General features: G+C 39.6%; 3 protein-coding genes across 7 annotated transcripts; 2 read left to right on the top strand and 1 right to left on the bottom strand.

Moving 5' to 3' along the window:
* The first annotated feature begins 27,531 nt into the window (after nt 1-27,531).
* vsx1 (visual system homeobox 1) lies at nt 27,532-33,782 on the top strand. Of its 2 annotated transcripts, NM_001100200.1 has the most exons (6): nt 27,585-28,010; nt 28,805-28,883; nt 29,905-30,028; nt 30,929-31,109; nt 32,215-32,891; nt 32,987-33,779. In NM_001100200.1, the coding sequence occupies exons 1-5, from the start codon at nt 27,629-27,631 to the stop codon at nt 32,481-32,483; spliced, it is 1,035 nt and encodes a 344-aa protein (NP_001093670.1). In that variant the 5' UTR covers nt 27,585-27,628; the 3' UTR covers nt 32,484-32,891; nt 32,987-33,779. The 2 variants fall into 2 exon arrangements, with proteins under 2 accessions (XP_012818027.1, NP_001093670.1); XM_012962573.3 differs by having other exon boundaries at nt 27,532-28,010; nt 32,215-33,782.
* A 21,264-nt stretch (nt 33,783-55,046) lies between these two features.
* acss1 (acyl-CoA synthetase short chain family member 1) lies at nt 55,047-118,167 on the top strand. Its single transcript, XM_002937453.5, has 14 exons — nt 55,047-55,636; nt 72,080-72,176; nt 87,085-87,284; nt 88,368-88,543; nt 90,119-90,271; nt 94,941-95,088; nt 96,223-96,360; nt 98,055-98,147; nt 102,964-103,076; nt 104,368-104,494; nt 105,921-106,048; nt 107,306-107,369; nt 113,726-113,847; nt 114,579-118,167. Exons 1-14 carry the CDS (start codon nt 55,258-55,260, stop codon nt 114,753-114,755), a joined length of 2,115 nt encoding a protein of 704 aa, XP_002937499.1. The 5' UTR covers nt 55,047-55,257; the 3' UTR covers nt 114,756-118,167.
* Nucleotides 118,168-133,237: 15,070 nt separating this feature from the next.
* Nucleotides 133,238-137,324, bottom strand: baf-l (barrier-to-autointegration factor-like protein). Of its 4 annotated transcripts, none has more exons than XM_012962687.3 (3): nt 137,223-137,324; nt 134,080-134,210; nt 133,238-133,507 (listed from the first exon to the last, which is right to left on the bottom strand). In XM_012962687.3, exons 1-3 carry the CDS (start codon nt 137,308-137,310, stop codon nt 133,358-133,360), a joined length of 369 nt encoding a protein of 122 aa, XP_012818141.2. In that variant the 5' UTR covers nt 137,311-137,324; the 3' UTR covers nt 133,238-133,357. The 4 variants fall into 4 exon arrangements, with proteins under 4 accessions (XP_012818141.2, XP_012818143.2, XP_012818142.1 ...); XM_012962689.3 differs by having other exon boundaries at nt 133,238-133,486; XM_012962688.3 differs by having other exon boundaries at nt 137,213-137,273.
* Between the last annotated feature and the right edge of the window lie 6,855 nt (nt 137,325-144,179).

Raw genomic sequence — 144,179 nt, 5'->3', positions numbered from 1 at the left:
CAGAAAAAAGCCATTACGTAAAGTTAAAAATAAGAAGGCACGTTTTGAGTTTGCCAAAAGGCATGTGGGTGACTCCCCAAATGTATGGAGGAAGGTGCTCTGGGCAGATGAGACTAAAATTGAACCTTTCAGCCACCACCAAGGAAGATGCTATGTCTGGTGCAAACCCAACACATCCCATCACCCCAAGAACACCACCGTTTTTCAGCAGCGGGACTGGGAAACTGGACCAAGTTAATGGAAAGATGGATGGTGCTAAATACAGGGATATTCTTGAGCAAAACCTGTCTCAGTCTGCCTGTGATTTGAGACTGGGACGGAGGTTCACCTTCCAGCAGGACAATGACCCGAAGCATACTGCTAAAGCAACACTCAAGTGGTTTAGGGGGAAACATTTAAATGTGTTGGAATGGCCTAGTCAAAGATCAGACCTCAATCCAATTGAGAATCTGTGGTCAGACTTGAAGATTGCTGTTCACAAGCGGAAACCATCCAACATGAAGGAGCTGGAGCAGTTTTGCCTTGAAGAATGGGCAAAAATCCCAGTGGCAAGATGTGGCAAGCTCATAGAGACTTATCCAAAGCCACTTGCGGCTGTAATTGCCACAAAAGGTGGCTCTACAAAGTACTGATTTTAGGGTGGATTAACAGTTATGCACGCTGAAGTTTTCTGTTATTTTGTCCTATTTGTTGTTTGCTTCACAATAAAAAAAAATACATCTTCAAAGTTGTAGGCATGTTCTGTAAATGAAATTGTGCAAACTCTTGAAACAATCCATTTTAATTGCAGGTTGTGAGGCAACAAAACATGAAAAAAGCCAAGGGGTGAATACTTTTAGCAAAGCACTGTATATATATATATATATATATATATATATATAGTACACTGCAAAATGGAGCCACAATATTCTCGAGCCACAGAAGTGTGAGCTGCCTTCGTCTATCCATACAATTCATGATATGGTGTTGGACTGGGGTATTGGGGACACACCATGGGGTCGTTACACCAAGCGCCCATCACCCCAGCCACGGGGCCCCCATGCGAACGACCACTCACCCACCAGTGCCTCGCCGGCACAGTCCAGCCCTGTATGGGAAAATTATGAAGTTATAATTTTAAGGATAAATGTCAGTATTGTAATATTTATTATTCTGCATTAGTTAAAAGGTCATGCAGTTTTGGGTTTCTGTATAGAGCATGTTTATAAGCAAGGCACATGATTGCAATTTTAAAACTCCACTACCTTATATTATCTTACATTTCTTCCCATATATTGGACTGCACAATTCATATAGATACAGATTTCCTTGGACTGCTATAAAAAAATGTTGGTGATAAGCTGTTCTTATTCTTATAGTAAGGATAATACATTTCAAATAAAAATCATTATATATGATATATGACTTTTATTACCCCTATATCTATTGTAAAGGTAGTAAATAATCTTGCATTTCTTTTGTGTTCCTATTTCTAGGCCTACGTGAAACACCTCTCTATATAATTAGCAACCATCTATTATGATTAGACTTTTTAAAGCAGCCACGTGATTTCTTTTTGTTAGCTATGCCACAAATCCATGCCCCAGCCTTGGGAAGTACCTTCCTCGGGATCAGCTAGCAGTGATCCAGGTTTCACAAAAAGGCTGAATTTGATGTTTCATATTTACCTTTATCTTGGTCTGAAAATCATGTCTTGAACTATTCAGTTCTAGATACAAGCTTAATAACCATGGTTCACAGTGGCCATACATGGCCAGATCAGGTTGGACAGATAGGCCATTTTATCACACATAAACAATACTGGCAGACAATCCTGCAACCTTTTGGATCATAGCTTAAGCCACCAAAGGGGCACTGCTACAATAAGGCAAGGTGAGACTCCTGTCTCAGGTGGCAGTGGCTAGGAGGTTACAAGGGGTGGCAAAATTGCACTGAAAGTCTAAGCTGCATTAGACTGGCACTTTGGCTTATGGGGGAAGTTTGTTCCCAAATGTACTTCAAATGCCAAAGCATAGTTTGAATCTCAGTCTGGACATATCAATTATTACCTTTAATTTTACCATGAAAATCTTATTAGAAAGAAAATCTGTGATTCAAGCACCAATAACATTTTGATGCCAGAACAATAATTAGAAATGAACATCTTTTGGGATAGGTAGCAAAACGTGTCCAAATAGTGCCATACCGAGGGGCAAATCTATAAACAAGTAAATAACTCTTTTACTATAGTTCCTCTTGCTGAATTTTGCATTTTTGTACAGTATTTCCTGTATTTATTTGTCCCTTGTTATTTAGCAATTTTTGTTTCTTATCAAAACACCCAAAGAAATGCTTCTTGCATTGCACAAGGTTATTATTATTATTATTATAATTATTATTAACATTTATTAACATTTTCTACTGGTAAAGCAGCTGACAACTCTTGAGAATTCTCGAGTAAGTGCAGTCAGTAAGAAATTTGCAATTTGCATCGACCTTGGCAAGATCTGAACTCACAAACCAGGAAGAAATCATGAGAAAAACTGACAAAAAAATCCATCTGCAGAATAAAAATGTTTATTCTTTTCATAAAGAAGGAATGCAATTTTTAGCTCAGTCTTAAAACAGACTCTTGAATGACTTGAGTTCTGTTCTAAGTCTCTAAATTCATTTTACGACTTGTTATTTGCTGTACCACAAACCCATGATAATGGGGGGACTTTTTAATATTTTATTAGTACAGGGAATAACTGCTTGAATTTCTTTATATTGATCCTTCTTGAGAATATCTGGCGTAATCTGGAAATCAAAGGAAAAGGCTATGGCTAGATTCAGGTAAATGCCATTAATGTTTCAACTCCCATTTCTAGTGCCTACAAGAAGGCTACAACCTCATTTTATCAATTGTTAGTTAAAAGATAATGCAAGTCAAAATGTAAAAAGCATACTGCCCAATAGTCCTCCTATTGTTTAGTAAAAACGCCACACTTTTGGCTCACCTAATCATATATTTACTCAGTCACACTTACTTCACATTTTCTAGAACAGGCAGCCATCTCTAAAAAGGTATTCTCCCTTCCTTTCCCTCCTTGCTTCATACTGCACATGTGTTTCATTCCCTCCCCCCTCCCCTCTGCCAGATCCGCTTCTGATTGGCTGGTGGGCATGTGTAGCTCAGAACAGGAGACAGGATCAAGTTACACACATGCCCAGAGAATAGGAAGGCTGCCGCTGGCACCTACAGGAAGGGGAGAGAGATTTCAGTGATGTCACTGTAGGCTTCACACTGCTGTAGGCTGCCAGCACCATATCTCAGAGAAGCAAGCAGGGATCTGGGAATTTAGATATGCAGTAAGTACTTAAAAAGAATGCCTTTAGACTTACTTTTAATTTATATTAACCTTTCATTGTCCTTTAAGAGAAACCTCATTACAATGAAAAAAAATTATTGATTTCATTACAGGGATACGTTACCCAGAAAACTCCAAATTATCCGAAGGCCATCTCCCATAGACTCTATTTTAATCAAATAATTACAATTTTTAATAACAATTTCCTTTTTCCATTTAATAATAAAACCAAACCTTGTACTTGATCACAACTAATATGTAATTAATCCTTATTGAAAGCAAAACAATCCTATTGGGGTTAATTACACATTGTTTTTAGTAGATATAAGGTATGAAAAACCAAATTACAGAAAGACCCCCTTATGTGGAAAACTACAGGTCCCAGGCATTCTGGATAACAGGTCCCACACCTATACTTATCTATTGTACTGAACATAATACAATTATCCATATCTGGCACAAACATTATTTCTTATTATGACAATGCAGGTAGAAAATGCATTGATTTTAGAATAGCAGTCCACACTGTGTGTCCCAAAAGGGGTTAATCACTTTATTCAGATGGCTTGGGGTTTGTTACGCTAGTGCTTTGGTCATCCTGAGAATTAACGAAAGATAAGCTAAAAGTTCATTTATAAGAGTATTAAAGGATAATTATGATAGAGTAAATGCAGAGGGTCAAAAGGCATTATGATGAACATAGTCTTAATATAGGGCTTGGGGAAATAGGCTAAAATGCATTCAGTAATACAGAACCTAATATTACCCCAAATTCCATTACATGCTCTGTGCATTTATTTTCCTTTTTTTAATGTGATTAATAATATTGTTTTGGGCTCAGATCTGATCATTGCTCTGATCGACAAAACAATGCAAAGATTCAAATGAAACTTGAAGACACTTGCAAAACTGCAACCATTTTTTAATATCAACAATATAATAAAAAAAAAAAGATTTTAGAGGAAATCTGTTTCAATCAGATTATAGGAGAAGTGGGTAAAGCTGATTACAAGCCCACTAAACACCGCATTTGTGCAGTATTTCTTCTCAAACAATAGCATTAATTCCACTTTAACAAGTATTAGCTAAGAAATCAATAATTAATGGAAAACCATTAAGTGAAATTTTGCACATAAGATTAAAAGCCCTGTACCATTAATTTCAACAGCTATTTAAATTAAACCCATAAGCGTTTAGTTACATTGCTTCCCTGTCGCATGCATTTTTATCCGTGTCCTATAATAAAGGTGAGATTTGGTCTAATTGTTCGCAAGATGGTCGTGGAAGTGTCGAGGCCGAGCTGTCAAGTAATTCCATTCCATGAGTGTGATAATAATCCAGTCAAGGATTTTAAAGATCTCCTTCTACTTTATATCAAAATGGCAACTGGACAATATTCGATACAACCACAACTGAATCATAAGGGGTGAATAATGAACATAGCTGCAGTGTGTAAAGTGCGATTTTGGAGGCAAATTGCTATGTTTTTACCCACATTGCAGCAAAAAATAGTTGACAACGAGTGTAATGCAAGTGGCGCTAGGGGTACGCCCCGGAAACGATTCTGCTATCTCTTGAATAAACACACAGGGGCTAAGCCCCACTTGCATTACACTCGTTGTGCCAGTCAACTATTTTTTGCTGGACTGTGCTGGGAGTGCCGACTCTCTGGGCTGTGCACCGAGTAAGAATTGTTGGAGGAGGTAAGGGTGTGCTGGGTGAACTTTCTTTGTTTACCCACATTGCAGCATTTTCCCCCATAATTACAGCTATAATTACAGTTGTGTCCACTGCAGTTTAGCCTGATGTGTCAAAATAGATGCTAATGCACTTGTGTTTTGTTGCAAAACAGGTGCAAGATGTGTTCCAAGCAGGGATGGCATCACTGGAGGGGTCCCAGCCAAATGCAAGAGATCCTTCTAGAATATCTGCATCACATTTTTGTGACCTGTGCAAACCTCTTACTGCTAGTACAGGTATAGGACCCGTTATCCAGAATGCTCGGGACCAAGGGTATTCCGGATAAGGGGTCTTTCCGTAATTTGGATCTCTATACCTTAAGTCTACTAAAAAATCAATAAAACATTAATTAAACACAATAGGATTGTTTTGCATCCAGTAAGGATTGATTATATCTTAGTTGGGATCAATTACAAGGTACTGTTTTATTATTACAGAGAAAAAGGAAATCAGTTTTAAAATTCTGAATTATTTGGTTAAAATGGAGTCTATGGGAGACGGGCTTTCCGTAATTCGGAGCTTTCTGGATAACGGGTTTCCGGATAAGGGGTCCGATACCTGTACTGACTGCTGGGTGTGGAGAGACGGTGGGGATTGAGAGGTACTCAGGAATAGTCAGTTTTTCAGTTCCCAGCACCAAGTTACTCCATAAATAATCACTTAACCAATCAGGCTATATTACTGTAACACTGGATCATTTGCTCTGTTCTAATAGTACCCAACTGTATATAATTCACTGATCTCAGTTAATATGGATTTATCCAACCTTTCATAGGAGGAAGTTGTGAGTATTTTCACTACCTAGTTAACTTCTTTATATATGCTTTATATATCTGTCAGATTAAGTGGTCTTGTTCTGCATCCAACCTGTGGCACAGCTGTCGCAAAACTACAAAACTTCCAGCATTCCTACATATCTTCTGTGAGCTACAGTTCAGCAGTTAGAGGGCCTTCTGCTCGAGACCCCTGTTAGGAAGGTTTGCTCAAGCAATTACTGTTATGTAGAGCTAGAGTACTTCAAATTGGTTTTGGCTCATCCATCAGTATTTGAACGTTGATGAAATAAGCCACACAGTTATTTGAAGGCTGAACCAATTCACTAGACTCTAGACAGTAGGAAATTGGCATTAGAGTAGCGTTAGGGTCTGTTTGTGCAATTGCATGTGGATTGTTGCATGTCCCATTATTTACAATCGGGAGCAGGCTTTAAATGATTTAGCAGATTGGAGGCAGATTGTGTGGCCGATGAGGCTGAATTCCATATATCTAGGGAGTGGTGTCTGACTTGACATTTAATCATTCAACATTAACCAAAACATCTGTCACACACTCAGCCCAAGGGAAGATACACAGCAGCCTGAGTCCGTATACTGGAACCCATCATCCCTGGAATAAATACCACTTGTTCAACAACTTGGTTTCTGGCTGTGTTTTTATTATAAGAATGCAAGTACATTTTTTAGGGGTTTTATAAAAAGATAATATTTAATGACACACAGAAAAGACATATACCTTTAGTAAGACCAGTGAGTGCACAGAATATACTTGTCTGTCTTTATATTTATGTACAGGTATGGGATTTATTATCCGGAAACCCATTATCCAGAAAGTTCCAAATTATGAAAAGGTTATCTCCAATAGGCTTCATTATAAGTAAATAATTTAGCTTTTTAAAAATAATAAAACAGTACCTTGTATTTGATCCCAACTAAGATATAATTAATCCTTACTGAAGGCAAAAAAAAACCTATTGGGTTTAATTAATGTTAAAATTATTTTTTTTAAATGTCCATGGAACCAAAAGGAAGACTAACTCTCTTATCAGCTGCAGTAAGAACAAAGTCAGGCGCAGAAAATAAATATTATTGTTACAGTTCAACAACAACATTAACAAGCTATTTATAACAAATTGCAACACAGGGATGCACTAATACCAGGACAAACAGTATACACATGTTAATGACTTAAGGTTAAGAGAATATTATTTCTTTGGAATCATTTGATCATTTCATTGAAAAAAACAAATCTGGGAGGCTGCCAGTCAGCATGTGTGAAATGCAGTCAGTAACAAAACAGGAGTTAAAAAATAATTGAGGGAAAATAGGTTTTACATAAGAACTTACAGTATATACAGAATAACACTGTACATAAAAACAAACGCATGCGTTTTGATGCTGGATATGAGGTTTTTGGGGGAAAGCAGCATTCTCTTTCATTAATACAGTTACTTTGCAGATCTAGTTTAATCACTTGGATTTGAGTGAAAAGGGGAAGGAAGAGTAAAGTTTGCCCTTTAGTAAATTAGCAAATCTGCACTTCTTTGCCTGGGTGAAAATTTGCTCGGCAAAGAGGCGTGAAGTTTCACTAGCGCTGAGCTTCTTTGCCAGCAAAATTTTGCTTGTGCTTGTTAATAAATAGGTGAATGTCCAGCGAATTGTCTTTTTGGCTAATTTTCGCCAGAAAAAGAAAATTCGCCCTATAGTAAATGTGCCCCATGGTATGGAGATCCAAATTACTGAAAGATCCCTTATCCAAAAAAACTCAAGTCCCAAGCATTTTGGATATATCTATATTTTTTCTTTACCAAAAATACTATCCTGCATGACTCTATATGCCTCATTATAAACATTATTATAGGGTTATGTTTTAACCCAAGCAGGAAATTATCAACAATTTCTTCTGGAAGTTTCACAATTTTTAGTCTCTTTTCTCCTGGTCTCCTATTATAATATGTCCCTGAGGTTTTATAATATATACTGTAATTCTAAATAGGCCTGACATATATTTTAGGTTGTGTTACTTTTCCAAAAAGTGTTCCCAGCTTTGCTCTGTTGTGGGAACTCGGCTGGTCAAAATGCGGCAGGGATAGAATAATAATTCTAATTATTTGGGTTAGACCTCTGCAGTTGGCTGTAGCATTCACGTCAAGATATTTCCCTTATGTGAGGTTTTATTTAGCTTTAATGAGAGCTTCCCTCTAATTGACTTGATGATTTCTGTTTAATTAGCACATTTTGGAGGGTAGATCAAAACATAATAAGCTAAGGTAATCAGACAAGCATTCTGCAATAAAATATTAGTGCTTTTGTGGGGGATAATCAGAGTAGACAGTTTTTATGCTAGTTTGTGGCTGGTCACAGTTGGAGACCTTCTACCAAACTCTGTCTTGTGCCCAAAACTTTCCAGGCAGGCAGTCCCACAGACATAGCTCATACAGTCATATCAATTAGCCTTAATGAGCTTTAAGCCAGCCTAACTAATAAACCGTGACGCTGAAGCCAATTTCTCTTTCTTTTAGGAGATTCCAACATGGGATATGTTCTTCTGGATATCCTCTATACTAAAACAGTGGGAAATTCTGTCTTGCTCTGTGGAAGTCCTGTGCTTATCCCACAATAGAACACTTCTCAATTTTATATTATAACAAACCTTCAAATTCTATATCTATCTATCTATCTATCTATTTATGCAAAAAGGCTGCATTTAGCAGATTTAAGTAACTATCACAAATGTATTAAAATCTATATTGAGGACTTCTATATGGATATTTCATAAATGTATTATACATTTGTGATTCTTAATAAAAGTGCCCACCAGAAAACCTTAGACCATTCTCACTTTTCACTCAACCTCTATATATTCCTAGTTTTTCTATCTTTTCATACTATAATCTATTCTTCTTTATATTTAATTGATTTGTTCCCAAAGAAATAGAAGTGACCATGAATTAGGCCAAATAGTTAGAAGCAGGAGGGCCCACTGAAACCTGGGCCCACCTAGAGTTTTCCTGGTATCCTTGCGGGCCAGTCCGACACTGCTCCCACTGACTCCATAATAATCAAATACTGTGTTTTAAAAAGTGATGTGCTTTTTCTCTGTAAAAATAAAAGAGTAGCTTGTACTTTTATTCTAACTAAGATATAATTAATCCTTATTGGAGGCAAAACATTCCTATTAGGTTTGATTAATATTTATATAAATTTTTTAATAGACTTACAATATGGAGATCCAGATAATGTAAAGACCCCTTATCAGAAGGGGGAGACCAAAACTGCATGGCATATTCTAGATGGAGTCTTACCAGCGCTCCTCCTGCTAATCTATGCCCCTTTTAATGAAGCTCAAAACCTTGTTTGCCCTTGGAGCTGCTGCCTGGCATTGTTTGCTACAGCCAAGTTTATTATCTACAAGGACTCCAAGGTCCTTCATTGTTATGGATTTGCCTACTGTAGCCCATTAAGGGTATAAGTGGCTTACATATTTTTACATCCCATACAGGGCCATTTGAAGGCTTTGGTGGGCCCTGGGCCATACCATATGCAGTGTAGCAAAATTTTGCCAATGCCTACTTTGAGGCCACACCCTTATACACCACACCCATTTTACCAAGACATAACCCTGAGGTGCCAGGTGCCAGTATAATTACTACAGAAAATGGATAATCAGCATATTAACTCCCCCACCATCATATGCTAGTATAATTAATACAGAAACTGGATAATCAACATACTAACGCCAGCACTCCATTAATCCCAGACAAGCCAATAAGAGCACTGAGAAATGGCCAAAAGCACTTCATTAACTCCACACATGCCAGGTAGATCATAATTATTAAGCTTTTTGTTTAGCGGCTCTCCAGTCTAAAATTTTAAGGTTGCTCCTAGCAACCAGGCAGTGGTTTCCTAGAGGGACAAGTAATACAAAGTACCAATAACAATATTTAGACTTTCAGAGCAATACTATTACTTTATGGGCTGCTGGGGTCTGTGACCCCCATTTGAAAGCTGGGTCAAAAGAAAAAGGAAATAAATAAAAAAACATACAAAATGAAGACAAGTTGAAAAGGTGCAAAGAATTGGCCACTCTATAACATACTAAAGATTGGCTTCAAGGCAAAACACTATCCCTTTAAAACTAAAAAAAATCTTCCCAAAGCAGTTCATGTGTTATATCATATTGAGGGAAGGAGGCAAGAGGGAACAGAAAAAAAGAATTGTTACAAACCAAGATTTTGGAATGGATTTTTAAATAACTGGACTTGGGACAGAACAAGGCACCAAATTCAATGATGATTGTGGTGATGGAGTGACTGAAACACACAAGTGCGCATTTTCAGCAAAACCTGGAACAGTGTGAGGCTCAGGGACAGCAAGGCTAGCTCTCATGCTGGCAGGCAAGCGAAGCAACAAGCGAGCAGCACTGTGTGGGGTGGGCGGCGGACCCTATGGACAGAGATGATGGCTTCTGTGTCACAGTTCCAGCACAGCAGTAATACACACCTCTCTTTCTGCCATATCTGGTACGGGAACCAGGGAGGGGGGAGATGGGTTGGCAGAAAGCAGCGGATACAAAGTGGGTCACAGAGGCTGGCAGGGGGTGCAGAAAATTTTTTGCACAAAACAAAATAGCAGTGGGCCCCCAAAATCAGTAGGCCCTGGGCATATGCCCCTTCTTCCGTCTTATTACAGCGGCCCTGATCCCAGGTGCATGACCTTACATTTATAGACATTATGGGGTATATTTATTACAGCGTGTAAGCCAACATTTCTGGTGATGTTGCCCATAGAAACCAATCAGCAATTAGAATTTAAGTCACCTACAACTAGAAAACAAAAGCAAAGATCAGATGGCTTGCTATGGGCAACATCACCGGTGATATTGGCATACACACTACAATAAATATGCCATCATCTGCCACTTAGCCGCCAGATTGCCAGTTTGTCAGGGTCCTGCTGCAAGGATACCAGTGTGAAAGTTGGAAAACTGGTTACATTTTGAATTAATCCTACTTCTCAAATTTATAAAACGTCAGCTTAATTTGACTTTAACAGTATTTCTTTTTAATTCACCTATTTAGAAAATAACGTTTAATGCTTTCTAACCAATATATCCCTGAAATGTATTTGCCAGCTGGCATAATCCCTTTATTTCTTATAGGAAGATTTCCAGAAGGGCAATAAAAGCAGCAATGTAGATACGTTTTGTTTGCATGTTGTTTAAAATGCAATTAAATTAATTGTGAATTTAGTAACGTTTCAATACTTCCACTAAATTTCCATTATTTTATGGCCTTCTATAGTGATATGCCCAACAAGCATTTTAAAGCTCTATAAATAGGCAATGCCAGCACTGAAAGAAAATATAAACATTTTATTTTGCAAAGGCTGTTTTCTGAAATGATTTTCAGTTGGCAACAATTAAAGTAGCTCTATAACTGGAATTGCCTTGTACTGAATGAAACCCTGACTTTGAGACCAAAATTGTCAGCTGTGATACTTGTTTGTAAAGTTGTTATTGATTAATGCAAATCAAAAATGAACAAAAAAAACGAGGTCATGGATTAAAGAGACATATTTTCCAGAATTATAGATGGCAGCCTTGTTTTGGTCATTTCCTAATAAAACTACTTTATACCTAAATATTGTTCCCTTGCAGACACAACAGATCAGTAAAATTAGCTAAAATATTACAGACCGACAATAGCCTTTTAATTCTGCTCAGTATTCCTTGGCTTTGTACAACCAGGGTGCAATACAGAATGTTGTACATTATTTTGAGGGAAACACCATTAAAGACATATCAGTGTATAACAGGTACTATACCTACAAGTTGTAGATGATACTCAAAAGATGTTACATTGCTGCAGTATTTCTTGTTTGCAGCAGAAGAAATAAATGGTGACTGTCGAGGAAAGATTTAATATGTTAGACTGCCATGTTCATAGACAGGGTTGGACTGTGGGGTGCAGGTGCTTCTGCCTCAGGGGCCCCTGCACCCCTTAATGGCCCTCGCCGCAGCCTTCACACACCTCCCTGCAGGGCCCCCCACCTGTCCGACCCCCTCTCAGGAGCACGTGTAAATGAAGTTTACCTGCGGCATGTAGGGGAGGGAGACGGGAGGATCATTGGAGCATCCTGTAGGGCATATATGTCAAACACAAGGCCGGGGGCCAAATCTGGCCTAACTGGCTGTTTTATGTGGCCCTTGGTGAGTGTGTCTGACCATCCAGCCTGATCTATTTCCATTTTCCTCACATAGTAACTAAGACTAAGGGGTATATTTATCATGCTGTGTAAAAAGTGGAGTGAAGCATTACCAGTAATGTTGCCCAAGGCATCCAATCAGTAATCAGATTTCAACATTAGCAAAGCATCTATTGGCTGCTATGAGCAACATCACGGTAATGTCTTACTCCACTTTTTACACATTGTGATAAATATACCCCTTTGTATCTTACTAAGTATATTAATAAAATATTTGGCCCGCGACTTAGCCTGTGTTTTAGATTTTGCCCCACTTATGTGATTGAGTTTGACACCCCTGTTGTAGGGAATGGGTCTGGGCCACCCTGGCCTGGCAACATTTTGCCTTAAATTCTTTTGATGCCCTCTGTTTCAGAGACAGCTGGCAATATTTATACCATAATGCACCTAACCAGGCACTGAGATGTTTACCATGTGTATGTAACTGTGTGTCACAGGATAACTTATCTTCCAACATCCAAGGCTAAAAACTCTGGTTGCAACTTTGATCCAAAATCTAATGATGCACTGATATGGATCAGTTTTTGGGCAAATTAGCCTTTTTCCGCGGGCTTTGGCCAAATCGACATGCCTGGTTAAATCAAATCTGAACCCTTAAAATCATGTGATTTTGGGTCAAAATGTAAAATTTTCCCAGTTCCTTGCACTAATTGTCATATGCAAATTACAGTTCGGATTCAGCCAAATCTTTTGTGAAAGATTTGGAACTCAGTCAAATCCCCCCTCAAAAAAGTGTAATCAGTGCATCCCTAACAAACTGTGGCATCTTTTGATTTAGCACTTTTTAGCTCTGCAAATTGAGACTATCCATTAAACCAAGGACCACTGGAAGGTATAGGATATTAATGGCAATCTGATATGATCCAGATACATAGGCAGAAAGAAATGTATTGCTTTTTGGTTCTGGCTTTGCAGCCATAATTAGAATTATTCTGGGCCCTAGCCATCGGATCTTGATTGGATCTAATTAGGTTATATCATTAAGGCACAGGCACATAGCAGATAACAGATAAAACATTATTGTATTCTACAGAACTTATCTGTTATCTGCTATGTAACCTGTGCCTTTTCTCCTGTTTTCCAGCTTGAATGGCTGCCCCCGTGGCTACACAGCAGCTTATTATATAAATTATAGTAGTGTTACTGTAGCAAACACACCAGTTGTACCAGTGCAGGGCAACAGTGCATTATACTTTTATTACTTGAAAGCTCTTTCATTTTTTGGTGTTACTGTTCCTTTAAAGACCCTTTGCAAACCATTGGTAGGTCATTTTATGTTTACATTTCCTTTTTATTTGGATCCTCCATTATTTTGTTTAACCCCTGCAGACTTTATCTGTAGATAATTATTAATGGAGCAAGAAAAGTATCTTTTACTTAAGGTCAAAATCCCCTTTTCATAATTATATTTTACAACAAACAGTCATGTTTTGCTGTTCGTGTTCAATAACAGCAGAAAGAAAAGCATGCCAGATTGCATCAAAATAACCTAGACAGGAAATATGAAGTATTAAAGAGACTTAAATGCCCAATTATAGTTAGGGAAGCTTATCACTCAACCAAAGCATCAAGTCTGAAAGCCTGCACGGGTAAAAGTAATCTTTTAGGAAATCATTAAAATACAAAAACAAAATAGTGAATTAAAAGAAAGAGGGTATTAAACATCTTATTCTGGATCTATTTACAGCCCCAAAAATTAATTTGCATAAGCCCCTCCATTTGCGGGACGTGAATCAGCTTATGCAAATTAAGCAGTTTTAAGATGTTTCATTTTTGTCCCAATTTGCCTAATGAGCAAATAGACATGCAAGTATTTATATGAGCAAATTAGGGAGTACAAATACTTAGCATAAAAACAGGTTTACAATTAAGCACCAGCGTGCCTCTTGATGGATGTAATGCTGCCTTGGCCTAACGTCTTATTTCATAAACTGGGTCAATTGGCAACCCAGCGCCTATATAGGAAATTGCCTATTTCAATGCAGATTTTTAATTAGTGTCCTTAACTGTTTAATTGCACGCGTCCCTGTGCTCATTGCTTTTCGCACTAGATTGAAATATTTTTTTATTCCCAGGGGACAGTTTGGTCATTTAAGCAATGACAGAAGCTGCTTATGCAAATGGAAAATGGATCCTACAATGAACGGTGGGTTTGTCATTCTGAGCTTTAAATAATCATAACAAAAAGCAAAAAATGACTTATTTGGTATGGGATGCATTTTAGCATTTGGAATTCTAATGTACATATGATTTTATTATAATAAAACAATAAATGCAGGGGCCCTTTTTTAAGCATCCATGTGCCCAAGCCATGGTACCCCCTTAGGTCCAAGGGACCTGGTGCAATCACAAACCTAGCAGCTATGCCCTGTCAACTCTTTACATTTCTAGAAATGCCCTATGTCATTTAACTGGAACTTTGATATTCCCTGATATTCTTTCTGCACAATGACAACGTAGGAAGCAAATAGTCACCAGAAGAGCAGGTACACTGGAGCACAGGTAATTGAATGCAGATTTTTTTCAAGCCTATTTAATTATAGGCTAGTCAGTGATCATGTTAGACATGAAACACATTAAGGTCCCCATACACTATAAGATCCGCTCGCTTGGTGATGTCGCCAAGCTAGCGGATCTTTACCCGATAACCTGGGGCCCTGGGGCCAAACGATCGGATTACATTTGCGGCCATGGGCAGTCGGTTTGGGGACCGCATCAACAAGCCGATGCGGTCCCCAATCCGACTGGATTTTCTAACCTGGCCGATCGATATCTGGCCAATTTCAGGCCAGATATTGGTCGGCCAGGCCGCTCGTTTCTTCCCATACACGGGCCGATTAGCTGCCGAATCGGTCCAAGGGACCAATATCGCCAGCTTTTATCGGCCCGTGTATGGGGGCCTTTAGGCCTTTTTCTATGTGAAATGCAATTCCTAAATACATTTTCTTAATTTGGTTACCATTTGCTCCAGTGGCACACTGCAGTGCCTGCCTGCTCTTTAAAATTCTGGTTTACTTTTTGATAACCTTTATAGAAGGAAAATGTTTGATTGTTTAGATACATAGATAACATATGCAGAAGTACCTTCTCAGGGAACAGAACAAATGAGCCATCATACAGCTATATTTCTAATTACAGAACTGTCTATTGAAAAAAGTCTGTTTGGGAAAATGTGGCTTTATTCATCAAAAGTTCAGTATTTATTTGATACCTGCATTTCCCATACAGTTGGAAGCCACAGACTTGCTGTACTGATGAGACAGAATCTTGGCAGCAGGAAGGGATTTATTTTTACTGGTGCCTGTTTTGCAGCCAACATTGGACACTTTGAACATCTGTATTTCCAGACTAAACAGAAAAGACAAGGAATAAAACCATTTTTTCGTTAGCTTCCGAGGTGCTAGAAATGAGAAGGCTTTAAAGTCTTTTCTAGTGATGAGTTTTTTACTGTGGTTTACACGTTAGTAGAATTAATAAAGCAGTTAGCTCTTTATTATAAAAGCTTTAACTTTGGAACTATTGGAATCTGTAGAGCAATCTCTTACAATAGTTCAACAATTTTGAACATAAAGGATTTTCATTCATTTGTTTGGAATGCTGCAATCAGAAAATTTGCATTACGGAAGCTTGGGCTATGGAAGAAGTGTCATGAAAATATTTCTATGGATTTTCCCTTTTTAAAGAGCACCAGGATGCACCTAGCCCTATCCCAAGATAGATCATAGTACAGGCCCTATAATAAAAGCCATATTATAGCTGGTCCAATGTTTTGGCCCCCCTGTGCTGTGGGGCAGGTTACATTGCAGTAGCTGATCGGGCATTCCTAGTACTGGAATTTATTTTTATAAATAGTCAGGTGCAGCCCCCCCCCCCCCCAAAAAAGGTAAATCCTTGATAGGTTGTTTTCCAATCAGGGCAAGATAGCACATATACAGAAGCCAGATGTTTGCAACCTAATATTTTTCACATTTCCTGATATACTTCTACATATATATATATACCAACAAAAAAAGTACCACACTCAACAAGTTCAGTTGGAGTAATTGATTTTAAAGGACATGTCAACCCCAAAAATATTTTTTTGCCTAATAAAAGAAAACATAATTTTAAGCAAATTTCCAATATCAATTTATTAAAATGATTAGTGCTTTAAAAGTTATTTGTAAACGTAATTGCTTCTGAAAGCAGCATTTGCTGAACTCCTGGTTGTTTTTAAACAATGTTGCAAAGGTCAGTCTCCTCCAGCAGTACAGGTCTGTCAGTCTGCTGCCTTGTGTTACATTGTTTCAGTCTGAGCCACCAGGGAAGAGAATAGAAAAGGACAGACAATCACTGCTTCTAATAGCAATTATATATACAAATAACGCAAAACCATTACAAATATTTAATGAATGTATATTGAAAAGTTGCTTAGAATTAAGTTTTCTTTTATTAGGCAAAAAATTATTTTTGGGGTTGACACGTCCTTTAATAAACAAACAAAAATCAGTTACTCAGTTTGGTTGCTCTGTACATATTTTACCTGCACCCAGGCATGTTGTGTTTCTGTTTGATGAGTGCTTCTCCATGCTCTCTCTGTCTCTCTCTCTCTATAAATATATATATATATACACTTAAAAGTGAAAGAACTTAGTATTTTATTAATCTTGTGTACTATAATGAGGACCTATTTTAATATTATTAACATGTATTTAGAAAATGGCAAAATGTTCCACAGCATTGTACAATAAATGAGTGTATATACTGATCTACTCAAAGAATACAAAAGAAGTAAGAAATCCTTTGTCATATCAGCAGAATTTAGGCTAGTGGGACACAGAGCTGATGATCGACACAAGAGCCAATGGGCTCTTATGCACGCCTTCTTGGTACACTGACTGACAAAGGTAAGTAAACTGCATTGGTAGAAAGGAAAGTTATATTAAATAGCTTACAATATAAAAAATAAATCCAAACGGCTCAGAGTACATTTTCCTCAGAGCAACAGGCTTTTTCTTGCCCAGACCAACAGGCTGGTTATTAGCCACTGACTGTTACGGGCAGGTTTACTAAAACTCTAACATTTCTCATTTTTTTAAATTTTGAAATTCGAATAAACTTGTTTCCACAAATGTCTTTCATTTATTAAAAAGTCTGAATGGAAAAGGGAAATCTGCCACTGACTTCTACATGGTCTCAGCAAGTTTTAGCTGGCGCATTGTCGGATTCGGATTTTTAGCCATTTGGACACATAAGTAACACAGTAAATCTCACAGTAAATCTCAGAAAAGTTGCAACTTTCTTTTTCTTCTGTCAATAATGGCAGACTGTCCGGTTGCACTTTACCTGTATATCTGTGTCCTTCTCTGCTTTTGTAAAAGAACTGGTCATTCAACTGAATACCTAGCAATGGCAGGAAAAAGAACAATACTAATAACATATTGAAAACATTTCTTTTTTGCCTTAGTGTGACATTGGATGACCCTTACTGATTGATTTAGTGTCTTTTATGAGAAGAGAAATGGCTGTTTTTTTAATTAAGAGATTTCCATTAATAGCTATCATTTCTATTGATGCTTTGGAATAGAAAAAGGGTGGTAATTATATATTAATTATATTCTTGATTGTTTACACCCAGTTTTTTTTTTGTTTGTTTCAAAAGAAAAATACATTAAAGTAAATAAGAATCAACAATTTACAGTTAAATTGCTTTGGTATAAAGTCATTTGCATTAACAAATGACCAAAGCAGAAAACATTACTGTCCAGCACACTCTACTTATTAAGCAATTAGATCGCCATCATCACCAGTTGAGGTCATTAGGGGCTAATGTATATTTGCAAGTGGTTGTAAATCAGGTTTATTGAGAAAAAAATTGGATGAAAAGCCTGGCCACATCACAGTGATGACTTTAGGCCACTGGAGATTACTCACAGTCCTAAAGAAAAGCTACAAGAAGCAATTAAAGAGGTGCAACAATTGCTCTTATTTACAAAGGGCCTACACAATTCCTGATCAGTGGCCATCTGGATGGTCTTCATCTCACCCACACAGCAAAAGTGTGATCCAACCCTCCCGGGAGCAGGGAAGCACGCGTGTGCCATTAATAGAGGATGCGGCTGGAAAATTAGAGCAAAAAGTGATTTTACCCCCCCCCCCCCCCAGCGTTTATGCTCTTTAGGAGATTAATAATCTTTTAGCTGGAGAATTGACTGAAAATCTTCCCTGGAAAATAATGAACAGAGAAACATTTACTGATTAGTCTAATCCCAGATAATCTTATCTGATGAACTCATATCAAGATATCCTATAAATCAGTTATGCACAGGACAAAATAGAATTGTTTGATATTCAGAAAGCAAAGTAAAAAATGTTCTAGAATTGTTACAGATCACTGGACTTTATAAAAGACACCATTCTCTGTGATTTCAGTGATACCTGCCCCAGATTTGTAGCTATGGCAAGTCTACTTTCAACTCAAACAGCACAAATCCTGTAATGAAATGACCTAGTATTATACGAACTGCTGAGCTCCCCTGTATCCAGCACAAGAAATAATTTAATGGGATCTCCAGATTCACTTACTCTTCCTACTACGGAGTAAATGTGTATACATTTATATATCCATGCAGTTGAGAGGCAGGTGTTTAATAAGTCATGGGAATATTATTCCTAATCATGAAAAGTCAATTTCAGAACAAGATATTTTTTGTGGTTTTTTTTATGCAAGTCGGTGTTTCCCAGAGGGCCAGATTCAATTAGATGAAAACTAATTATGTTATGGTTTATCTCATGGAAAACTCAATAGAAGTCTATGGAAAAATTTGAAACTGAATTAGGACATAGGTTCAAGTGTTTCAAGTGTGGTATTTACTAAAGCATCTTAAACATTTTTTTTAGGGTTTTCTTTACCTTAAAACAAGGTGGTAAAACCCATTATAAATTACAGAAAATTGTTATTTATTTTATCATGTATTTTTTTAAAAAAACATTTAAAAAAGGTGAAAAATTACATTATCAAACATTTTTTATTTTTTTTTGCCCTGGTAGAATATTTTTTTCCCAGGAAAAACGAATGGAGAGAAAGGTTGGGTTATAATTATGGGCTTATTTATTCATTTTTGTGTTTGTGAATTTAAGAGTTTATTTCTAATTCAAATAAACTTGCTTATTAAAAAAAAACTTGAATGCTAGCTGATTTATTAATATGGCAAACTCGTTTAAATGAATTTTTGAGTTTGCAAACTCAAATAAAACTCGAATATCTTAAACTGAAAATATGCCCTGACTTTGCCTTGACTTTGCAACTCCCATTGACTTTTACATGAACTCACAAGCTTTTAGCTGAATTTTTACATTCGAGTTTTCTAGGGTTTTGCACGTAAATAAATAACAGACATTTAATTTTCTGAACTATAACTTAAATTTTAGAGCAAATTGTGAAAAAAATCAAATTCGAACGTTAATAAATCATCCCCTAACAACTCCCATTGACTCCTACATGAACTCGCAAGCTTTTAGCTGCTGAATTTTTACACTCAATTTTTCAGGTTTTTTGCACATAACAGACATTTGAGTTTTTGAACCATAACTTGAATTGTAAAAATTTGTGAAAAAAATTATATTTATAATGTATTTCCCTGATTTCACATATTAAATGTTATTCATGTTATCTACAGGATGAAACCTTTCTTATACCAAATAGGACTGTTGCTGCCAAGAAATATTTTATTTACTAAACAAATATAACTTTAAATCTATGTACTGACCCTTGTGTAAAAGCTGAAGGAAAGTGATTGTATTCACCGACATAATACCCACCAGTCTGAGGTACATGCAGGCCAGCGATCCTGTTCGATCCTGTGCATGCGCAGTAGAGCGAAAAGCTGAACTTTAACAAAAAAGCCACCCTTTTGGCTCTAATGAATAAGTGTGGGCCCTGTGATCACAGCGAAAGGAGAAGGAACGAAAATGATTTCTCGCGTGCAAGTACCCCAGGCTGGTGCAATTTTCTGCCAATAGGAACACCAGCCCAGGGTATCATGTAAGCAATATTAATCACTAGGGGTGCCTAACATTTGGAAGCCTCCCAGTGATTTTAACATTCATTTAAATATCTGCTTTAATGACCAAACCCCCTCATGTCAAGTTATTAATGATATTGTTCCTCGTGACTTGCATATGCTCCAGACTGATATTTGTAGCCTTATATTTGCTTTGTTGTAAAACCAACTCATGAGCATCATGGTCAAGTAGTATGTGCTCTCATAAACAGTCAGCCCTAGTTAATGGTTTCTTCCCTCCGTGGCCAAATTGCCATAGCCACTGTTAAGGTGCCCTACAGGTGCGATAGGGGGGAACATGTAGGCTAATTCGATTGTTTGGCCCTGGGGCCTAATGATCGAATTATAATGGCAGCAATGGGGCAGTCGGTTCGGGGACCGCATCAAGGAGCCCATGCAGTCCCTGATCCGACTAAATCTTTCAGGCCAGATGTCAGTCGGGCAGGCCCCTCGTTCCTGGCCCTACACGGGCCGATAAGATGCCGAATCGGTCCAAGGGACCGATATTGGCAGCTACAATCGGCCTGTGTATGGCCACCTTTAAACAGTTACTGTTGTTCCTGGCCAATGCCCAATAGCCATCCCACTATTTTCAATGGCAGACAAAATATTTAGCAACTGGATCTACCCATTATTTGTATACTTGACCTTAAGCATAACGGAGAATAAACTGGTCACTTGTGCACAATTATACGCTGCTGAGGAGGAGAATGGGATTGCGCCAGCATACGAGGGAAGCAATCCTTACGCTCCAGAATGGTACTTGTGTGCCAGCACTTCTTTTACTTAAGTTTTCCTTTTATCGTGGTAGTTAATATCTAGTAAAATACTTCAGTGCTGCAAAGCTGGATAATCTTCTACCAACAAGCAGAATATGGATTACCTGGTTTAACATAATTTCTACTGGTCTTGGATTAAATAAATATTCACTTTATTCAATATAAAGGTAATCATAGATATTCTCTTCTGGGTTTTGCACAGAAATATATGATTTTAAACTGATTTAAAAGCTAGATATATGCTTTAGGGTTATAGAAGGAACTTGCCCATATGTACTGTATGTTTAGGGCTTTTTTATCCCATGCAGCTCAGCTTTAAACTACTGAAATTAAGCTGATTCTGTTGCAACTTCTGAAATTAGGGTTTTATCCACTAATATCTGGTCAAACAGGAAATTTGATGTGGGAGGGAGACTGGATTACCACTTCTAATTACGCCAGAAGATTTCCTATTATTTGCAGAAGTGAAAGTCTTCTGGTCTGAATCCAGTTTCAACAAAAGCTGTCGTAGAAGGGTCCCATGGTAAAACCAGAGTAGTGATAGATATTATTTAGGCCATACTAATAAGTGATGAGCTGGACATCCTCTAGCCATGTGGTATTATCAGTGCATTTCACCTATCTACAGGTGCTGTGCTACAGTTCCTCTTATATATATATATATGGTCAATATACTCATCTAGGGGATCATAGTAGTCGTAAATGCTTCTGTATGTAAAACAAAGGAATAGAAGTTAAAATAGGCCTGGCCAGGAATTCAAGGCCCTGGCATTTCAGGTACACAGTGGCCAAAACAGCCCCCCACCAGCCCAATAAATAGTGACTGTCTATGGCATCTTACAGCAGCCCCTCTGGCATTTGCCAGAAGCCACAGATTGCCATTCTGAGCTTGAGAAGATACTAGTGAAGGAGTAGAAAACATATAAGGATGGGGAAAAATTTGAGTTATATATTGGTCAGCCATAGGATATTCCCTAAGATATACTGTCCAGAGCTAAAGTACCACATGGATGATGACACTGCACAGGTCTGGACTGGGATTTATTCACAAAATAACACCACTTGATAGATTGCAGAACAAGAATTTCTTAGTGTGAATGGCGTCACTTCTGAGGCTCCAATGCATGCAGAATCAATATTGGCATTAGTCTGTAATTCACTAGAATTAATTGCAGGCAGAAACGCTGCAGAAGATGAGAGGTGCATGTCATTTCTGGACTTATAAAAATAGACCCTGGAATTTCAAGTACACAGAGGCCCAAACAGCCCCCCACCAGCCCAATAAATAGTGACTGTCTATGGCATCTTACTGCAGCCCCCCTGGCATTTGCCAGAATCCACATATTGTCAGTCCAGCCCTGATACCGTGTCCAAATGGTCAGTGTCTTTTATAGGTGTTACCAGGTCTCCCACATTTCCCAACTGATCACTTTGCAAAACCCATCTACTCTACCTATGTCTGGCCAGTGTGTCTTGTTACCCTTAGCCACCTATTTCCCACATTGCCATCAGTACCACCATTTGTGCCATCTTGACTCCTTCATAATACATTTCTTTCTTATATGTTGAAAGGTTTCACACCTTTTGCCCATGGTGGCCCCTCTTGTTATGGGAACTGGGAGCAGAACTGACCCTTTGCAAAACCTATACATTGAGATTAAAAGTACAATTGGATTGAGGCACATATATGCTGCATTTTTTCAAGTATCAATAAAGTTTGGCTATGTACAGTACAAATAATTAAATCAGTTTTTTCTTGATTACAGAGTACAGATTCGCTTCTGATTTATGAATGCTTAACCAATTGGAGGTGTTTGCTTTATGAAAGATATCAAGACCACAACTATATGCAAGGTCAATAAATTTTTTTGTTTCTCTTATGTAACTGGAGGAGTCCCAAGCCGGACTTGGATTTCTTGCTATTGAGTGCTATTTTTATACCTACTGGGAGCTGCTATCTTGCTTCCTTCCCATTGTTCTGCTGATCGGCTGCTGGGAGGGGGGTGATATCACTCCAACTTGCAGCGCTGCAGTAAAGTGTGACTGAAGTTTATCAGTGTACATGAAGAATATGGCTAGCCCTATGTGAAATTTCAAAATTAAATATTAAAAAATCTGTTTGAACTTTTAAAAAACGTATTTCAATGCAGGATTCTGCTGGAGAAGCTCTATTAACTGATGCATTTTGAAAAAAAAACATGTTTTCCCATGACAGTATTCCTTTAAGCTTTTTCTCTGTAATAATAAAACAGTAGCTTGTACTTGATGGTAACTAAGCTGCATGAATCCATATTGTAGGCAAAACTATCCTACTGGATTTATCTAATGTTTACTTGGTTTTTAGCAAGTTTGAGATATGGTGATCCAATTTACGGAAAGATTCCTGATCTGGAAACTCCCAGGTCCCCAGCATTTCAGATAATAGATCCCATACATGTACTAATGGTTAATTTATAGTTAATTTACCTTATTTAGGCATTAATTACAGGTCTGTCTTGATCTCTGCATCTTGCACCAGATTTGTAGTCCCAGGAAAGACACTATGGATAGGCAGACTGCAGATGCATGTTCTAGAGCAGTAAGGGGCACAAAATCACTGGGGTCTTGCAGCAATGGGCACCCACATCAAGTTAAATTAGATACAAGGTGCATAGTTCAGCACAGGCATGTACACCCTGCACTAAGTCAGAGGGTGTGAAAAAGGACACCTATGTATCTCCCCTGCCCATCAACCAAACATAGGCAGTATTGTATCATGGGTATGACAGGTACTAACAAGGAGCAAGGTGCAAACAGCAAAAAATTAGTTTAAAGGAGAAGGAAAGGCTAAGTCACTTGGGGGTGCCAAAATGTTAGGCACCCCAAGTGACTTAAATCGCTTACCTTTTACCCCGGGCTGGTGCCCCTGTTAAGAGAGAACTGCACCAGCCCGGGGTAGCAGCGAGCGCTTCCTCCTTCCACGTTGGCGCACTTGCGCATTAGAGTGAAAAGCCGAACTTTAACAAAAAAGCCCAGGGATTTTGCTGGCAGAAGAAACACAGAAGAAGGAACCTTGCTACAGGTACCCCGGGCTGGTGCGGTTTTCTCCTAACAGGGGCACCAGCCCGGGGTAAAAGGTAAGTGATTAATGTCACTTGGGGGTGCCTAACATTTTGGCACCCCCAAGTGACTTAGCCTTTCCTTATCCTTCAAGCAAACTTTCATCTTGCCCGCCTTCAGTAAACGAGCTCTTAAGGTTTAACTCTACTCAAATAACTTATTAATTAACATTTAAATATTTATAATACATTGCTAGAGCAAGCAGTATGGTAGCTCCCATGCATAAGCATACATTTATGCACAGATTAAAAAAAAAAGCTAATTGCTCAGATTAACATTTGGTCATATATTTTAATCAGCATCTGAAGCCAATATGAAGCCTACTTATAAACAGGTTATAGCAGCAACTTATGACTGAGCTATTTAAATATGGCCCATATTCATTTTAATATTCTATTCCTGCATTCTGTGCCTGGTGCCCTACTTTAAAATAACACTGTCCTCTAAGGCACTTAATTCAAGCCTTGTAAAACTTTCTATAGGTGATATAAAGTGGCTATAAAAACATTAAAGCAGCCTTTAAATGACACTAATATAACTGAAAATGATATATCTTATTTGTACCTGGAACATTACCTGCATAATTAAATTTCCTCTCCATCCAGTGCCTGGAATAAATTGTAATCGTCAGAGCCAAACAATAAACCCAAGCAATTCCAATGACAATTATCCTAAATGAAAGTTATTATTTTGCTAATCCCAGGAACAGCTTGCAACGGGAGATTTGGGTCTTTCTTTAATAATGTAAAGTTAATACGTAGTCCTCTTGTAATTATCTTTATCAGAAGGCCCTTGTTTAATCTGCATGTTTAGCAGAAAAAGGACCAAATCAAAAAGAGATCTGCTTTAGAGCAGTTGATGTAAGCTGTTTGTAAATCGTTTGCATAAACAGATGAAGCAGGGAATTGCAATCCAGGTGCAAGATCTGGAATCACATAAACTGATGCTATTAGGGCGCTTGCTGCATGGGGTTATACAACACAATCTTTCTATTTCTTTACATGGTGAGAACACATGGCACGGAGCTTGGAGGTTTGACCTGTGACATTAATGATTTCATCAGGGTGATTTCAGTGCAAGTAAAATGAGCTTAGATCTACAACAGATTTTGGATGTAAACATTTTGATCTTCTACCGCAGAGTATATGGTTGTCTGACTTACGGCCTTGCAGATGTTGTCAAATTACTACTCTTTCATTGCGGGGTGGATGCTGAAAGTTGAGGTGCAACACAGCTGGAGGACAGCACGGGTACCTTACATTTGTCTCTATTCAGGGACTAAATGGGCAGGCATGCCAGAAAGTGGGTGACATTTTAGGCAGGGCAGAGCATAATTGGGCATGGTCAGCAATGTTAGGGGAAATTAGACTGTTACAGGTGTAAATAATACAGTGTTTGGCATCAGAGGCTAGACTTTGCTTTATTATGGTCCTTTGATGGAGAAGAAAAATAATATGAATTTTATTTAATTAATTACAAAGAGTTAAAATTACTGAGGGTATTTTTCATGCTTTAATGTAAAAAGTGTGTCTTTGCTGATTTTTTAGATCTTCCAGCTTTCCAGTTCCATGAACCATGAACCATTCTAGCCTTGTCCAAGCTGCCTCCCCAACTGACCACATTAGTGATGTTTTTTGATGTTTCAGAAGCTCAGTGTCAAGTAATTGGCTGCTTATTCCAGTCTGCAGAGGTTTCCTGAGGTGTAGCTGAGGCAGAGAGCCTGCCACTGATTAAAAAATTACTAATTAAAAAATTACTAGTGAAGAGACTGATGTCTCTTCGCAAACAGATTTTTTATACTTAATTTTGAAATTTCACAAGGGGCTAGACATATCCCTAATTTCCCAGGGTGCCACAACCATGTGACCTGTGCTCTCATAAATGTCACACTTTACTGCTGAGCTGCTAGTTCGAGTAATATCACCCCCCTCCCAGGAGCTGATCAGCAAAACAATGGGAAGGAAGCAAGATAGCATCTCCCAGTAGATATCAGAATAGCACTTAACAGTAAGAAATCCAAGTCCGGCTTGGGACTCCTCCAGTTACATGGGAGAAACAAACGTTTATCTGAAAGCAGTTCTAATGTGAAAGCTCAGACTCAGGCACAATGCACTGAGATGGCGCCTACACACCAATATTACAACTAAAAAAATATACAAGAATAACATTTTAAATGAGTGAATTATTTGCTATGTAAACAGTGTAATTTAGAAATAAAAAGTATACCATAAAATCATGACAGAATCCCTTAAAGCTTTGATATTATGAGGACTATTTTAACAAATAGGCAAAGGAAGCATTTGCTCAGGGCCCACCAGGATAGGGAACCCACCATCACACCTCTGCCTGGTAGAACATTTGACTAAAGTATCCCCCATAAATGGCACAATTACCTCTGTAATCAACTGGAGCACATCAGCATTTTAATTTGTTTCCTTTTTCTGTTTTTTTTTGTCAGATAATTTATCCATAACGGATCTAATATAGTTTGATAAGACATTTTTTTCCTTATTGTGTCATTATGGTTAAGCCACTTTCAGGGCTGTTGGTCAAGGATGGAGCACCTGGACCTCACATTCTTCAGTAACCACCAAACTATTTCTTTATTGCCTGCCTTATTAAATTCATGTTCACCTCCCTGAGTTTAGTTTACGTTCTATGGGCCTCTGGGTGCCCAACCAATTAAATTTTTGCTCTGTGCCCTTGTTACTTTCCTCATCTGTCTAAAGTATCTCATTGCATTTCCTATGTTTTTCTGCAGCTATATACATACACTACATGGACCCCCTCTGTTCCAATAGGTTATACATGGGACAAACACAGGGAACTATAAACTCTTTAGCATACTAAAGGATTGATTGTTTTATATTTTAATTATGTTCTATTAATAATATTACATATACATCCCAGTATCTACTATTCAACAGTAGACTGAGCATGTGAAAAAATATGGACTTTAACCTAGGTTAAAAGAAAGAGAAAACATGAGATTTAAATTGGCCAAATTAGGCCTTCCCTATGACAAAATATTTTGGTCACCCAAGGGTAAAGTACATTGCAGTTCTAGTGCAGGTCACCTGAGTTGCTTCGGGGTTAAACTAAATCCTTTCCTTTTCTGCTGGTGTTGGTAATATTAGTACCCCCTGTTGGGGTCTGGTAGTTATGTGTCAGAATCAATCAGACATGAATGAAAAGGAGGAGTTTTAACTCGCTGTGTTAGGTCTCTATATGCCATTCAGTAATAGACAAAAGGTCTCCTCAACAGATGTAAAGTTAAGTGAAATCTGTCATTCTGGACGAAAAAGAAATGACCACAGGGAACTGGCTGGGGAGGAGGGAGGGAGCCAGGGGAGGTGCCATGAGGTTAGAGCCAGGGAATTTATCAGATTGGGGGAGTTAGAAATTAGTGCCAATTAATCCTTTGGGATTGCGAAGGAGGAGGTGGGACTCTGCCCATGGCCTGTGTGAGGGGCAGGTCCAACAGATGATTGAGGCTGGGGAGCCACATAAAACCCCCCAGAGAGCCCTGGCCTCTTCCACACTGCAGACCAACCTAGAAGCAGCAAAGGAGAAAGTAAACTTACAATTACTGAGACATGACCGGGCGAGATGACATCTCAGAAGCAAAATCAAAGGGGAAGATCCTGGCACCCAGTGCGGGAAATGAGAAATCGGGGAGGTTCCATGGACCTGCAATGAGATCCAAAGGCTTTGCCATCACTGACCTGCTTGGTCTGGAAGCAGAGTTGCAGCCCCCATCATTATCTCTGCCCAGCTGTGAAGGTCCAGGAGCCAGTCTAGGTGGGGTATCCCTGGCTAATGGCTCTCTCCCACTTGGACTGGGCTTTCTGTGTGGCTTTGCATCTCAGCAGCCCCCTGGGACTACATGCCTTCTCCCAACTCACATCCCTTTTCTACAGCCTAGAGCAGACCACCAGTATCTACATGCTTCAGACAAGCACAAGGAAAACATCTCAGGTAACATCACTAGTTATTCAAATTCAGTTTGGGTGCAGTCAGTCCATACAGAATTTTACTTTTTTTTAAGTTGTTGGGTTATTATTATTTTTCTTTGAGATAAATATGGTTCATTCATTGGTGACTACAGCAAAATAGTACTTGTCTCTTTTGCAAAGGAAAATAAGTAAAGGTGGTGCATATAGTATATTTCCATGGATTCTGTACATTAACATTGTCATAGAATATAGTTCAGGATGGTTCTAGGCGGCTGGCAGATCCCAGCAGGAGAAAGTTACAGAGAGAGAATGGACGGCTTGTAAGTGAGCTGTCCAGCTTAGAGGACTCTTTGGTGGTGCTGAATAAGCACTTGGACATCCCTTTCTCTTTTCTTAATACACACTTGGTAATCTCAGCTCCCGTGTTAATGACCAGATTTAGAATGTTTTAGAAATGGAAGTTGAAATCTGTGTTTTTGATTTTAAACAACAGTCATGTAATATAACATATACGCACACATATATATATTCATACATACATATATACAGTAGAACCCCCTTTATAGATTTTTCAGGGGACCAGAAAAAATAGTGTAAAAGCTGGAAAAATATAAAACCAGTGAATTGCATTATGCACTATTTACTGGTGGGGCCACAAAAAAAATGAGAGAACGCTTAAAATGAGGGTATGTTAAATTGAGGTTTCACTATATATATGTTCCCCTTTACTGCTATCCGCATTCATACATAAATGCTGCAATATCCATCCGCAAACATGTGCAATGCAACATAGTATAACTGCTGTTTTATTTATAGATGATGACAGCCTCCTGGGGGATAAGAATGACTTGAAGGCATCCAGCTCCCAGGCAAAAAGAAAGAAAAGAAGACACAGGTAAAAATTATTTATTTATATACCTTGTTGGGCTGTTAAAAAAATGTTAGTTTAGTGAGGATTCTAGGGCTTGGTAGTAGTACCCATTAATTGGATATCGACCAGTCCAAGATTCTCGCTCAGTAGCAATTCATAATCGTGATAAAACTGTGAAAGTTAAAAAGAAAGCTTTAGAGCTTAATTCAGAAACTTTTACCTAGAAGTGAATGGTATATATATATATATATATAGCAGCGAACCCAGGGTGGCACTCTGCTTCAGCTCTTAGCTCGGGTGCAAGGTAAATGATTTAAATATCCAAAAAAGACCAGCAACACCGAGTTATGTTCCAAAAACAATCAATTGTGTATTAAAAACGCATGAACAGCGTTGTTCATGCGTTTTTAATACACAATTGATTGTTTTTGGAACATAACTCGGTGTTGCTGGTCTTTTTTGGATATATATATATATATATAGAGAGAGAGAGAGAGAGAGAGAGAGATATTTACATATACATATACAGGTTTGGGACCTCTTATCTAGAATGCATGAGACCTGGGGTTTTCCAGTTAAGGGGTCTTTTCATAATTTGGATCGCCATTACCTTGTCTACTAAAAAAATCAAATAAACATTAATTAAATCCAATTGAATTATTTTGTATCCAATAAGGATTACTATATTGTAGTTGGGATGAAGTACCAGGTACTGTTTTATTATTACAGTAAAAAACAAAATTATTTTTTAAAATGTGAATTATTTGATTAACATGGAGTCTACAGGAGATGGGCTTCCTGTAATTCGGAGCTTTCTGGATAACAGATTTCCAGATAACAGATTCTACACCTGTACAATAAACCACGTCTGAAATCTGCATACCATTTGGCAATAAATATTCCTAAAATAATTGTAAATAAATTTGACATTTTTTGAAGGGAATTTCCTTATTGCGCATAGTTACAGCGATAGCGGGTGGGAAAGCGAGGATGTTATTTGGCAGGGATGACACAGTAATAGCTAAATGTGTGTTTTTTCCTACAGGACTGTATTTACTGCTCATCAGCTGGAGGAATTAGAAAAAGCTTTCAATGAAGCTCATTATCCGGATGTGTATGCCAGAGAAATGTTAGCACTAAAGACAGAGCTTCCCGAAGATAGAATACAGGTAGACTGATTTTTATTAAGTAAAGCAATAATATTAAGTTTGTTTTAGAGTTTGATTTTTAAGAAAAAATGCTTGCCCCTATTCAATGTCACACTATTTATGGGTTGATAAAATTCCAGTATTTTAGCATTCACAGTGTGCGGTCTTTCAGTTGCTGTGACCTAAAGCTTCCATATTCCACTTGTTGAGAATACATTGATGCACTTCATGTCTAGCACTAGCCTTCTAAATACTAGAAAAGAGAACAGTTAGTGCTCAGAGTACTGCAAAATGCTATCTTCCTGCATCACTACATCAGCTAGGTTAATTGAAATATGCTAGGACTTGTAGTTGTGCAATAGCTGGAGAGGCATTTTGGGGTACAAAGCAACCATTTATCACGGATACTTTGGAAAGATTTATAATTAAAAAAATACATTTGTGGAGCATTTTAAGTGGTGTGCCCATTATTGATACTATTCTGCATATCAGAACCATAGACAGGAGCAGAAATATAATTCTCCTTGGGGAATAGTCTCATAGAGAGTTATACCTTAATACATCTCACTGTTAGATATCAATAGCTTTAAGATAAACACCTAAATCAAAAGTGATTGTGATATATAAGGATTGTAAGAGTGTTATTAGCATTCAAAGGGAATTGTATTCTTATATTTTATGTTACAATAAATACTATTTAAAAAGGATATTATCTGCAAACGCTGAGTCCTGTTATGTGCATTACAACAAGTAGTACATGAAGCCACATGCAATATTTTAAACTGTTAGTTTAATAAACAGTATACAATAAATAAGTTGCTGTTCATGTAGATCTCATTACATTGTGGTTAACTTTCTTATTCAATATAACTTTATCTCTGAAATGAAAGGATAAACATCATACTGTGTTTCTTTGTGCAGGTCTGGTTTCAGAACAGAAGAGCTAAATGGAGGAAGCGTGAAAAGTGCTGGGGGCGAAGCAGCGTTATGGCCGAATATGGTCTGTATGGAGCCATGGTGAGACACTCCATTCCACTACCTGAATCCATTATCAACTCAGCCAAGAATGGACTCGTGGGTTCCTGTGCTCCGTGGCTTCTCGGTAAACACTTTTTACAATAAAGATTACACCATCTCAAAGTGATTTTTAACTAGAAACTAGTCATGCAATATAATGTAAGAAAAATGTTCAATAGCTAGACATACACCAACATATACACTCATCTTTCCCAGTATGGTAACCCAGAGTCAATAGCTAGACATACACCAACATATACACTCATCTTTCCCAGTATGGTAACCCAGGGTCAATAGCTAGACATACACCAACATATACACTCATCTTTCCCAGTATGGTAACCCAGAGTCAATAGCTAGACATACACCAACATATACACTCATCTTTCCCAGTATGGTAACCCAGAGTCAATAGCTAGACATACACCAACATATACACTCATCTTTCCCAGTATGGTAACCCAGAGTCAATAATAAGATGTTTGCATTGATCAGGTTTGTGCAATGAAGGCAAATATGTCATTGCTTTCCATTTCTTACATCACCAAGCCAAACCTGCACCTATTTTACTTTAAGGAGCCTTGTGATGCTTCTTAATATAAATATCTTCAACTTGTACACGCCTATGTAATTGCATACCCATATGTAGCCCATATATATGACTGGTTACACAGTTTTATTTCCTGCATGGATGAGATAATTTTTATCTTATTTAAGGTTCCTAGTCGGTATTTTACCAGCCTGGCTGGTAAAAATTATGATCCAATGTACTTTGATCAGACATTGTTGGCCACTGGGCCAACATTTGGACCCTTTAAGAAGCACTCCTCCTTCCATTTCCAGGTCAGCCATTGGCCTTTCATAGGCATCAGTGGCAACCAGGATCAATAGGATCAAATTTGACTTACTATAACAAAGTGATTTTTGGAAAATTTGGCCAGAAAAAGGTCCAAATGATGGAATAACAAATAAACTTTAGCCCTGTGAGCATCCTGCTTTATATGATAATATAAATACATATATTAGATATATATATACACTGCCCACAATAAAGTGAATGGAATATAGTCTTTTATTTTGTCACAATGTTAAATCATTACATTTTTTTGGTTCAGTTTTTGTTGTGCCAATGCCACGTTTTCTTTTTGTGTCACTAAACGTGTACATTGCTTTTCCTTCTGTCATCACAGGGATGCACAAAAAGTCTGTTGACATCACCAGGACAGTGGACCCCGAGGACATGGCAATAGAGCGTTCCAAGGGAAAATCCCATGTTGATGATTTCACAAACAGACATAGTGAATTCCACAGAAGCCCACGGCAACAGAGCAACTCAATGGACATTTCAGAAGAGAGAGCCATTGATCTCTCAAGCACCGCAAAACAAGAGAACCAGTCTAGAGTGCGGCGCAACTCCCTTAGAGACAGTCAGAGCGACCTTACTGACAGTGAGCACTGAACAGTACTTGGGTCAGATGCCATGACCAGAAGATGGTAATGAGAAAAGAGGGCTGTAGAATGGCAAGATCTGCTCCATTGATGATAAAACAGCAAACAATCATGGACACTAATTATTGTAGAAATATTTTGATATTACCAGATTTTTTTTTTTTTTAAAGAGATTTTTATTGAAAACGTTTTTTCAGGTCAGAGAACAATTTATTGGTGTTCGATATAAATGTCTGGGGTTTTAATTAGTTGAAATATAAAAGCAATAGCATATTAAAGGCAATCTTTAGTTAAGGGTGCTGTACATGTTTCAGTATATTTGTAGGAATGGAGGACAACTGTCTGTAAATAGCGGCAAAGGGGACATAGGTCAGAAAGGGCATTCTTGTTAGATAGGAGCAATGCAAGAACACAACATGTTTCAGACTCCCCCAGCAATGCAAGGACACGTTTCAGGCTATACAGGCTCTTCATAAAGTGTTACAGCAATAATGCCTGTGTAGGTCCGATCATGTTGTAGGATTAAAAGTCTCTGCTTAATGGTACCTCCCTTCCACATTTATGTATGCAGTTGCACTAGGACTCCCAGCATATAATGTTCTGCAACATAATGTTCCCTTTGTGCTTTAGTTTCTACTCTACTCTGACCCATTTCAATGTATCTTCCTTATATTTTTCAGTGACAGGTAAAAGGGGATGTTTTCTATGTATCACACGTGTCTGTAGAGCTCTATACACTCTCTGCTGCTTTGAACTTGCTATAAATTGCAGTTCAGTTATGTCTGGCTATCACAAGGAGTAAAAGTCTTCCTATACAAAATCTTTCTTTTTTTTTTTTTTTTAAATGGAATAAGCGCCAGGCCTTCCAGAGAAAATATGTAGCATAGGCATGTTATACTGATACATTCATTCCCTCTCGTGTTTTTATTTTGGTTTTGCATTAAGCCCCAGCTTAGATAACAGATGATATAGGTACTGTGACTTTAAGAGGATGCCGTTTGCAAATGTTACCTACAGTATATAGGATATACACCCTCTACTGTTCCATCTCAGCTGTTCATAGAAATCATTGCTCCCTTTTCTAAAAAAAAAAAATATATATATAGTGTAAATAATTAATAGCCGATGTTTTTGTAATTATCTTAATGGTTTGTAAAATATATTGTAATAATGTTGGGCTCTTTTCACAGCCCTTTTGCGTTTCTGTCTTGAACAAGCACTTTGGTAACTGGGATATACTGAGATATTGTTTGGTATATTTGATCCTATATTTATGATGTATAGAGCAATAAACCTTTTACATGTGTAATGTTTCTGTGCAAAAATCTTTGCTTGTTGTCATTTATAAGGCATTGTTTTTAAAACATTTGATTGTTGTCTAGAGTTAGATGGCTAGTACCACAAATACAGAGAGCATTGTTAGTTTAGTGGCATGAGGACTAGACAACAGAACACTCCACAATAAAGCACTAATGCCTAATTAAAAAGACACAAGGAAAGCATAATTAGACAGTCAGAACAATGCAGGAGCTTGGAAACCTTTCCAAGAGAATCTGCTAGCCAACTTGTAACTGAATAAAGCACAAATGGTTTATTAATTGAAATCTGGGTAATTCCCTCTTGGAATGAATCCCAGTACAGTTCAACACATGGCCTGTATGCTAATAGGCTGACCCATCTGCCTTTGGAATTCTTCACTTGCTTAGTAGCAATAGAAGACAAACAAATACAATAAATGAGAGATTGTGTGTTTCAGGTGCATCTGTGGGCTCCAAGGGTACCAAAAGGCACTGTATGAAGCAACATAAGACAGGTTCCCTCACACCCATTACAGAGCTGTCAACTTGGCAATGCTTGTTGTTGGTGGCACACGTCGCTGGAAAATTTTTGTAATAGGTACAAGTGACATCACGCGCAATAGTGCACTTCCAGATGTGGCATCACATGCACAAATGCTTTAGATGACGTCACTGAATGCAGACTGCACATCCATAATTTAACGCAGAATTTCGGGGGATGAAACGAAAATCGGGAGAATTCTATCAACTGACGGGAGACAGGGGGGAAAAGCAAAAACTGGCTAACTCCGAGAAAAATGGGGGGTTTGACAGCTCTGCCATTATCAATGATAATATATATACCTTTCTATTTTTCCAGCCTAATGTCCACATAGTAGTGCAACTTGCAGTGGCTGACTAGCTGGCAAGGAGGCTCAAACAGCATCATTAAGAAGTACAATTGCACTCTACTCCAAGTCTCTGCCAGCAGGAGGGGGTAGGTCTGCAGATCTCTGCCAGTCAGTAGGGGTGGGCCCACAAATCCAGGCCTGCCAATAAGTGTGGGGAGCCACATATACCGTCCAGCCGGGGACTGTGGGGGCCAGCAGATACTGGGCAGCTGGGAGGGAAGAAGGTAGAGCTCCTGAGTAGCAAATTCCTGTCCCACCATGTTCCACCCATCTCCTCCTAGACAAGCAGATATTAGTATGCAGGAGGGGTGGGCAAGCAGATCCCAGCCAGCAGGGGTTGTTGGGGCCCGTTGCTGGGGGAAGATGGCAGCAGTCCTGGACCAGTGGTGCCCATAAGGGCTGGGGCCCATCGGATTTTTTCCTGGCCTAAGCTGGCCTAGCAAGTAGATATCAGTTAAATTCCAACTCCAGCTACACAACCTAGGCATTTTCTCTACCAGGAAATGAGATTCATAGGAACCCTTATACGTCTCTATGAAGTGGGTTCGTACTATATTGAAAGAATTACATGTAATGTGTGTGAATAGTCATTTAACTACAAAACCCCAGCAATATGAGCTTACAGTAGTCAAACTCAGCACAATATGCATTGATTGACACAATTCTGTACCTATAAGGGCATATCACTTGCTCCTGGGCTTGGTAGAAAATTTTCTCAGGTAATTCCTCAGACTTTATAGTTAGAACAGAGAGAGCGTTGCCAGCCCCTTGAGCAATAAAATGCACTTATGCACACAACTCTCTCATACAGTGGCTGTAGGAACACATACATGGCAATGCAGCACGTGGGGAATCATTTGTGCTGATAGGAACAAACATTACATGTTCAGAATGTGCCTTATGCTGACATATATAGATATATTTATTTTTTTATTTTTTTTTATTTATTTAGCTGAATTTTATTTTCTGAAACTCACACTGCATTATGGGTAATGAACAAATCATAAATATGCACATTTGGCCAAGCATATTGTCAGCTAATACTCACCATGTTTACAGATTGTTAATTACCCATGGTTTATGTGGGCATTTAAACATGATTTGACTGAACTGGCATACATTCTGCACAATGCGTGCCAACTGAAACTTTGGTAATTGGGGTAATTGGGATGTAAAGAGTCTTAGCATTTTGTTATTTCCAACCCTGCATAACTGTTGACTTAATCATTATTTTGACTCATGGTTGAATAGCTCTGCTTTATTTTATTCCATTTAAATTGAATCTCCCACTTTATTAAATTAAGCAGCTTAAAAACAGAAGATTTAGAATTTATGGTTTGATGTATGTTGGGTTTGTGCAGAAAGGTAAATGTCTCCCTCTAGTGGTTGACACTACTCACTGCTGATAAAATGAAATAATGAATAGAGCTACAAATTTATGTTTACACTAAATTGGTCATAGAATTGTCTTTCATTATTAACCGAACGCATGAGCATTATATATAGATAATCTGTATAGATTATTCCTGTCTTAAGATCATCACCCATTAACTAGAGATGAAATATTTGCGTACCTTTTTGGTATATTTGTTCAGCAGTTTTGGTGAAATTACATTGAAGGCCTCAAATTATGTATTTTAAGGGGTTGTTCACCTTCAAGTTACCTTTTAGTATGATGTAGACAATGATATTCTGAACCAATTTGCAACTGGTTGTCATTTTTTAATTTTTTTGTGGTTTTTCGGTTATTTAGCTTAGGAGCTCTCCAGTTAGGAATTTCAGCAGCTATCTGGTTGCTATAGTCTTATTTACCATAGCAACCAGGCAGTGGTTTGAATGAGGGATTGGAATATGAATAGGAATATAAGTAATAAAAAGTAACAATAATAATACTTTTGTAAATTCACAGAGCAATAGTTTTTGGCTGTTGGGGTCAGTGACCCCATTTGAAAGCTGGAAAGATATAGAAGTGAAAGAGAAAGACCCAAAAACAACTATTTTAAGGGCTTTATTTGCCATATGTTGCCACCTTGTGGCTGTTTAGGTTTCAACCTTGTAAAACCTGCACAATAATCTGATTTATAAATAAAAAACATTTAAATATTAAGAAACTCCTCGTGATTTTTTTTCTATCAGCATGGCTTAGTTATCATCAAGTTCAGTTTATTTATTATTATTACAGAAAGAAAACACAAATCAGTAAAAAATTAGGAATTGTTTTTCTAAATTAGCATAGCTGTATCTCAGAGCTTTCTGGATAACTGATTTCTGTATAATAGATACCTTATATTTAATTAAAGAATTGGACTTACTTATTAGGCAGAATATATATAAAGCTAGGGTCGCCACCTGAACCAGACATGATATTTTTTCAAATGACTGTCTGGTTCAAAACTTTCTGTCCGGTTTAAAACATTGAAAAAAAACGGACAGAAATCCAGCCAGTTGCTTCTAAGAGACTCATTAACCCCAACCTGGTATCATAACCCTGCCTGACCTTATTGTGCCCACACCTGACCTCATCATGCCCACCCCAGTGTCACTGCCCCACCCATAATGCCATCAGCCCACCCCCTTTGTTTGAGCTTAACCTCTGGCAAAGGTGCCAACCCTTTATTTGCTCTCCAAAAGAAATGTTTCTCTTTACCCAGGTGGCCTCCCCAAGCATGTATGGTGGCAGCTAGTGTCACTTTAAGGCCCAAGGCAAAAATACAATTGTTGGCCCTAGCAGCTCCAAGCAAACATCTGGCAGTACTAACTTAACCTAACATCATACACACAAACTTATTGTATTAGCGCTTTCCAGATTATTAAAATGAGGGGTCTTCAGTCCCAAGTTAATACAGATGAAATGGTTAATAATGATGCCCCTGTGTTGGTGGGCCCTGTGCAGACTTTCCTTTGGCCCAGAGTAGGACCAAGCGCAACAAGTGGGTGCACGCACTGATGACAGGATGAGCAGCCAGTGTGGGGACAGGGGCCCAGACTAGTGGCAGGAAACAGAAGACGTATGTGCCTAACACCCCCCACTGTGGCATCCTAGGCACATGTCCCTTCTACCCACCCTACTTCAATCCCTGCTTTTGCCTCTTTATTACAGCAGCCCTGCTGACACTCCCTTTGTATAAACCACCAGTTACAGTGCAAATTTCAAGCCAGTGTTTACTTACACTGTTTAATCTGCTCTTTTGAAGTGTGGTGCATGTGTAAGGGCAGGAGTACACGGGTAGATTAGTCGCGCCGCGACAAATCTCCCCGCAATGCCATCCCACCGACTAGAGTGTAAATCACCAGTCGGATGACATAGGCGTCACTGCAATTTCCCCAAGTTGCCTGAAGTCTTGAGAGGAAACTTCGGGCGACTTGGTGAAATCGCAGCGATTTACATTCTAGCCAGTGGGATGGCATTGCGGGGAGATTGGCTGCCTGCGACAATGGAGATTTGTCGCGGCGCGAATAATCTCCCCATGTACCCCTGCCCTAAAGGGGAGCCCAGGAGTGTAGGGGGCCCAGTGAGGCCCAAATTAATTAGCAATTTCAATGTATCTTGGTACAATAGGTCAGCTGACCTGCAGCAATGTGTAGCAACAGGGACTGGGTCGGCCTGTGTGCAGCTACATGGAGCTAGAGATGGGAGCAGATCGTACAATACACAGCCTGAGAAAAGTGGATCAACCTCCCCCTACCCATAGACTGCTAAGGGAGTGATTTCCCTCGCAAGGAAACTTCGGGCGACTTCGGGAAACAGAATCGACACATATGCCCTAAAGTGACTATGGCTGCATTAGTGTTAGGTGCAAGAAAATGTAGGTGTTGGAAAAGTGTACAAAGTTTGGCATGGTTCTTATGCCTAGTGGTAATATATCAGTAGTTCTATATTCAATATGCATAGCCCAAAGCATCTCCTTTCCAAATGAGAAAATAAGAGAACAGCTCTCATACAATGAACGGATTGTGGTTGATTTTAGCCCCTCCTACAGAACCTGCTGACTTCTAGATTGCATATAGATCGTAATTAGAAGGGATCTGACCACTGCTGTGTAATATATATAATATATTAATAATAATGTTGGGAATCTCACACAATAGTGTATTTTGCTAGAGCTGGAAGCCTTGATTTGCTGTTTCTGGAATGGTTTGTCATTGCTTAGAAAGGATGAGTACTCCTGAAAAAGTCAAGGGACGGTTAATGATAGGGGAGAAATGTAAGTAAAAAGGAAACATGATGAACATCAACTGTTCTGGGAGATGGGCCAAAGCAATTGCATCACATGGGTGTGGGGTGTGCTGCTTACAGACAGCTAGTCACATGGATCACTTCATTGCATGGCCCATTGTGCAATGGAGTGCACTCAAAATGCATTCATTAAACCTTGCAGTAGCAAATCTGTGGCAAGTAAGGCATATGTGGCCCATCAGTTAGGTTTGGAGCCCTCTGGAGACCAGTTCCCCCTCTGGTCTGAAACAAAAAAAAATGTAAAAAAAAAATCACATTATATTGATAACTATATAACTACAACACCCACACCCTGTCTATTTAGTGTTGTTGCCACTCAGATGGATCTTTTTTTAAATCTTGGGAATGGTTTGGGTAGGGCAATCCGCCCTATTTACCACTAGCCTTAAAATGTACATAACACTTCGACAATATACACTTCTTTTCAGAATGTGCTTAATAAACAGCGCGTGTACTGAGTGTACCTTTTAAAAATATCTATGGTTTCATTTCTGGCGTTTGATAACGAGCTGCTCAAAGGCTGCTGCTTAGGAGAAATACATTTATATTTGCAAAAGGAAATTAAAAAACGCTAAACAAATTACCCTCTTTATAATAGAAGAAAGCAAGGAGGATCAGTAAAAAAATAAATTGTAATTAGTGCTTCATAAGGCCAAAAATAAAGAAAATATTGTTTTTTTTTTTTAATTAAAGAATAGGGAGAATGTATTTTCACCACAAGTCCTATTTATCATGCTCATTTTTAGCAAAGGTGTTTTAGGCATATACTACCCTTTTAACTGCAGGCAAACACACATGACTGCTTCTTTGAGTTAAATTCAGTGGCAATGAGTGTTAAACCCTTTAGATCTCATGTCATTTTTTTCCACTGATTATCTATTCTTCAATATTTGTAGTTACTTTTTATGTATTTACTTTTAACAAAACCCATACGTTATATTTACTCATTCACTCTGCCACTAGATGGAGCATGCAGTGACGTATTTGGCATCTTGCTATATAGAGGGAAATACTGGTCAGAGTCAGAGAACCTGTTTCAGCCTGCTTCAGCATTAGTTCATTTTTCAGTAGGGCATTGATCACAAACATAAAGTCTCATTAACACTTGAATGGCTCAAGGACAAAAAGGTGAATACCGTACAATAGGCCAGTCAATATGGGCAAGTTTCATCTGACTAAAGCCGTCCACACACATACTTATAATATAGAACAAAACTAATTTTGGTATTAGTGTGGTGGCCTGGCATTTCCAACCAGAATCCATGTACTGTAGATAGTAGTTGGCTTGGGGTCAGACCCATCTGAAAAGCTCTGACGATACAGTTCCATCTGCTAGTATACCGTGTTCTGGCAGATGAGTGTAGCATTATGTAACATTACTATTATGATAGTATAAGGCCAGAAGGCAGTTAATCTTTGATATGCTAGCTAGGTTACAGCATGGGCCACACCAGGGACTTTCACTCAGGGTTGGGACCTTTGTTTGTAGTGAGAGAATTACCAAAAATATTGTGGTGTTAAAAAGATGGAAATTAATGGGCACCAGGAATTCTTTATTAGTTTTTATTAGTTTCTTTATTAGAATTATTAATTCAGCAACTGAAAGGTAACCAGTCAATTAGTAATACAGTGATAACCCAATAATATGAGCAATCAAGCAAAATGATCATAAAACAGCAGAAAATAATTCAATATAATTTTTAACAAAGTATATGAACAAAGCTCTAGGCATCCTATAGAAAAACACCCTCCTTATCACTGAGGCTGGGTTGGCAGGTATCTGACTGGGTACAACCAGGATGCTAACCCACTAACTTTCTGTTGGGGCTTTGGGCTGCTTGGCTGCCTTGCCTGGCACGAAGTGTGTGCTCCTATAATGCAATCTGGCTTATCCTAGCAAGGAACCCTGATATGCAGGTTAATGATGGATTTTCTCTCAATGGCTGCCTGGAGCAGTTCCATGTAGATTCTAAGAGGAGTAATGGCATCCCTTCCTTTGCTCCAATACTTTGGAAGACATCATTTTTATTTATTAATATGTATGCTATTTTTATGTAATGTGCCGTTTTAAAAAATATTATAATGATATGTTTTGCATTGCTATCTTCAGTCTTATTTAATTTGAAGTAGATCATTATACTATATTTTTAAGTGAAGAAGAGCCCCAGCTGCTGCTTTACCAGCTGGAAGTGTAGAAAAGCAGACAGTCAGCATACCTTGTTGGTCCATGTATGGCCACCTTAACCTGGAGCAAATCTGCCTGGAAGAATGCACCAAAGTCACTTCTAAACAGTGTATAAAGCTGGTATGTACCTTATGCCAAAGACATAAAGCTGCAGATGGTAGAGATATAAGATATATATAAGATATATATATGTATGAATACTTATGCAAAAAGCTCATTTAAACATAAATGAAATAATTAAAAAGCAACAAATTTCAAGTTTGAACACTATAAATTTAAAAAAAATCACAAAGAGCAACATTTTGGTACAGGACTTGTTATCTGTGAAATGAGAATGAGAAGTAGGATTTTATAAAAGCATTACTGTTTAATGTTGGCAACAATAAGAGCAATGGCACAATGAGTATTGTGATCTCATAATGTCCCTCTCTGCATGTCCAGTTTCTTGTGTTATACGACAAGTGCCAAGAGCAGTGACAGACAGACATCTAAGCAAGTCATCTCTACTTGCGTTTCATTATTATTGTCATTAACAAAAATCACCCTGTGTTTGGAAAAAATAGGTTTTCCAGGATGAATCAACCCACTGAAGAAGCTTAACTTTAAAGCTGAAAAAAAGAAAAGAGTACAACCTCAGTCAGGCACAGAATGCCTATATTGTTTCCTACAGACAAACCTTAAGAAATGAAAATAGTATGAGGGTATGATTAAGTCTGACGGATGTGTTAACAAATCACAGCCATTAAAATGCAACCTTCTTTGTGACTATCTGGGTTAAGAAGTTTAGCCCATTAAAAGCCTCAATGATCACAGGATTAGCTCGAACATTTATTTATTTTCTCACTCTGGTGATTATAAAAAAAATTACTGTGTGGTTTCCATTTGGAAACTTGCCTTCGCAGATTAAATGTAAACCGGGAATGGCTTTGTCAGATTTAAAACCTCTTATGCCTGAGACTTCAGTGCAGAAAACCCACTAGAATGTCTTACCTTTGTCCAGCCCCCCCCCCCCCCCACCAAAGGTACAACCTTTGCTCTGGGTCATTCAGCTTCTTCTCAATTTTGTTTTCATCAATATAAAGTAAATAAAGGAGAATATTTCTGCCTTTTTCTCCAGTCAGAATGTTTGTGTATCCAGCAAAGTGCAAGAGACAATGCATTATACAGTAGGTATCCAAAGAGATTTGTTTCTCTGGTGCTTAGTCATTTTGTATGAACTGATATTGTCTTTTGACAATAGCCATGTATATATTTTTGTCACAGAGGTACATGCCTTCTGCTGATAGCATTCCTGGAAGCGCAAATATAGCTCTCATGTTATAAAATGTAGGAAGCAGAAACATGATAACCCACTGGTACTGATCCCTTTCTGCTACTAGTCTAATTTACACTGCACTGCACTTAAAGTCTGTAACACATTGCATGCAAATCTGCTGCGGCACCCTTGGTAAAATATAATCCCACCCGCATTTGCTGGAAAATAATTCAATTTATTTTTTATAACCCCTACTATGAAATGAGTGGTTTCTGTGTCTCCCTCCAACTTCAGATTGTGTCATCTAGTTCTATCCCTCTTTCGCTAAAGTTGGTAAATTCCTTTGGTACATGTATGACCATGGAGCTTTTATCTGGGCATTGTGCTTCCCTGTTGGAAGTCAGAAGTACAGTATGTAGCTACCTGTATATACAGTATTGTAACCTCTATTTCAGCTCAATAGCTGCTTTCCCGGACTAGTACCAGTAGAACATGGGTTACACTGTACTCTCTTACCCAGAATGGGCCTTCGCTAAGTAGAAGAGGAAGGCGAGGGTGTTGTGCAACTACACCTCTATTGCTGCTATGCAGAAAAATAAAAACAGAGGGCGCCAGAGGTTCTTGCAAATAACAAAGTAATAAGTATTTATTGAACATCCACAGGGTTTACTCACAATACAGCTTCAGAGGCCATTGGTACATGCAACATATACCGAGTGTATATTCAGACTCACACTCTCCTGCGGGCAGACTGGCAGGAATCTCCCTTCACCTCTGCGACACACCCTGTAGTGGATCCCTCAGGGAATTCTCTATCCTGAGTCCCTATTCACTTGGATCCCTACACTACAGGCAATGTGGCCTGGGAGAAATATCTCCAGAAAAACTGCAAAATCCTATGCAGGAGCTCAATGCTGCTCATTCTAGCTTTACCCTAACTGCCTTACACATACCTCCCAACATTTGAAAAGCAGAAGGAGGGACAAAAATGTCTGCCGCGCGTAGTGTGGCAAAAAAATTTAGGCCACACCCACTTTTTTGGCCATGCCCCCCATCCAAACAGGCTCATTTTACAAAACCACGTCTGAAAAGCATAACATACACAAAGTGCATAAAAATCTTGCTGGTCCTCCCCCAGTGTCCCCATACTATGGGCCGCTCCCAACTGCAGCATCCTCCCCAACATCCTTCAGCTCCCCCCAGCATCCACCCAACATCCTCCAGCTGCCCCTTACCTTCCTCCAGCTCCTCCCAGCATCCTCCCCAATATCCTTCAGCTTCCCCCAGCGTCCTCCCCAACATCCTCCAGCTCCCCCCAGCGTCCTCCCCAACATCCTCCAGCTCCCCCTAGCATCCTCCCCAACATCCTTCAGCTTCCCCCAGCATCCTCCCCAACATCCTTCAGCTTCCCCCAGCGTCCTCCCCAACATCCTCCAGCTCCCCCCAGCGTCCTCCCCAACATCCTCCAGCTCCCCCCAGCATCCTCCCCAACATCCTTCAGCTTCCCCCAGCGTCCTCCCCAACATCCTTCAGCTTCCCCCAGCGTCCTCCCCAACATCCTCCAGCTCCCCCCAGCGTCCTCCCCAACATTCTCCAGCTTCCCCCAGCGTCCTCCCCAACATTCTCCAGCTCCCCCCAGCGTCCTCCCCAACATCCTTCAGCTTCCCCCAGCGTCCTCCCCAACATCCTTCAGCTTCCCCCAGCGTCCTCCCCAACATCCTTCAGCTTCCCCCAGCGTCATCCCCAACATCCTTCAGCTTCCCCCAGCGTCCTCCCCAACATCCTTCAGCTTCCCCCAGCATCCTACCAAACATTCTCCAGCTTCCCCCAGCGTCCTCCCCAACATTCTCCAGCTCCCCCCAGCGTCCTCCCCAACATTCTCAAGCTCCCCCCAGCGTCCTCCCCAACATTCTCAAGCTCCCCCCAGCGTCCTCCCCAACATTCTCCAGCTGCCCCTTACCTTCCTCCAGTGTCTTCCCCAGCATCCCCCTGCTCCTACCACCATCCGGCTGCGCCCCAGGGCTCTCCTTCTCCTCCTCGTGACGTCACACGCACTTGTTAGCGCCGCAGCTTCTGCACTGTGAAGCCTTTATGTTAGAACTGAACTGAGCAGAGCTGCGGCGCTAAGGGCAGACATGCGTGTGACGTCATGCGGGAGACCTTTAAAAGCGGGACAGATCGGCGGCTATCCGGGACAGCGGGACGGGGTAGCAAAATCGGGACTGTCCCGCGTAAAGCGGGACAGTTGGGAGGTATGGCCTTACACTCCTAGAGTGTACTATAAAGGGAGCTACACCTGCCACTATCTAATGCCTCATTCACGGGGCCCTGTTCCCCGACTTCACTGGGCCTGGGCCCATGCCCTGGGCTCTCAGCACACATCCACCTTGTCCCTAAGGTGGAAGCAAACAACAGGAAGGTGCCACTCCTCTCCCAGCACTATACCAAAGTCAGGCAGGATGTGGTCACTATACCTTCTAACCAATAGCACACATGTTAATGAACTCACTTAGATACATTCCCTTCTGCCCAGCAACTAAGGGAACTGAACCTGTAGGGATTTAAAGCCATAGGGACCATTTAACCCTATGGGTCCCTACAGTATAATAAAACAAACAGAGGACATTACAATAATAAATACAAATATAATACAAATAAGTATATTTTGCAGGTAGGCCAGTCGATTTAGAGCTCATTCAAAATTGTATCAATTTGGCTTGCTATTGAGAAAAAAGAATGAGTTTCATTTGAAAAGGAAAGGTATTAAAATGCAACTCTCCTAAAATGCTACATTCTTTTCTGATGACTCCTTAGTTATTTTCAAGTTTTTGCCAATCAAACTTCAGATTAATATGACTGAATTGTGATCGCCATCTTTGCTTCCAACAGCACCACTTCCTTGCGCAGCATAAAGGAACTTCGTATTCAATGTTCTTTATGAATAAAACCTTTTCCTTGTCCTTTAGCTCTTGGTTAAGAGAGAAGTTTGTGACCTTTTTTGGTGACTGCATCAATCTTTTATAATCTTTATACAGTAGATTTATAGGAATAGCACTCCTCTTCCCCCATTGCATATTTGTTTTGGCTTGGCCTGTTTTTATATATACATGCTTATATATAAACTAAATGCCATGCTTCTGCGGGATTTTGATATTATCAGAAGATGCACAAGACCATGTATAAAATGCTTCTTGTGTAATGAAAATGTAACGTGTAACTATTTTATTTACGTTTATTACTTTTATTGCAATGATTGCCAAAATGTAGGCAATGTGTTGGTGTACATAACCACAGGCTATGTGCAAAGTGCAAAGCACAAACCATTTTGATGCTCACCTTGGCTTTCTGCATCATGTCCAAAGAATATAACCATTTGGCTGTATTTAGCTCATCAAGCTGGCCTCTCTTATTTATTGCTCTGGTAAAAGAACATTTAAGGAAACCCTGTCTGCTCAACCTAAATTCTAAATTAAAAAAAAATAGCAAGCATGCATGAATTGAAATATAACAAGGACCCCGGAGAGCCCTGGTGATCCCTGCAAATATAGGGTAATTTTCATTTCATGTCCTTTCTCAAGTCGGATAGCTGGATAGAAATATTGTTAGCCCATGTAGAGTATGAGTTTATCAAGTTTCTAGCATGCAATATTTCTGTAGTTACTTTCCTATTCACTCACTATTTTAAAAGAATGATTTCATACAACTAGCAGGCTAGTAGTACCAGATGTGTATAGGTAAGGACCTGTGATGTTGTCCTTAAGGCTGGAAGGAGAATGGAGTAACCTCAATGTGAGGTGAATTGGTGGTGGCCAAGGCTGGGAGTATGGTAGGAAAAGTCTGGAGGCGTGCAGTGAGTTAGTAGCGCCATAAGATGGATGGGCCTGGGGCAGCAAGGCCCACTGTAGTTCCCGGTTCCCTGGTACCCAGTTTCACTGAATAAGATTATATGTCCCTACTGTCCCTTTTTTGCAGGACAGTCCTGATTTTAACAGCTCAGCCCGCAGTCCCAGATACTTATTTGAAAGTCCCTTATTGCCCTTTGATCTCCTGCACGGACGGCAAAAAAAGATACAAAGTTTCTCAGACTTAATTAGATAAATAGGCTTTTGGCAGAGAGCCCAGAATACTCAACAGTCAACACCTGCACTCAGATACGTGAAAAGAAAAATGGATAATATTTCTATTTCATGTCTTAAAATATTGAAATATTAAGTATATGAGAAATGGGAGCTCAGCACACTGTAAGTGCACCATGGTGGGTTTCAGGTTCTTTTACTAAAGACTGCCTTGTATGAGGATCAGTGTATGCTAGAAAAAACATCTGTGTGCGGCTGGATTTTTATACTTAATAAATTCTAGGGATTCCACTCTAACAAATTTGTTATTTTGTGTTTGTGCAAATGCAAAGGAACTCCAAACACACCGGACACAAAGGTTCACTAAGACTCGATCTTTATTATTCCATTAAAATCAGTACGCCTGACGTGTTTCGTGCGTTTGCGCACTTAATCATAGGCAGAACATACACTGATCAAAAAACATTTAAATAGTAACACACTAATGATGGGCAGGACAACACCACACCCATTAGTTGTGTAGTGTAGTTCTGCCTATGATTAAGTGCGCAAACGCACGAAACGCGTCAGGCGTACTGATTTTAATGGAATAATAAAGATCTAGTTTTAGTGAACCGTTGTGTCCGTTGCGTTTGGAGTTCCTTTGCATTTGCATGAATTGGCCTTCCTCAGCTACGGTTTCGGGGCTTTAAGCACCCAGACCATTTCTGGACCGCGGTGAGCATTTTCTACTCTAATCCGTATATAACCTATGCTGACTCAATTGTAGTGTGTGCCTTGATTAAGATCCTTTGAAGCGACAGACCCGGGGTTTTATACACCCGGGTCTCCACTTTATATTTGGTATGAGTACCTTTAATTATACTTGTGTAACTCCATTCTATATTTCAAGGCGCTTTCTTTAACCAGCTTAACTTTATTTAACCACATATTTACTTTTCATTTAGGGTTACTTTATTTAGTTTAGTTTATTTTGTGTTTGTGTGTACACTAGGGGGGAGATTTACTAATCCACGAACGCTCTGAGCGTTCATTCGGCGTATTTTTGCAACTTTTTCGTACCTTGCGCGACTTTTTCGTACTTTGCGACAAAATTTGTGTGACAAAATCGTATTGTTGCGCCGACTACGAAAGTTTTGGATTCATTCAAGCTTCGTTATCGTGACTTTCCTTGGGCCAGGTTGGGGCTGCACAGTGCCATGGATTCCTATGGGAGGCTTCCAAAATCATGCACAGAAGGATCAAATTAGAAAAAAAGGTTTTCCTGCATTTAACGATCGTTCGGATACGAAAATTTTGTGACTTTCGGATCGCCAATACGATATTATTGTGACTAATACGATTTTTTCGGAAGCATATTCGTGATATTTGCAATCTTAAGAAATTATTGTATCCAATCCGAATTTATCCCGTTCAGGATTCGAACTCGTGTTTTCATGAATGTGCCCCCTAAGGGCTAAGTCATACACTTATTCTTATGTGTGTGATGTATTGTCACGTAGTGTTTGATTTGTTTTAACAAATTGTTATTTTGTCTTTGCGTACCCTAGGGCTGGATCATACACTCATTTTTATACATGTTGCATTGCCAAACAATAGCCAGATAAGGTGAGTATAGTTGCAACTCCATGCATGTAAATATTTTATCAGATGTGACTCGGTACAACGTTCATTTAGAGCTTACCCTCTTCTAACACAGACAATGCACCCTGGAAATGTAAAACCGCCCATCTTAAACATCCATACCTGAGGTGGGTAATGAAATTGTACTGAGGAAGCACTCTACGTGGATTTTTTCAAGTTTCCTTATCAAAACAGAGCAGAATGTGGTGAATGCAGTCAGCAACTTGTTCCTCAGTAAATGGCTTTGGGCCCACCCATGGTCTGGAGATTCTGAGCTGATATTGCCGACCACTTTTGTTTTAGCTCTTATCTTTATCTAAGTTTAGATAGAACTGTTTAACATAAAGCTTTTTATAGTCTTCCCAGAATTATTTCACAGCACTGTGAGCCTGAAATCAGGTTTTTGCCAGGGATCTAGTTTACAATACCAACTTAAGGTCCCAATACACGGGTCGATTCTAGCTGCCGATATCGGTTCCTTAGACCGTGTATGGACACAACCGGCAGGCCTTCCCGGGCCCGCGTAAAATCAGCCAGATATCGATCGGGCAGGTTAAAAAACCTAGTCGGATCAGGGACCGCATTGGCTCATTGATACAGTCCCCGAACTGACTGCCCCATTGCTGCCAATACAATTCGATCATTTGGCCCCAGGGCCAAACGATCTAATTAGCCTACACGTTCCCCGAAATCGGGTGAAGATCCGCTCGCTTGGCGATCTCGCCAAGCGAGCGAATCTTCACTTGTATGGGGACCTTTACTTTTACTTACGTACTTTAACAGCTCTGAATTTGATCTATTGAAAGCAATGTGATGTTTGCATCCTTTATTGTAATTTCAATAGTCCAGCTGTTTGTTAGTTGGTCTTTAGAGGAAAGTTGGAAAAAGAAGACAGGAAATAATTGTAAAACTATACAAAATAAAAATTAAAGACCAGTTGCTAAGGTGAACTACTTAAAGGCCAAACAGAATTTGTTTAAAAGAAATACATTTGTTTGTATTCAAAACACTTTAAGTTTTTGGCTCCATTATGTTCATATATCTTTATTCTGCCCTTGCATTGCTGTACTGGACTATAACATATTTAAAACTGACAAGGTAGCTCCTTCGGTGCATTGTTTTATGCAGATGGAAATGTAATGTTGAAATGTGAGAAGAGATTACACAACACATCTAGTTAAACTTATGCCAGGTACTTTTCCAGTAGCTAAGTGTTTGTAGGAACATTTTGATTACAGTCATGTTTATTCCTCTGTAGCTTTGAAAGTAACCCATTAACATATGTGCAAAACAAATACAAGAAAGGTCACCAAAAGCACATAAATTAGTCTGTATATAACCATACACTTTCTGATAACATTCTCTAACATGTGTACTTTGATGGATTTAAAGGTGAAAAAAGGATAATTTAGCCATCCCAAGGATATACCAAATAACAATACAAAAGGCAACTGTGTGTTTACTGGGTATGCAGTAAAACAGTAAAACAATCTATTCATGGTGAAATTCTTATGTTAAACAATGTACTTAAGTCCCTTAATAGCTGCTATTTGCAATAAAAGTGTATACAGCATATACCTTGCAAAAATATTCAGATCCATGACCAATTTTCATTTTACAGAAAGACAAATACCATACTGAAATGTCATTTCCTGTGATATTTCTTATATCCTAGTGCAGTGCTGTCCAACTGGCAGCCCGTGGCCCCCCCCCTTATCTGCCCCCCCATCTGCCTGACTGCTGTCACTGCTTACCTTTCTGTAAGATTTAAATGGTATCAGTGCTGTGATTAACTGGCCCCCTGCACTGTTCACACCTCAGATTCAGGATGTAACCCCCTGTATTGTGTAATCATGTAATCCCCTGTACTGTTCACACCTTTTAGTCCCTGCATTATTTGCAACTCAGGCTTAGACTGTAAGTGCCCACATTGTTCACACCTGCTCTACTCTGCTTGTGTGTGTGTGCCATACTCTGCCTGCCCTACGCTGCCTGTTTGTGTCATACTCTGCCTGCCATATGCTGCCTGTTTGTTCCATACTCTGCCTGCCCTACGCTGCCTGTGTGTGCCACACTCTGCCTGCCCTATGCTGCCTGTGTGTGCTATACTCTGCCTGCCCTATGCTGCATGTGTGCCATACTCTGCCTTCCCTACCTTGCCTGTGTGTGCAATATTCTGCCTGCCCTATGCTGCTTGTGTGCCATACTCTGCCTGCCCTATGTTGCCCCCTACACTGTTCACACCTCAGATTCAGGGTGTAACCCCCTGTATTGTTTAATCATGTAATCCCCTGTACTGTTCACACCTTTTAGTCCCTGCATTGTTTGCAACTCAGGCTTAGACTGTAAGTGCCCACATTGTTCACACCTGCTCTACTCTGCTTGTGTGTGTGTGCCATACTCTGCCTGCCCTACGCTGCCTGTGTGTGCCATACTCTGCCTGCCCTATGCTCCCTGTGTGTGCCATACTGTGCCTGCCCTATGCTCCCTGTGTGTGCTATACTCTGCCTGCCCTATGCTCCCTGTGTATGCCATACTCTGCCTGCCCTATGCTGCCATACACACGGACAGCATAGGGTAGGCAATACATACTGTGACACAATGCTGTCACTGCTCCTGCAGTCTGTGGTGTGAACAATGTGGGGCTTACAGTCTGAGTCTGAGGTGTGAATAATGCTGGGGGTGAACAATGCTGAAATTAAAAGGTGTGAACAGAACAGGGGATTACATGTTTAAACAATACAGGGGTTTACAGCCTGAATGTAAGGCATGAACAATGCAGGGGGGCAGTTAATCTCAGTACTGATACCATTTAAATTTACACAAAGGTTAGCAGTCACAGCAGCCAGAAAGGTGGGGGGCCACACAGAGGGGGCCGGCCCATGGGCCACCAGTTGGACAGCACTGAACTAAACGATTGGAGGATTGCTTTGTATTAGGCTGCAGGACCTTGAGAGCTGTTTTATTGTACAATATTACTTTAAGACTAGTGTCACACGGGGCAGATTCTTGGGGCTCGATTCACTAAAGTCCGAAATAAGGGGCCTGATTCACTAAAGGGCGATAAAAATTATCGCACGCTTTTTCGCGTTAAAAAACGCAAAATAATTTGCGCGCGATTCACCATAGTATTATCGCGTGCGAAAAATCGCCATTTTCGCATGCGGTATTTCTCGCACTAGTTTTATCGTTTGGCATTAATTTCCGCGCTGAAAAGAATATGATCGCATGATTCACTATAACTTTTGCGCGCTAAATATCGCATTCGGCTATGCGAAAATTAACACCTACTACAGGCAGGCGAAAAATTATACAAAAGTACAGTAAATGATTTTTTGCAATAAAATATGGACTTACAGTGTTATTTATTCAAGTCTGTGCAGCCGCCAGTTTGCAGCGAAATGTTTATTTTTAATACAGTAACTTTCTGCAAGTATTGGCGTGTATGGCTAACATGGCGTGCGTTCATTTGCACGACTATTTATAATTGGCTACAAGTGATGAAATGTTTCACCAGGCATGGATTTGCAGCGAATTTTTGGACGTGCGTTGAATTTTTTTCGCGGCGGATTTTTTCATGCGTTTCTCAAAACAATCTGCCAATGGCAAAACGCGTGAAGCAACAATTTTTTTGCCCGCACAACATTTTTGCCGTTTCGTGGATCTTTCGATTTGCTAATTTTTCACTAAAGATAACCAGAACACATTTGCTCATCACTAGTGGCTACTATTTATAAGCATCTACTATTTATATGATACCATTTATGCTACCATTCATATGCGGCGATTATTCGCGTATTAGCGCATGTACCGGCAAATACCGCATTGAAATAGCCTTTCGCGAGTTAAATAACGCATGCAATATCGCGCATAAAAAAGCGCGAGTATGCTAATAGTGAATCGTGCGAAAAATCGCCAAAATTAAGCCGCGGTAAAAATTTTAGCGCACAATAAAAATAGCGCACGTTTTATCGCCCTTTAGTGAATCAGGCCCAAGGAGTGTTATTTATAGCATGCGTTAAAAATGTTATCACTTCTTATTTTTCACTCGATTCACTAAAAGGACACTTGTCATAATTAAGAAGCGATGTTCTTGGCGTTATTTATCTTACAATGACATATTTTAATGAAAAAAACTATGCGATAAGCGTTATAGGGGCCGATTCACTAAAGGTCAATAACGCTTATCACATAGTTTTTTTCATTAAAAAGCATGCGATAATTAAGTACCGATTCATCAAAGTCATTTCGCATGTGTTAATCCGCATATCGCATGCACAAAAAAACACATTGCGTTAATTAGCGAATTGAAATAGTACTAACGCATGATTCACAAACACATATGAAGCGTTAAACGTGCAAAATATCGTGTTAATCTGTGTGAATATTAACCCTACTTGGGGCAGGCGGTACTTAAAGAAAATTGCGGTTCGTGAGCTATTGGCAACACAACATGGAGTTTGCAGTCGTATTTTTTCAAGTATATGTTGGCCCTAGAGTGATGCATCCTCCAGTTTTCAGGGAAATGGTGGTTTTCAGAAAGTAATGGTTACGTGCGTAATATATTGCGCTCTGCAAGTGTCCTTTTAGTGAATCGAGTGAAAAATAAGAAGTGATAAGTTTTTTAACGCATGCTATAAATAGCACTCCTTATTTCGGACTTTAGTGAATTGGGCCCATGGTGTGCGGATAAACGTGGGCCCCTAAACTTGAAAAATATGACTGTTGTGTCTGCACCCAAAGCCATTGCTTTGGCCCAGGTGCAGCCGCACTAATCAGAGTTCAGCGCAAAACTACATATGCCAGCAGAGTGTTTCAGAATGTTTTCAGATAAAAACAAGTAAAAAATCTGCCCCGTATGGCACTAGCTTAAAGCCTCTCAGAACGGGCCTAAAGGTGGCCATACACGCACCGATATTATATTCGGTGCGTGTATGGCATGTCGGCGAGTCGACCGATATCGCAGGAAGCTGCTGATATCGGACGACTCGCCGATCGGACCAGTTTGAAAATTTTGATCGGGCGCCATAGAAGGCGCCTGACCAAAATTCTCCCTTCAGAGCTGAATCGGCAGAAGGAGGTAGAAATCCTATTGTTTCTACCTCCTTATCTGCCGATTCAGCCCTGAATGGTGTGTGGCGGATCTTACGATGTTTCGTGCGACCGATGGTCGTACGAAACATCGTCAGATCGCCACGTGTATGGCCACCTTAAGGCTGAGGCCATACAAGGCGCAGGCTCAGCTTCTCTCTGCCTCTATTTCCCCACAGACAGAGGGAAACTGATGCATTCCCATCCTCTCAGCCATTCCTCTGCACTGAGGGCCTCTATATGCCCTAAAAATATTTTAAAAATAAGATGGTGAAATACAATACACTTTATTTTTATCATATGCATGAATTTGGTATTTTTTATAGGTAATAATGGTCTTGCATTAAAATTGGAAGTAGAATTAAACTATAACAATATGCACATTTTTGGCCATAATTAGAAGTATTTGTAAGTTTAATTAGTGTTACTTATCACACCGAAAGTGGAAGTTTATCTGCAACTCTCTACACAATTGTGGGTTCATATTTTAAATGTTGCACTTTGGCACTGTTTGCATGTTATTATATGTGATTTGTGAATGAACTGATAAACATCATTTTACTACACTAGACAGTTTATTTTTTCCCCTCCTCTTTAACTATTGCAGGGCTGATATTTCTTCTTGGACAAAATTAAATGGGAACAGCTTGCAATTTGGACTTAGAAGCTCTTGTTTGCAGTAACAAAACTAGCCTCCTGACAAGAATTTGCCAGCCCTCCCCTTACCACAGCGTGTCTCATAACAGCATTGCTGCGCATAATGAAAGAGACAATTCTCCTTTATCTGACAGATTACACAATGAATATAGAGTGGTAAATAAATAAATAATACAAAACACTAGCTGAATATCTTGTGAAACAACATAAAACAAGTAAAAAAGGAAAATAAGCGTTGTGAATCCAATTGTCTGTTAACGCAAGTAAAATAGTCCCAACAAATAGATGGCCATTCAAAGTCAAGAAAACAATGCACTCCATAGCTGCCAACTTATCTGTCACTACAATTTTTTTGTCCGGGGAAATGTTCCAAGCATATGTAATAGTATTTATTTTCACTAGTTAGGCTGCTATTGGGACACGTGACTAGTCTTGGCCCCAGGGTGCGGGGTGTATCAGGCAGCTCTGCAAGGAGTTAGTAAACTGTGTGACTGTGAAAGGACACATGGATAGAAAGAGACACATGCAGTACAAATACTGATGGCTGGCTGAAGTGCACCCATCTGTGCAAAAAGATTACATTATTTTTGCCCACATGGGGCAACCTCCGGCTCCAGCTGAATACAAGATCCTAGTTTTGATCCTGTTGATTTAATTGCTATAGTTGTATATTCATTTTACTTCTTACCTTCAGACAAAGCATAACTGGAAGTCATTGGAACCTTAGGGTGAAGACATAGATACTAGTAGCAGCTACTTGTTGTGGCTACTAAAAAAGACAATGCTGATTATTTACTAATAATTGTCTCTACGTGCGTTTAAGCAGGGGCAATTCTCAGTATTGTCTATGGCAGGGGATTTTCTGGAGTTTAGTAGCCATGAAAAAGTAGCTGCTACTAGTAGCCCAGTGTGTCTTCGCCCTTTAATACTTGGCCCATGCACCAGTGGGAGCTAATGCTGTATAATTTCAGTTAGTAACAGAATTACCCAGCAATATATTGTTACTAACTGTACGCTATGTTCAGAGCAGAAAGGCATGATAAAAAGTGCAGCAGCTGCAGGCAGATAACATGTACAGAGGGTGTGCACCCACCCTGCACCAGGGCAGCACTGAAACTGATCTGGAGCGCAAAGGCACTAAAACTACTCTGTGGCACCATCTCAGGCACCAAAGTCAGGGACAATGAACTGCAATAAATTTAACACTTTAAAAAAAAACCAGCCCTCTCAGTTCTATTTCCTGGACATGAAGTGAGGAGGAGCCTGAGATCAGAGTATTTCTTGCAGCACAGCCACAGCAGATGGTGTTACAGTTGCTGCTGCCTCCAGCGCTGGAACTTTTCCATCTGAGATACCGGTGGAACTTTCTAATCACTCCAGCCTGTCAGTGCCACTCATACTTCTGCCCATCAGCAGGCACACTAAGGGTGCAGCTTTGGAACCCTGTGTAAATAATTAGGGTGCCAATAAACATGGCAGCAAAACTGACAAGCAGAGCCCTCCTGCATCACATACTTAGTAAGCATCATGCGCCCTCCAGCATCTGCCCCTGGAGAAGACTTGAGGCCAGGTATTGCTTCTCTGTCCCAAAGCAGAAGATTCAGCAGTCGCAGCTGCAAGTTGCAAGCCTTCCGTGGGATGTCCAGTCCTACATGCCAGAAGCAGCTGCTTTATCCAGCCTGCACTCTTACCAGGAGCTGCTGCAGTTCTCAGTGCAAGACCCGGAGACATTTTGGGGTGTGCTTGCCAGGGAGAGGCTGACATGGGTGAAACCTTACCAGACTGTTAAAGACTGTGACTTCACACAAGGACGGGTTAGGTGGTTTCTTGGCGGGCAGCTGAATGTATCGGGTAAGTACCATATGGGAGTATTGCGGGTAAGTACCATTTGGGAGTATTGCGGGTAAGTACCATATGGGAGTATTGCGGGTAAGTACCATATGGGAGTATTGCGGGTAAGTAAGTACCAAATGGGAGCATTGCGGGGAATTAATACTGCGTGGACAGTGACGTCAAAACCCCATGACAGTATTTATTATGAACTGTTTGATAATGTAAAGCAGTTTTGAGTGTCCTGTGTGGTGAAAAAAACTACTTCTGCGCGATTTCTTTGCTAGAATTATATAAAAGCTGCTGTTGATAGTAAGTGTAAGACGGTTGCACAGTGACAAGAATTCTAATGCCGACAAGTCCAGCGTCAAACTCAGTGCTGGCACATTGCCAAAATCCCCCCACCCAGTTGTTACAGTGGGTCTGATTAGTACTTCATATTCATGGTTGGGGGTCCATCCCCAGTTACTCTCTAGTAACCTGTTCTACACACATCACCTTCAATATACCCAGTGACTGAAGGCGGGAGATGTTCTGCATGCACATGGTGCTGCACTTATATGTTGGGGGTGGGGCCCACAGGGATACCAGGGAAACTCCAGGTGGGCCCAGGTGTCAGTGGGCCCTCCTGCTCCTAGCCAAACACCTAATTCATGGTCATTTCCTATTTCTCTATGGCAACACTACTAAATATAAAGAAGAATAGATTATAGTACGTAAAAAAAAAACTAGGAAAATATACACTTTTGAGAAGTAGGTGAAAAAATGTTTGAAGGGTGGGCCAAGGGTCTAAGGTTTTCTGGTGGGCCCCTGGCATCCCAGTCTGACACTGGGGGCCCTACACACATTGCACAGCTCGTGTTCTGGAATGCTTTCATTCTCTGAGAACTATGGGTAGTTTACTCAATGAATTTAACTGCTGTGGGTGGCCTCAAAGAGTTAAATGCGTTCTTCTCTTTTTCTTGGCAGTCAGACAGATACTTTACTTGTGTTGCACTCTGAGGCGTGGGTTGGGCTCCTATTGCACCGCCGATTGGCTAAGACGAGACAAGGAGTGGGTGTGTGTTGCCTTAGTATGCACAATACTGGTGGAGTCAGAAAAAAAAACCGCTCTAGAGAACAAAAGTATCATCCTCTGTCACGTGATATCTTCTGAGCCGCCTATTGACATTTGCCTGAGCATTGCCATAGTGATTAGATACATACCGAGGCAAATTGTTTTCCCTGCACTAGAGTTTTGCCCTCAAACAGGAAATGGTCCACAAATCCCCACAGTACTGTTTAAACACGTGAAAGATTGTAGCTATATCTGATTCACTGTTTCTTTTATGATAACTATACATGGTTTCTGTGCCAGGCCTGGTCACGTGATGCTGAGTGACACACAGAGTTTCTGAAAGTGAGTGTATGCACCAGAGTATGCATTAATGTGCAGTAAGTAGAAGCATGGATATCTGCGGCTGCTGTACTAAAGGAACCCACCAAATCTGCTTTATATGTTATCTATCTATCTATCTATCTACCTATCTATCATTTAAAGGGTAGTTCATTAACTTTTACTATGGTTTTTAGAGCCATATTTACATATAGGCACCAAGGCCCTGTGCCTAGGACGGCAGCCTTCGGGGGGCAGCCCTTGGATACCTATATAATCAATGAAGTTTGGTTTTTTTTAAAAAAAAAAAACCCCTCCACAGCTGCTAGACCTACCAGCCTCAGGGGAAATCTGAGATGGTGAAGGGGCCTGGTGCATTTCCTCCATAGGAAATGGCATCACGCACATCGGAAGTAACGTCACACGCACAGGTGCACGGCATGTTGGCATGGCACTTGCGCCGCCTCAGGGGCTTACTAAGGTTCAGTGCCTAGGGTGGCACCAGACCTAAACACTTCCCTAATGGTATTGCAAATGTGAATAGCATATTCGCTATTCGCTCTGTGCAATACCTTTTGTACTTTATCTGGGTAGTTTTACTGCATTTTTGGTGAATTTGTTGCATTTTTAGACATTTTATTGCATTTTCAATTCTAAATAGCTTTTAGTAGGCTGTTTGTGCCCATAAAACATAAAAGTTTAGTTTGAAATTTGATATTTTGCAGGAAAAAGATATATTTACCCATTTTGAATTCATGAATGTGCACTTTCTGAAAATACATAGTTTTCTGGAGTTTTCATAGTCTTAAAAGGAAAGGCAAAGTCACTTGGGCACCCTCAAGTGACTTAAATCGCCTACCTTTTACCCCGGGCTGGTGCCCCTGTTAGGAGAAAACAGCACCAGCCCGGGGTACCTGTCGAGAGTGCTTCCTCCTTCCTACTCGTGCTGCTGCCGAATGTCCCAGACAATCACTCTACTACGCATGCGCGCGTGACGAGACAGGAAGGAGGAAGCGCTGCAGGTACCCCGGGCTGGTGCTGTTCTCTCCTAACAGGGGCACCAGCACGGGGTAAAAGGTAGGCGATTGAAGTCACTTGGGGGTGCCTAACATTTTGGCACCCTCCAAGTGAATTTGCCTTTCCTTCTCCTTTAATATGCAGCCAATCAAAGCTATTCCATGTTAGTCCTTGCAGTTTAGCCAGTTGGAAATCTGTATATAATCCCCTTGCATAATGGACTTTTACTTATCTGTAAGCCAAAATATAGGGGATTGTTTATACTAAACTTATTATCTCTAGTTAAAATAATTCAGCTAATTAATGGTTAGATATGCCAGATTCGTAATCACAGTGTGCGTAATGTGATCACGTAATCACCAATGCGCTTCCATTTAGCTCACATACGGAGCACTAGGGACAGGACATGCTGCGTTTCCTGTCCCCATTGTTTCCGCCCCTAAATTTGTGCCACCCTAGGCCTGGGCCTTTGTGACCTCGCCACAAATCCGGGCTTGGTAAGATGATGAGTGTGAAAGGGGAAACGAATAGACAGAATATATTTTCAGCATTTATTCTATGCTGTATATTTTACTCATGTTGCTGTCTCTTTACATGCCTCCCTACTGTCCTGATTTTCACGGGACAGTCCCTCTTTTGACAGCTCAACCTGCAGTCCCAGATTCTTACTGAAAAGTCCCTCATTTCCCTTTGATCTCCTGCTCTAAAAAAGATATAAAAATTAAAAAGTAGCTTTTGGCAGAGAGCCCAGATATCTTAACAAGCTTCATTTGCACTCAGATACATTGTTTCTCACGCTTAATTGAATAAGTGAGCTTTTGGCAGAGAGCCCAGAAAGTTAACAAGCCATTTAGGTTAATGGGGGCGGCAATGGGGCAGTCAGATCGGGGACCGCATCAACGAGCCGATGCGGTCCCCGATCCGACTGGATTTTCTAACTGGGCCGATCGAGATCTGGCCAATTTCAGGCCAGATATCGGTCGGCCAGGCCGCTCTGCTCTCCCCATACACGGGCCGATTAGCTGCCGAATCGGTCCAAGGGACCGATATCGGCAGCTATAGTCGGCCCGTGTATGGGGACCTTAATATACAATTGTAACTTATAAGCTAAACAGTTACTTAGGGAAACTGAGACTTGCAGCTTAAAGGGCAATTTCAACTGCATTAGCAAAACTGTAGTAAGACATAAAACAAGACCCCAAACCACGCAGAAATGTGTTCAAACTTTAAATAACCTGCCAAATTTAGTAAAATGGGAGTGGTATTTAGGAGGTGTGCCAAATTTAGTAAAATGGGAGTGGTATTTAGGAGGTGTGGTCGCAAAAATGGGCATGGACAAAATATTTTGTCGCGATACGTGCAGGATTTCTTTTTGTCCCTCTTTCCATTTTTCAAATGTTGGGAGGTATGTCTTTAATATCTGATCAGTCTCTTGAAATAGGCAAGTTTATCTTGTTTGTATTCTTAGGCACAGTCAGGGATTAGGTACATGGTTGGCAGTGAGGTAGAATAAAGAGATACTGTATAACTGTATAACACAACCTCCCAAGCATACACAGTGAGGCTCTAGATTGATTTTTAAACACCTAGTAACACGGAACACTAAAGGTACAGGGACAAAAAAAAGTTTATTTTCCATTACAAAGATTCCAGACATGCCATACTAAAGCACAGTTGGAATCTTGGCTTCTCTCTTCTGTTGTCCTGGAGATAATTTTCCATGCTGCTAGAGCTATTATAATTATTTGGCTCTTTTTCACTAGGATTTGAAAACATCATCTGTTCATCTAACTTTGCATTATAATGCTATATGTAGGAGAAAAGCACTGGATACCAAAAATGTTGATTTGTAGTAAGAAATAGCTAGCATGTGAGCAAAGTAGATAGCTTTGTATCTTATGTGTATTAACAATCACTGCCCATCCTGGCAATAGCACAAGTACTGAATGGCCCAAACTAGAAACAGGAATTCCTGACTGACCTGGGGCACCTGCCTTATTCCTCTGAAGCAGACAGTCAGGTACCCAATGTGCCATTGACGTAACACTACAAGAAAGTGGAATGAAACATATGCACCTATACAACTATTGTGATAAAGTTCCCCTAATGCAGTGTGTTTGGCAGTTCCCATACAGTACCCTTTCACTGCCAGCCGTTTTGTACCAAAGTGGAACTTCTACTGCCAGACAGTTTTTGAACATGTTTCACTTTAGGGGGCTTTCCTCTGGGGGACTTTTAGTTTACCCAAAAAAACAATATATTGCTTTTTTCAGGACAACCTAAGCTTTCAAAATAGGGTAGAATTTTGGTGTAATTCCAATTCTGTAACAAGATATAGGCTTCTAAATGTCTAAAAAAAAATTAAAAAATCACATTTTCTATAATATAAACACACATACCAGAAACAAATTATTTTATGCACAAAAATACAACTGATTTGGAAAGTTCCATGTCTCCTGAACGTGCCAATACCAAATATATATAGTTTTATGAAGATTTCTCACTTGTATAGGTCAAAAACTCCCAGCTGTACACTACCAAATTTCCAAAGCACTGCTTCAGAAAACTGCATACTTTAGATTTCAAGACCAAAATCCACTAACAGAAGGTTTATCCCAAATTACACATTCCTGGAAAGAACAGATTCTGGGGAATACAGAATAGGCACAACTGTCTGTCTACTCTAAACTATCAAGTCGCAATGCTTCCTTAAGTTATTGGTTTTTATCAAAATTTGTGAAATTTTTAAAAAAATCACTTCAAAGCTTCCAGTCTATAGTATCTGATCTCCTTTAGGTCATAAAGTAACCAAATAAAACACCCTAAATATGAACGCCAGGGGTCCACTGAACAGTTTGATGCCCAATATGCATAGGTTTACCTAAGTATGTGGCATGTAGGGGCCCCAATGTGAACATACCCCAATGTGATCTGTCATTTCAGCTCCAGCTAAATCAACCCATTTACATCATTATATGTGGGATAAAGCTAGTATAAAGTACGCTCACCCCAGAAATCCATATATTTTTGGAAAGTACACATTCTCCCGAATCTAAAATGGGTACCCATGTCTTTCTACTCCAAAGTACCAAGCCGCAAAGCTTTTCTAAATGTAGAAATTTTGATGACATTTCCAAAAATCCCCTCAAAGCTTCCACTTAGCAGCATCTTATCTCCCACATAGTATTAGGTACCAAGATAAAATACCCTGAATTTGAACGCCAGGGGTCCACTAAACAGTTTAATGCCCAATATGTATAGGTTTACCCAAGTATGTGGCATGTAGGGGCCCCAATGTGAACATACCCTCATATGATCTATCATTTCTGTCATTTCAGCTCCAGCAAAAGCAACACATTTACATCATTATATGTGGGATAAAGCTAGTATAAAGTACGCTCACCCCAGAAAGTCATATATTTTTGGAAAGTACACATTCCCCCAAATCTAAAATGGGTACCCATGTCTTTCTATTCCAAAGTACCAAGCCGCAAAGCTTTTCTAAATGTAGCAATTTTGATGACATTTCCAAAAATCCCCTCAAAGCTTCCACTTTGCTGCATCTTATCTCCCACATAGCATTAGGTACCAAGATAAAACACCCTAAATTTGAACGCCAGGGGTCCACTGAACAGTTTAATGCTCAATATGTATCGGTTTACCCAAGTATGTGGCATGTAGGGGCCCCAAAGTGAACATAACCCCATATAATCTATCATTTCTGTCATTTCAGCTCCAGCAAAATCAACACATTTACATCATTATATCATATTATCCCACGATAAAGCTAGTAAAAAGTATGCTCACCCCTCCACTTTGCAGCATCTTATCTCCCACATAGTGTTAGGTACCAAGATAAAACACCATAAAACTGAACAGTTTGATACCTAATATGTATAGGTTTACCCAAATATGTGGCATGTGGGAAAATACCCCCATACGATCTGTCTTTTCAGCTCCTGCAAAATCAACACATTTACATCCTTCATGTGGGATATTGGTACAAAAAAGTACACTCACCCCAGAAAGCCATATATTTTTGGAAAGTACACATTCCCCTGAATCTATAATGGGTACACATTTCTTTTTACTCTAAAGTACCTAGCCGTAAAGCTTAACTGTTTGCTGATTTTAATGACATTTCAGAAAATTGCCAAAAAATGTTGCAATTTGCCGCATTTATCTCACACAATTTCTTGCATACAGAGGAAAATCACCACAAATAGGAACACCTAAGGTCTACTGAACAGTTTGATGCCCAATATGCATAGATATACCAAAGTTTGTGGTATGTACTGACCCCAAAATGAAAATAGCGCATATGGATTTCTTGCCGGCCAACTCAGCTTTTGCATACAGAGCCCCCTGACAGCATATTATGTGCCGTAACACCCCCTAACTATACAGAAAAACACAGCAAACCATATAGTTTTGGAAAGTACACATTCTGACAAATCCAACATCGGTAAAGAATCCTTTCTACGCCGAAGTACCAATCTGCAAAGCTTTCCTAAAGTTAGTGGTTTTTATGACATTTCAGAAAATCGCCTAACAATTTTGCAATTTGCTGCATTTATCTCACACAATTTCTTACGTACAAAGGCAAATCACCCCAAATAGGAACACCAGAGGTCTACTGAACAGTTTGATGCCCAATATGTATAGATATACCAAAGTCTGCAGTATGTACTGACCCCAAAATGAAAATAGCGCATATGGATTTCTCGCCTGCCAACTCAGCTTTTGCACAGAGCCCCCTGACAGTGTATTATGTGCCGTAACCCCCCTAACTATACAGAGACCTGCAGAAAACCATATATTCTTGTAAAGTACACATTCTGATGAATTCAAAATAAGTAAAGTTATTTTTCTACACCAAAGTTACACATGGCAAAGCTATGCTAAAAACAGATCAGGAATACTAATACAGGGATAAAAATGCAATAAAACCACAAAAATTGTGCGAATTAGTGAAACGACAAAATAAGTCACACAACAAAATTTTTTTTTTAAAAAAGTGTTTGTGTATACGTGTGTGTACATGTGTAAAAGTTGTGTGACAATGTGTAAGTGTGTATATTAGTGTATATAAGTGTATATAAGTGTGCAAAATGAAAAAAAAAAAACTGCAAAATTTTCTGCTGTAAGTGTGTGTAAATGTATGTAAGTGTGTGTAAGTGCAAAAAAAACCCACCTTACCTGTCCTGAAGCAGGGATCGCAGTCCTGGTCCTCCTGCTGCAGTCTTCATCCGGGCCGGTGCTTGGGGTGGGGGGGCGAACAGGAAGTAAAGACTAAGCAGCAGACGCGATGCGATCGCACATGCTGCTTTTGCAGAGAGTACCTTTATCTGCCAAACAAACTATGGCGCACGTTGTTGGCAAATAAAGCCTTTTACTGCAACAACGTACGCTGTACGTTGTTGGCAGTGAAAGGGTTAAATGAGTAGCACCCAATTTGTTATTTCTCTGATCTTACAAACCATTCCACAGCAGTTAATTATACACTTAACAGCATATAGTATACCATGCATAAGAATGAATGTCATCAAGTTCAAGCCTGCATTTCAACCTTGAGGTTATTGATGTGATATATATAGATATGACATTGTAAGGCAAATAGAAGTTGTAGTAGCATTAAAGGAGTTGTTCACCTTTGAGTTAACTTATAGTATGATGTAGAGAGCAATATCCTGAGACAATTTGCAATTGGACTTCATTTTTTATTATTTGTGCTTAAATTTGTAGCCTCACAGAGCAATATTTTTTGACTGCTGTGGTCAGTGACGCCCATTTGAAAGTGGGAAAGAGTTAGAAAATGAAGATGAAAATGAATAATAGTTAATAAAGACCAATTAAAAAGTAAATTAGAAGTGGCCATTCTATAACATACTAAAAGTAAACATAAGGCTAATGTCTCACGGGGAGATTTAGTCGTTGCGATTTTTAAAAAGCGAGTTCCAGCGACAAGTCGCTCATTTTGTCTACATAGAGAAGAATATAAATCGGCAGTACCGAAACTAACGATACTACTTCAAATCAGTTATCACTCCAAAATCACTATGTGAGACCCTTTTTCGAGAGATTTTACAAAGAAAACATTCATTCGAAACAACAATTGCTGAAAGTAAAACCCACTGAGCGGGAAGTCGCTGCGATTTCCCCATTGCACTGGATGTAATTTCTAATTGTGTGTGGGCAATATGACACCTGGATTTGTGGGAGATAGAATCGCTCCGTTATGGCTATCTCTAGTAATTGCTTGTTAGGAAAAGACAAGCAACTTGTCGCTGGAATTCGCGTTTTAAAAATCTCAGTGACTAAATCTCCCTGTGGGACATTAGCCTAATGCTGAGTCACCCACCTGCTGTGCGTTATTCTAAACTGGGGTTATTGCCAGTAACAACTGCATACGTGCATATTTACAGAATTAATTTGTGTCCAGTGTCGGACTGGGACCCCTGGGGCCCACCAGAAATCCTTAGACCATAGACCCACTATCCAAAATATTTTTTCTTTTTCTTAGCTCAATATCTTTATTCTCCCATTATTTTTAAATTCCATGATAGCATCTATCCTTCCATCTGTTTTTCCTCTTTGTTCCCCTTTATATATATAGGGAATGACTATAAATAGGCCAAATGGTTAGGAGCAGGAGGCCCCACTTACACCTGGGCCCACCAAGACATTTCCTGGTATCCTGGTGGGCCAGTCCAAAACTGTTTGTGTCAATATGAATACTGCAGTTTTTTTTTACCGGTTTCAAAGCCCATAAAAATAGATTCATTCGTATAAGTATTATACATGACTGTTACATGACTGTTTAGCTATGCAATACACTGTTTTCTGCCAAAAATAATCCTAATTAAGTACAGGTCGTACAGCAGTTTCTATATTAGTCAGATGCCTACCAGATTTTATTACACATCTGCTTAATAAATTTGCACCATAATGCACTAAATGCCTGAGGGCTGTTGGGTTTAGTGTAGTGCCAGTACAGCCAATCGCGTTGCTCATTATATGCATTCTGAACTATTAATACAATTCCTTGGGTTCATACATATTTATGCTGTGATTGATGGGAACTGAAATGTAGAAACTTTAGTCTTATCAGACAACGCCACACCCAGCAAGTACCAATGGGGACCTAACACATGGAAAGTTCAGGGTGTCCGAGACATACTGCAGCAAGTGTTGAATGAGGAGACAGTCCCAAATTATATGTACAGAATGGAAATTATATCTACAAATAACTTTTAAACCATTGAACATTTCTGTTAAATGTATATTGTATATTGTAAAGTTGGTCAAAATTACATTTTATTTAAAATTCTATTTGGGTGGAGTTCTCATTTAAGTGACATCCAAACCTACCCTATAATTGCCTAATTACATCTAGACATGTCCCTAATCTGCATTAATTCTTAGCCACCTTATTTTTGGCAAGCCCCTACCTTTAGGGTCCACAAATCAGTTCTGTCCTACCTAAGCAGGGGCAGGTAGGCAGTCTCATCCAAGAGTACTACATACACTCTTTTTTATAATGGATCTCAGCTTCTCTTTCGCCTGGACCACTGGGTTGAAATGACCTAAGGAACACAATGTCATGAGAACCTGTTGTACATAGTCACAAGTTCAGTGATGGTACAATTGGAAGGGACTAGTTTGTGACTGTATCATAAAGTAAACTTCCTCAAACTTTATTGTTGTGATTCAGAGCAGCAGAAGTTCTTCTTACTTTATTCTTAATACTGATCCCTGCTCTTAGCAATGTATTCTTTAAATCAGAAATAATTATGGAAATATATTCTGTAAAGTTGATCTAGTTTTGTTAGAATTCATTTAGCTATTGCCAACTAGCTTTCATAAAGGAGCATAAAAATAATTTATATGGCCTTATCAAACCTGCCAGGTACATTAACACATAGTATTTTACTTATAACAAGGACAGAGAAGATTTATTGAAAATATCTGGTGTAGGCCCTATCTCTTGCCAGAATTGCTTTGACTGTAGATACAGGTGCCAGAATGAAAGAGTTTACACTTTTCCTTTGGCTCTGCATGGATGCAAAAAAATTGTAAGGACTATGCTACTATGTCTTATTATTTAATGATTTTTTATATCCTATCATGTTTAAAGAATGCATGTGTTACGCTTTCTATAATATATATATATATAGTATAAAAAAGACCAGCAACTCAGGGATTTCTTGTGAAAAAATCAAAACATATATTTAAAGAAGCAAACATATATATATGCTGGATTGCTGCCTGGTTATGGAGTCTGAATGATACTGCTGTAGCATTTGTGCAGCCACATTGTGTGCAAATATTTATTATGTCATAAGTATTTTTTTTAAATTAGCAGTTTTTAGGATAGGTTTATATTAACATGCTAGTAAAAAAAACTGGCACCCAGAAAAAAGGTGGCATCTTACAATGTAATAAGGGTTATGCCACAAGGGAAGACTTGTTGATAGTAGGAACCACCAGAAATTCTAGTGGTCATACAATTCATATGTTTGACTACCAGTGATTCTGCAAGTGCTTCTTTACATTAATGCTAAGGGATTTTCAGGTAGCAAAAATTTATTGTGGGTGATCAATCTCTTTGTTTGCCATAGATGTATATTTTCTAAGTAAGACTGGTCTTACTCAACGACTCTGCAGTATGAGTTGCTTTTTACATACAATATACTTTTAATATTTAAAAGTACAGGTATCGGACCCCTTATCCGGAAACCCGTTATCCAGAAAGCTCCGAATTACGGAATGCCCGTCTCCCATAGACTCCATTTTAATGAAATAATTCAGAATTTTAAAACTGATTTCCTTTTTCTATTTAGAAATAAAACAGTACCTTGTAATTGATCCCAACTAAGATATAAATAATCCTTATTGGATGCAAAACAATCATATTGGGTTTAGTTAATGTTTTATTGATTTTTTAGTAGACTTAAGGTATTGAGATCCAAATTACGGAAAGACCCCTTATCCGGAATACCCTTGGTCCCAAGCATTCTGGATAATGGGTCCTATACCTGTATAATTGTGGTGCACCAGGTTTTTTAGACAGTAATTGTTAAAGGGGCAACTCTATAAGAGAAGATCATGGACTTTGCATGCAAAATTTGATAGCCTGAGAAGGGGTTTTGTGTTGTCTCACAGCACCTGGTTTGGTATTGCCATCATGGCACAGGATGATTAATTCTTTACTGTGTGACCATGGCAGTGCACACAAGACCCATGTCTGCCATGGATAATACTGGGTGCAAATTACAAGCTCTCTATTATCTGGGTCTGGGTGAAGCTTGCTAAGTCATTTCTACTTTCCAAATGCACCAGACTACAATCAGGCTAAAATTATGATTGTTATTAGATAATTGTGGACTTTGTGTGCTAGATTAACTTGCTTTATAACTGTCTCGTTTATGACAGTGATTAAATAAAATGCTTCCATGGAACATTGCCTTATAATACCTTAAAATTACTTTTGGCATGGTCTGATAAACCAGTGCTTTTCATGCATAGGTCATTGGGCCAAGTATGGTGAGTCAAGTGAGCAGACTTGTCATAGGCATGAGCACTTGCATAGGGGACCTACAGCAACAAGCTGATGTGGTCCCTGATCCAACAGGAAAATCAAACCTGCCGATCAAGATCTGGCCAATTTTAGGCCAGTAATCAGTCTCTTTGGGGTGCCCATACATGGGCAGGTAAGCTGCCGAATCGTCTAAAGAACCTGAATCGGAAGCTGAAATCTGCCTGTTTATGGCCATCTTTAGTCTTTGCCACCATTAATTATGCATTTTAAACATTTAAGTGCTGCGCATTTATGCACATGAACAACCAAGGTTTACAAAAATATATTTATAACCAGGATATACCGTATATACTCGAGTATAAGCCGATCCGAATATAAGCCGAGGTACCTAATTTTACCTAAGAAAACTGGAAAAACCTATTGACTCGAGTATAAGCCTAGGGTGGGAAATGCAGCAGCTTCTAAGTTTCAATAATCAAAATAAATTCCAATAAAATTAGGATCTATCAATCTAACTGAACAAATACCTGCAGGGAATGAGTATGCAAGATGCCAGGCTCCCCCCTACTGCCTCCTCTAGCAGGTTCACCTGGAGAAGTAATCACTCATTAATGCCTTGCTCCTTAACCTGTCTATCAAAAGGAGCACATCATAAACTGAGAGGATTCAGCTTGAGGTTTACTTCAAGGAGCTCCCTCCCTCCTCACCTCAATAGCATGCAGGCTTGATGTTCCATTGCCTGCCTGCTTCAAACAGTTCCATTCCTACCTGCTTGTAAAGGCTCTCCCTCCCCCTCACCATTAGACACAGACACCTGAGCTGAAAGCAGGGAGCGTGTGATGTCATGCCCGGGGACAGAGCAAGGAACCAGGAAGGAGCGGAGCACAGAAGAGCACACAGGGAATCAGGTAGCAGAGGGTGTTAGTTGGAGGGACTCGAGTATAAGCCGAGGGTTAATTTTTCAGCACATTTTGGGTGCTAAAAAACTCGGCTTATACTCGAGTATATACGGTACTTTCATTTGCCTACCTCCCAACTGTCTCAATTTTCGGGGACAGTACTAATTTTAACAGCTCAGCCTGCAGTCCTGGATTCCTATTGAAATGTCCCTCATTTCCTTTGATCTCCTGCACTGAACCCAAAAAAAATACAAAGTTTCCCAAATTTAATTAGTAGGGTTTTGGCAGAGAGCCCAGAATACTCAACACCTGCACTTAGATACAATTGAAACTAATAAGATAAACAGGTCTCTTGGTGGAACTGAGACTTGCAGCTTAAGGGCTCTGGCACACGGGGAGATTAGTCGCCCACGACAAATCTCCCTGTTCGCGGGCAACTAATCTCCCCGAAATGCCATGCACAGTAGAGTAAAAAAGCCGAACTTTAACAGAGACGTCGGCTTTTCACTCTACTGCGCATGCGCCTGTCGTGGGGTCCCGGCAAAACGAAGGAGGAAGCGCTCGCTCGCAGGTACCCCGTGCTGGTGCTGTTTTCTCCTTACAGGGGCACCAGCCCGGGGTAGAAGGTAAGCGATTAAAGTCACTTGGGGGTGCCTTTCCTTCTCCTTTAAGATCCTCACTCAAAGACTGCTGATTTCACTTCCACCCCAGGGGTTATTTTAGCCCAAGCTCTAATGAGCACAAAGTTGCACCCCCTAGTGCTCATTAAAGAAGCACCCTGCATTTTGTCACTGCACTTGGTAGGTGGCAGAGGGGACCAGTGCATCTCCCCTCACATGAGTATAGTGTTGCTGAACCCAGGCATTGCTCTGCATTCATGGGGTGCGCACAGGTATTTGCTCTCAGTTTTTGAGTGCCAAGATCTGTGGTTGTTTGAGTAATTTAACTCTAGGATATGCAGCCACGTGCTTGTCAGTTTACTATGAAAACTTAGGTTATTTTGATTTCCCAAAGAGACATAAATACATGTGCAGAAAGTTACTGTCGATCCTTATGGGGCAGCTAAAAATAGACAGAGCATGTCCAATTTTCAGTCTACGATATAGTGGGTTTCAGCCGCCAGATTACTCCTAGATCTTACTGCTAAAGCTGTGGAGCCACAGGATGCCAATCCAACATTAAGAGAAGTAACTGAATTGTACATAGATGTATTATAAATTGACCTATCCTAAGCAACTTTTTTAACTAGTCTTTTTTTTTTTTTTTTGGGTTTTCAAAATTTCAAAATTCAGGCATGGGACCCATTATCTAAATAGACAAAGTATGAAGGTCCAAGAACTGAAAGACCCCTTACTTGGAAAACCCATGGTCCCAAGCAACCTGGATAACAGGTCCCATATTTGCATTACCTTCATAATGCTGCCCCTTGTTGACCCGCTACTGAAAAACCAGATTAACTGCAAGACTTTTTTGTTATTGTTATGTTTTGTTGCTGTTCTTCCTGTTTGAGCCCTCTACCTTTTATCCTAATTTCTGACTTTTAAATTGATATCTGTTTTCTAGAGAGTTTCACCAAATGCAATCTGCTGCCTTCTAACTGATGTGTTCTTTATAAAAAAACAAGTATCATGTTTTATTTTATAAAGGCTGGACTTCCCAAAATTCCAGCCAGGTCACGCTGTCCTTTATTGCTTTTATCTTATCTAACATGACGTCTAAGCCTCTTCCATACTTCAAAATCTAGTGCTAGAGTATAGAGCAAGTTCCCAGCAGCACAATGCCAATAGGTGCTCTCAGGGAGAACCATAGCAATCAGAATGTACACAAGAACTTATAATTCACTGAATGCTATGAAATGCTATCATCCAGTAAAGGATGAATTTTTGTTTTTGTTTATTTCCTTCAGTAGCTTTGTATTTGCCGTGTGCTTATTACACTTTCTGAAGAACATATTCTCTGCGCGGCTGTGGCACTGGCTAAATACTGTTTCTGACAAATAGGCAGGAGGTGGAAGTTTGTTTTGTTATTGTTTGTGGAGTTCCTCTTTATAATGTTGGGTTCAAGTAATATCTAAAATAGCAGCCAAACCACAGGTATTTTGTTTTACTGATGATAATTGGTTTGTGCTTGTGCTGAAGTTAAAATGGAGAATATATAACTATAAAAACACAGAAATGTATCTATAAAACAGCACATAAATGTAATTTGCTTCCAGGGACTCTGCACAATAGTTCAAATGTGTTACTGTTTATCCTCAGGACAATGATCAGATAACATGGGGCCAGAGAAATTTTGCCGTATACAAACCAGTGTGGTCAGTTAACGTCTAATGTGAGGAACAGAACCGCAGTGATGATTCATCTCATTTGGGGTTATTGATCAGTCCAGAATTGCACAGAGCCAGAAGTTACCCAACTGATCATCTGTCCTGTGAGATTAGTGAAATTTTGCTATGAATATTTGTGGCCAAATAACACTAATACAGGTATGGGACCTGTTATCCAGAATGCTCGGGACCTGGGTTTTCCGGATAAGGGATCTTTCCGTAATTTGGATCTCCATACATTAAATCTGCTAAAAATCATTTAAACATTAAATAAACCCAATAGGATTGTTTTGATTCCATTAAGGATTCATTATATCTTAGTTGGAATCAAGTACAGGTATGGGACCCGTTATCCAGAATGCTCGGGACCAAGGGTATTCCTGATAAGGGGTCTTTTCGTAATTTGGATCTCCAAACCTTAAGTCTACTAAAGAATCAATAAAACGTTAATTAAACCCTATGGGATTGTTTTGCATCCAGTAAGGATTAATTATATCTTAGTTGGGATCAATTACAAGGTACTGTTTTATTACTACAGAGAAAAAGGAAATCAGTTTGAAAATTCTGAATTATTTGATTAAAATGGAGTCTATGGGAGAAGGCCTTTCCGTATTTCGGAACTTTCTGGATAACGGGTTTCCGGATAAGGGGTCCCATACCTGTACTGGTATAGGACCTGTTATCCAGAAAGCTCAGGACCTGGGGTTTTACAAATGTTTCCATAATCTGGATCTCGTAATCATTTAAACACAATATAAACCAAATAGGATTGTTTTACCTCCAACTAAGATTATATTATAACTTATATTATATCTTAGTCAAGATGTAAATTTTAGTTATTTGATTAAAATGGAGTCTATGGGAGATGGCCTTCCCGTAATTCTAAACTTTCTGAATAAAAGGTTTCCGGATAATGGATCTCATACCTGTATATGGTTGTCTGTTTCACTGGACAAACATCTATTTATATGATATTTTAGATTGCTCAGATTAACACAAAAATTTTGTTTTGGGAAAGTAAATAGCCAGATGAAAAATATCAAGTGAGCAAAGCAGTTACAAGGTCCTGGCATGCCAATATGAGACTAAACTAGCTATTAAACATACTACATTTCTCATGACGTATATAGCAGTCTTGTCTGGTGGGTTGGTGTATAATTATTACTACCCTTTGTTTTACATCTAAAACTGACATTGATTCAACTGATTCATATCATGATACATATACTGGTATAGTGTATATATTATCTGAACTCATTATGGAAACACATTTTCTTATTACAAAGTCTTTTGTTTCTATCCCTAGTGAATTGCCTTGACAAACATGTGCACCAATGTCCAGAAAGAACTGCCTTAATCTGGGAGCGGGATGAACCAGGGACACATGTGAATATCACTTACAGGTATGTCACCAGTAGTATCTCTGTTGGCCCTATTTTCAAGCACTATACTAGATGTATCTTACCCCTTCATCAACCAGATTATGTGCTAAAATCAACCTGAAAAGTTTGGAATTATAAAGAAAGGAGCGAAGTTACTCCAACTTCAATAAGCCATAGAAACCAATCAGCAGTTTGCTTTTACAGGTCGAATGTTGTTAGAGTAATAAAATCAAAAATGTGATTGGTTGCTGCTGGTTACTAGGCTAGATCTTGACTTGACTTGACTGTGTTTCTGTATGATAAAGTACACTATATTTAGTCTCGCAGCAATTGTCCTTCTCTGAATCTCTCGTGTTGATCATATTTTAACATGTTTATAAGGGTAGTTTGTCTGATTTTGTTTGTACTCTCCCAACATCTTGGTGTATTTGGCTCCATGGAGAGGGGGCATTATCTAAATAGCATTCTGTAATAATCCTACTGGATTAATCAATCTATCCAAATCACAAACTCCCTTGGACTATCCTGGCCATACATGTGTGGATTTTCATGTGTATTCTGAATGGAAAATCCTTGCATACATCACTGTGCTATGAATCAGCACTTTTTTTCGGTCTGGTACTGCCCTGAGCACCGGAACTCCGACCTCCCCTTTCCTTTGTTGATCAGTGCATGTGAAGTACAATCTGCCTTGCCTATGCACCAGTTGTGGAAGAGAGCGTACCTTCCCAGTTTTGCAAATGGATTTTTCCACATAGAAAAGGCAGCCCTGCTATGGATATTGGTTGGTTAACTGATTGGACAGGCTTGAAAATCTTCATCTGCCAATGAAAAATGTTGGCCAGTGCGTGGTGCATCAGCAGATGATGAACTGAAATGGAGCCACAGACAACAAAAGAGAGAACAAAAAAAAGGTGGTCATAATTAGTATGGCCCCTTGTACAGTATCCTTGTGTTTGGCCCATGGACCGATTGGTTGGGTACTGTACAGCCCATGTATGTAGTGGCAGAATATGAAATTGACAGACACGCTGAGAGGGAATGTGCCCATTTGTGTTGATGGCCAAATGAGATAATATTCAATCATCTTCGCCCAGAAACCAGTTCTCTTAGGCCTATTCTCAGACTTTCCTTACCTACAGTCTGTTAATTGACAGTAAAGGTGGCCATACACAGGTAGATTTAAGTTACCGATTTGAGTACCAATTTGGCAGCTTAACTGCCTGTGTATGGGACCTACCCAACCATTATGTGGCCTAATCAGTCAGGTTTTATTTTTTAGTTGGAACGTTAACCACATCAGCTCATGATCCTGGCTCCGACCGCTCTAGGGCCAGATGATCAAATTGGCCCCATATCGCCCACCTTAGTTGGGCACATCCAGGAAAGATCTACTAGTTTGTAGGTCATGCAAAACAAGCATATCTTATTTTATGGCATTTATTTATGGCAACCTTTACAGTGATTTAGGTTTTGATTCTTGATTCCGATTCCTGGATACACAGTAACTTTTTGTCAGATGTGTTTTAACATCAAAATACATTTTAACATGAAATACAATTCAGACTATTCTAGCATTTGTAGGTAGTTTTAGAGCTTGCTCTTTAAAAAAATGTGGATAATCTGAAGGCTGAAGCCTGAAGGCTTGAGCAATAATGAATAGGCCCCTAATAGTTTAGATTTCAGTTTGTCTAAACACCTAATTCAAATATGACAGAAAAGACATTTACTAGATCTAAAATAAGCAAAGAATATTACATTGCTGCATTGCCATACATTTGTTGCAAATTTCCAAGGGGAGTTTTCTTACCAGGGTTAAAATAGATTTTTAACACTTTAAAGGGAAGACAAATTCACTGACAGGCACCATGATTTTAGGGACCCTCCAGTGAAATCAATCCCTGTGTTTTCCTGGGGTGGTGATTTTTAAGGAAAAAAAGTAGTGCTGCAACTCCATATTTCTTACTTATCCCAGGCATCCCTTGGCAAACTTAGGGGCATATTTATCAAAACAAGCCTTTGTCCTTTAATAAATTTGCTTCTAAAATCTGACACTGCAACAAAACTTGATTAGATTCATCAAAGCAGCCCCAAATGTGGTTAAACAGCATGGATTTTAGTTTGTCTACCAACCTGCAATAGATATTACATGCATGGTCTAATTATTTCTAATATTGTGCCTAATAAATCATATATAAGGGGTGGTTCATCTTTATGTTAACTTTTAGTATAACTTTAATTTTATTTATAGAATGATCTATTCCTAGAAATTTTTCAGTTGGTCTTCATTATTTATTTTATATACCTTTTAAATTATTTGCTTTCTTCTTCAGCCTTTTTCCAGCTTTGAAATGGGGCTAACTGACCTTAACAGCCAAAAAACTATTGTTCTGTGAGGCTACTATTTTATTGGTATTGTTCATTTTTATCACTAAGTTTTCTATGTAGCCTCTTATTCATTTTCCAGCCTATAATTCCAACCCCTGCCAGGTTGCTAGGGTAAATAAGACCCTAGCAACTAGATAGGTGCTAAAATACTGAATTGAAGCTGCTGAACAAAAAGCTAAATAATGAAAAAAATATAAAATTTTAGAAAATGAAGAACAATTGCAAATGATCTCAGACAACGTCTTCATCATACTAAAAGTTCATTTAAAGGTAAACAACCCCTTTAAAAAGAACCTCTCCCACATATGCCATTATGTCTCCCCGCATCTCTGCTTTTCCTAACCATTTTTTCCATTTTCCCTACACAATACAGCTTATGATTCTAATCCTTGAATTTTAAAAATGCCCACCAATCATACAAATTGTGTGTTATATGTAGATTGTAAGCTCTTGCGAGCAGGGCCTTCTGGTCCTATTGTTACTCTGTATACCCTTATTTCTTAAACTTATGATCCCAGTTTGTTTAAATTTATTGTGAAGCGCTGTGTAATTTGCTGGCGCTATATAAATAAATGATGATGATATGTCTGCCTTCTCTTTACCCTAATCACTTGCACTGACCAGAGGAATGAGATTTTTGGATGACCAGTCTTTTAAAGGTATGATTTTCTTTACACTTTACCTAGTGGTTTAGTTTCCATCTGAACCCTAATTATACACGACCCCAACAATTCCCAGTAACGTATTATAGTTAAGGTTGTGTTACTATTCTATACATGTACATGAACTTGTAAACGTAAAGGAAGAGGAAAGGCTCAATCACTGGAGGTTGCCAAATATTAGGCACCCCCCAGTGATTGTAATCCCTTACCTGGTACCCAGGGCCGGAGCTTCTGTTAGTAGAAAACTGCCCCTGCCTGGGGTACCAGCAAGTGAGTCATCCACTTCTTCGCTTCTTTCTTTGCATCGGGTGCAAATGTGCAGTAGAGTGAAAAGCCAAACAAAAAAGTCTGTGTATGTGCCGGTGTCTGATCCTTTCCTTCTCCTTTATTCTTTTCCTTATATTATATTTTGCGGCTTACCATTCAGGGAGCTATGGGTCACTGTCTGAAATGACTATAGATCTTATTTACATTTAAATGATGCTCTTTTGTGGTTTTGTTAGTGGGCAGGGGGGATTCCTGGTTGGACACTACTACTGGGTTTACTACTCTAAAGAAACTAAATTGAGTAAAAATAATACATTCTTCTAAACATGGCCTTTACGTCTTGGTGCTTTAAAGCAGATTCTTCTTCAAGCCATATCCCTCAGAATCCCCTAATATATTTTTTCATTGAAAGCATTACCACAAGAGCAGAAGACTGACTTTTATGAGAATGTTAAAGGCTAAGAGTACCAATTTCATATTAATACCTTTGGTTGTGGAATTGGTTGGACAAAGGGATGCCTATATACTTTTTAGACATATAAAGGCACTTATGCCCACAAGTGCATTTGTGGTCCCCGCAATTTCCCTGCAGTTAGTTGTTTGGAAAACCACCATGGTTCCCTTTGCACCCAGCATTAACAGGCACAGCACACTTGCTTCAAAAGAATCAGGTACAGACATAACCCACACCAGGAACACTGAAAAATTACACCAGATAGACTGTGCAGTTGTGTCTGGTATTTTGCCAGGTATATCACCCTTGTGACCGCAATGATACTTGAATTCTGGGAATGAAAACCTCTGCATTGGGGTAATACATGTGCCCTAAATTGTACTTTCTGTTTTATAAAGACTTTCACCATATTAAGTTTCACAGTTGTTTTTGGTTGTTCAATGTCAAATCAAAAATACATGTACAAGTGAAGGTGAAATCAATGGGACTTCTGTGGCAGGGTTTCTAAGTGGCATGGAATGTAGAGGTCAGGTTCAGCTTAGTAGCAAGACCTGGTGGAGGAAAAAAGGATTGCCAGTAGAATCCAGATTGAGAATTTTTCTCTGGAGGTTTTTCTATTCATCTGCTTAAAGCTGAGCATGATTGTGTCACATAGGTTTAATATACAGTACAGGTATGGGAAACGTTATTCAAATTACAGGAAAGCCATCTCCCATAGATGCCATTTTAAAAAATAATTCATATTTTAAAAAATGATTTCCTTTTTCTCTGTAATAATTAAACAGTGCAAACTAAGATATAATTCATCCTTATTGGATGAACAATAATCCTATTGGATTTGTTTAAAGGGGAACAATCGAGAATAAAAATCTTCAGTTTGAAATTGTTATAATTACGATTATTACAAGGCACTAATTCAAATAAGATCAGGTTGTGTTTTTTTGTTAAAACACTTGAATTGTGTAGAAATGCAGAAGAAGGCATTTTTTCATGTGGTTTGAGTCTGCTGAAACCCATGATATTTTGGGACATGTTTTGGCCCACGCTGGAGGCAATTTCAGGCAGGCAAAAAGATGCCCCTTGTGACTTTACACTTATAATCTCAAAAATGATCTTTACAGAATAAACTAACTGACTGGGCCTGTTAATACCAAAGAACTAGCATCACTTTAACGGGCATTATTACACTTTATTTGGGGCAAAAGACAGCACTTAATAAACAAATCTACCCATTTTCGGTCATATCATCAAGGTAGGCTCAAGGTTCCAAATCTCATGATCAGCTCGGTAAAATTCTGTGGGCTGATTTTGAAATCGGCCCCTGCTAGAACATCCTTGTTTTTATGGCTAACTAAACAAGACTTGAAGTCTTATCATATACCAAATCCCATTATTAAGTTCCATTTTAAAGTTTGGTCTACATTTAAACATAAATTGTTGGGACACAAGTCACATGGTTTCCATTTAGTTTTTCAGTGTGACATGCCTGAATTTCCCAGTCAAGGAAATATCCTGACCAGACAATACAGCTGGAGCAGCCTGCCCTGATATATCCAGTACACACACTATTCATTTCAGTGGGTAAAGGGTGTAACAACTTTATGAGATTCTTCAACTAAGTGTAGCCCATTTGCTGGGCCCCCCTTACTACTCAGTTAACAAGTCTCTTCACCACAGGTGGCCTGGGCTACTAGCTAACTGGTCTCCTAACCTGCTTGAGTGGTGGGCTCTGCCAACTAAGCACAATGGATCCCCAATATATAAAAAAAAAAAAAAACCCTAAAGGACACTTGGTCAAGTTCTGTTACATTGAAATATGCCCCAAACCAACCTCAAACTCTGCCCTTTACATGCCCCATATTTTTTTCAAATGTGACAGCCACAGGGTTCCAATGTGTATCCTCCCTCTGATGGCAGCCCTGTCTATGTATTGGTAAAACTTTGCTAGTTTTTAGCACTACAGTCAGAGGTTCTCATTTTGTTGAGGTTGCCCCTACCAAGGGAAACTGTAACTAGCCTCAAAGTTAATAAACTTGTTTTGAGATAAGGGTGAGCCAAATAATAGTTGGTCGGTAAAAGAGGTTTTTTAAACCAAAAATGCCAGAAAAGCTCTGTTGTAATTGTACAAAGCATTAGTTTATATAATGCATGCACGCAGCAGCACACAGCTTGCTTCTCTTCACTAGCAACTTTTATTAACTAGGTCTGAAAAATTCACTCTATCGCAAGATTATCCAAATTCCTAGAGCTTCCATAAAAGGGCAGGTTTATACATGTTGCATTAAATGGGTAAGCATGTGTCAACCTGTTTTAGGTGATTAGCAAGCCTGATCTTAAGGCTGATGCCACACGTGGCGTTTTTACGCTGCGTATTTTCTAATTTTCTCAGCGGCTGAAAAACGCCCGATATCATCATCCATAGAAATAACTTGAAAAGACTTGAAGCAAACCACACAATGCGGAAATCCGCTAGAAAACGCCTTAGCACGGATTTTTCAAGCGTTGGCCGAAATACGCCATTATTTGCTAAGCAAGCTATTCCTATGTATACGCAAAGTAGCTGGCAGACCTAGCGGAAATACGCAGCGTTTTTTGCTATTTCGCACTATTAGCACCATGGAAACGAGATTTGCTACGTCACCAGTACTAGGCTGAAAAACACCATAGTCAGGGGCTGTGTGGCGTTTTTAGGCTGAGAAAAAACGCCGCATAAAAACGCCACGTGTGGCATCAGCCTTAACTGACATCTATAAGGCCTCTGTATGGTTTCCATGTACTGTGCATGATGTGGCATACACAGCACCTTTTTTTTTGTGCAGACTATATGCAGTTCATTTCGGCCATATAAATGTTGCTATTTACCCTATTTTTAAAAACAAACCGTGATTTTTTTTTCTGTATTTTTTTATTGTTTTTATCCCCAATGACATGTCATTGGGTTGAACTTGAGATACAACACCAAGGGGCCCATTTACTTACTCACGAACGGGCCGAATGCGTCCGATTGCGTTTTTTCCGTAATGATCGGTATTTTGCGATTTTTTTCGGAACATTATCGCGACTTTTTCGTTACCAATACGATTTTTGCGGAAAAACGCGAGTTTTTCGTAGCCATTCCGAAAGTTGCGATTTTTTCGTAGCGTTAAAACTTGCGCAAAAAGTTGCGATTTTTTCGTAGTGTTAAAACTTGCGCAAAACGTCGTGCCTTTTAACGCTACGAAAAAAGCGCAACTTTTCGCGCAAGTTTTAACGCTACGAAAAAATTGCAACTTTCGGAATGGCTACGAAAAACTCGCGTTTTTTCGCGCAAATCGTATTGGTAACGGAAAAGTCGCGATAATTTCCGAAAAGTCGTAAAGGCGCCGAAAAAATCGCAAAAAATACGAAAAAGTCACAAAATGTTCGTTTTCCAATCGGAATTTTTCCAATTCGGTCGGAATTCGTGTCTTAGTAAATCAGCCCCCAAATGTCATGTCATTTTGTAATTATATACTCCTACAGGTATGAGACATGAGGGTTGATTCACTAAAGTGCGATAACGCATATCACATGCTTTTTTTGCATTAAAATTGACGCAAAAAAAACGCACGATTCACTAAAGTATTATCGTATGCGTTAAGTCGCATATCGCATGTGTTAAATTTCTCGCTACCGCATGCGTTAATTTTAATGCTTTGTTTTAATTTGTGTGCAGAAATAATACTAACGCATGATTCACAAACACTTAGACGCGCTAAATATCGCATTTGTCTGTGAGAAAAATAACACCTACTTGAGGCAGGCGGTATTTATAGAAAAGTACAGTTAATGAGCTTTTGGCAATAAAATATGGACTTTGCAGTGGGATTTATTCAATTATGTGTTGGCCCTAGAGTGATGCAGCCTCCAGTTTGCAGGGAAATGGTCATTTTCATAAAAGTAGTTTTACGAAAGTAATGCCGTGTATGGCTAATATGGCGTGCGTTTTTTCGCACGCGGCATGCGTTTAATAGCGCGCTTTCTGTCAAATACCGCACGAAAATAGTCTTCGCGACTTAAATAACGCAAGCAACATCGCTTCTAAATTAACGCAAGTATGCTTTTAGTGAATCGTGCGTTAAGACGCGATAAAAATTTTCATGCATGCTATAAATAGCGCACGTTTTAACGCACTTTAGTGAATCGCCCCTATGGTATCCAAAATGCTCGGGACCTAGGGTTTTCGGGATAACAGGTCTTTCTGTAATTCTACATACTTTGTCTACTAAGAGATTATTTAAACATTAATTAAAGCCAATAGGATTGTTTTGCCTCCAGTAAGGATTAATTATCTCTTAATTGGGATCAAGTCCATGGTACTCTTTTTTAATCACAACGAATAAGGAAATATATTTTAAAATTTTGGAGTATTTGATAAAAATAGAGTCTATGGGAGATCTTGCCGTAATTCAAAGCTTTCTGGATAATGGGTTTCTGCATAACAGATCCCATACCTGTATTTGAATTGCCAGAAGACTGCTCTGGCTGCACTTCTGCTGCTATACAAAGAATTGTCCACGAGGGTAGATAGAATAAAGGTGGACACACACGTGGCGATCTGCGATCTTTCGTGTGACCATCGGTGGCACGAAAGATCGTCAGACCTGCCACTAACCTTCAGGGCTGAAACGGCAGATAAGGAGGTAGAAACAATAGGATTTCTACCTCCTTCTGCCGATTCAGCCCTGACGGCAGATTTTGCTCAGGCGCCTTCTATGGCGCCCGATCAAAATCTTTTGACCTGGCCGATTGGCAAGTCGACCGATATCAGTAGCCTCCTGCGATACCGGTCGACTCGCCGACTTGCCATACACGCACCGAATATCGTATGAAACTAGGTTTCGTACAATATTATCGGTGCGTGTATATTGCCAAATTTCACAGTGCCAGTTAATCCAGGTGTAGTTATCTGAAAGCAAGGAATAGTCTGAAATAATTAACCAGACAACAAAGTTTCTGTACGTAAAACAATGACCTTAATAAGATGAAGTCCTGAACAAGTTAACGTTTTACAGGGTTTATCAAGTACATTGTAAAACTAATGAGAAAGTGGATTTGCTTATCTGATTAAAGAGGAAGGCCATCATAAAATGAGCTATAGTGGAATTATGCAACTGGTTATTCTCTTCTTTTCTACTGAAGCACTTCACTTTACAATGTAAACTACTGTCAGTGGTCCTACAACCAGAGAGAGCTTTGTGAGACTCTGGAAGATAAACAGATAAAGGTCTGAATAGAGAGAGAGAGAGGCAGTATAGAAAGGCAAAGGCATATTACAAAATCAAAACCAACTGTAAATAAGAACTAATTTACTGAAACAAGCACAAACCACAAATAGACACTGAAACTGCAGTGTTCTTCCTACTGTATGCCCACATTTCCGACGTGTCTCTGGTTTTTATGCAATACTATATGGCTGAATAGTTACAAAATTTATATCACATGATGTATGTAGTTTTGGTTGTGAAACTTAAATAAACAGATATTAAAATAGCAGTGTTCTTTACCATAAAGCAGCATTTTTACAGTATAATGGCAGCAGTGCGTTGCAAACTGATCACAAAGTTGTGTTTGTAGGTTTCTACTGTAGTATTAATGCAGTTGTGTCATTAATGCTAGTCGGTTGCCTGTGTAACAGGCAAAGGGAACCCTGAAATTGTATGTTTGTATGTTTTTATTTATACGCCACTTCTTATCCATGCAGTGCTGTACAGAAAAACAATCAAGGGGTCATAAAATAAAATATAAACATATACTAAATACAGTTATATTCAAGATTAAGTGCAAGTATGATCTAAATGGAATTCACCTCATAAAGGCAGATGTTAATTCCATGGCTCGGTTGTGTTCATGTGCCGTGTATATTGTAGTACAGGTATGGGACCTGTTGTCCAGAATGCTCAGGACCTGGGGTTTTCCAGATAAGGGATCTTTCTATAATTTGGGTCTCAATAACTTAAGTCTGCTAAATTTCATTTAAATATTGAATAAACCCAATAGGCGGGTTTTGCCTCCCATAAGGATTAATTATATCTTAGTTGGGATCAAGTACAAGGTACAGTTTTATAATTACAGAGAAAAATTTTATAAAATTAAAATGATTTGCTTATAATGGAGTCTATGGGAGATGGCCTTTCCGTATTTCGGAACTTTGTGGATAAAGAGTTTCTGGATAAGGGATCCCATACCCATAGAGAGTGGAAGGGAATCATTTATACATACAATACATACAATACATCTCTATACAGTAAATGGGTTTATACACTGAACATACAGATATCATAAAACAAAAAGCATATGTTGCATAATTGCAAGGCTCCCTTTCATACATGCACCCTTTAATGAGCCCCTTGCAGCTTATTCCGAAAAGTAGAAGCAAGGCAATGCGGAGCATGTACTGGCAGCAGTGCCTTTGTGAATAGCTGTAAAAAGCAGTTTCACGCTCTGAAATTCTGCTTGTGCTCCTAAAATAGCTTTTCTGTCTTTGTTTTAGCAAAAGTTAAGGTGAAGTTCCCCTTTAAATGTTACTGAACTGTAATAACCTGTGATACAGTGTTTTTCCTTTACAAGGTTGTGAATGCAAACAGTGAATATACTTCAAAGATGTGATTGTATACATAGTTCGTTTCACCCTTGGGGCCTCATCAGTGCTGATATCCTTGAGCCCATTTTAACAGACTGCGCCCAGTTTGCCTTGAATGCAACCTATGGCCTTCTTGATATGCTTATATGATGCTGGCCTAACAGCACTATTGTATTTTCCTCTTTTTTTGAGTATTTGTCATTTTCATCATAGTATCCAGGTCAGTAATTACTAAGGACTGGCAGCCCTTTACTGCTTATTGCTGTAGAAAACCCGTAACCAAGTGAGTTTGCAGATACCGAGACTAAAACATGAGAGGTTATGCCCCTGGGCTAGGGGTCAAAGCATTTATACCAGATAAAAAAACTGTGATTGCTCAGGGGTCAGAGGTGCAAGGTCTTAAACCAAAGCAAGGATACAATATAAGTATGCAACCGTAGAGGTTATCTATGACCAGAGAACACTGACCTGAGGAAAGCAGGTTTGAAAGGGGCAAGGTAAATTAGCTAAAACATAAACTGTTTATTTACCGTCTAATGGGTGCAGGCTGTTTGTGTCTTGTAAATAAACACTGTATTTTAACAGTATGGTCAACCAGGACCCACCTCAAGTCCGCCATCTTTAGTTTTGAGCCTTGATAACCTTCCCACAAGTTTAGGGCTGTATATGTGTCTCGAGACTATGCTTAGTGATGTATCATCCACTTGAGGTATTTCTGTCTGTATTTATAGAAAACACACATATTTACCTTTCTCTTTTAATGAGTCTTTTACATAACCAGAATTGCTACATCAGTTTCTGTGTTAAGTTTATTTAAGTCTTGTGATGATACCCACAGTTCATAAATACAGTTTATAGGTTTATCCAAATGCTTCAAGGAATCTACCCCCTTCATAAAGCACTTCAGTTTAATGGCTTATGCCACATGGAACCAAAAAAACACAGGCTGAGAATCAACCCCTATGCTGGCATCAGACTGCTTCTTTGCCTGCACCTGGAACCATTGAATCAGGCCAGGTGTACTATGGCACCGCGTGCAGGCAAAGAAAGAGGCTGATACCAGTGTAGGGGCTGACTCTGGGCCTTTTTTCTGCCCCAGCCACATGTGGCATTTGCCAAATACTTGGTCTTAGCTCTTTTTTCTGCTTCGACAGATACATGATATAAGGCTGGGATATTAAATCACTTCTAGTAACCAAGGGGGGCAGGAGAAGTGGGGTTGAAAAAGATGATTCTGAAGTTTAAAATAAAGGGTTAATTTCCTACAGTATACTTTCTGATTTATGGCTGCCCAGCTTTTGCAGAATGGCAGGTTTTAGAATCCCAATGAGAAATGATACAGTCCCTGTAAGCTATAACATGGAACCCAAGAGAGCACAGCCAGATCCTTGACAAATCAAAAGTGCTCTCGAAATTAGAAGTGTGAATAACTTTCAGATTATATTATCAGCCCCACACATCTTGATCTTTGCTGTAACTATATTTTCTGAAAACTTTCCAAAAATGTACACAAAAGTAGTTTAAACAGCCCTGCACTAGATCATAGTTGGTATTTCTAGACCCAGCAATTCTGGTTTGGCAAAAAGTAAGAATATACAATAACTGACACTGTACTTGAATTGCCCTTAAAAGAGAATGAAACCCTGAAAACAAATATGGATAGAAGTTTTAAAAAAGGTTTAGCATGTCTATAACAGTAATGATCCAGGCCATTAAACTTGTGCACTGAAGGTCACCATCTTGGATTTTTTTGAGTGTCAGTGACACTGCACATGTTCAATATGCTCTGAGCAGCTGTTGAGAAGCTTAGCTTAGGGGTCGTCACAAATCATCAAGCAGAAAATGAGTTTTAGGAATACCTTCATGGAAAAACACTGATTTTTAAAAGTGCAAACAGATTTTTATATATTTTATAAATGTTATATTTAATTTTGGAATTTCTCATGGGGCTAGCCATACTCTTCTTTTCCCAGGGTGCCACAGCCATGTGACCTGTGCTCTGATAAACAATGGGAAGGCAGCAAGATTGCAGCTCACTGACATCTGTATTCCTAAAAGTGATAGATATCAGAATAGCACTCAATACTAAAAAATCCAATTTGGACTCACAAATCCTCCGGTTACATGAGAGTAGGAGAAACAATAGGTTACCTGGAAGCAGTTCTTATGTGTAGCGCTGGCTCCTTCTGAAAGCTCAGACTCAGGCACAATACACACCAATATTACAACTAAAAAAATACATTTGTTGGTTCAAGAGTAATATTTTAAATGGTAAAGTGAATTATTTGCTATGTAAACATTGTAGTTTAGAAATAAAAGGGCTGTTGTTGCCTTACATACAGCCATTCTACTCTATTTTTTGTTAGGGCTCTGGCACACGGGGAGATTAGTCGCCCGCGGCAAAACTCCCTGTTCGCGGGCGACTAATCTCCCCGAGTTGCCTTCCCCTGCCATCCCACCGGCGAACATGTAAGTCGCCATCCCGCCGTCTCCCCGTGTGCCAGAGCCCTTAAGCTTTAGTTCTCCCTTAAAAAACAGGAATCAATTGCTCTATGCCTTTAATAATCAAAGGTATGCTTATGAAATAATTGTAGTGCCAAGACAAAGCAGATTGGGTGGTCACAATGTTATCTTTACAGCTATACTGGCAAATAACATCTGTAAAATATCTGTCAAATTTAGATAAGGCCACCCAGACTAGAATTGAATTAACTTCATTGGGTTACACAGGCTTCAGACACCTAAGCTGGCCATACAGAAAGTAATAAAAGCTTATTGGTCCTTATATGGTGTTTGCTGATCAGCTTGCACAACTGAAATTGATTAAGTTCCTTTAAAAATCCAGTCGGACAAAGACCAAGGGGTGTATTAACATTAGAGACAAACATTACCGGTGATGTTGCCCATAGCAACCAATCAGCTATTGGAAGTAAACAGTCTCCTACAAGCAATAAAACAAAATACAATTTTGTGGCTGCCATGTTAGACTGTACCTGAATTGGTGTCCCGTATAGTTCATTTTAAGGAAAATTATTTCCTTTTTCTATGTAAAAATAAAACACTGTACCTTGTACTTGGTGACTAAGCTGGATGAATTTATATTGGTGGCAAAACAATTCTATTGGGTTAATTTAATATGTAAATGCTGTTTGGAGATCCAAATTATAGAAAGGTCCCAAACATTCTGGATAATAGCCTGTTCCTGTAACAGCATTTACTAGTCACCTGCTTATTGGCTGCTATGGGCTACAGTGCCCTTTAATACATATGGGGACAAGCAGCAGTGTTCCTGGGGTTGCTGCCATCTGAGGATGCTGCCCCCCCTTAGGGCTCTGGCACAAGGGGAGATTAGTTGAAATCGCCTGTGCAGCGTGTGCCATCCCACCGGCGACTTACATTTTCGCCGGTGGTATGGTAGTTCTGGGAAATTAGTCGCCCGTAACAAGGGAGATTTGTCGCAGGTGACTAATCTCCCCGTGTGCCAGAGCCCTAACCCATTCTGTGCTTACCCCTTCCATGTCTGAGCAGATCCTGGGGTGAGGCACGTCGCTAGTGCAGATAGTGCTATTGCCGAATTTCTGTTTCACAAAAAGAAATTGTGGCTCTTAAAAATTACCAGAGGCTGCTTTTTGCCACCCCTGGTAACTAGCCACTCTCTGCCACCTGAGGCAGGGTTCTCTTTATGTCAGGAAGAGCTCTGGGGGCAATTATTTAAAAATCCAACAGATATGAAATATACTGCATTTATAATTTAAGGACTTTTCCCAAAATTTCTACTTGGGAATGAATATATGGCGCGAGACAAACTCTCAGTGCTGTTTTGTAGGTATTCATAAGGGCCTTTTGGGGTCATTTAATAAACAGTTGAAGGGTTGCTATAATTCTAATCACATATAGCAACCAATAAACAGGTAGCATTTACAGATTATATGTTTAAAGGCAAACATCACATTGGATGCTATGGGTTACTGAACTTGATTTTTATTCAATAATGTGATATAGCTGAATAGGTTATCATTATACTTCTCAAAAGCGCTGGTCATTACCAATTATTGAACAGAAAAGTGTTCTGCTGTTCAAATCTCTCAACACATTGGAAGGAACTGACAAATGTCTCTTCTCTGATATGTGTCGATTTGTTAAAACTTTCCTGACTTTTGGGAAAATGTTGCTAAAAGTGAGAAAAGTTTTAATAAACAGTGCAAATAAGAAGTGGCTGTGAATACTTCAGAATTTCCTAGTTCCATACTTGATAAAGCTACCCATAACAAATGTAAATTGGATTTGCAACCTAAAAATTGGGTTACAGTAAAAAATGCAACTTAGCTTAAATGAAAATGTCTGTTACAGTAGAATTTAATGTTTTTTCTAAAGGCTTGGGGAAATCAGCCCTTAATATATTGGGGAGCAAAATGTGTTTTCTAATGTATTTGCTTTAAAAAATAATGATATGACTGTAACTCTTTATGCTGTTTACAACATATTTGTGGATTAGAATGTTAAATCATGTAATTTTAGTAATACATTCAAATAACAGCAATAACCATTTCTCCTTAGAGAGCTCCTAAATACAACATGCCGCATTGCCAACACACTCAAGAAATATGGAATCCAGCGAGGAGACCGAGTAGCTATATATATGCCTGTTTCCCCCCTTGCTGTGGCTGCCATGTTAGCCTGTACCCGAATTGGTGCTGTACATACTGTTGTCTTTGCTGGGTTCAGTGCTGAATCTTTAGCAGGAAGAATCAATGACGGTAATTAATATAACATCTTGTTTTATATAGCATCAAAATATAGTTAACTATTAATTTATAGATCCCTTACTCTAAGTAGGTAGTTTAACTATTAATTTATAGATCCAGTGGCGCTTCTAGGGCTACGCCACCCTCCAAACCACCCCCCCCCACCCCAGTCCATGTTAGCTCTTTAGCACCGGAGCAGGTCCTACTATTGCGCTCTCTGCACTAGAAGAGCTAAGTTTCTGTTTTAAAAAAGGGAAATTAGGCTCTTTAAGTTACCAGAGGCATCTTTCTCGCCCAAAAGAACGTCATATGAGCTGATAAAACTAATTGCCTGTTCACTGAGAAACCCCTGATAATGAGCAGCTCAAAGACTACTGCTTAGAAATTGTCCTGTTTAAACAGGAAGGGGGAGGTGAATTCAGTGAACAACTTTCAAATTAATGGAGTAATGGATTTTTTATTACAACAAAAGGCAGAATGCAATTTCAAGTCCTATTTAATGTGCTAATTTTTAGCAAAGGTGTTTTTAGGTATATACTGTCCGTTTAAACCTGATGTACAAGGCAGCCCTCTCTTAAACATGCCCACAGTGTTACCTTAACAATAGAGGGCAATATATAAACAGGAGAAATGCATTTCCATCAGCCAGTTCCTCTTCAAACCTGATGATTAGTAGCCTAGAGTCAGTTCTACTACCCTAAGGTGGCCATACATGGGTCGATTTTAGCTGCCGATGTCAGGCAGCAGCGACAGGCCTGCCTGACCAACATCTGGCCTGAAATCATCCAGATATCGATTGGGCCGCTTAAAAAATTCAGTCGGATCGGGGACCGCATCAACCAAACGACCAAATAAGCCTAAATTCCCCCGATATCACCCACCCATAGGTGACGTGTATGGCCACCTTTAGCAGGCTTCTCCCTCAAAGCAGATGACGTACATGTCCACCATAGACTCCTGTGCTGGAGTGCTGTGGAGTAGCTGTTTCCTACCTATATGCGTGCAAGTGATACAGTTTGTCTCTATTGTGCTTTAAGAAGGGAGTTTGCTTCTTCAGTTTTTGTAAATAGCTTTGCAATTTTCTTCCCTAAATAGCTTGCTGCAAAGCTGTTATCACATTTAACCAAGGGCTGAGGGGTGGAAGAACAACAGAACTGAAGAAGACTGTAGATGAAGCTGTCAAGAATTGCCCTTCAATAAAAAACGTCTTTGTAGCACAGAGGACAGAAAATGAAGTCCCCATGGGTAAAATTGACATACCACTTGAAGAAGTACGTTATTCAAATATATACTAGTGCAAACAAAATATCATATCTGTATACGCATATGCCATTGTTTTCTAAACTTGAATTAAGAAGATATCAGAGGTCAGTGGATAATGGATACTTGTATTTAGGATATTAATTTACTGACCCCCTGACCCCTGGTTTAAAAGCCAATAGTGAATGCTATTAACACACGTATATACTTAAAAGATATAATACTTTTCCTTATTTCTTTTTGCTTGTGGATTTTTTCTTCTTGAGCAGGAGCAACTCTTCTCCTTGTTCCGCTTTGGGGCAGCCCACCCAAAGGTTCTCCCCTTGCCTCTTGCGGAAGTGGCCCTGTCACTTTTTAACATCCCTCCCATCCCATTTTTTATGTACACTGGTTAGCTCTGGTCAATAAGTTACCAACACAGACTCGAGAGGCTGAGTCTAAAGCTTTTATTGGCCTGACTCCTAGTTTAAAAACCAGTAGTGAATGCTATTGACATACCAATATCAACTTTTTTCATTTGTGAATTTTTCCTGCTTAAACAGGGGAAATTCTGCACTTTGCACCACCTCTTGGCAGCCCACCCAATTTTTCCCAGCACATAAAAATAAAAAATGATTGAACTTTGTATAAAATACTTGCAAAAAAAAAACTTTAGTTCCTAGTTGTTGCTCTGTGCTGCAACCAAATACAATTGTAGAAATCCAAAAAATAGGAAAAAAGCTTCAGCGGGTTTACTGCAAAACATTTATTGTGGGTAGTGGTAACACAACATGTTTCGGGTCAATACCCTTTATCAAGAGCACTTTGACCACCTTGAGGCAGCCCACCCAATATTTCCCAGCAGATGTGGCCCTGCCCTTAAAGCAGGAGGTTATCATAATGTCCCTATTTTACAATCCCCTTTTAATTTGCAAGCACCTTGGTTAGCTCTGGCCATACACAGGCCACACACACACAGTCTGGAGAGTTGAAAGTTTTTATTGGCCTGACGCTTAGTTTAAAAAACAGTAGTGAATGCTATTGGCATACCAGTATACCTAAAACACATTTTACTTCACCTTTTTTCACTTGCAGATTTTCTCCTTAAACAGGGGAACTTCTACACCTCGCTCCACCTTAAGGAAGCCCACCCAATGGCTCTCCCCTTGCCTTTCTAGCAGAAGCGGCCCAGCCCTTAAAAGGGGGGGTATTATCCAATAGTGTCCTCTTTTTTACATCCCCTTTTAATTTCTCTGCACACTACATTGGTAGTTTATTGACATACACAGGTCAATAAACTACCAATACAGCCTGGAAAAGCTGAGTTGACCTTTAATAGGCCTGAGAGTGGCCAGGTTTAGCTTGGTGAAAAAATGCTAAAAAATTATCAATTTACCTGTATAAGTTGTTATTAGACAAGTGCAAAGGGTAAATAACAGATGATGTTGGTGAAATTCTAGTCTTTCAATAAAGATACAGAAGCTTAAGCTATCATAGAGAAAATATTATTTTCAGGCAACTGCAAAATTAAGTACTTGTATGTACATTATCATACAAGTTTGAATCTGTTTTGTTAAATGAAATATTCTCACATGTATTGATTTCAGGAGATGGCCAAGGCAGATGCTACATGTCCTCCTGAAGCTATGAACAGTGAAGACATGCTTTTTCTGTTGTACACATCTGGCAGCACTGGAAAGCCTAAGGGCATTGTGCACACACAGGCAGGGTATCTGCTCTACGCTGCTTTAACACATAAGGTATGGAGAATGTTTTAATACACCATTTCTAACAATGCAAGAGGATTTAAATGTATGTAAGTATGTATATCTTTATTTATAAACCGCTACTTATGTACGCAGCGCTGTACAGTAGAATACATTAATACAAACAGGGGATTATTAAGATAATAAAAGATAAATACAGAGAAATACAGTTGCAATAAGTTAAGAGTCAAAGACACAAAAGGATGGAGGTCCCTGCCCCGTAGAGCTTACAGTCTTTTTGGGAGGGACAGAGTGAGAGGTGTGTAGACAGACAGACTCTGTACAAGGTCAAAGGTATATTATACAGATCTTTGTGCCACTGATCTCTCTTTTAATATTTTGATATCTGCGAGAGTGCATGGTGCATTATTTTTTTATAGTGCTCAGTGACTCATCACTGACTCATCAGTGGCATCACTAAGCTATATTTTTGACTGATTAGATCATTTAGCATAATTATTTGTATAATTTGCAGGTAATTCAGGGGTTTGTTTAACTATGTATTAGATGTCACCTCTTTGTTAGAGGAGTTCTTTTAAGGCAAGAGGTTGAAGGTTGAGTGTTGTCATACAGGTTCTGACCTGTATTTAATGGTGACTTCCTTTCTTGGTCTTGTAAAGTAGGAGGTACATGTTTCTTATAGTCCACAAGTTACACTGAATTATGTGGCACAGAGATGTCAAGCTTTTAGGCTTTTTTCCCAGATTTATACAGGTGGCAGGCATATGTGGGTGGTTTATGGCTTAATTGGGGGGTAATGGTTTGGATCAGGGTCTAGCCAAAAATAATAAAAGGTAGATGCTTCTTCTAAAATCACAAAGTACTAATCACCAAGTACTCATTATAACTGGTGACATTACTAAGTGCCATATATAAATAGTTAATAAAGTTTATATTGCATACATTATACATATTTTAGCAGTGACAAGGTGGTCATATACAATGAAAAGGCCACAGACAGCTTTATCTCTCCGTTTCTCCATTTGAGTAATTTTGGAGTTCCAACATGTACATTCAAATGAATAAAATGTATGCTATGTATTTTACATGTAGGCAGGTTTCTTTGGCAGTATAATTACACCAGTAAATAAACACAATCATATTCAACCTAATATCGGCCAGGCACTGTTTCTTTTACTTTTTTATAATGAATTCAAATTATCAATAACTACTCATTCCCTGTGAGTTATTGTGTTTGCAAAGTTGGTTAAAAGTAATGACACGGGACACCATTACAGGACATGTAAAGTCTGTTTCACTGGGGGGTGCCCCCAGTGGGTCCCTTTTCTCCAGGCTGGTGCTTCTATAAGAGTAAATCTTGACGGGTATATTATACTGTGCATGTGTAAACAGGAATTCATGCAGGGGATGCCTGGGTGCCGGTAGAAAGGAAAGCAAAATAGCACAGCTCAGGCAGCCTAGCAATCTATTTTACTGGGGGGGTGCCTAAAATTTTGGCAAAATTAAAAAATGAAAGGCCCTGCACTGTTTGCCATTTTTATGCCCCCCCCCCCCCCATCTGAATTGTATATGCATTGTTGATGTAAATGTGCTGCCGAGGGAATTTTAAAAAATGCAGTATACACGTGTGTCATTAGACTTACAGTCTGTACAAATTTGTTGCACAACCGTTGCACAGCTTAAAGGATGTGAACTCCCCCCATGCATTAACCTCTGTATTAGTGGAGCTTCATACCAGCAGATTTGCTTTCTAGTAAAGTCTACGCTGGTATGAATTTTCACCTCGTACCCTTAAGTAGTGGGGACTGCCTGAACTTATGAGTGCTGTTAGCAGTCTTCCTTCTCCTACCTTAATCAGACTGCAGATGAACACACATCTAAAGACTGGAGTTGTAACATACCAAGCAAAATATGTGCCTAACCATACAGTGTCACGCTTAGAGCACATGTTGATTCATGTAAAATATGCTAGTGGAAAAGGGGTTTGTGGAGGTGGGGGGAAATAGTCACATGGGGAAAGATTTTTAGTATTTTACTTCAGTACTTTGAGACAGTTTGTGCTAGAAGTATGGTCAGTTTTATTTTGTTGGATGGAAAGGCTGTTTATACCTTCTATCTTCTGCTGATTAAGAACATGGAAAAAATCAGCCACAGTAGTACAATTTAAGGTGGCCATACACGTAGCAATAATGATCAATAAAGATCATTTGTTTCCCCCATTGACGTTCAGGACTGAATCATCAGATGTGGATGTAGAAACAATAGGGATTCGACCTCCACCTGCCGATTCAGCCCTAAACGTAGATTTTGCTTGGGCACCTTCAACGGCACACAATCAAAATTTTTTAACCCGCCCGAACAACGAGACGACCGATATCCGCAGCCTTTGCGATATCAGTCGCCTTGTCGATCTGCCACTGAATATCATACGAAACAAGGTATCGCACAGTAATTTTGGTGCATGTATGGCCAGCTTTAGTGTGCACCTAGAAACTTAGTCTGGTGAAACACGCTGAGATCCACTCGTTTGGCAAGGCATCTGGCAATTTGGGTCTTTGGCATCTTTGGTTGTTCATTTCCACAATCCAAATGTTGTTTACACGTCTGTAAAACAACTTGTAGTACATCATCATTATTATCGCAGCTTCTATTTATTTATATAGTGCCAAAAATAATTTAATAATAAATTAAAAATATTTTTTTAATAATAAAAATAACTTTACTACTATACTTTACAACAAACAAGAGTCTTATGATAATTTATCAAACATTGGTTACAAGTATATTAGGAAATTACTTTGTATTAGCATTTAGGGAACACTAATAATATTGCAACATTTTTGGCTGTTGAAAGAACATTGTAAATGGTAACTATACCTTTCCAGTAGATCTGGTTTATCATCAGTAAGCACTTTATAGCTGATAATTCATTGACTGTGTGGTTGCTCTTAAGCATACATGTAGGAGGCTAGAAACTGAATAACCCTTCTCATGGAAAAGTCTTTCTCCATAAATTCTATTTAAAAAAAAATGTAAAAAGAAGTATGGCAGATCTCATATACACACATTCAAATTCATATCTGTCTTTGGTTAAGACAGGGCATACACAGGCTGACCACGGATCTTCTCCGCCCAATTGTCCCATGGACGAAACGGATGGAGACTGTTGCCTGATAGTATGGACAGCTTCCAGCTGTGCCGTTTGTTGAAGAACAAAGCCCTGGCCCAGTTGCAGGCACATTGATCATTTTGGTGCCAGAATTAATACTCGCCTGTTTCTAGCCAAAATCCACTTCCTGTGCCTGCCCCTGGACTGATGCAATGGCTCTGGGTGCAAACACAGGGATAGGCTGATGCCAGCGTAGGGGCTGATTCTCGGTCTGAGTTTATACACAGGCTGAGAATCATCTCCACTTGGCATTAGGGCAAGGACACGGCATTTCTTCAGTAGGCTGCAGATTCATCTGAAGCAATCTGTGTCTGTTTTCCTAGCAGATAAGCAAAAAATGCAGAAAATGTTATCTAACATACATACAGAAAGATAGGTACCTGACCATGAGATAGGAAGTTTAGGTCCCAGTTGAATAATGCTGATTCATGTCTTGTTATATGTGGTAACAGAATAGTATTCTTTATGGAAACAAAAAAAATAATCTGTCAGGCACATTCTTTGTAACATATTTCCAACATTCTTTTAACATGAAAGGGATTCTGTCATGCAAAAATATGTTTCTTTACAAAAGATCAGTTAATAGCGCTTCTCCAGCAGAATCCTGCATTGAAATCTGCTTTTTAAAGAAACAGATTTTTTTTTTTTACATTTAATTTTGAAATTTGATGTGAGGCAAGTCATTTTCTTACATTCCCAAATGCCCTCAGCCATGGGACTTGTGCTTTGATAAACTTCAGGCTCTTTTTAATGGTGTGCTGCAAGTTGGAGTGATGCTACCCCCCTACCCGAGCAGCTAATCAGCAAAACAATGTGAAGATAATAGGTCCCTGACACATGTATTGCCTACATTGAGTAGGAGAAACAATAACTTAGCTGCAAGCAGTTGCATTGTGAAGTGCTGGCTCTTTATGAAAGCTCAGGACCAGGTACAATGATTGCTGACTAGACACCAATATAAAAAAATAACTTTATTGGTCCAAGAATACAATTTTTATAGGTGCAATGTATACAGCGTAATTTAGTAATAAAAACTACACCATAAAAAGCATGACAGAATCCCTTTAAATGAAATCTATACCCCCTAACAATGTAGGTCTCTATAAAAATATATTGCATAAACAAGTTCAAATGTAAAATCCTGATTTATCTAAATAAACCATCTTCATAAAAATATACTTTTTAAGTAGCGTGTGTTATTGGGTACTCCTAAATAGAAAATTGCCATTTTAAGAATATAGGGCCACCTCCTATACTTGCATCAGCCTTTCCCTGTGTCTGTACCTGGAGTCATTGCATAGGGCCGGTTACATGTACATGGAGTAAATGCACCCAAGTCAATCCGTGTGCCTGCAACCGGGCCAATGCAAAAGCTCTGGGTGCAGGCACAGGGAAAGGCTCATTCCAGTGTATAGGCTGATTCAGCCCTGTGTGCCATTAGCCTTAAGATATTTTTATTAATGACTAAATCACACATTATAACATAAAAGTGATTGTTTTGTAGTCATATATTTCTTTTCTATTTCTTCATAGTATGTGTTTGATTATAAACAAGGAGATGTATTTGGTTGTGTGGCAGACATTGGCTGGATTACAGGGCATAGCTATGTTGTATATGGTCCTCTCTGCAATGGGGCCACAACTGTACTATTTGAGAGTACCCCAACATATCCAAATCCAGGTAAGAATACATCATTCTTCGTCTCAGTGACTTACAATGCAACAGTTAACCAATATTTCAAGAAAGCTTTTGTCAAAAAATTGCCAGGGATTAATGGGAACTGTAGGTGTACATGGTTGCGTGAAGGTTTGTAGGTAGGTGTTTTGGGACATTACAATTCTTTATGTGGAGGAAAAATTATGCTAGAAGGGGAGAGTGGCCCCTAGCATAGTAACAGGTGAAGATCCTTTAAGTGGACACCTGGCTATCTGTTAACTGGTGCTGCTGCAAAGAAAGATTCTTTAGAGGACAGACAGAGGGGCTAAAGTTTCAGTAGCATCAAGCTGGGGTGTGGGAGAATTAGCTGTGATTTGAGTGGTTTGTGGTTTAGGGGTTTCTTCAGAAAGAAATGGTTAAAGGACATTTCTTTAGGTAGGGTCAGCAGTGAGAGCTCTTACAGGCAACCTACTTTTAACTTTTATTTTTCTAGCTGGATAGAATCAGTTAGGTGGAGCTACCTTTGATGGGCTTAGATTCTTTTACTTAGAAATAAGCAAAATACTGTGAATATTCTTCAGGTGGTGCAGACTGCTTATTGGTTGATAAGTATTCTATAAATACCAGTTGGGGTGGCGTGGTCTTAATTACAGCATTAACTATTGCCACTGGGGAAGCTGTTCTATTGATGTATTTGGAGAATGTACTGTACTTTTGATGGCATACAGTTTGCTACTTGCCACTTAAATGAAATCGCAGATATGCATAGTAGATTTCCAAATACGTTTCATTACTTCATTACCCTCTATCTAAGGAAAGATAATGAAAGATAAATAATAACTAGGGATTTTTTTGTTCAAATGTTATGGTTTTATGGCATGTGTAGGAAAACTATATCTAGAATGAGCATTTAGTGATAGCTAAGGGCAAGGTGTTACCAGTCCCTATGAACACCAGTTAATAAAGACATCTTCAGGGGTTATAATTTTGATGCAGCTTCAAATAAATGTAGAGCAAAACAGGTAATAAAGAAAAAAACTGATGAAAGCTTAAGAGTATGATGCCCAGGTAAAGTTATTTGCAAACAATGTCCTCATGACTAGTAAATGTAATACCGATAACACTGTATCTTATATAAAGTCCATGGTCTCTGTACAGGTCGATACTGGGAGACTATTGAGCGATTAAGGATTAATCAGTTTTATGGAGCGCCAACTGCAATCCGCCTGTTGCTGAAGTATGGGGATGAATGGGTGAAGAAATACGACAGGTCTTCTTTAAAAACTTTAGGATCAGGTAGGTCCTGTATAAAGGTAACAGTGTTATACTGTCCCACAACTTGTAGATTATGCAGCAATCTATAGCCATTCACAATGAATTAACTGAAAACTATAAATGTTCTAAATGACATTTTGTGAAACATTAACCAACGTCAGTTAAAAGTTAACCACTGTCAAGTGATATGGATACAGGAATCAAGAATGCATGCACGCAAATTCATTTAAATGCAGCACTTATATACATGATGATTTTCTGCTTCCATCATTTAACATATTATATTATATGGGGGGATGTGGCAGCTTTTAACAGTTGTTACTGTAGTGAAAGTGGGGTATTATCACGATCAATCTTTTACTAGCCAGTCTCCACAGTTTGCTCAAACAGCATTGTTCTTAGCCTTTGCTTCCATTCATATATAAGAGGTTAGGATGTTGGGCGAACAGGCCTAGTCTGCACTTGATGTTCAGAGTCATTGCACAGGTGTTCAGTTGGGCTGAGGTTATGGCCCTGTACTCTCCAGCTAAGTTCTTTTACTGTGTCACTGTGTGCTGTAGTTGCACCTGTGTCAGCAATGATGGCTGTGGTTTAAATAGTCAATTCCAATCATTAGAAAGGGGGTCAGCAAATTTTTGTCCATATTGTGCATAACTTAGCATTATTTTTATAGTAGCCACATATTCATTGGAGGAGATCTTGTATACAGCACACTTGCTACCACTGGAGGGCCTAAAAGGCAGAGAGGTCTGAGTGGACTTACACCACTGCCTACAGGGTATCTTCACACCTGCAAGTCTTTTCTATCACCTTATTTTTTGAATACCTATAACTTTGTATGATGTGCTGTGTTATAAATGAAAAACATTCTAAAGGAATGCGCAGTCTTTTTAACGTGGTCATACAATGAAAGATATGCTGGTTTTGCCAGGTCACCAGCCGATCGTATCTTTCTCTATAATGCCACCTTGAGGTGGGCATTATGGGACTGAACCGATCATTTGACACTCGGGGTAAGAACCCCATACATAGGCCGATAAATGGTCTGTCGGCAGCTTTTATCAGCCAGTGTATGGCCCCCTTTAGACTCATTAGAGTGAATCATTGCTTGACTTGGTTGTGGCATTCTCCATAGAATCCTTTAACATAATCATAGCATAAACAGATAGTCCTACAAAAATAACTGTACATGAAGAAGGCCTTTATACGACTAAAACAACCAGCATTATATTGTGTCGCTTTACTGTCTATAAACATTTTTGCTTTTATTGCCAGGAAGAATTTTATTACAAACATTGCTTTTGTTTTCTCCTCGTGACAAACAGTTTATATGAAGCTAACACAATGTAATGCAGTGGTTATAAAAGGGTTAAATCAACTGACTGGATTCAACAAGTTTAAAGATTGTCAAATTCCAAAGGCTCCTGTAACATTCAGCGGGGAAGTCACAATCCAGGTTACTAGAGTTTAACAACCTGTACACCTGTTATATTCACAGCCAGTTAGATACAGGAATTCCAGCAGGTGCTATCATAACACTAGAAAGCATAGTTAATCTAGCAGTCCAGCAATGCCTTGTGATATGTGCATCACATGCTGTGGAAAATGCTGCCCTGTGGCACTTGTGTTTGGCAGCCCTGTAAGAGAAGTCATACCGCTGATAACGACAAAATGGTGATACACTGAATTGACTTTTCCTTTGTGATTTGTTTTAGTGGGTGAACCAATAAACCATGAGGCTTGGGAATGGTTCCATGACGTGGTGGGGGAGAAGAGATGCACACTGGTGGATACCTGGTGGCAAACAGGTAATTAAATATGGAGTCTAAATATGGAGTACTAATACACTTGAAAAGGGCATGCAAAGCTTAAACATGTTGTAATAGTTGTGTGTGTAAGGTGTGTGTCCCTTAGTTCCTGACTAATATACTCCCTACTGGTTATTTTGTATCCAGGATGGAAAAGAATGGAAGCTGCTTTTCTAGGACAAAATATATTCTGTTTTAATGTGTTAGTTGTATATTGGTTGGGATGCTGCTTTTCATGTTTGTTCCTGAGACAGCTACAGTAGTGTAAGTGCAAATATGCCACGAGCCCTAGTATTATACAAATAGGAAACATGAACAAATGAAGGAAAATCTAAAAGGCTCATTCTATCTATCAAGAGATTAAAGCACCATCTGAAAGCAATAACACATAGAATAAGACTTCATATAATCTAGATGGTACCATGAAGTTATATAGACCCACGCAGAAAAATAAGAATGATGTTAGATGTATCATTGAGTGAACAAGTACAAAATCTACAATTATTCTTGCCAAGCAGAAAAGCAAATGTTACTAATGGATTCTGTACCAGAACTTCTCCCCGTTACTGTACTTCTTGAGCCATTAATGTGAAAGGTATATATTTTGTCAGCACACAGATAGGATACATACAAAGGTGTTCACCCTTGGTAACGGAAACATAATGAATTCCACTTTATCAGAATAACGTGACAACTCAATGGATCTATAAGTAAAAGATTTAAAATAAGGTTGCTTTTTGGTCAGGTCAACAGTGAAAGTGAGCATAGTGAGAGACGCATAGCAACCACTACAACGTTGCACATCTTCTTTTTAGCCGCAGGCAGAAAAAAAGACCAGGCCTAAAGTAGCAGCCTAAAGAGGGTAGAGAGGTATATTGCAACTAAAAGTAATCTTTTAGTATAAATATAATATAATAAACACAGCCAGAGCTATGAAAGGCACGCCAGGGTAGTTATGTGTATGTGCACGAGTATGTATTACCCCTAAGATATATTATTTTAAATAATTCTAAGAAGATTTAGTGTAAATCCCCTGTACTATTGCTACTCTCCTAATCCCTAATTCACTTGCAATCTGCATGTTAGGCCCTTGGATTCATGTGCTATCTGCAGGGCTGCTTTAAGGTACCAGCAGGCCCTGGGCAAAATTTCATTGGTGTGACCCCACAGACCCAAAATATTTGTAATAAAATAAGCTTCAAGCACTTGAAGATCAATATAGTAAGGCAGGCATGGAAAAATGGATTGATTACTAAAGTAGGCATGCCTCCCTGCCTAACAGCCCTGGGAGCAGAACAATTATAAACAGTGATGCCACACAAAAAAATTAAAATATCTATACTATAGAGCTTCTAGATGATTTAAATGAGGGGTCTGCCATCCCTGTAGGATGTTTCTGCTAAAAGTTATCCCAGATGAAAGGTGTGCTAGTGGGCCCCTTATTCTGGTGAGCCCTGGGCAAATGCCCCCTTTGCCTATTTGTTAAAACCAACTTGCAGTGGAGGGGTTTGGCGATACCCTTGTCTCTACCCAGATGCTTGATAAAGGGGTTAATTTGCCCTGAAACGTTGCCCCTCCGCAAAAAAGATTTTTAAAGGGCTTGCCCCGTTCTGCAGCTCTGAGTGCCAGTGCTTTTTCATTGCTATTGTGTTCTGGGAGGGTGCCGATCCCTCTAGCAGTGTGCACCGAGCGCAAAAAAAATTTCTGGAGTGCTAAGGGTGTGCGAGGAGGGTCTCCTGTTCTTCTCTACCCAGTTCAACACATGACCTACAACCAACGATTGGACTTTGTCCAGAAAGTCCAGTCTCCTGACTTCTCTTATTAGAAGATGAATTGTGCTTTTGCCTCTTATTAAATTATTCTACAGAGTTTAGAGCATTTCCAGAAAACCTAAAGTACAGCTAGCACAGTCAGATGTTGTTAAACCACAGCCATCAACAACCGTTGGCTCTTAATGGGAGTACTTCATTATCAACTATAGGGCTGCTGGTTGCACAACAATGACTGGCACCATCTTGCCCTGCTATCACTCCCCCACTCTTCCTACCTACAGTGGCTGTAGGTATCCCTGTACAGTATCACTAAAAACAGCTCTATTTACCAGAAAAAAATATATCCTGCTGGGTATTGCTACACTCATATTATAAATGGGTTAAAGTTAATTGCAAGGGGATAGGCAGAAAAGACATTAAGCTGAGTTTTCTTTCAACTGTACCAATTACAGCTGAGCTCCACTTAAGTAGATTTGGAATGATTATGTTACGGTAATTAGTGTGGTCTCATTTGCATGTACTTAGTCAAATTAATTTGCAGAGATTTCTGTAATGAGTTTTTTTTAATTTAGTAAATGCAGCCCATGAACAACAATTGCACTCTTATTGACACCATGCTTTTATATACTGTGTACAGATTTGCAGAAATAATTTTGGCTACAGGAGCGTTTATTATATAAATGGATCAATTAAGTCTGATACAGACTGATCTCAGAATGCATCTAATTCTCAAAACCACAGGATGAAAATGATTAAGAGTCTTGGTTCAAGAGCAGCATAATCTCAAAAAGCAGATAATGGGCCACGATACCTTAATGCTTTGTAATAAAAGTCATTTAGCTTTGCAAAGCTCTTTATACATTCACTTTGCTTCTTTTCTGATAAGGTTTAAGGATAATTCTTCCTCTAAATAAATGAGTTCATATTACCGTGGCTTTGCTTGTTGTTAAAAAAGGCTGCTCAGAAACACTTTAAAAAGAATGGCTGCTCAGGGTGCTTTATGTTTTTTAGGGTCATAATCTAAAGGGTGATTTGTAAGCAAAAGGTATTAGTGATCATTTACGAACACAAGCACTAAGTGCAAAGTGGAGCTTCTCATAATTGTAGTGTAAGTGCAGTCACCCTCTTGAGTTGTGTCTGTGGCAATTTCATTACATTTTGATCCAAAACGGTTGCAAGTTGCGTCTAGCATTTCAGAGTAGGGCTAACATCACTTTTGAAGCATTCGCATCAGGTTCACTGGGCTGTGTGGGATCCCTGGGGCTACGGGTAGCTCCAGGGTTCCTAAACACAGTTACATACTATTTCTCAGTAGAGGCAGGATAGATGCATTGGCAACCATGTGGAAGTACAGGAGCATGTTTGAATGCAGTTCATAATTGCATGGGTACCCTGCAGGTTACCAAAAGCCATTCCTGGTAACAGCCAAATTTCCAATTTTTAATTCAGAATTTTGGCTTTTCTAGTGCAAATAGCTTAACTGAGCTCTCTGCACAAGCGATTCCGCCTCCCCTGCCCTGCTCTGATGCTGTAAAGGTAGGGGGGCTAAAACACCCATGCATAATTGACCCCTGTAGTCTCAAGTGTTGGCTACAATTGTCCACCCCTTTTAAAATATGGGATCCAGGGAATGTTAAATGCTATTTTGGTTTTACGCAGTCCACTCATAACCAAGATACTGTTGAATCAATGGACCCTCTCTCCTATTGAGCTAGTAGTTTTCCACTGCTGTCACTTTTCAGGGCTCTTCTTTGCTTTTTAACATCAATGTTTTAGTCCCTGCTCCCCTGCCAGGATTTCAGATGATGCAGAAACAGAAGAACTGTTTTGCAGCTGGATAAAAATTGTATTTATTCATACTTTTTGAAGTAACAGATTACAGCGATAGGTATATTAGGGGTTTCTGTGTTGTGTGGGGCTCTTTAACAAATGTTGGTTTGAATGCTAAAGTTCCATTTAATAATACATTTTTGGTTTGCTAATTATTTGTAATTTCTCTTGGAAGAGAGGACCTTATACTTCAGTTTTACTTTATGATTGCTAATTTAGAATATATCTTCAGATAGTGACCTATTCTCAATCCAGTTAGTTTTTCTTTTACACATACAATTGTAAACATATATTCAGATTAGTTCAGATGTGGATTCATGGAGTCAAGCTAACCAGTAGGATAAATGAAAGATTAAGTGTGAATGTCATACTTTGCAATAAGAAGAGGTTCAGGAAGCAGAGGATTACTGAAAGCACTTTATTAAAAGAAAAACCAAATGTTTCAGTAAGTGCAGTAATGTTAAGATATATCAGCAGGGATGTTTTGTCAGGGAAGGGCAGAGAGGGCATTTGCCTCAGAGGAAAGAAATGGATTAAAGTACTATGGAGGTATAACTACATGTATTAGATATTTTCATTGTTTCTGTTGGTAAACAGCAAGTCTATGCATCCTGCCTTCAGCCACAGGCTCAGAACTAAAGGTTGTTACAGGCAATTCGTCTAAACTAGGCCTACAGCTGGCCATACACATACGAATAATATTGTATTAATATTTATATAAAGCCATCATCTGGCACAGCGCTTTATAGAGTAAAGGATACAAATACAAGACACAAGGTGCAACCACCATGATTTTTTTCCCCACAGTGTAGTGTTTTTTCCAGAATTCTGGTGTCATTGTGATCACAGGGGCACAGTTGTGTTGTGTGATTCAACAACATTAGTTGCATGTGCACTTCAGCACAAATTGGGCGCAGTTAAGCCATATATGCCTGATGTAATTTCCAGAGTTTGGCTTGCTAGTGATGAGTGCTCTACTAATGATGAGCGCACAACTAAACTGCGGTGATGGATGCAGTGCGCTGAGGAAACCCTGGAGCTATCACCTGGTCCAGAGATGGCATTAGCTCCTGCGTTTCCCTGCATCAAGGCAGGAAGGACTGAGCAGCTACAAGCACAACTATAGGGAAGAAAAACAGACGAAAATATAAATTTTTTTTCATATAAAATGCCTCTTTTACTTCCCTTACCAAAAAATCTGTATTATGTTGTAGAAACTGGTGGAATCTGCATTTCTCCCCGCCCATCTGAGCAAGATGCTGAAGTTATACCAGCCATGGCTATGAGACCCTTCTTTGGGATTCAACCTGCACTTCTAAATGAGAGTGTGAGTACAACCGAAAGTAGACTGTTAAAGTCAAAACAATTTGCAGAATCCCAGTTATCTTCATTGCCAGTAAAGACAAGTTTGCAGGGACGAATAATACAAAACTCAAGAACAAAGAAAAACAGCTATATAGTGATACAAGGTGAAAAGCTCGATCACGGTGGGTCCGGGTGCTCAAGCCCCAGACCTTCAGCTTAGGGAGTCAACTAGAAATACAAACTGGACAAGCAGGCTGGCACTCCGGATAACCCGAAAGTATAGAAGTTCAAAGCAGGTTAAATTATGTTAAAAGCATTCTTAGTTTATTGAATCTATATACAGACAAAGCCTTACGTGTTTAGTACTACAGGGGGCACTTAATCATAGGCTAAAAAAATGATTAAGTGCCCCCAGTGGTACAACACGTGTAATTTGAGCTGCTTTGAACTTCTATACTTTCGGGTGATCCAGAGTGCCAGCCTGCTTGTCCAGTTTGCATTTAATATACATGTACTATGAATATTGGTTGGTTTGGGAATTTGGCTGGTTTGAAACTTTTATCTGCTGATTTACCATGATGGCCTGTGCATGGTTCATAGGCAGATGAGAAAGTGAGGAGGAGCCACAGCTGTTACACAAAGATTGGTACAACAGAAAGATGGCGTACTGTGTGTGGCATTTTAGAGGGACAAACTTCAACATTTGTTATGTCGGTAACCAAGCCATGACATTTAAATAATATAACATTTTACTTAAAGGCATGTACCGCATGACAGGATATTTATGATTAAAGAGGCTGAGTACAAAGTGTAAAAAACAGACTAATGCTGCCATGTTTTGTGCACTCTACAACAGCAGTGTGCATCTGTGGGTGCAGGTCTTTGCACACCAAAATGGAGTACAAGGCCATGTGCTTCCCCCATGAGTACAGTGCTGCTTGCAATTGGCAGTGCTGTATTTGTAAGGGGTGAGTTGGCAGAGGAATATAGGCATCCACCATCCCACCCCCTAGCTTGCTTATCATGCAGATGCACCAGTCAGGCATGTGGTAAAGACAAGGCTGCCTTGCAAAACTGTACAAATACCCCAGATGCAAGTGCTGGGTAAAGAAGTACTAAATGGGCTGGCTTTGTGCCCCTTAGTGCTCTAGCACTTGTGTCTGGGGGGTTGGTAAATGAATCCATAGTGTGTTTAAGGTGAATCTGCCCTTTCATGCTTGATTTTTTTTTAATATAGATGAGACATAAAAGCATTTCAGCAACAGTACAATCATAGACACATTTCTTATTGTTTGCTGCATTTGGATTTGCAGGGAAAAGTTATAGAAGGGGGTGATGTGTCTGGGGCCTTGTGTATTGCACAGCCATGGCCTGGAATGGCCAGAACCATTTATGGAGATCATCAAAGATTTGTTGATGCTTACTTCAAAGCATATCCAGGTAAGGAATGTTACACCAAGGCTGCAAATTGATTGGAAACTACCAGATAACAGTGTCCTGGGGTGAAAGCTCACTGGCACCTCTCTGATCCCAATAATTACATATCTAATTGCATTGTTTTGAGTTCAGTGTTTTTTAAACCCCTTAAGGGCCGTGGCAGATGGGGAGGTCGCGGAAATCGCGGTAGTTTCCTCTCAAGGCAACTTCTGCGATTTCGGGAAATTGCAGCGCCACATATGCCATCCAACCGGCGATTTACATTCAAGCCCGTGGGATGGCATATCGGGAAGATTAGTCACCCACGACAAGGGAGACTAATCTCCCTGTCTGCCACGGCCCTAATGTTCTACCCAAATTGCTAGACAGTATACAAATGCCTCCTTGAAGCAGTACATACCTGCATTCTGCATAAGTTCAGTAAATAAGTCTTGCACTTGACTTGCACTTAATTTCTGCCCAATGTTGAAATCAGGGATCCCCAACCTTTTTTACTCATGAGCCACATGCAGATATAAAAAGTGCTGGTGAGCCACACAAGCATAAAACAAGTTCTTTGGGGATGCCAAATAAGGACTGTGATTGGCTATTTGGTAGCCCCGTGTGGCCTGCTGGCCTGCAGGAGGCTCTGCTTGGAGTGAAACTTTGTCTCTGTGCTACTAAAACTTGCCTCCAAGCCAGAAATTTAAAAATAAGCACCTATTCTGAGGCCAATGGGAGCAACATCAAAGAGGGTGGTGAGTAACATGTTGCTCATGAGCCACTGGTTGGAGATCACTGGTTTAAATGAATAAAAATATAGTACAGAATACTATGACAGAACTTTCATTTTCCAGCTTACTTGGTTTTTCAGAGTAGTTGTGGGAGAAAGAGATCAGTTTATGGTGTCGGCCTGTGTTCACTCATGAAGCAGATTATGGCTCCAAAAAGCATCAATTCATGTTTCTGCATTTTAACCCACTTAGTGTTTTTGTACACTGGCTGGCACCATGTTTATCAGTGTGCCTACAGAAAGGAGCAGATCCATCTCCTACATAATGAAGTTTTCCTTATCTGTAAACCTGAGACACAAGGGGTCACAACTAGGGTAAGGGTGGTACTTCTATATATCAAGCTCGTTATCTGTATTTTATTTTTAATGGTATGCTGGAAGAGATAGAAAGTTAAAAAAAACTTTCTATTTTTTTTTTTTTTCTTATTTTTTAATAAGAAGAAGGCAACACATTTTCAACATAAGTTTTGAATATTTTACTAATGTGGATAACAGGTGTATATTTCCCCTTTTGCTTTAGTAGAAAGTCTCAAAAAATGATTGATGTATATATTCAGCAACAAAGATGCACATTATTCTGAATACATGCAGAAAGGGGACCTACATTCTTCCAGAATCATTAGGCCAGATATACATTTATGTTACCATATCTTTCAGGCCATTATTTCACTGGAGATGGAGCCTACAGGTCAAATGACGGTTATTACCAAATAACAGGTCGAATGGACGATGTCATAAATATTAGTGGACATCGCCTGGGCACAGCAGAAATTGAAGATGCCATGGTAATAATATACAACTGTGTGTGTGGGGGGCGGTTGTTGTGCCAGGGAAGGAACACATATGCTTTTCCATGCTCTGTTCTGAGAAATTTTATTTACATAATACATTATTGGGTGAAGATCTAAGGGTGGTTTCATTAAACCACCGGGGGTTTCATTAAACCAGCAGGGAAAAGCGCAAGTTGCCCACTGTGCTTGTGGGCATAACTGAACCCTAACATTTAACCCTTTGCCAACCACTGTAGAATCTGAACTGCCAGCATAAGACTACCATTGTAAAATCTACGATACCAATACATCTAAATGTACTAATGCGCTGCCCTGTACCTTCTACATTTCCGGGTATTTATTGGTAACACACAGCACTACAAGATCAAAAGATGCCACTACATAAGGGGATAAAAAATTGCCTAGATTGAGAAAGAAAGCTGGGCAAGGTGAAAAAATTGTAAAATATGTAAATTAACTAGATATATTTAGTAAGAAAAAACTAATGCAAAGTATGTTTTGAACTAATTAGCAGTGCATAAAAATGAAGCAAATACAAAAAAATATGAAAACGTTAAGATTATTTAGCAAATAGAAACCAATATGAATGTTAAGGAAAATACTAAGCTCTGTGGCCTCCCTTAAGCAGTTGCATTGAAAAAAATTGTCCCCTGTGGAATAAACCCAGATGTAAGGGGGTATTTATTAGGCATTTACTAAATTCCTAATTCTTGAATTTGTGTGATTATGAAACTAATTTTCATTTTTTTCATATTATATATAATAATTTGCATTATTTCACTTAAACGATAAGGTCACATATGGCATTAAGAATTCACCAGTGTCTGGGTACAGTGCATATCCTTTAATATTAAAAAATAATATCTGTAATTAATTGCACTCACAAGAAACTTGGGCCACATAACATTGAAACCTCAATTCTTCCCTGCAAAGTTCCTGTACCTGATAATGTCAACTAGTCCAGAGAACCCTTACAGACTCCATTCACTTGGTCAGGCCACATCTTGCTCAGTTGGAATTGAATCCTTGCCTGGGTCCTGTCAAATATTGGATTTCTCTTCATTTATAAAAACCCAGGATGCAAATCCAAGAGCACTAAGGGGCAAAACATTGTGTAGTAGTGCTCATTTAGTAAGCACTTGCTGCACCATCTGACTTTAATGAGCTCTTATGGCTTGTAACAAATTAATACTTTACTGTGGAAATGGAGTTCAGTAGTTTCCCTAATAATCTTTATCATTTTCATTAAAGGATGAACATCCAGATGTGCCAGAAACTGCTGTAATAGGGTATCCACATGAAATTAAAGGAGAAGGTAAGCTTTTATAAAAGAGTAGGCTGTTACATTGTTTTTATTGGACAGCTTGAAATATCCAATTAACAAACTTTGCTGGTGTTACAGAGATATTTTTAAAGCTACTCCATGTATTATGCTGGAGAGGTTGACCTTTGATGGCTTTAATGGAGCACAGAGACCTCTGTGTGCCCCATGAGTATAGCACTGCTATGACCACATATATATTTTGGTTATAGAAATATAAAATAAAAAATATATTTTTTTGTAGCCAACATTCTATGATTCAGTGATTGGGATGGAGCTGACATCACTAAAAGGAACTTAAAGGGATACTGTCATGATTCTTATGACACTTTTAATTTCTAAATTACACTGTTTACATAGCAAATAATTTACTCTACCATTTAAATGTTGTTCTTGAACCAACAAATGAGTCTGAGCTTTCAGAAGGAGCCAGCACTACACATTAGAACTGCTTTCAGGTAACCTATTGTTTCTCCTACTCCCATGTAACTGGAGGAGTTCTAAGCCGGACTTGGATTTCTTACTATTGAGTGCTATTTTGATACCTACTGGGAGCTGCTATCTTGCTCCTTTCCCATTGTTCTGCTGATCGGCTGCTGGGAGGGGGGTGATATCACTCCAACTTGCAGCGCTGCAGTAAAGTGTGGCTGAAGTTTATCAGAGCACACAACACATGGCTGCGGCACCCTGGGAAAAGAAGAATACAGCTAGCCATAGAAAGACAGATTTCAATGCAAGATTCTGCTTGAGAAGCTCTATCAACAAATGCATTTTTTTTAAAAAACATGTTTTTCCGTGACAGTATTCCTTTAAAGCATTTTATTAAACAACTTTCTCAGCCACCCCTGAGCCCATGTACATGTACAGGAATACAAAATCTTTCAGTCAAATAGGCAGAAATAGGCTTGGTCTTCCTATATCCTGATGTACATATTTATACCCAAGATATTGCAACCACCAGCTCAGCTTGACTGATGGACTAGTTTGAGCAATAATGGAATTGCACAGTTAGCATTGCTGGGTAAATGTAAAGTAAATGACCCCTTAAACCCTCTAGCTGGTGTCTGCAAAGCAAGGCCCCTCCTGTTTAGAAGGAAAAGTAAGCACAATGTTCTCTGTGTCTTTGAGACACCTACTTTATCAGCCCTATCTGTTTGATCAAATAGTTGCATTTTGGGATGGGGATAGATATATGGTGCGTATTTGTTGCTGTTCATGTGATCTCTGAGGGAGCACACAGACCATCACTAAATGGTGAATAAGGGGAAAGGATGTAAAAGGGCAATATTTACTGATATATATATTCCAGTTTAGTAAGATTCTTTAATAGGTCACTTAACATAATATAAACTATCTGTTGGTTAAGTATTCATTCTGGGGGTATAGTGTTCTTTTAAGAGAATTAATATATAACTTTTATAAGCTCTGGAGCAGCCTCTTTAATGCTAAACGCTCTCATGCTTCACTTGCCAACTCCTCATTTTCATCTTAATGAACCCAGAGCTGGAAGAATTCCATCTCACTACTGTGAGCAAATCTTCAGCTATACACACTGACCATATCTTTCAAATGAGCTTTAATTGTTCAGTTAGTTGAGATTGTGGATTGCAATTATTACATCATTAGGGGCACCAGGATGCATGACTCATTATATTACAGTTAGGGTCATATTTATTAACATTGGAGACAAACATCACTGGTGATGTTGCCCATAGCAACCTATTAGGTTACCTACAAGTTAGTTACCTACAAGTTAGAAGACAAAGATCTGATTGGTTGCTATAGGTGACATCCCGGTGATGTTTGTCTCTAGTGTTAATAAATATATGCCCCATAGTGTAATATTAAAAGTATTGCCAAAAAAAGTGTCAAAAATAAATGATGATGATGGCGAAGGCTGAAGAGACGTACATACTTTACATGTAGGTTAATAGTTGACATTGTGCTTATTAGAGAAATATAATGTACAGATGTTTATATTACTAAACATGGGCATCCACAGAAAATTTTCTGGGGGGGCAAAGTCATTGATCAAAAATACCCTGTTTTTGTAGACTAAGCTTGTATACAATAACTAGGTGCCAAGTTTGTAGGAAATCAATTTACTGGCAAAGCCCATGAAGTCGCTTGCAATTTGCATGATTGTATAACAAGGGGGCTGTTTAAGTAAAGAGTATAAATTATGAAAATCTGCCGCGCGCAGTGCTGTGAAATTTTTTTGCCTGTGCACACTTTGTGGACATACCCCTAAAGACCATGCCTATTTTTCTAAAATAAAATATCAGGAATTTTAAGCCCAAACATGGCATTATAATTACTACAAAAAATAGATAATCTGCATATTAACCCCAGTCATGCCAGTATAATTATTACTGGAGATGGATAATCTGCATTTTAACACCAGATGTGCCAGTATAAATACTACAGAAAATGGATAATTGGCATATTAACTCCAGACATACCAGTATAATTACAATAGGAAATAGATGATCAGCATATTAACCAAAGTTGTGCCAGTATAATCAAAGTAGAACTGGCCAATGAGCACTCCATTAACTCCAGACGTGCCAGTAAGATGAATACAGAAATTCATAGATTGAAAGCATTCCCTCACCTACACTCATAAAGGCAGATCACCAACACCAACGTTCTTCTTTCCTGCTGCTCACACGCTGCTTTTCTCTCTCTTAAACTCTCTGCCTCCCTCTCTCTGGCTCCTGTAAAAAATCCAAGATGGCCGTGTATCTGTAGTAATAAGTTAAATCAACTGGACTTGCTGTGTTTTTGCAAGTCCAGTTGATTTGACTTATTACTATAGATATACCATGACCTGGATGATTGCGAACCTTCACAGACAAGATGGCCGTTCATGTCACAGTGAAATGCACAACCATCGTGGATTTCTTTTCTCATGGAGCAAGAAGCAGAGAAGAACCAGGACAAGCAGGATCATTTAAACAATGATCTGGGACTGTGGGATGTGAGGTATACAAAATTCCAGGTGGGGCAAGAGTGCCCCCTTGCCCCCATTAGAGGATGCCCATGTTACTAAACTGTAAGTGTAGCCTGACAAGTTAAATAAAAACATTAATAGTTAAGAAGAGATAGCATTTAAACAAAGTTCCATTTTTGTAATATAATCTGCTGGGATACAGAGAGATTTACAACATAATACTGTCCCTACCTCACAGTGTGAATAACCTAGTGTAGGAAAAAGTAAATAGTAAGTTCTCTGCTTCTGACACTGGATCTCAATGTGACCCATTACCCCTGGTGTTCTTGCATGGTTTGTGTTATTGCTGTAAAGGGCTCAGGTTACAATGGCAAAAAGAAAGTTATATAAATATTCACCTCAGTGGCATTGGTCTAAGCATACTTTTTCCATGAGTGTAGGCAAAGCAAGGACTTACTGTTAATATTTTACTTAAGGCAAGCAAGCTCTACACAACTCTTTGCAAATGGAGGCCAATAAGGTACACAGTACATTTACTTCACGCTGCCATTTATACTGTCAAATACCATTATTGCAGAACTCTCTTATTAGACTTTGTTCATGCAGAAGGTTATGTGGAAAGTAAAGCAGATTCATGTAAGTAAGTAGTGGTCATATTGGGTAATCATCCACTTGTTTGCCCATTTTTAGGGGCATGGAAAACATGACAACACTTTGTTTTGTACATTATTGGTAAATATATGGTTCCCTGAAAAGCCTGCCTGATATCAATGTGCTATGGCTATCGGTTGGTTACAAGAATTAGGCAGGTTAGAAAACTTTATGTGCCGATGTCCCATGTCAGCCAGTTCATCATGAACTTGCATTTGAGGGTTGAAGAGGAGCCACATGTGCTGCTTAAATAATTGGAACATGCGTGGCCCCTCATACACTCTCAGCCCCCTCTTTGTATGAAATCTGCACCATGGGCACACTGACATGTCGATTTCCTCTCTGTGCTTACTGATGACAGCAAATTGGTGTTTTCTCCATGAGTGGAGTACCATGACATTAGTCTAAGGCAATGCTGTCCAACTTCTGAGGTACAGAGGGCCAGAATTTTTCCAGTCTACATGGTGGAGGGCCAATAATGGAAGCCAGTTTTGACCACTCCCCTTTTTTAAACCACACCCACTTGAAACCACACCCATGTTATCACATGACCATACCCATATTTATTTGTGGGTTTCTACTGCTCCTACAGTCTGTCTGAGGTGTGAACTGGTGAACAATGTGGGGCTTTCAGTCTGAGCCTGAGGTGTGAACAGTGCAGAGGATGAACAATTTAGGGATTAAAAGGTGTGAACAACAGATTACATTTTTTAAACAATACAGGGGGTCTACAGCCTGAATCTGAGGTGTCAACCATGCAGGGGGCCAATTCATCTTAGTACTGATACCATTTAAATCTTACACAAAGGCAAGCCATCAAAGCAGCCAGACAGGTGGGGGGGGCATGCAGCACTAGGTATATTTGACCAAACTAAACAAACTTGCAGTAAGAAGTATACATATGATGTATCATTTAAAATCCTAGCAGAAGAGAAGGGACTAAAACATTGATGTTACAAATTGTAACAACTTCACAGCAGCTTACAGACAGCATGCAAGAACTACATAACCACAATGCATTGCACTGCAACGTTCCCTTCCTAATTGACAGCACGTGTGCAGGGGATTGTGGGATCAGGAGGATGCAGGCTAAGGACAGGCAACTACTGTTACAAAGTAGTCAACCAGATCAGCAGGAGAACAGGGGGCCAGGCTTAGGTAACTGTTCCAAACCATGTTATTACATTAAAAGTCATGAAAAGGCAGCATATTTTATAATAATTGTATATTGCAAAGTTGCTTAAGTTTTCAAAAAGCTTAATTTGTGTTTGGGTGGAGTTCCCCTTTAACTAGATGCTGCTTATTACTTGCCTTTTCTGATACTAGATGTAACTGTAAAAATCAATGCAAGTCACTGTAAATGAGACTCTGGATATAATTTAATCATAAGCCAGTTATCACTGAACCAGCTAGCCTTGGAATCTAGCCACACTATAATCTGAAATCACTTGACATTCATTAAACTTGCCATTAATCGTCTCATAGTCATTTCTTCAGCTCGATACACAGTAATTAAATGACTGATAAGAAAACTACAGTCTACAATGCTAAACCAGTAGGGTCAGTCCCAGAGACAGAATTATATACTGTATATATTTTATATGTATCTGTCTAAAATCATCTGGGACACTTCACAGTAAAGTTAAAGGATGTGCTCATTCTGAAAAGGACAAGTACAGTAGTTAGCAACCCCACAGTCTTCTAGTGGCTTATCTCCTACTCCAGGGTCAGCACTCCTCTTTTTTTCTGGCCTCCCTGGTAGCACCTGGCCACCCTAAGTGGCACATAAGCAGTATAGAACCTTTTCAAAGATTTCTGTACTGTTCATGCACCCTGCCAAAATGGGCACAAGGGATACCTGGCAGGTTGGACATTGCAACATGGTGCTTAACATAGAGTATGCAGGCTAGGCACGTGGAATAAAGAGGTTTTAAAATTAATCATTCATTTCAAACTGTTTTTCCAGGATAAATCATTGTACACATCTTAATAAATAAACCCCTTGATGTGAGAAGACCCTTTGTATGTAAAACAGCAGGAATCCTGGGATAGAAACTTAAGTTGTGGAGTAGCGTAGTTGTAGAACAGTAGTATGTAACAGGTAAACCCATGATATGACATCTAAGTATGCCTGATAAATGAATTGCTCTATTATAATAATGGTCAAGAGGACCTTTACTATGTTTTCATTAGTTAGAAAGCTAGTAAGAGTTCCTGCCTGAATCATAGTAGGAATGGTTTGAATGCTATTCTGGTCATACTTTGCCCATGTTTTATCACAGTGTGATTATAGCAGGTACTAAATAGCACATATGTGGCATAACTCATATCATGCTGACTGGCCATACATGGGCCAATAAAAACAGATGACACTGATTTGCCAGAACGATATCTCGTTAAGAATCAAATTGATATCAGGCAGGGTTGAAAATGCTGTAAGTCATTCGACAGGTCTCCGTAGGTCCTGACTCCTGCTGTATAATCTAATCATTTCTTTATAATAAAAATGTAATTCCCCACAGTAGAAAGCACTCACAGTGGCAAATGTTGTTCTCAGTGTCTCACTTCTTCTTGTCATCCTAGTTACTCATTTAAATGAATGGTTATTGCTGACAAGTTTAAGATACTAACATCAGTATCAAGTTTCTAACACTCTGACATTGAGCTGGAAATTAGTTGCTTTTTAAGGGTTTTCCATTAAACCTTTGATATTACCTGATCTCTTGTATTTTGGCTTTTCTACTAGCTGCATTCGCATTTGTGGTATTAAAGGAAGATCTCAAAATAGCAGAGGAAGCTATTAAAAAAGAGCTCCAAATTATTGTGGCCACGAAAATAGCAAAATATGCTGTTCCTGACCATATTCTGGTGAGTAAGCAGGCTTGGATATGTAATGGAATAATTCTGCTGATTCACATAAATAATAACCTATATGTGTGTTCATAATGAATATTCAAATATTTTTATAATTACAGGTTTCGCCATGATTTTAGAATGTAAGGGAGGCCTACAGTAGCATTCAAAGACTATACATTTTACCAAAATAGGATGCATATCCAGTTCTTAGCACTCAGTATGTACAATCAGATCTGTCAGGGTGTGTATAATTCAAGCGTTTCATTTAAAAATAGCTGGTTATGTAATAAAAGTTGCAAACAGGTCTAGTAACCCATGGTAACCATTCACCAGGTAGTACTCACCAGTCATCTGTTTCAAAGCACACTTCTGATAGTTATGCCAATCAGGTTGCTATGGCTTACTGGTCATTATTTTATGATCCTATTCATTTCCATTCTTCACAAAACTCCCATTGCTAATAACTATGAAGATTTTCATTCATCCAGGTCATGGTATATCAAGTATTATACTAGATATCCCATTGCTAATGGGAGATTAAACTGAGTTAGTAAGTAAAAGGTGTCCTGCTTTAGCACCACTTCCTTTATGATGTAATAAATTTGTGCCTTAAACTGTAGTATGTATGAATGTATCCCTCAAGATCTGACTGGGCCACAGAGCTAGCATGCAGATTATATAAGGCTATTTATTATAGCTAGTTATGACATAATTAACTCAGTACATGTATCTGTTTTTCTTAGATGGTTAAACGTCTCCCTAAAACCCGCTCTGGAAAAATCATGAGACGAGTGCTGAGAAAAATCGCCACTGGTGAAACAGAGGAGCTGGGGGACATAACCACACTGGAGGATCCTGGTGTCATCCAGGAAATACTGGAGGCCTATACAAAATACAAGGAAGCAAAGGTTGCACAATAAAGTGGGCATGTCCTTTATAGCAAGCCACAAGTGAAGGAGTAGGAAGTCTTTAGGTCATCAGGGGTTCTCATCGCCATTTTTCCATTTGGAAAAGCCTTTATACCAACATTACAGGCTGCATTTTGTAATGTTTGTTTTGTTAACTCATTTGAGGGGCTTGTAATATGTTACACTAAAGTAATACTCATGAGCTGGCAACACATGGGCCAACAACCCCCCCTTCCCCTTCATTTGATATTATTGAATATAGGTCCATAGGGCCCCAAACAAAACCTTTGAACTGTCATAATTACACCAGAGTTCTTTTGTTTTAAAAGTCTGTGTGCCTACACTTACACCACATACAGTAACTGGTGAATTTCTCCTGGTCAGCAACAACTGCAACAGGCCAACTTCACATCCGATATACAGACCAGGGTAATATGTTTTGGGCAAATCACATGCAGATTTTAATTTATGGTAATGTATTTAATGTACTGTAACTCAGGAAGGAGTCCCAGTAGCACTAAAATATGGGTATGATTTGCAAAAGATCATTTGTTGCTCTGGTGCATAAATCTGATGAAAGACAATTTATTTAACTTAAATGTGTTTGGCTAGTTATATCTACCAGATTGTATATGCAGCTATCTGCCAACTTTCTATACCAGGGGTGCCCAGACTTTGTCACCCTGTCATTTATTCTTGCCACCTGGCTTCTGTCATTAAATCTACCTTAACAAAAATATATATAATCCAGTACCAAATTCAAATTTAATACCCACAAATATGTCCCAACATAGTTTTAACTTCCCTTCTTCATGGCCCACTTTGTAGTTTGCACACAGAAACATATATAAAGTGGGAACAAATGTATACAGTTGCCAGGCGGGGACAATTTTCTATGCCGGGATGAAACTACAAGGACGTATGGCACTTAAAAGCTCTGATATGTTTGGGTAAAAAAAGAAGTGGCGGGATGGTATACTGCTGTATCCCACCTCACAGACTACTTTCAAGAAACTTTTAAGTGATCTGCCTCTTGGGCACCCCTGATCTATATGATTCTAGCATGCTTCCTGTACTGGGGGCCTAGAGCCTTTGCTCATGCAGATTCTGCATGAGCAAAGTGCCCCCAACCCCCCTCCCGCCAGTGCAGTGATTTGCACCAGCAGGAACTGCCAGGAACCAGAATGGCTGCAACCTGTAAAGGGCTCAGTAACTTGTATGCAGGAAACGGGGGGGGGGGGGGGGAATAGGATGCAGAGGGGCAGATGACGACTGGAGACCGGAGAGTATGAGGGACACAGTGAGAGTGGGGAGGGTGGGTGTTAAAGTGAGGACAGATCGATTGAAGGGAGGAGTATGAGGGACAGACAGAGAGTGGGAACAGATAGCTTGTGGGTGGGATTATGAGGGGCAAAAAAAGATTGGAGGTGCTCAAAATTTTTGCTGGGAAGCCCATACAAATCATGCAGTTGGCCTATTACACAGTTGTATTTTCCAATAAATGGCCTGTGTTTCACCAGCCCTAGTAAATGAATTATTTGAAAGCCAGGGTACCAATGATAATGAATACTGGACATAAATGCACTTTAGACACTCGTTCAGAAACAGGCAGTGATTTTTGGGCTGATGATAAACTACATCTCAGGCTTAAAGTTTTGGTGTTCGTAGTATAACAACAGCCTGACATTTGTGACTGTCCCAGTAGCATTTTCATGTTATTCACAGCAGAAACAGAGTGATTTGAATATCATACAATGGAAATAGTACAAACAAAATCAAAACATTAGTATATAAACACAGGTATAATGAAAATGGTTAGCGCCAATAATTCTCTGATTTCTCTCTGTTCACGGGGCAGGTATATTTGTTTCTCTGTAGAGTTAATCAAAACTAGTTCCCAGCTGTAAATATCTGCGGGTAAATTATACAAAGGTGGCTTGAGTATTTGTGCTGCTAGGCCAAGCTTAGCTCACAGAATGGGCCAGTTATCAACATGTTTCTTTTAATTTACGAAACATTCACATTAGCCAGTAGAGAGAGTACTTAGGTGGAGCATGGGTTCCACCCAGGCCAGACTGACAATCTGCGGATTCTGGCAAATGCCAGAGGGGCTGCTGTAAGATGCCATAGACAATCACTATTTAGTGAACTGATTGGGGGCTGTTTGGGCCTCAGTGGATTTGAAATGCCAGGGCCTATTTGTATCCCAGTCTGGACCTTCCTCCACCTATTAGAACCAAGTATATTGCAGCTAAAGTGGCAAGCATTATGGCAACTCCCATTACAAGTCGGAAAACAGCTTTCTCTTAAAAGGGGTATCTACTGCACTAATCATATCAGTATAGCCTGTGTGCTTATGTTAGTTACTTTTGTAAAATGAATTTGAGTTTTGTGCAAATATCACTGCCCCTTTAAAAAGAAAAAAGGTGGACTAATGAAAAGCTAGCAAGTCCGCAGGACACTGTCAAACTTACTTTTTTGAAGAAAATAAAAAAAAAGGTGGTATAAGTATTTACTTGTTGTTTTCTTTTCCTAATTTGCAACTCTCACTGCATATAATCCAGAATTATAATTCAGCCTTATAACAGTAATGATCCAGGCCTTCAAAATTTTACGCAGCAGATCCTGCTTGGCTTATTCTGTTTGCCCATCTTTAGAGTGTCAGTGGCACTGCACATGCTCAGTATGCCATGGGCTGCTGTTGGCAAGTTAAGTATAAGGCTTGTCGGAGATCATTGACACATTAGCAGAGTCAGGTTCCATCTATCATAGGATCTGGTGCTGCTAAGCTGTCTATTCAGTCTATCAGTTGTGATGCAGAATGCTCTGGTTTCTTTGGTGCCATGTAATGTGAATTTGAATACACTACTAATCAGCCTTATATCATGACATTTATATTCTACATATACAGTATATTGTGAGTGGGTCCCTAAGCTCAGTAGCTGACAGCAGCATAGAGCATGTGATGTAAATCAGCAGAAGAGAAGACACGGAGCTTTTGTGGGCATCTTGGGTGGCACAGATCTCAACAACAAAAGGACCATGGCGGTAAAGAAGTCCAAAACATTTAGTTTTCATAGCCTAAGGGTTTGACAGTCTTAGGGTGTCCTACTTTTAATTGTGACACAAAGACACCCCACCCATCGTTCCCCCCAGAGTGACACACAGCCCAAACCCTCGGCCGAGAGATTGCCTCGCTTATCACCAACTGTTACTTGTTTCATTAAGATCATGTTACAGTTTAGAATCATTCCATGATTCTTGTTCAATGAAGGTCTCTAAAAATCTAATCTTGTGTGTATATATTTATATATATTGCAAAAAGTAAAACTGATACATTTTAAAATAACCTATAAATTAAATTGTACAGAGCAAACACAAAATATCGTGCAATTCTTCTGTGATTAAAGATTTGTTTACTTAATTCATTTTGTCTCAATGTTTTTTTTACACATATTGACTGCATATAATTGAGCAAAGAAATGCTATGTGACATAATTGGGTGCAGAGTCAAAAAGCACAGTATGACACAATAGGGTGCCTAGCCAAAAAGCATGGTATGACATAACAGGTTGCCTAGAAGCGTGATATGATATAACTGGGTGCAGAGCCAAGAAATGTGGTATGATATACCAGGGTGCCTAGCAAAGAAATCTGGTAAGATATACCTGGGTGTCTAAGCCAAGAGGAATTATAGGAGATCACTGGGTGCACAGCCAAGAGGCATTGTTTGGCATAATTGGATGTTTAGTCAAGTACAATGGTATGACATGACAGGGTTCCTAGACAAGAAGCATGGTATGACATAACTGGGTGCAGAGCCAAGAAGTGTGGTATAACATAATTGGTTGCCTAGCCAAGAACCATAACATGGCATAATAGGGTGCCTAGCAAAGAAAGATAAATTATTGCACTTGCATTGCATTGTTTTGATATACTATATCAGTGCTGTCCAACTGGCGGCCCGCGACCCCCCTCTGTGTGGCCCCCCACCTGTCTGGCTGCTTTGATGGCTTACTCTTGTGTAAGCTTTAAATGGTATCAGTACTGAGATTAACTGGCCCCCTGCATGGTTCTCACCTCAGATTCAGGCTGTAATCAGGCTGTATTGTTTAAATATGTAATCCCCTGTGTTTTTCACACCTTTTAATCCCTGCATTGTTCACCCCCTGCAGTGTTCACACCTCAGGCTCAGGCTGTAATCACCCATATTGTTCCCCTGTTCACACCTCAGGAGCAGTAGAAACCCACAAATAATCCCTGCACACTATAAAAAGAACATATACTGAGGTGGTACTGCAATTAAAAAGTTTTTTAATATATAGTTATTGTGCAGACTGTAGGAGCAGTGCCAGCATTTTGTCACTGTAGGCTGCCTGTGTGTGCCATACACACAGGCATCATAGGGCAAGCAGAGTATGGCACACACAGGCAGGGTAGGGAAGGCAGAGTATGGCACACACAGGCAGGGTAGGGAAGGCAGAGTATGGCACACACAGGCAGAGTATGGCACAAACCAACCAAGAATGGCAAACACAGTGAAAGTATGGCACGCAGGCAGGGTAGGGAAGGCAGAGTATGGCACACACAGGCAGGGTAGGGTAGGCAGAGTATAGCACACACAGGCCAAGTATGGCACAAACCAGCCAAGTATGGCACACAGGCAGGGTAGGGAAGGCAGAGTATGGCACACACAGGCAGGGTAGGGCAGGCAGAGTATGGCACATACAGGCAGGGTAGGGAAGGCAGAGTATGGCACACACAGGCAGGGTAGGGAAGGCAGAGTATGGCACACACAGGCAGGGTAGGGCAGGCAGAGTATGGCATACACAGGCAGGGTAGGGAAGGCAGAGTATGGCACACACAGGCAGGGTAGGGAAGGCAGAGTTTGGCACACACACGCAGGGCAGGGAAGGCAGAGTATGGCACACACAGGCAGGGTAGGGAAGGCAGAGTATGGCACACACAGGCAGGGTAGGGAAGGCAGAGTATGGCACACACAGGCAGGGTAGGGAAGGCAGAGTATGGCAGGTTTTTGCTGTACTACAACCATTAATATGGGTATGGTCATGTGATAACATAGGTGTGTGTTCAAGTGGGTGTGGTTTCAAAAAGGGGAGTGGTCAAAACTGGCTTCCATTATCGGCCCTCCACCACGTAGGTCAGAAAAATTCCGGCCCTCGGTACAACAGACGTTGGACAGCACTGTACTATATCATTCATCAAAACATATTACAGAAAGTGTCTATGAAGATTTTCATTCATCCAGGTCATGGTATATCTAGTATAAATAAATCTAAAGCAACTGGACTTGTTTGGTAATCATTGAAGACGTTTCACTACTCATCCGAGCAGCTTCTTCAGTTCAACTGACTGGTATGGGAAGTCCTCAGCATATATACTCTTCCACTAATCCAATCACAATGGCACTATGTAACTCTTCAGAAAGGCCAGGACTCTGCTGCTACAGGCCAGGACTCTGCTGTCTTTCTACACCTAAAAGACAAGGGACACTCCTTTGAAAATAGCAATGTCCAAATTTTGGACAAAGAAGACCGCTGGTTTGAAAGAGGTGTAAAAGAGGCCATTCATGTCAAAGTGGAGAAACCATCCCTTAACAGAGGCGGGGGACTTCGACACCATCTGTCTGCTACATACAATGCTGTTCTAACATCTGTACCCCGGCAGTTTCAGAACTCTTCACACATCCATTCATGCAACTCTAACAAGTAACACCCGTTTGAAGAGTTGCATGATACTTTGGTAATCCTTTCAAAGTAACTCCACAGCATTCACACCTCTGTGAGTTTCAGATGTCACCTTTCTGAAGAGTTACAAAGTGCCATTGTGATTGGATTAGTGGAAGAGTATATATGCTGAGGACTTCCCATACCAGTCAGTTGAACTGAAGAAGCTGCTCGGATGAGTAGTGAAACGTCTTCAATGATTACTAAACAAGTCCAGTTGCTTCAAATTTATTTGTACTAGATACTCTTCAGAAAGGTGACATCTGAAACTCACAGAGGTGTGAATGCTGTGGAGTTACTTTGAAAGGATTACCAAAGTATCATGCAACTCTTCAAAACAGGTGTTACTTGTTAGAGTTGCATGAATGGATGTGTGAAGAGTTCTGAAACTGCCGGGGTACAGATGTTACAGAAAGCTTAACCCAACGCATTTCGTCCAGGTCCAGACTTCCTCAAGGGCACAAAATTGTAAAGGCTTGGATGATCCCCCTGAGGAAGTCCGGACCTGGATAAAACGCGTTGGGCTAAGTTTTCTGTAATATGTTTTGATGGGCAATCTATTATGTCATATATGGTTTGACATAACTGGGTGCAAAGCCCAGAGGCACGGTTAGACATAATTGGGTGCCTAGCAAGGAAGTATGACATACCTAAGCACCCAAACCCTGGTGTTTGTTTCAGTAGAGATGACCACATTGTACCGGTAATTTCTTCTTACAAGTCATACTTGATTATTGGTGACACAATCTGGACTCTGAGATATAGGAATACAGGCAACTTTCTCTGCTGATAACTTGACATTTGCCCTGCTCCATTGCTGACAATTTGCCATAGTTCATTCTAGTTGTCTAATTACCTTGGCTTGATCTCCACATGTGTACCTTCCAAAGTTCCCAAATTTGTAAGAATTCAGGCCATAGTCCTGATCTGCTCTGGCTATGCCCGTTTATACCAGGACACATGATTGATCTGGCCAATATTCCACCTACGATTTGAATGCCTGCAGCCTTTTTGCTACTATTGTTAATCAGGCACAACTGGGAGAAATGTTGGTGGGTTTGATTTGTGGAGCTTCAAGGAACACTGTAAACCACTTTTAACGTGTGCTGGGTGGCTTTCAGCAAGTACTGAATTTTGCATGCTGTAAATGGTTTTTATGGTCCCTTTTCCCATACAAACTCTTCTTTGTTCAACAAAATTTGTTGTGTGTGCCACAATTTATGTGCGGGGGCATGAGAGCAAAGGTTAGAGAGTGCACTGCCATAAGGGAAACTTCTCTGGCATACACAGATCTGTATCCCTATTTTTAGGCTGCAGCCATGGTAACAGAGGCCAAAATACTCATGGGACGCAAAATGGAAAATATGTATCAGTGCATAAGTGATGGGGAAGGCTGCAGCCTCTGGATATATTTATATACATACGCCTCATCTCTCAGCAATGTTTAAAGCTGATTTGGTTTCAGTCAAATGTGTGGTGTGTAAGGATGAATATACAGGTATGGGACCTGTTACCCAGAATGTTAGGGACCTAGGGGTTTAACAGAAAAGGGATCTTTTTGCAATTTGGATCTTTATACCTTAAGTCTGCTAAAAAAAAAAAAATGTAATTTACATATTAAATAAACCCAATAGAATTGTTTTGCCTCCAAAAAGCATTTATTAAATCTTAGTTGGGATCAAATACAAACTACTGTTCCTCTTAAAAAGGAAAGCATTTTTAAAAATCAGAATGATTTGCTTCTAATGGAGTCTATAGGAGATGGCCTTTCTGTAATTTGAAACTTTCTGGATAATGGATCCCATACCGGTACCTGTACCCTTACCCCCAAGGGGTCCAATTAATAAACCCACAGCCCACTGGGTATCTGGGGGTTGGGCCCTGACAACTAAGCAGGAGAGAGCCTCAGTGAAAGGGACCACAGTCTTATCTGCCCAGTTCAGACCTGTTATGCATAAACATGCATCCAATCCACCAAAATCCTGGCCCCCAAGTCAAGTCCCACCCCATACAAGGTCCGTATATTTGGGCTATTGTCAAGACCACCTACCAGTCACAAACAAGACCGCTGCCTGTTCCCTTCTGATGGTGGCCCTGCACATAGCATAGCTATAAATACAATCATTTAGTTCCATGGGCCCTCTTTACCAAGAAAAAGTAGAAAATGTTGCAATCTGTTAGGGGACCCTAAAATTACTTTAATCCTTTGCATTAGTGTATGCACTTGTGTTATTCATCAGCAGGCTGTAGGCTCCCACAAATACATTGAAATGCAAAGACCAGGTTTGGGTGCTAGTACCTTTTTATGAATAGTGTTGGCATATACACACTTTCGGTCCATTTTAGCATTTAATGAGCCATATAATCCCTAGCACAGTTATTGTAATAAATGTTATTGTAATAAAGGGCTATAGTGAGATTCCCCATTACTATAGCATTCACAGTCACAGCTAGAAAGGTGGCCCTTTAATATGTGCAGGAATGTTGAGCTGAAACAATACCACTGGCATGAAGATCTACAGCCACGTGCCACAAATTCTAAGTGACCTTGGTGAGCACTGAGTAACGTAAGGGAAAATTCTTTCACAAGGACAAAACAAAATTCCATAACAAATTAACTGATTCACTTTTACTGTATTTTAAAACCTAACCCCTGTCCCCATTATATAAATCAATACATATTGTACATGGAGATGGCTGGCTGATACTGTACTGCAGAGCAAAGGTTAAGCCAGTATCCCAGGACTAACAGTAGCCTTTAACAGTCCAGAGGCAATAATGAATATGATGTGCTGCAAAAACATTAGAGAAAATAAAAGCAGCAAAGTGAAGGCAACGAGCCACTGAAAGGGTCAACAAAAAAAAATTTGGGTACCATATTTTAGGGTTTCCTAGATAACAGGTTTTCAAGATAATAGATCCCATATCTGTACTGGCACATAGGAGTACATTTTTAAAGAGGAACACCTTAGCTCTCTACTGATGACAGATTCTATTAATGACTTTAAAAGGGGCTTGGATGATTTCTTGGACACAAAGGTATATACATATTGCATATATGTGAGTGTATAAATAGGCCTGTATAAGTATGTGTGTATATGTTCACTGGGGGGTTATTTAAAACTGATGAACTTAATGGGGTTTGTATAGGATTTGAAGAGACATATTCTTTAAAGACAAAGGGCTTTCTTTGTGTGTTTGACACAGATCTGAGATGCAGGTTTGAGTGCACCTAGATACATCAGCTTATTGATTCCATTATATCTGGTTTTACTCATGAGCATTCAGGGTTGCTGTTTATCTCATTCTCATTTTTGCAGACACAAAATACTGCATCTTCTTTCTCTAAATGTGACATAATTGGGTGCCTAGCTAGAAGTATGACATACCTGGGTGCCTAACTATGAAGCATGGTATGACATTACTGGGTGCAGAGCCAAGTAGCATGGTATGATATAACAGGGTGCCCTGCCAAGAAGCATGGTATGACATTACTGGGTGCAGAGACAAGTAGCATGGTATGATATAACAGGGTGCCCTGCCAAGAAGCATGGTATGACATTACTGGGTGCAGAGACAAGTAGCATGGTATGATATAACAGGGTGCCCTGCCAAGAAGCATGGTATGACATTACTGGGTGCAGAGACAAGTAGCATGGTATGATATAACAGGGTGCCCTGCCAAGAAGCATGGTATGACATAACTAGGTACAGAGCCAAGAAGTGTGGGATGACATAATTGGTTGCCTAGCCAGAAGACCTGGACCTTAAATACCATTCTTTAAACTAGGGGCAACTCACTTGGTTTTCTTACAGCCTGGACAGAGCTTTTACTGGTTCCTGTTTGGATCAAGCTATTAGCAGTGCCATTCTGCAAGTTCATTTTTTTAGATTGCGCCCAAACCCTGGTGTTTGTTTCAGTAGAGATGACCACATTGTACCGGTCATTTCTTCTTACAAGTCATACTTGATTATTGGTGACACAATCTGGACTCTGAGATATAGGAATACAGGCAACTTTCTCTGCTGATAACTTGACATTTGCCCTGCTCCATTGCTGACAATTTGCCATAGTTCATTCTAGTTGTCTAATTACCTTGGCTTGATCTCCACATGTGTACCTTCCAAAGTTCCCAAATTTGTAAGAATTAAGGCCATAGTCCTGATCTGCTCTGGCTATGCCCGTTTATACCAGGACACATGATTGATCTGGCCAATACTAATACTTTTTGCAGACACAAAATACTGCATCTTCTTGCTCTAAATGTGTGTTCAGAAACCTACAGAACAGAGGGCTGGATTTGTAAAAAAAAAAACATGAAAACGCAATATATGAGTTTTCATGTGTTCAGTAGGCATTTGTAAACACATAAAGAAAGCCTGTGTGTAAGAGGCCTTATCATTGTTTGCTTTATTTTTACCCTTTGATAAATAAAGCCCTAAAAATACAAGTGAAAATAGCTGTGCAATTTCCCTTTGGTTAACTGTTGCAAGGTCTAATCTCTTATAGTTTGATAACTTTGCCCAACAAAGTGCACTGCTACAGTCACAGACCATAAATATAAATCAGACTGCAGGCTTAAAAATTGGAATTTGGATTTTTTTTTGAATATACAGGCATCCCATGGGCCACCCTCCTGATGCTGCCACCCTAGGTACGCCCCTGAATGCTTATATAGAAAATATATATATATTTGTATTTCTTATGCACATAAATATCCCCATTCTCAACTACCCTGATCTCCTTTCTAAGATAAATTTTAATATAAGGAGTCCTCTTGTGACACCTAGTGGATAGAAACTAGATTGCAATAACATCAATTTCTATCAGTGCTATTGCAAAAGAACTGTACTGCACTGTAACTGTCTTTTTTGCTCATGAAGCCCTACTGAGGCCACCCAATCCTTTTCTCATGGCCCATCTAGTTACCCAGTGACCTCCACCATTCCTCAATAAATGCCCTAATGTTCCAGATGAACAAATCCAAACCTTTCTCGGACAAATGAACCCCGCCATGTCTGTAGAGCTGGGTTTGTCTACACTTTATATTCTCATGAATTTCTGCATGGCCCTGTTGACCTTGCCACTCCATAACTTATCTGTTGGGTCCGCCCTTATGGCTTCAGTGAGTGAAGGGGTCTTTTTTGACGTAAGGTCATTCCTCCTGCATGTATGATGACCAAGTGAGTGGTAAAACCTAGTTGTTCCCATTTCAAACCTCTCCTACCCTGCCAAGAGATCTTCATGTGTTCGGTAACCCCATCTGTTGACCCACTGTCTCTGCATGTTTCTCTGACCAAAAAAATAAATGAATGCCCTAAGATGAGGATGTTGCAAGCTGGTTTATCCCCTGCTGTAAGAGTAAAGACAGATCACAAGTTAGGCTCTATATCCAGTTTTATTTAAGGGACGTACATATCTCTTGTATGGTTTTGATTTCCATCTCCCTATCACTTTTATCCTTTCAATACCTTCACCTCCCATTGCTGCTTTAGTTGCTGCTCCAATTCTAAATGAATGAGACCCAAACCTTTTTGTATCCCACCCATCAGTAGTCACGGCCTTTTTTTCTACCTAATTGAATAGCTGACAGGGGGGATGTATTAAGAACAGCTCCCTGATGGTCGTACCGACATATACTCCTGTGCTAACCTAAAGGGGCCTGATATCTCCGTAGTTGCCGCTATGCTGACCCATTTCCCCTTTCCCATCTGGTCTGTGTTAGATCTGATAATATATAAACTAAAATGTATTTTATCCTGCATTAACACGTGTTTGTACATTAAATCCTTTAGCTCCCCCAAATGCTAACAAGAAAGCCGCTCTAAACAGTATAAATTTGAATTGGTCAAAACTTATTTTCTCTAATGACCCCAATATCTGCTGTAACCTACTGTTAACTATTGTCTACTTTAGGTCCCTCAACTCTTGCCCATCCCTTTATTATTTTCCTAATTACAGGGCTATGTGTTATCCAGTCTACCTTCCGCCATGGAAAAGTGTTTGACGCTAATACTGTATTAGCCACCACTTTGGATTTTCCTTCCTTATACTGTACTATCAGAAATGACAGAAAATCTTTAAAGGACAAGGAAACCCTTCTCCATAAATTTTATTATACTATTTAGTACTCCCTGCTGTAGCAAATTGCTAGCATTTTTTGCATAAAAACCTCATGTTTTGCCTGCAGTCGCACTTCATTAGTTCAACTAAGACCAGTCCGATGCGCCATTTTCGCTTCCGTGACTTCATAAAGATGGCTGCTGCATCTACTACTGCGCATGCACAAGCTTTTCTCCACTCGCTGCCCCTAGCGCATTATCGCATACTTGTGCGCTGTTACTAATACATAGTATTGCTTAAAGTGGACCTGTCACCCAGACATGAAAATCTGTATAATAAAAGTCCTGTTCAAATTAAGCATGAAACCCAAATTCATTTTTATATTAACACATCCAAACCCATTATAAAGGCATTTAAGAATCCCAGCTGTCAATCATATATTGCTTGCCCCGCCTCTATGCCTTAGGCATAGAGGCGGGGCAGACAATAACTTTAGCTTTCCGTTCAGCACTACCTAGATGTCACTGCACATCTCACTTTCCCCCTCCCTCCTCCTCATCTAATTGTGTAGCCAGTGCATGAGTATGGGCATCAGGTCCCCCATTCTGGCACATAAACAAGATTTTGGCATGATACAAAGCTTGCCTTCATAACAGTGTCCACAAAATGGTGCCTGCCTGCTTGCTGTGACTGAGTAATTCCAAGACGGAAGGAAACAAGATTTATATTATTTATATAGAGTAAGTAAAGTTTAATTTGCTCAACTAACAATATAGAAAATAATTTGGACTTATTTCTTAGGGTGACAGGTCCGCTTTAACAAGTCCGGTTGCTTTAGATTTCTTTATACTAGATATACCATGACCTGGATGAATAAAAATCTTCACTCATGTTACTAATACATGTTAGCATCAGAGTTAAACAAGTGTAATTGATGTAGAAACTTTATTTGCAATGACTTTATGTTAAACGGTTCCTGCCTGATGTTTGTAGAGACAAACGCTCGCTCCTGATTGCAGGTACTCTGCATGTGCTAATTCCTTGTCCTTTAATGCTGTAATCACTCTTACTGCTATTGCAGAATAACTGCCATCTTTTCCATGCCTTCTGTAGCTGGAGAGAGTTTTTTCTGCTACAGACCCTTCATACGGTTCTTTTAGGAGGGGTTCACCAACTTATCGGGACATGCATGGGTTTTTGATGTATTAGGTGACAGCTCAAAGAAAAGATCCCCCTTTTCTCTATACTGTTCTCTCCCATGGGAACAATCTGCAGACTGCAATAAAAACACGCAGACTTTTTACAGAGTTATACTTGAGTGATACGCAGTGATATTACCAGGGCCGGATTTCTCTTCTGGGCGCCCCAAGGCCGCCCCTGTTGGTCCCCCCCCCCCCCCCCCCCCGTGCGCATGCGCGAACGAGCGCCCCCCCAGTGCGCATCCGCAAATGCGCAACAACCCCCCCCTCGCGCGCAGCCGCGAATGCGCATGCGCTCTATTAAACTCCCATACGGAGCAGTGGGGAGAGGTCCCTACTGCTCCGTATGGGAGACAAATTTAAAAATTTTCTTGCGGCAGGGCGGCATGCCAACTTCTGCCACCCTAGGCCCGAGCCTTTGTGGCCACTCCACAAATCCGGGCCTGGATATTACACTCTGAATTAAGAACCAATAGTAGGAACCTAGACATGTAATGGATGTCTACTACACGTATTATGTATTTCTGTTCAGAACCGTGTCTAAGAGGCATTAACTGATTAGTTTACACAAGTAGACAGATACACCCAAGCTGTGCTGTCCTAGACAGTGCCGGGGCAAACAAGGCATCCCAGCCGGCCACGTCACCTCATCCCTGACCCCCCCATGCAAATGCAAGTAAGTAGGGGAGGTAAACAACAAAAGCGGACAGTGGGGGGTAAAGGACCTGGACTATGGGTAGACAACAGTTCCAGCCCTGGTCCTTGGCACCAGACCTCTTTTTCCCCATTGGTAATCAGTATATGTGCAGTACAGTCTGTGCATGCAGAGATCCTGATGACACAGGTTACCCTCCCCTGCTTGGTCCAATTTTTTTTAATTTTTTTTTTTAAGCACCTGATGGCCTCCTTAGGCATTGTTTTATAATATCCTGCAAGGAGCATATGGATGAAGGTACCATGAATGGTGTGAGGCTATGTATCTCCTTCAGCAGGAACCCATTGGGTAGGAGCATGAAGACCTAGCTGATAGGGCTGGTTCAACAAGTAGTAGGTCAGATCTGTTAAACATTGCCTAAGAGATGAGAGGCTATAAGTGCAATGCCTTTTCCCATTCTATAATTGTAAGTTTCTTGACCCATGCCAAGAAATATGTATGAACTAACTTCCTTATGGGGTCTCTAAATGCCAGATACTTGGTTATCCTATGCACAATGGGCATCAAACAGTTCAGTGGACCCTTGGCTTTTATATTTATGTGTTTTCTTGAAAGTGGAAGGTTTGATGAAAGTTTTGTAGAATTTTCATAATTTTTTATTGAAACTGCTAAATTCAGGAAAGCATTGCTGTTTGATACCTGGGAGCTGAAAGTCATGGCTACCCATTTTGGATTCAGCAAAATATGTACTTTTCCTGGGGTAAACCTAATGTTCCAGGATTTTTGGCTTTGGGATCTAAAGTGTGTTGTATTCTGCTGTAATGCTTTGAAAATTTAGTAATTTACTGCTGGGAGTTTTTGATCTATAGAAGTCAGAAATCTCCATAAAACTATACATATCAGGTACTGGCACGTTCGGGAGACATGAGGCTTTCCAAATATTTCTGGTATAAATCTCTATATCATGAAAAATATCAATTTGTCTTTTTTTTTGTATTTAGAGCTATATATCTTGTTCCAGAAGTGGAAATACACAAAATTCAGCCAGATCTGGAAAACTCAGTTTCTCCTGAAAACAAAAAAAACCAATAGAGTTTTCCTACCTAAACTACACCCCCCCCCCCCCCATCCCCCAGTAAATGCTTCTAAAATAAGAGAGCACAGATTGTTTACAAAACATCTGGCACTGAGGTGAAACGAAATGTGAAATTCTGCTGGCACTTAAAGGGTTAAAGTACAAAATAAAAATTAGGGTGGATGAATTTTAGAGGTACATGTTTATGTAGTCATCTAGGAATGGCCATTACCTGCTCCGTCCACAATAACCCGTTGAAGTTGAATGCTTCTCTTATATACACTTTTACCTGTAGGTGGCAGCAAAACCCCATAACTATGAATAACAAAGAGAGCCTATAGTCCTGCCCTAGAGTTAAAGGGGAAGTAGACACTGCAGCTGCTTGGGGGGGGAGTGGAGGTGTCCAACCTATAGTGCACTCCCACAGGAAACCCACACAGACAAATCCTTATACTGCCTGATGCGTATAACAGTCACATCCGAGCCCAATGTAGATAACTGGCACACCTGACAAGGCAGAAACGATAATTACGGGGCCTGCTGTCTCAGGCAGAAGCAGCACCAGGAATGGCCCTGACTGAAATTAGATTTCTAATCATACATTTCATTTTCAACTGCTCTTTTGTTATTTATTATCACCGAGGTACCTAATTATAGCTACAATTAAGTTGCTGTGCCATCTGTCAGTGTTCCAGGCAGGTTGTGCACCTGTTTTGTTCAAATGTTGTTTACAATGTTTAGCATTTGCCATTTGGTGTAATCATGTCCAGAGTAAAAATAAAGCAGATACCTTCTCAGGGGGAATTCTTCGCTTTGTTCCAGAACTACAGGGTCATTTAGCAACACACACCGCTTATGTTAGAGATTTCAGACCCTGGAGTCACAACAACTTTCTGAAAATCATTTATTTTTCAGTGACATGGATCATTTAATACTTTTCAATTAATACAAATTCTAGAAAAATACAACTGTAAAGATTAGCAATGTGTAGGTAGGCCCAAATCCTATGGAATCCTATGGAGTTTACTCATGGGTTGGGTGGGCTTGGACCAACTCTCACACATTCTTTGTGGTTCGTGGGCCAAACTCTTCCTACCGCCCACCCTGCCTGCGACCTTATACCCCACTTTCACCTCTGGCAGCCTCTATTTATAGGTGTGTGACTGTCCCCTCTGCCCCATTTAGAATAGTAGCAATGGGTGTGTCCGACATGGGTCTAAAAATACTTGTTGGGTTAGGGTCAGGTGCAGGTTGATTCTGTTGTTGGCCTGCACATCACTAGTAAGGATACAATCAATACACTGATGAAAAGGGTTAAGCAAAAATGACACCAATTTTTTTTAGCAAAATTCTTTTTGATACTTTGATTCTTAAAATGGCAATTTTCCATTTAGGAGTACCCAATGGCACATACTACTAAAAAAGTATATTTTTATGAAAATGGTTTATTTAGATGAAGCAGGGTTTTATGCAATATATTGTTATAGAGACCTACATTGTTTGGGAGTATAGTTTTCTTTTAACTCCATTTTCTGAATCTGATTTTAATTCCAGCAATATGTTGTTAATAATGAAAAACAATTTATACACACTACAAACTGTTGCACTTTAAACTTGTGTGTAGAAATTTCGTACAAGTATGGGACCTATTATCCAGAATGCTCGGAACTAGGGATGCACCGAATCTAGGATTGAGTTCGGTATTCGTCCTTTTTTAGCAGAGTTCGGATTCGGCCGAATCCACAGTGATGGGCGAACCAAATCCTAATTTGCATATGCTAATTAGGATTCGGTTTTCGGCTAAATCCCTTACCATGGATACCATGGGTTTGGCTGAACCCAAAAAAATGGGTTCGGTGCATGCCTATTCAGGACCTGGAGTTTTCCAAATAAGGGGTCCGTAATTTGGATCTCCACACCTTTAGTCTACTAAAAAATCATTTAAATATTGAATAAACCCAATAGGGCTGTTCTGCCCCCAATAAGGGGTAATTATATCTTAGTTGGGATCAAGTACAGGTACTGTTTTATTATTACAGAGAAAAGGGAATCATTTAACCATTAAATAAACCCAATAGGGCTGTTCTGCCCCAATAAGGGGTAATTATATCTTAGTTGGGATCAAGTACAGGTACTGTTTTATTATTACAGAGAAAAGGGAATCATTTAACCATTAAATAAACCCAATAGGGCTGTTCTGTCCCCAATAAGGGGTAATTATATCTTAGTTGGGATCAAGTACAGGTACTGTTTTATTATTACAGAGAAAAGGGAATCATTTAACCATTAAATAAACCCAATAGGGCTGTTCTGTCCCCAATAAGGGGTAATTATATCTTAGTTGGGATCAAGTACAGGTACTGTTTTATTATTACAGGGAAAAGGGAATCATTTAACCATTAAATAAACCCAATAGGGCTGTTCTGCCCCCAATAAGGATTAATTATACCTTAGTTGGGATCAAGTACAGGTACTGTTTTATTATTACAGAGAAAAAGGAAATCATTTTTTAAAAATGTGAATTATTTGCTTATAATGGAGTCTATGGGAGACGGCCTTTCTGTAAATTGGAGTTTTCTGGATAATGGGTTTCTGGATAACAGGTCCTAGACCTGTACTTCAGATTCACTAAAGTGGCATTCTGGAATAACAAATTAACTCATATGTGTGCAAAAACCACTGTATTCACAAAATAAACTAACTTTAATTTTAACTCCAATTTGACTTACAATGAAGAAAGTACAAAGGAAATACAAAGGAAGCGTAACATGGCAGCTGCATTGGAAGTTACCTGAAGCAGATTCTATAGTTCTAGTTGAGTATAGCAGAGGTTATACTGGCCAGCATCCATCAGGCGAAGCAAAATGTCTTTACACACTGGTGTTTCAAGATGGGTTCCTGTGGCATCTTGATGCATTCCACCACAGAGGAACACGGAAGTTAATGTAGACCATTATTTTCTATGCAGGTTGCAGGCACAGGGCTGCACTGTAGGCAGGTGAGACACTGCATGTACTAAAGCTACTATGTTATTATTACAGAGAAATAGGAAAAAAAATAAAATGGAGTTTACAGGAGATGGTTTTCCCGGAAGTCACAGCATTCTGCATAGCAGGTTTCCACATAAAGGATCCCATATCCGTAAACTATAGAATATTTTTTACATTTTTTTTTTCTAGAGGATTTAGTAGATACTATTTAATATTTCTTTGTTTATGCGGTCAGGTTTATTTTGTATTGTGTTGTTTTAAGTATAGTGTGCCCAGTGGATTCATATTAATGTAATAATAGTAAATTAGGTAAAAAAAAAACACATCAAGCTTTTATGTCTATATAAAACCTGCCTTACTGCTAGATGATCCAGAGGAAGGTAAAAAAAACCCATCTGAAGCCTCTCTAATTTGCCTCAAAGGAGAAAAAATCCTTCTCACTCCAAGATGGCAATGGGATTAGCCCTGTTTTCCCTCACTTGCTAACAAGCCATTCAGCCCCTTCTTGAAGCTATATAATGTATCAGCCAGTACAACTGATTCAGAGAGGGAATTCCACAACTTCACAGCTCTCACTGTAAAAAATCCTTTGAATACTTAGATGGAATCTCCTTTGTTCTAATTAGAATGGATGCCCCTATGTCTGCTGGAAGTATCCACTCGTAAATAAAGCATTAGCGATATTATTATATGATCCCTATGTATATAAAGTTATCATGTATAGAAGATCAGTGTATAAAAGATCTCACTGTCAGAAAAAAAAATAAGGTTGTTGGTTTCAACTTTATTTTGCACAAAAATATTAACAGTTAGTAAATGTGCATAAAAATGTATTTTGACAGTATATAAGTCAATTCAGAAACAAGGTAGTCACATAATCTGTATCACAGAAAGGACGCGCACCATTCTTTCAAACAGGAGGAACACAGCTCTGCTTGACGTGAATTGGCCCCACAGGAGTCCTTTAGCCAGTCTTTGAACAGGTCGTCTGCATCTTTCCTCAATATTAGAAACTGCCCAAGAAGCACATAAGCCTATAACATAATATCCAGCACATTTCTCCACTTAATATGTTATTCAAATATTAACTAAGCTATTTCTAATGTACACTGCTGAAAGAGAGACTAAAACACCACAACTTTTGACCAAATAGGTTGTTTTGCTGCATAGGGCCGCTATACATTCTCTGTGTTCTGCAAATATAGAGGAAGCTACCATAGCTCTCCCAAAACTCCCCCATAAACTCAATTTAAGTTGCTAGCACTGCTGTATATAAATAGTGCAGTCTATTTTGTTAACTGTTGTGGGCTTTAGTTAACCTTTAATTGCAAACAATTTTACTGTATTTTATATTACGGTTTTTGAAATGAAAAACTATAGCATCTTTAGTAAAATGTTTATTTCGATCTGTTTGCCAATAAGTTCAACAATATCCATTTGACCATGTCTTTAAAAGAAGGTTAAAAGACATATATGACTAACAGACAGTAAAATGTTAGGAAAAAATGGAAGAAGCACATAGAAAATTATAAAATATTCCATAAATATAGAAGCCATGATAGTAGCTAGGGTTACTGGGTTATTTTCAAACAACAGAAAATGGTACCTTATCAAAGCCTTGCTCTTCTAGTTTGCCGCCAAGTACTTCCCCAATGCCTGCCAGGGCTGTAATTGGTTTATCGCCCATAGGCTCAGACACAAAGTCTCTGTGCTTCTGAGAAGTATTAGACATTTTGCCTGCATGAAGAGAGCAGCATAAAAATGAAAAAGAAAAGTTAACTTTGTATTTTTGCTACACATAGGGAGGAGCAGGAATTTTGATTTAAACACATCTAACACTTGGGCATTTAGATTGTAAGGTACATAAATGACAAGCTGCCAAGAAATATGACATAGTAACTCAGGTTGAAAAAAAGGTTCAACCTTTTATATCTAAACAAATATTTGTGTAGTTTGAGGGACATGTGTGTTGGTGTAGTCTTTTGGATTCATATGCTAAGAAGGGGATCTACCATTTGCAATGTTGAATTAAACTGTTACCTTATGTCAGTACAGCCCCAGAAATGTCAGGTCCCAACCCCAAGCATGCCTACAATACATTTACAAATAATATTGTTATTTAGGGAGGTGTTTATGTATGGGGATGTGACCATGAAGTCTCTCTGTCACAGAGCTGCTGTATCCATGGGTTGAATCAGTGAGCAGTTTCTTTAGTGTAAACAGCCCCAACTTTCCCAACTTCAACATGGAACCTTCCATTCACTTTATTAACCCTGGACTTTAGTTCCATACTGTATATAACATTAACTATTTTTTTAATCCTAATGCCACATATGGCGTATTCTAGTGAATAAAGGCAGGCTGAGAATCCACCCCTACGCTTGAATCAGTGCAGGCACATGGAGCACGAGTATGCATTTCGACAATGAAATCCGCTCCATGTGCCTGCACCCAGCCCAACACAGTGGCTCTGGGTGCAGACACAGAAGAACGCTGATTCAAGAGTAGGGGTGGATTCTCGGCCGGCATTTCATAGGCCAAGAATCTGCCACAATGGGCATAAGCCTAAAAAGTTATATTTGTTTGTGCTATAAGAAAGGAACACAAAGCTGTTCTGAAACATCTGCAATATACAGCTCTAAAATACAGCTTTAAAACTGTAGTGCCCCGGGGAAGATTTTCAATGTCAAAACCAAGTTTCCTCCATCTGTACCACCATAAAAAGAACGGGAGACAGGGGTGCAATTGGTGACATTATTTGAACAAAAAAGTACAGATAGAGGATCCTTAGCTGGAAACCTGTAATTCAAAATGCTCCAAATTACAGGAAGTCCCTCTCCCAAAGACACTTTTAGCAAATAATTTTTGTTAAATTCATAAAATTATTCCCTCTTCTCTGTAATAATAAAACTGTACTGGGTTTATTTAAAGTTTAAATGATTTTTAGGCAAGCAAAGGTTGGTAACCCAAAGTACAGGAAGATCCCTTATCCAGAAAACCCCAGGTGCCAAGCAGTGCCAGGCCAAGCCAACCAGGCGCCCTAGGCAAGCTGTTTGACTTTGCCAGCCCCAGGCAGCACAAATGAGCACACACAGGGTGGCGGGGGTTGCCGGGCCGCTGCAGTAGGAGGAAAGGGCTGGGAACTGGAGATAGGTAAAAGAAAAGGTACCTGGCACCCCTCAGCATTGCGCCCTAGGCAGGTGCCTTCTCTGCCTACCCCTAGTTCCAAGCCCTGGTCCTAACAGTGTTTCCCAACCTTGGCATGGAAAACGGGAAACTGACAATGGCCTTTGGAAACACTAGCCCTAAATGGCCAATATGCAATAGCGCATAGGCTTACTCTCCTATAGAGTCCATTTTATTCTAATAATTTGAATTTGGTTTTTAATGATTGATAAAGCTTTGGATCACCATACCTTATGTCTAATAAAAAATCATTTCAACATTAAATAAACCCAACAGGATTGCATTGCATCCAATAAGGATTACTAAGGATTCATTTGTAACTTTCTGGATAATAGGTTTCTAAATAATGGACCCCATACCTGTATTGCAAAATTGTGCCGCGCTGAATATTCTAGCAGCACTATAGAAAGTTACATAATTAACATATTCCACAGCATTTTAGCAAGATTATACAGAATTCACGGGGGGGGGGCCAATAGCAACGCAGGAGGTTTGGAGCCCATGGTGACATGGTGAAGAGCAGTTGCAGTTCAATAGAACCCGGAAGGGACACAGTTGACAGGGACACATCCCTGCAAGCATATACTTGACAAATATATAATATAAATATATAATACATTATTGGAAATATTTATTATTGACGCCAGGCTTCAGCATGTAAACATCTGATGTTTTCATCAAGATCTGAATTGATTTTAGGTGATCACTAGAAAAAAGTTTTTCTTCCTGTCTTAGTTTTCCCTCTGACTAGAAAGGTGACATATTGCATAAATGAAAATCTCCCCAGTCTTGTAGGCGATAATGAACAATATATGGTGCTGGATTCACTCTGGACTAAACATTACTATTATCTTTAAAATGACACCTTTATTGGAGCTCGAAGAGTTCCTGAGAGTTACAGGTTAAAGATCAGCCACAGAAACTCATACTTATACACCCCAATATCACATTACAAAGTACAATTACAGACCAAATACAACAGGTAGAAGGTTGTAGGTTAGTAAGTTTGGAACTGAGAGCCTGGAGTTGCTGTAAGGAGGGGGAGAATAAGGGAGCTACACTTGTCAGTACCATTGCATGCTGGGTATTGTAGTTTTACATTAACCTTGGCTGCAGGTAACATGTATAGAAAAACTACATTACCCAGCATGCACTAGGAACACTGGGCCAGGCACACTAGGCATAGTATGGAAAACAAAAAACTGTTGCGTTTCCAAAGTACAAACAGCTCCAAAAAATTGCCCAAAACCAGCCTTGATGGCTGGCCTGGACTGGCAATCTTAGGATTCTGGCCAATGCCAAAGGGGCTGCTGTAAGATGCCATAGACAGTCACTATTTAATGGTCTGGTGGGGGGCAGCGTGGGCCTCTGTGTATTTGCAATGCCAGGGCATATATTGAGTCCCAGTCCAGACCTGCTTGGTGGGCATGTGCATTAAAAACAGGCCACAGCTTTAAAACAGTAGCCCAATTTAGCAGAAAACCTGCCAACCTGACACACACCTAGCCAGCATAAACAATATATCTCAGCTAACTTAGCAGCAGGATACTAACATGGAACTACCTGTCTTTATGTGATACCTCCACTCTACCGCCAAACCAATATAAGCCCCGCCTCCATGGCTCCTATATAAAGCATAGGTTGGTGACATCACACCTACTATCACTGTGGAGCAGGGATGCCAGGTTGGTGGGTTTTCCAAATAATTTTACTTTTTAAAAGCTGTGGTGGGTTTTCAATGTTCAAGCGCACCAAATATATTTTTGGACTAGTTTTTGAAACCTCCACAGTTTTGTAGTTTGGAAAGCCACCAAAGTTTTAATTTTTTAAAGAAAAACTTCCCTATACTCTCCCTAGTGTGCCTGGCCGGTGCTCCTAGTGCATGCTGGGTAATGTAGTTTTTCTTTTACATGTTGCCTGCTGCCAAGGTTAATGTAAAACTACAATACCCATAATGCAATGGTACTAGCTGGTAACTGAATGTTTCCTGGCCCATTATTTGGTAATACAAGCACCCACAGAATGCTGGGTAATGCAGCACATGTTGCTACATGTCATGTGTGTAACATCATATAGATTATTTTCAGGGGAGAGTGACACTAGGGGGCCGATTTATCAAAGTACGACAGGTCCAAAATACCAAAAAAATCGTATTTTTTCGTACTGTGCCACTTTTTTGTATATTTGCGCAACTTTTTCGTACTTTGTGACAACATTTCTGCAACAAAATCATATTGTCGCACCGAGTACGAAAGTTTCGTATTCATTCAAGCTTCGGTATCATGACTTTCCTTGGGCCGGGTTGGAGCTGCAGAGTGCCATTGAGCCCTATGGGAGACTTTCCTTGGGCCAGGTTGGAGCTGCAGAGTGCCATTGAGCCCTATGGGAGACTTTCCTTGGGCCAGGTTGGAGCTGCAGAGTGCCATTGAGTCCTATGGGAGACTTTCCTTGGGCCAGGTTGGAGCTGCAGAGTGCCATTGAGTCCTATGGGAGACTTTCCTTGGGCCGGGTTGGAGCTGCAGAGTGCCATTGAGCCCTATGGGAGACTTTCCTTGGGCCGGGTTGGAGCTGCAGAGTGCCATTGAGCCCTATGGGAGACTTTCCTTGGGCCGGGTTGGAGCTGCAGAGTGCCATTGAGCCCTATGGGAGACTTTCCTTGGGCCGGGTTGGAGCTGCAGAGTGCCATTGAGCCCTATGGGAGACTTTCCTTGGGCCAGGTTGGAGCTGCAGAGTGCCATTGAGCCCTAGTGGAGACTTTCCTTGGGCCAGGTTGGAGCTGCAGAGTGCCATTGAGCGCTATGGGAGACTTTCCTTGGGCCAGGTTGGAGCTGCAGAGTGCCATTGAGCCCTATGGGAGACTTTCCTTGGGCCGGGTTGGAGCTGCAGAGTGCCATTGAGCCCTATGGGAGACTTTCCTTGGGCCGGGTTGGAGCTGCAGAGTGCCATTGAGCCCTATGGGAGGCTTCCAAAATCATGCACAGAAGGTTCAAAGTCAGAAAGGTTTTCCCGCCGTTAACGATCGTTTGGATATGAAAATTTTGTGACATTCGGATCGCCAATACGATATCATAACGAATACGATTTTTTTGTACGCATTTTTGTGATATTTGCGATCATCACAAATTATCGTATCTAAACTGAATTTTACCCATTTGATGAATGTGCCCCTCGAGAGTGGGCTTGGGCATGGGCAGTGATTCCTGGCTTGACAAGCCTAAGAGAAGTTTATATTTTCACATATATACTTAAATTGTTTAGATTTTTTTTACTGCACAGGCTTTGTTCTTTTACTTTTGAACTGGCTTTTGCCTACTTTGTAGCTGTTTCTGGCTGATTTTGGCTGTTTTTGTGTGTTTATGATGTATAATGTATTTAATAATGTATACCTAATACTGTATTTAATAGTGCAACAAATAGCCATATTTTAGAGGCCTCTGGTACATATTAGAAGTACTCATGGGGATGCAGGCCTATGAAGTAAAATGGGCAACAAAATGAAAAGTGCAGTAACCCTATGCCAGCCAGTTACACTTTTTCTGTTTAAATTATTTTAAGTTGTGAAAAAGAGAATTACATATTTTTTCACAAAAAAAGTATATCTAGCAAACCTTAGTTTTTGTATATCTTTCAACATTTACTTATGGCATCTTAGGGTGCCATTACAATTATGACACATATTAAATATTAAAAAGTAGTGCAGAAAGCATAATTGTGATGATGGGGTAATAGTAAAGAACTATAACTCACTGAACTGTGAAAATTGAGAAACTTTGTGGATTTTTTTTTTCTGTTTATTTCTCAGCTGCTTTTACTTGTCCTTTGGCTACGTCTTATTGCTGCTGCTGTTTACACACCATGGGGTGGTATAAGCCAAGTTATTCAGCTGCCACATTGTGTCTACCCACCTATGGGAATCTCACTGTTATCCCTTTACATGTGTATTTGTGACTGTTCTTGAAATGGCATCTTTACTGTAGATGGTGTCTGCTTTTTAACTGGTCTTAATTTATTTATTTTTTGTGATAGTTTTTAATTATTTGTCTTTTTTCTTCTTTCCAGCTGTCAGATGACCCCTGCAGTCAAAAAGAAAAAGAAACGATTGCTGTAGGAGGCTACAATTTTGTTATCATTATTATGTTTTATTGCTTCCCTTTCTATTCAGGTCCTCTCCTGTTTGCTAGGGTAAACTAGACTCCAGTCACCAGTTAGCTGCTGGAATTCCAAACTGGATTAACAAAATGCTAAATAATTTTTTTTAAAAAAGAGATTAAAGAATTAAAACTCAAATCCAATTTCAAATTGTTAGAGAATATAAATGTCTACTAAATGTCAGTTTAATGGTAAACATACTTTATTAATTAATTAAAATACCCATGCAATGATGAGGAGTTAAGGATGAAGAATTAAGGACTCCCCAAGACCTCCAGTTTGCATGTGGCTGCAGTGGAATGACTGCATGAAAAAATAAAATAATGTGAGTAAGGGCACTTATAAATTGCGTCTATTGACTTCTGTTGAATTCATATGCAGATTCCAACATTATTTTTGTATGTTGCTACATGAATCACTACACCAATGCTGAAGCATACCATACAGGATACATGGGAAAGTATACTGTTTTACTGTCACAAATGGCATGTGACTTCAATACAAATAAATTGATGTTATTTTTGAGTACCCTTGTAAACAGCTGCACACACATTTATAAGCATTCATTGAAGCTGCTTAACATAGAGATCTGCACAAGGTGTAAAGCAGTCCTAGGGGCAAATAATGGCACTATTGACATAAAATACTGGGGGCACAGGCCTAAAATCATGAACAGCACGCCTAATGTGTATGACCGCCCATTTATGACAAAGGGTTCTTTCCTGCCCAAATGTCCAACAATCTGACCCAGGAGCTGCCAGGTGTGTCTAACACAAGGACGGTAACTAACTCTCACTTTCAGCTTGTATGGAATGAGTTGGTTAAGCTGAATTCTGCAGCTGCTACAGGGACATTTGCATAGCAAAAAAAACCTATCAGTTCCACCTCTTTTTACTACTTTATAGAATGGCAACAGGTGGGGCTTTCATGGGAAGGTGAAAAAATGTGATGAGCACCCAGTGAGTGCTTTGTGGTGCTAATGATGCAGACAGTAAGGCTTGCTTTCCCGTCTCTCTCCCTTTGCATATTATTACCCGGTAACAGTGCTACAGTTTCTGGAGGAACATGTCACCTGCCCACATAAAAGAAAAGAAGAGGTTATTATTGTTCTACACAGTGAGTAAATATATGCAGGAGGCCAGCAACGTGTCCTACTGAGCTGTGCACATGTGCATTCCCTCACCTGCAGCAGGGAAAATGGTAAGGTCCCATCAGTCACCACTCCGTATGTGGAGAGACATATCTACCGTACCCTACCGTTGCAGGGCCTGTTGTATGTTAGTTCACCCAACCCTCCTGCAATTGAAACTTCTCCACATGCTTTGCTGTTTGCTGACGGCCGCAGGCAGAAGGAAAAGGGGGTTCATGCGAGGGAGCATGCTGGCCCCACCTAATAAAAATTTTCAAGGGGTGCCTGGCATGTTCAAGGTATGCCAAAATTGTGGGGGGGGGGGATCTATGAACCTACTTTATAAAAAAAGATGAAATTCAGCATGCATTGCCATCTGAATGGGCATCACTGTGTAAAATCCAGCATATTTATCAAGCTGTGAATTGGTTTGAAGCTTCAAAGGTCTCTAAAAGACTTTTTTTACACTGAGCATCTGCCAAAATTTACCTGCCTCCTGACTTTTTCCTATTTATTTCAAGGCCTTAGGAGAGGTCTGAGGTGGTATAAAATAATGGTGTAAAATGTGGCCTCTGGCCCATGTAAAATAAAATGCACACCTTTATAAATACCTCTACCAGGCATTTCTAATGGGTAATTGGCCAGCAATTATTTTGCCATTATTATTTTACACAGGTCAGTAAATTGGCTTTTAGGTGTATGTGTTGTGGCACTTTAAGCTGAAGGTGATGGAACTTATAGAAGAAAAGGACAAGAAGAGAAAATGTAGGAGTCATCAGGGGTCAAACCTTTTATTTACTATAAATATATACATTAAGGATTAGCCAGGAAGGAGATTGTAAGAGACATGTAAAAAACAACACCTAACCCCATTCACAATACACACTGTAAAACACTGGCACTAGAAATTTCTGTCTGAGATTGAGAAGGCCTCATTACCATCTGTATCTGCCTGTTACAATAGCTGCTCCCATTCATATGGTTGTTTTCCTCCACTATCTTGTGCTAAAATGATTCAACAAATAAAAATACAAACAGATTATTTAACTTGCTTTTCCACACAGAATACTGGTATACATATATACTGTATGTGTGTGCGTGTATACATTTATATAGTGAATAATGTAACATTTCAGGATATTATAATTCACCGAGGAGTTTTATGACCATATAAAGGCAAGAGGCCAAAGGCCTAATGCTTTTACACAGGTCATGGGACTCTGAGGTGACTTCTATTATCCTCATATTTTTCAAACGGGGTTACTTTTTTCATATGGAAATTCCATTACTGAGCTCCAACTATAACTAATGACATCACTAGGCACCATTTATATGGCTATAATTTACAGGAATTTTGTGGCTCTTGTGTAATATAAATATAGTGTATCTAAAGTTTGCATGGATTGCTCATCAAGTTAGACCTATCACACGTGGCAAGAAAATGTATTACAATGAGCTATGAACAAAAGCCAGTGTAAGTTGAGGTGGCCATACATGTTAAGATCGCAAATAAAGCAGATCCTCTCCTGATATGCTCACCTTTGGTGTGGGATATTGAGCCTAGGGCCAATCTAATCAGAATGAAAGGAATAGGGGCATTAGAGCATAAGTGAGCTGATATGGTCCCTGATCCCACAGGAAAATCAAGCCTGACCAAAAACTGACCAGATATCGATCAGAGAGGACCATCACGGGCCCCAAACACGGGCAGATAAGCTAATGAATCTGTCTAAAAGGGCTTGAATCGGCAGCTTCAATTTGGCCACCTTTATCCTATATCTCTGTTTGCTATAAAACTCTCAGACTTATGACTATAAAAATACTGGATAAAATCTTTAATTCTCAGGAAAAAAGCATGGTAAATAGGAAAGTCTCTAATTATGACAGAGGTCTACAGACAATACATCTGCCAACTCAAGCTCCCACTCATATGTATACAAAAACCACAATGTTCTTTTTAATGACACTGTCTATTTACAGTACAGTGCATAGGAGCAAATATTTTTATTAGCTAAGTTTATCATGGTTCCCTGCTTTGCACTGTAAATAGCCTCAGGTGTCTGTTCTTGCCTCAGGCCAATAAAGGCTAAACTAATAACTTAGGAAAATAGATGGTTGGTAACAGCTGCATATTTAGAGACAAATGGCTCCCATTGATAGTATGGTACTAGTAAATCACAGAAGAAGGCTGGTGACCTTGCTAGGGGTGACCCTGTTAGGGATGAACAAATGCTGCCCTATCATTCTATATTTGGTGATGATGGTATAGCTGCTTCTACTGTATTTAGCCACAGTGTTTTAGTAAATCTGGAACTTCCAAAACCAATAGTAAATTATGTACATGATTTGTTTTGTTGGGTTGTCTACGGTGAGAAACTCAGTACAGTATGTAGTGAAGTACCACATGGTGTGGGTGCTCTAAAGCTTAGCAACAGTCAGCCAGGCTCAGTTTCTCTTACAATGTTGTATTAATAAATAAAATGGGGGGTTGCACCCGGGCCACTGAGAGGAAGTGGTGAGTGTATATCTAACCGTTCACAACTGTGTGTGGTATATCAACTGCATTAAAACGAAGATTGAATATTTACAGTGAGAGGTTTGGAAAAAAAGAATTATAAGTGAATAGGAACGACTGGGAGCCTCCAGACAAACAGAGTGAAGTTAATAAATAAAATACCATACAAATTAGATGGGATAATGGCCCTGGCACACCGGCTTCATTAAGGTGATATTTGTGTTAAAGTGCTGATGAACACAAATTGGGGTACTGCTCAAAACTGGTCTTTTTGGATAAGGGGGATTGTGTTTTGCTTGGACTCCTAACATACATTGATTATGCATTTGACATCTGCCATTTCTGCAGCTGCATATTACAATTTGCTGGATTGTTGGGTATTGTTACATATTTTTTAATTAAAAAAAAAGCAAGAGAGGCCCCAGCAATTGAACCCACTTCCAGCTATTTTTGGGTAACAACTCCAGGCCTCCCCATGGTGGGAGGTGTAAGTGACTATGCTACCCCTTCCCCATGCATCAACTGTAAGTCTTAGACAAATCATGGCAAGTTGCAGTTTTGCACTTCTATTCACATTAATTCTCCACAATGGTACATTATGATGCTGTGGCCTATCTACCCCAGGTTTCCTGCAGTCTGTCACCGACTTCCAATGAAAGGAAAGTGGCGCAAGAAGAATGTCCCTGTCAGTCAGCAATGGAAGGGGATTAGTGTGTGCACTTGTAGA

The sequence above is a fragment of the Xenopus tropicalis genome, chromosome 5 (assembly GCF_000004195.4).
Source record: "Xenopus tropicalis strain Nigerian chromosome 5, UCB_Xtro_10.0, whole genome shotgun sequence".
NCBI classification, from domain to species: domain Eukaryota; kingdom Metazoa; phylum Chordata; class Amphibia; order Anura; family Pipidae; genus Xenopus; species Xenopus tropicalis.
Note: the sequence above shows the minus strand (reverse complement) of the source record. Positions and strands in the feature narration are given on the sequence as shown.

What these genes read in the sequence shown, in the direction of transcription:
- vsx1 (XM_012962573.3), top strand. Translation starts at nt 27,629, where the DNA reads ATGACCGGGCGAGATGACATCTCAGAAGCAAAATCAAAGGGGAAGATC. An exon ending in TTCCCGAAGATAGAATACAG is followed by an intron (nt 30,029 to 30,928) that starts GTAGACTGATTT and finishes TTCTTTGTGCAG; the next exon opens with GTCTGGTTTCAGAACAGAAG. An exon ending in CTGTGCTCCGTGGCTTCTCG is followed by an intron (nt 31,110 to 32,214) that starts GTAAACACTTTT and finishes CTGTCATCACAG; the next exon opens with GGATGCACAAAAAGTCTGTT.
- acss1 (XM_002937453.5), top strand. Translation starts at nt 55,258, where the DNA reads ATGGCAGCAAAACTGACAAGCAGAGCCCTCCTGCATCACATACTTAGT. An exon ending in TTGACATACCACTTGAAGAA is followed by an intron (nt 88,544 to 90,118) that starts GTACGTTATTCA and finishes TATTGATTTCAG; the next exon opens with GAGATGGCCAAGGCAGATGC. An exon ending in CTGCACTTCTAAATGAGAGT is followed by an intron (nt 103,077 to 104,367) that starts GTGAGTACAACC and finishes TTGGATTTGCAG; the next exon opens with GGAAAAGTTATAGAAGGGGG.
- baf-l (XM_012962687.3), bottom strand. Translation starts at nt 137,310, where the DNA reads ATGTCACCAACCTATGCTTTATATAGGAGCCATGGAGGCGGGGCTTAT. An exon ending in GAGGTATCACATAAAGACAG is followed by an intron (nt 134,211 to 137,222) that starts GTAGTTCCATGT and finishes CTCTTCATGCAG; the next exon opens with GCAAAATGTCTAATACTTCT. An exon ending in AAGAGCAAGGCTTTGATAAG is followed by an intron (nt 133,508 to 134,079) that starts GTACCATTTTCT and finishes ATTATGTTATAG; the next exon opens with GCTTATGTGCTTCTTGGGCA.